At 34.6% G+C, this 144,179-nt stretch overlaps 11 protein-coding genes across 17 annotated transcripts in view; 6 read left to right on the top strand and 5 right to left on the bottom strand.

Annotated features, from left to right (window-relative positions):
• The window catches only part of LOC120631533 (6-pyruvoyl tetrahydrobiopterin synthase), a 4,110-nt gene extending 1,654 nt beyond the window's left edge, over positions 1–2,456 (top strand). Inside the window, exon 4 of the mRNA XM_039901159.1 lies at positions 2,008–2,456. Within this exon, the coding sequence (XP_039757093.1) occupies positions 2,008–2,214 (207 nt within the window). The 3' untranslated portion in view covers positions 2,215–2,456. The remainder of the gene's footprint in view (positions 1–2,007) is intronic.
• A 4,885-nt stretch (positions 2,457–7,341) lies between these two features.
• LOC120631759 (alkaline ceramidase) lies at positions 7,342–16,402 on the bottom strand. The gene is made up of 5 exons (XM_039901441.1): positions 16,024–16,402; positions 14,375–14,531; positions 13,814–13,913; positions 9,639–9,776; positions 7,342–8,902 (listed from the first exon to the last, which is right to left on the bottom strand). Exons 1-5 carry the CDS (start codon positions 16,114–16,116, stop codon positions 8,584–8,586), a joined length of 807 nt encoding a protein of 268 aa, XP_039757375.1. The 5' UTR covers positions 16,117–16,402; the 3' UTR covers positions 7,342–8,583.
• A 1,083-nt stretch (positions 16,403–17,485) lies between these two features.
• LOC120630750 lies at positions 17,486–20,232 on the top strand (the record flags this gene model as incomplete). Its single annotated transcript, XM_039900055.1, has 9 exons — positions 17,486–17,586; positions 17,972–18,185; positions 18,440–18,686; positions 18,923–19,023; positions 19,096–19,224; positions 19,302–19,416; positions 19,539–19,605; positions 19,942–20,003; positions 20,092–20,232. Coding segments are annotated over exons 2-9 (1,074 nt in total), but the record flags the coding sequence as incomplete, so codon positions are not given.
• On the top strand, positions 20,215–23,505 carry LOC120631376. The gene is made up of 5 exons (XM_039900915.1): positions 20,215–21,222; positions 21,358–21,504; positions 22,199–22,819; positions 23,126–23,287; positions 23,363–23,505. The coding sequence occupies exons 1-2, from the start codon at positions 20,248–20,250 to the stop codon at positions 21,379–21,381; spliced, it is 999 nt and encodes a 332-aa protein (XP_039756849.1). The 5' UTR covers positions 20,215–20,247; the 3' UTR covers positions 21,382–21,504; positions 22,199–22,819; positions 23,126–23,287; positions 23,363–23,505.
• Positions 23,506–24,917: 1,412 nt separating this feature from the next.
• On the bottom strand, positions 24,918–28,945 carry LOC120629422 (proteasomal ATPase-associated factor 1). Of its 2 annotated transcripts, XM_039898374.1 has the most exons (7): positions 28,875–28,945; positions 28,641–28,791; positions 28,173–28,489; positions 27,269–27,485; positions 26,503–26,635; positions 25,672–25,836; positions 24,918–25,260 (listed from the first exon to the last, which is right to left on the bottom strand). In XM_039898374.1, the coding sequence occupies exons 2-7, from the start codon at positions 28,694–28,696 to the stop codon at positions 24,964–24,966; spliced, it is 1,185 nt and encodes a 394-aa protein (XP_039754308.1). In that variant the 5' UTR covers positions 28,697–28,791; positions 28,875–28,945; the 3' UTR covers positions 24,918–24,963. The 2 variants fall into 2 exon arrangements, with proteins under 2 accessions (XP_039754308.1, XP_039754301.1); XM_039898367.1 differs by lacking the exon at positions 28,875–28,945 and having other exon boundaries at positions 28,641–28,857.
• On the top strand, positions 27,464–40,997 carry LOC120629413 (sorting nexin-17). Its single transcript, XM_039898356.1, has 10 exons — positions 27,464–27,521; positions 28,011–28,123; positions 32,696–32,993; positions 33,142–33,331; positions 33,743–34,097; positions 34,521–34,683; positions 37,623–37,844; positions 38,408–38,560; positions 38,775–38,921; positions 39,297–40,997. Exons 3-10 carry the CDS (start codon positions 32,934–32,936, stop codon positions 39,435–39,437), a joined length of 1,431 nt encoding a protein of 476 aa, XP_039754290.1. The 5' UTR covers positions 27,464–27,521; positions 28,011–28,123; positions 32,696–32,933; the 3' UTR covers positions 39,438–40,997.
• A 1,766-nt stretch (positions 40,998–42,763) lies between these two features.
• On the bottom strand, positions 42,764–43,564 carry LOC120633384 (cytochrome b-c1 complex subunit 7-like). Its single transcript, XM_039903590.1, has 3 exons — positions 43,417–43,564; positions 43,292–43,339; positions 42,764–43,069 (listed from the first exon to the last, which is right to left on the bottom strand). The coding sequence occupies exons 1-3, from the start codon at positions 43,445–43,447 to the stop codon at positions 42,822–42,824; spliced, it is 327 nt and encodes a 108-aa protein (XP_039759524.1). The 5' UTR covers positions 43,448–43,564; the 3' UTR covers positions 42,764–42,821.
• Positions 43,565–43,818: 254 nt separating this feature from the next.
• Positions 43,819–50,453, top strand: LOC120628943 (lipoyltransferase 1, mitochondrial). 6 transcript variants are annotated; one of them, XM_039897659.1, is made up of 6 exons: positions 43,819–43,991; positions 44,094–44,252; positions 44,747–45,237; positions 45,610–45,717; positions 47,464–47,677; positions 48,031–50,453. In XM_039897659.1, exons 3-6 carry the CDS (start codon positions 44,860–44,862, stop codon positions 48,417–48,419), a joined length of 1,089 nt encoding a protein of 362 aa, XP_039753593.1. In that variant the 5' UTR covers positions 43,819–43,991; positions 44,094–44,252; positions 44,747–44,859; the 3' UTR covers positions 48,420–50,453. The 6 variants fall into 6 exon arrangements, with proteins under 6 accessions (XP_039753593.1, XP_039753584.1, XP_039753609.1 ...); XM_039897650.1 differs by having other exon boundaries at positions 43,819–44,001; XM_039897675.1 differs by lacking the exon at positions 44,094–44,252.
• LOC120628977 lies at positions 44,259–44,599 on the top strand. The gene has a single exon (XM_039897687.1). The coding sequence runs from the start codon at positions 44,422–44,424 to the stop codon at positions 44,572–44,574; it is 153 nt and encodes a 50-aa protein (XP_039753621.1). The 5' UTR covers positions 44,259–44,421; the 3' UTR covers positions 44,575–44,599.
• Positions 50,454–64,972: 14,519 nt separating the features above from the next.
• Positions 64,973–100,108, bottom strand: LOC120630743. The gene is made up of 2 exons (XM_039900043.1): positions 97,768–100,108; positions 64,973–65,055 (listed from the first exon to the last, which is right to left on the bottom strand). The coding sequence occupies exons 1-2, from the start codon at positions 100,088–100,090 to the stop codon at positions 64,973–64,975; spliced, it is 2,406 nt and encodes an 801-aa protein (XP_039755977.1). The 5' UTR covers positions 100,091–100,108.
• A 14,133-nt stretch (positions 100,109–114,241) lies between these two features.
• On the bottom strand, positions 114,242–138,129 carry LOC120630726. The gene is made up of 2 exons (XM_039900019.1): positions 135,888–138,129; positions 114,242–114,320 (listed from the first exon to the last, which is right to left on the bottom strand). Exons 1-2 carry the CDS (start codon positions 138,116–138,118, stop codon positions 114,242–114,244), a joined length of 2,310 nt encoding a protein of 769 aa, XP_039755953.1. The 5' UTR covers positions 138,119–138,129.
• Positions 138,130–144,179: the final 6,050 nt, after the last annotated feature.

Below are 144,179 nucleotides of genomic sequence, written 5' to 3'. Positions count from 1 at the left end.
GAATATTACCCAGCACAATTAATATTGTGCAATGTATGGGTATCTCCCTACTGTAGTAAATGCTAGAGAATAGAGAACCAGGTGGAACTAAATTAAACTTGAACTGCGACTTGCATAATTATTAAGCGTGCAACCGACGTGACTTGCTGCAAATCAAAAAGACTACAAAATTACTTACACAGTAAAATTTAATTCATTCTTTTGTAAATTATATATATACATGTAAACAAAGATTAAAGCTGTTTTGTAACGTGTCTTACTTCTCGGACATTGTTAAGTTCTAGAAGCACCTTTTTCTAAATTTATAGTGAAGCCTAAATATATCTTTGGCTTGAACTATTTTTTTATTTTATAAATTTTACCATATTTATTCCACATTACAAGTTCTCTTGTAGGGTGCATTTTGCAATTATTGAAATCTATAGGTAACATGTGGCTAACATTAGCTGTAAAACAAGTGCAAGCGCAGTTTACATAAGAAAAATTATTCTATTCCTATTCTGGGTACCAAAAACCACCACAATTAGCCAACCAGTCTCAATCGGTTTGACGGCCGATTGGCGCAGTTTGCAGCGACCCTGCTTTCTGAGTCCAAGGCCGTGGGTTCGATTCCCACAACTGGAAAATGTTTGGTGATGAGCATGAATGTTTTTCAGTGTCTGGGTGTTTATATGTATATTATAAGTATTTATGTATATTATTAATAAAAAACATTCATCAGTCATCTTAGTACTCATAACACAAGCTACGCTTAAATTGGGGCTAGATGGCGATGTGTGTAAAGTCGTAGTATATTTATTTATTTATTTATTTAACCAGTATATTAACGTTTTAACTTCATTTGTATGAAGGTGAAAGAACATTTCACATAAAATCAAATACACTGATGGCTATTTCATCAACTTTTTAAGCAGCTTCCCAATAATACTCACTTTTAATATTAAAAAATAGCTCCGTAGTAATAAAATACTATTCAAAGTATTATTTGTTTGCAATCTATCTATGTACCAAGTACTTAATTACGGTCAGATTGGTTTAGCAGTTGAGCCAAGTATGTGTTACAAAGGTAAAAAATAAACAAACAGACAGACCCACTTTCACATTTATTATGGGGACGCGAGCTCTCATCTCAAATTCACGTTTTCAAAAAAGTTACAATAAAAAAAAAATGAAATGATGAATTGATTGCTTGCAGTTTGTTATGCTGCGTTTATTTTCCATTTAAATTAATAATTATTATTGCTACGGTAAAAAACAAAATGCTGATAAATAATTAGGAAATCAGGGCACTTCACATGCAGTGCAGTGCAGTCAGAGAGCAGTTATCTAGAGTGGGACGTGCAAGCTGTAGTTTAGTTGTGCGGTAACTCATGTAACTGTTTCTTGCGCTTGCTTGCCATAAACACAACTACCTACACTGGTCTAAGGAACTTACACCAGTTTAGACAGTTGTCTGGCATAAATTAATATCATTTACATCAATAAAGTAATGTCTTTAAAACAAATTGATATTTTAAGATAGAGTTTACAGGATACAAAATATAGGTTATTAGGCTACTAGTTGTGTATAGTTAATCCGTCGATAAACTTGTAAAATGTGGTAAATAACCAAAGACTAATAAATTTGAGAGAATTGATGATTTCATTGAGACTGTCTACAGATTAAATTAACTATCCGTCTTATTACTACTGGTGCCAATTGTCGAGCAAAGTCTGAACTTGAAGTCGAATTGAAGCACACTGAAGCATAGCTCGCCTGTAAAAATAATTGGTCTACCACACTACCACACACAGTGCTGTATATTATTCGTGACTTGACATTTTACTAGGAAATATGTCATTTTCTTTCATTTTATTTCGTACTTGTACTGAGTGAAACTTGTACACTCCATTTATTTCCCTGATTTTAGTTCAAAAGATCAGATTGGCTATTCAGTGTGTACATGCAGTGATATTCCTTGGTTTAAGTTAATATGTATAATAGTTCTGTAATATGATTGTTCACAGGTGAGCACAACAGAAAACTTAGCAATACTTATATGGGATAAACTTCAAAAAGTCATGGACAAACCAAACTTATTGCACGAAGTTAAAATATTAGAGACTGAAAAGAACCATGTTGTTTATCGTGGTGGATCTACATATCAGAAGAGGAAATTTTATTCATCGGGTTTGCAATCGAATCACCATGATGTCTCTTCAGATTCGGATTGACTTAATATTGCAATAAATATTATAGTTGAATAACATAAAAATAAAATGGAATATTTTATTTACATAATTGCTGAAAAGAATTGTGTAATATTTTTATAATATTATTGTACAGCAGCTTGTGTTTACATTCCACTTTTGTATTTTCGATGTTTACTATGAAACTGTAAATGGAATTCACTTGTAGCTACTTTTGACATGACTATTTAATAGTTAAATATAAATATTTTAATGAACGTAACAGAATAAATTAAGTAATAAATTTGTAAATGTATTCTATTTTATATATATAAAATATAAATGTGTACTTAAGATAAACAAGGCATTTTTTACTGCTATTGCCTATTCATAATCTATACCTACTACTATGAAACTGATGACATTTGTTTGTTTGAACGTGATAATCTCATGAACTGCCCATAATAATAAATCTAATTAGGTACTTTATATTAATGTGAAAAAAAAAGTGCATATATAAAATATGAATACTTGTATAAGTAAAAAAACAAAAGGCAACATTGTCTATGGCACAATGCCTCTTAGATCAGAGACCGAATATGCTGCTATGAAGTTGTATTTACTACTTTAAAACTATTTTATTCTACTACCAGTTAGCACAGCAAATATATTTATAAGCAGCATGGAAACTAAGGATGGAAACGTTCGAAACGTCACACTCACACAGATACACGAACCAACGAGGCCCCAAAGCTATTATAGCAGGATTTTAGCTTTGACGCCTCGTGCGTACATCTATATAAGTTTGTTCAGTTTCCATACTGCTTTGATGTATTTAGTGTCCGTTTGCCCTTGACTGTACAAGATGAGGTAAAGTGCAGCTGAAGGTAGTAGTGGGCTTAGAATCTTAGGGGTATAGCAGATAAAATAAATTCATAGGTGCTCCTAATCGGTTTATACGCAGCATCATACCCGAAAGCTAAATTGTTGGGCGTTACGGTTTTGTCGGTAACGTTGCAACGACCGAAGCCTCTTACCAGACAATAACAGGGAAAAATCTGAAAGTACCACCCAGTCACCTCAGCGCCAGGGAGATCGTCAAACGTATTTCTATAGATAAACAGGCCATGACTCTCATTAATCTTTGGGATCCTGGCATTATCACATCGCTATCATTTATAGTTGCTGGTATCGACTTCTCTACAGCAATTCAGTCATTATTGAAATATTATAATCAAATCCGGAAGTATTGCGACCGCAGAATAATAAATTCGTTATCCTGAGATTGCACTTTCGCTGTCATTCTACGCCAGGCAAGTGGGTTGGTTAAAATAAGAGTCGCAAGTGGAGGGACGGAGCGAAAATCATAAAACAAGATGGTATTCAAGCTTTTATTAACTGCCACCAGGACGCACCGAAAAAAAAATAACATGAAGTTTAACATCATTAATCACTTTTTTGTTAATTTGTCAAAAAATCATATTTTTACCAAAATAGCACCTAAATATACACAAGCCCTAAAAAGTATTTATTAGTAACACGGACGAAATATCTATCTCACAAACAAAACTGACTGTAGAGTCCAATCGGCAACGTTGCTTAGCGTTTGGACTATTCGGTGGAAACTTGGGCTGTATTAAGCTCACTGCAGAGATGCCGAACTGACTAGCGGTATAACCAAGTGTTGCAGTGTTTGTACAAAAACGCCACTATGTCAGTTCGTTCATCGTCGTTCGTCAAGCAAGACGAAGATATGTCTAATGCTCGCTTCAACAAGTAATCGTCGAGAGCACTGCGCTCGAATTTGTGAACGAATCCCGTACACACGATCCAGTTAGGTAGGTCCAATTTTGATGAGGTTAACCGCCGAATCTAACTCGTATGGGAAGCGTTCGGGAAACTTCGTGACATCTTTTCGTCCAAAATCCCTCAGTGCCTGAAGACCAAAGTCTTTGAACAGTGCGTGTTACCAGTGATGACCTATGGTTCCAAAACATGGTCGCTGACTATAAGCCTAATAAGAAAGCTCAGAAATGAGGAGATCCCTAGAGGAACCATAGTTACCAACATAGCGCAATGAGTCGCGAAGCTGAAGTGGCGATGGGCGGAGAATATAGCTCGGAGAACGGATGGACGTTGGGGTCCTAAGGTGCTGGAATGGCAGCCCCGCACTGGCAAGCGCAGCGTTGGTCGACCCTCAACGAGGTGGACAGACGACATCAAGCAGCAGGGACCCGCTGGACACAAGCGGCATAAAACCGTGAAATTGGGACCAACTGCCAGACAGGACAGGGCGAACTCCCTACAAAAGACCTATAATATATATCTAAACATTAAAATTCGACGTTTTTTAGCATCCGTCGAATCCCTAAATTACCACATTATAAAAAATATGCCGATGAAATGTGCCATCAACATTCGTCCATACAATTATATAATTGAAAATCACAATCCTAACTTGAATTGTACAACACGCATAGCCCGCGCCATTAAAGAATAGATTTATTAAAGGCGGCCGATACCGCGCTAAATCTATCGCAATACAGTATCGGCCGCCTTTTCTAAATATGTTCTTTAATGGATCGGGTAATAAAATAGTAAATATGTAGATATATATCGCTTCTAAGCTACTTATTTGCGTTTTATTAAAAATATACATACATAGGTTGTAAATAGACATTTGAAAACGTAAAAATTAAAAAAGAATGTAAATAATAAGTATTTTATAAAATAAATAATTAAATACACACAAATCTAAATAATATGCGGTTTATTTCATACACGTGTGTATAAAATTAGCATATTCTTTCCATGTGCGGAAATCCTTAAAACTAAAATACATAGTAGTTTCACTGGTTTTGCTTAGGCAATTTTGCTGGTGGTTTTACGATTAATTAAAAGTTCACGTCCCTCAATGAATCTACTATTTCCCGTTACAATTTATTAATATAATTATTTACATATGCTTGTACTAATAAAATATTCATCACAATCAATAATTTAATTCTAATCATTGCACATCTTTACTATAAGAATAGTCTTAACATCACAGATTGGCACTCCTTTACACATATACCTATCACTTGCCTTTCGTATTTCACAACAGTCCTAAATCGCTGCACACATGCCTCCAAACTAAATGACAGGTTAAAAAGTGTTGCGCCATTCGTCTTAATGTTCCATGTGAAAAAATATAGTACTATTTTGGAATCTGTTCATTTAGTTTAATTTAGAGAAATATGTAAAGCGAGATTGGAGCATTCTCATTCTCCCACATAAATGGGAGAAACGTATATATACTTAATAATAGCTTCGATACTAAAATATACACCAAACTTTTATGTTCCGGTCACTGACCTTTATTAATACCACTGGACGGGCTTTCTGTATCAAATGGTTGACGCAACTTTGGCGCATTACGGAAAACAACCATATTGTTTTCTTATTTTCCGTATTTTTTTTGAGTATTATATTTAGTCTAAATATTCAAAATTAATTTTTCAAGTATGCCTAGTTTATAAGCACGTCTAAATATCAAGTCAGTCTATTTGTAGATACTCTACCACCGGTTCGGAAGGCAGATTCTATCCATCAAGAAACTCAGCAGATTGTTCTTTTTCAACATCATTTTCAGTTTCACAATCTTTAGATTTTTACTATATTGTGAGAAAGCGGAGCAGTCTGCTTTCAAGCACCCTTGTCAAACACGTTGGCTGCTGAAAACACAACGTTTGTGTTTGAAAACTACGTAACGCGTGTGCGGCTCGAACACGCTAGGCGTGTTAAAATAAATGTACCTACAAGGATGCGGCCGAACACGCTGGGCGTGTTTTTCCGGCGTTCTGCGAGTGCGGCAAACACAAACGCTGTGTTGTTTAAATATACTGTTAGAGCGGCCTTTACGCAACAAGTGTGTTATACGTTACCGCAAGTACGTTTTATTAAATATTAGTTAAACGTTAACGCAATTACGTTTTATTATATATTAGACAGTATACCTACTTAAAATTCGTTGTTTTGTGAGTTATCTAATCATTATACATGAGTGTTTTTCTTAATAATTCCCATGCCATCGAGAGAATCGACCATCACACGTATAACTAACAAGTTCATATAAAAAACATGTTTTCGACCAAATATTTGCAACAATAGTATAATACCATCGATCACTAAATAATACCCACCTAGATAATTGCATTGTTTTAAAATATTTTATAGGGACGCGAAATAGATATTGATATCGATATAGGATCGTCGTCCTATATTTTAGCATACTCTACAATGTTTTTCTGCAATAAAGGTATCCGCAACATAAGTTTGACGTCTATTTGTATATTTTTTAATATTTGTACGCCTGAGTTCGCCTGCACTATTTTCATTGGTCGTCATCGGTATCGTCAATAATTTATTTTATAAATATCGGTTTGCATTCCATTATACCGACAGAATTACAAAACGATGCATCCGCATCCTTATTTTTTCTTATCGTCTTAAATAAACGTTATCGGTGCGGCCAGCGGTACCAATAAACTACTCAGGAATGAGTTACTATTGTTTCGAATTTAAAAGTAAATTTAACAATGGTTCTGTATATTTACTGGAAGGATTATTATATTTAAAATGCATATTATTTTAAAATTTCCTTCTTTGTCGGCAATCCGCATTTGTATGTAAGTAGGTATTTAATACTGTTTTTTTACTTATTTATTTATCATGATTCGTAAATGACATTCACAAGTTACACACAGGTTGACGTTGCCGCGATTTTGAATATAGTAAAATAGTGTACCTACCAGATGTAAAGCCACTATATTTAAAGCTCTTTAGAAAATGATTATTTTTGAAAAAAATAAAATCTGTGTTGACTACATTAAAGTTTTATTCTATTTTATCCAACAAAAAAATACAAATTGCTATTCAAATGCGACAAGTGTTGGGTTTTCGTGTTGTTCAATAAATAAATGAGAAAATACGAGTGATGTAATAACACACCTGTTGCGTAAAGGCCGCATAGCTGTCGCGATAAGTTTAAACACGCCAGGCGTGTGGGGCCGCATGCTCGTAGCGCCTGTTTCGAATACGCTTCACCAGTGCTGAAAACACGCCTAGCGTGTAATCCTGCCGCACTCGTGTACTGTATTTGTTAATGTTAGGCAGCAGTCAACGTGTTAAGTATCAATGAAAATTGTATTCAATCTTTCAACACTATATTATTAGTTACATAGAAACTCGTATGTCACATTTGGCGTTTCAAATAAGTATAAGCTGTTATTTGTTTGAGGACAGCCAGTCCAGTCCAGTGTGCTCAAGTCAGTGATGCCAGTTCATACGTAAAAATATTTTTCTATATTATTACTTCATTTTTCAATCACTTAATAATATTACTTGCTGGATCAAACGTTTACTGATTAAGAAATTAAAATTTGATCAAGAATGTAGGACTTAGTCCAAAGAATTCTTTTAAATCATGATACAAGGTACCTATAATTATTATATGAGCACATTAATAATTTTTATATACAAATTTTAAATTTAAAGCCTTTGAGAAAATAGCAATAAAACGAAGGAATTTGAATCTTCAAGTCATGCTTCACACTGGGTTCTGCGGCTATAGTTACCATACTGTATTTTAACGCGCAGTGTGGCAGACTATCTGTCTCACTACGCATGTCAACCCACTGTGAATTTAGAAAGCACTTAAACATTACCGAAAAATTACCGTAACACAAACATCTACTCCTCAGTTATAGCTGCCAGACGCTGCTTTTAAATCATAATAATTTGAACTGATAAAAGATAATAACTAGATACGCCATAATTCGGTAATTCAATCATTGATGAATAACAGTTAATACTATATTCATTGTTCCAAAATGAACGAATGAATATAACAAACTGTTTACGGCAAATAATTAAATACTAAGCTACAGAAATTTAATTACCGAATTATGGCTGGAACGCAGCCCCTCTGGTTATTACTATGGTAAATTACAGATTTGGTAATAAATATAATATACCCCATCAATTAATAATAAATAAAAAAAAATACTAAAAATTTTTAGGTTCGAAACCAGTGTTCGAGAACGTACGTCGGTACGTCTTGTTGTTCTTTAAATAAACTATCGTTTTGAATAACGATTAAGTTTGTTGACTACCTATTCGCATTCATGGAATATCGATTATATGATATTAATATCAATTCGATGATTCACCATGCCCAATTTTCGCAGCTAGAAATAGTTAAGGGAAAATATTAAAACCCTTTTCATTTGATCCGTGGTTACTTAAAGCAGCCTGGCTTAAATGTTAAAAAACGCAAATATAAGTTTATATACGTTAATTTTGTCAGTATTTGTACAATATATTATATATATTTTACACACAATTATTATTATCGTTTGGCAAGTTAGATTCTTAAATTAAATGTTTGTCTATTTTGCATGGATGTTTGATAGTTATATACGGGATACCCAGTTCGAAATCGTTTCTTGGCCAGTACTTTAATTGGGGCTTCTGTTCGGGTCGCTCCTCAGACACGTTAAAGTAGGCAAACAGAACAAGAGCAGTGTAGCTCGCTATGAAAATAAGGATGTGCCATACACCGTGCATATATGGAAAGTCGATTGATAGCCAAGTCTCGCAGAACAATCGGTCTATGATCCATGAACATATAGCTAAGAAACACACTCCTACACACCGAAGACCCAGCCTGTAGACACGTACGCATTTCACTCTGGAACACGTAAATAGAAAAACGGTTACTTATAGTTTTTTAGAATATCCTACGACATCTTTTAGCTTAGATATTATGATTCTTGATTTTTTTTTACTCTTTCCCGTTGCGGAAAAGCAAAGGTATATCACCGTACAGCCATGTCTTCAAAACATGTGTGGTTAATTTGAATATAAAATTATGGTTATTCTTGTTTTGATATAAACGCAAAAACAGAGTGTATCTTTAATAGGAATCTATGAAAACAGCCTCAAATTAGAAAGTAAAATGATGGCGCAGTTACTTGAAAAGAAAACTGCGGCATCAAAAATATGTACCTGCAAGGTTGTATGAGGAAGTGTTAGTGCAAACATCACGCCATTGCGTCACCTTGCGTCAAAGAGTGGGAGGTTAAAACTTTGTTTTTTATTAAATCCATTATAAATTATCCCGTAATTGCAATCTAGGATAGTAGCGGGCTAACCTGTTAGGGCCTAGGGGGTATGGTCGTTATGTTAAATCCATACCCTAATCGGTTTTTATGCACCAGGTCCTAAATCGCTTGGCGGCACGTATTTGTTAGTAGGGTGGTAACTAGTTACGGCAGAAGACTCCCACCAGACAAATGATTGAATCGTGAACTAGTTTTTCGGAGGTTAAAAACAATTTTTTGTAAGTACAAAGTTCATTTACCTTGAATCAAAGCTCGACAGACTATTGATCCAATACTAAGTATTACTTAGTTAAAGCTACGTACCTATTTAACTCTTTGCATAAAAATCCGATAGCTGGAAAGGCGAGAGTCATCAGCGCAAACGCGTTAGCTTTCGGATGCATGACTAGGAAGCCAGTCGACAGGATGGAAAATAGACTTGAATAAAAAGCTAACCTCCTCCTGAAAAAAAAATTAAAAAATTATTCCAGTAAGAAAATAAGATACCTTGACTTTAGTTGGAAATTGATGGACAAATTGATGCAACACTGCGTTCCGGTTTGAAGGGCGTAGTTGCCGGTGTTTTAACAGGCACATGGGGGCTTAACACCTACGCCTAAGGTTGACAGGGCGGCACGTTGGACTTGTTTCTTGCATACTCTGCTAAGTGTTGCCCTGTTTATGGCCGATGTTTACCTATTTACTATCAGGTGCGCAATCTGCTTGGTCCATCAATTAATACTATAAAATAACAAGTAGCTCAGCCTTTTTAGACAGAACCTACTGGAGTGTTACCTATTTATTACCTACATATCCTATTATACTCGGTGACGATACTTTGTTGTCGTACATCAGTGACACATTTCATCTATCCAATGTATTCGAAAATGTAAAGAAAATTTAATTTTCAATTTGGTGTATTTAAGAAGCATCCTAAATCGAGCGCCAGCGGTATAATTCAATTAAATGCGGTCGTTACATGCAGAAGAAAAATATATTCGAATAGGTCCTTAATATGATCAGATGCTTCAAAAACTAAATGCATATTACATTAATGGTTTAATTTTTTATCACTGGTAACACTGCAATTAATATTTTGATTATTAGAGTAGATCGCATAGATTAAGGGGATTTCGATGACCGACAATAAAAAAAATCACTGTAGGTAATTAAGTATTTTACACGAACTAGTAAAATAGTCTAATTTTATAACCAGGTATGTATACCGTTCGGTGCTAACTGCATACGTAATACGACGGAAAAAAATACACGTATTGCGTGAAATCATTAAACGACCTTCATTGATATCAGAGGCCCAGATCAGACGCTGTTATGATATTTTTCTTTAAACAATAAACTGAACTACTGATATTTCTTTATGTTTTATGTCAGGTGAATTTTGCATATTTCATTATTTATGAAGTAACGTACCTACTAATAAACAAACTTTATCATTAAACTTACAGTAGAAAATTATGCAGAAGTCGGCAGAGAGGTTGATTATAGAACTTGTTTTTATTAAAAAAATGTAAAATATTGAAACTAGCTAACTATAAACGACTTAAGTTATTTCTAATCCCTACTTAATATTATAAATGTGAATGTAAGTTTGTTTGTTACGCTTTCACGCAAAAACTACTTAACCGATCCTCATGAAACTTGTACACATATTCTTGGAAGTATTAGAGGTAATATAGGATACTTTTTATCCCGACATTAAGCTCGGTTCCTTTGGGAGAGGGGATGAAACTGTTTGATGATTTTACACCGTAACTCCGTCAAATTATAACCGATTTAAATAATTATTTTTGTACTATCGAGGTTATAGTATGTGTTTAATTTTGTCCAAACTGTGGTTGGAGATAGAGGACAGAACTCCGCAGCGGACAGCAGCAAACCCCTCATTCAAGGCTTAGCGATACTGAATACTTTAATTTTTTTTAGAACTACAACTGAATTTAATGCCACATCAAGAAAGAAATCAAACGCAGACGAAGTCGCGTGCAACAGCTAGTAATAAAATAAATCTATTTATACAATGTACCTACTGATATAAAAAAATCGGTTTCTATGTATGGGTTCGCAAAAAAGATCCAAAGAAATTTTGACACTGTTTTGTATAGGTACTTTACATTCTGAAGTTCCCACGAGAATAGAATTAATGTCAGACAGGGCTATAGCTACGCGTTGCTGGGTGCAGTAGAATAAGTCATATTTTTTTCGATTGGTGGGAAAACTAATTCGAACATACCTACTTACGACCAAAAACTGTCATCTATTTCATTAGAAAACCTACAAGTTGTTTTTAGAATGATTACGCTAAATCGGCTTTGCTTTATTTTATGCAGGTACATTTTTGTCAATTAATTTAACAAATTATTTCTTTGATTTGAGTACTTGTCATTATCCTTATTACAGTGTACGTTATAAATTACACCATCACAAACGAGGTAATCTTGCTTAAACATCTGATTTCAAGCCACGCGACACGTGTTGACATAAAAGTATTGTCTTTGAATCAGCAGAAACACTAGAAACAACCCAACACGTCGCGTTGGGTCAATGGGTTTTAAAAATGACTACGATTTGATTTGACTCACCAAGCGTGATATGTTGTGGACCACTTATAACATAGCATATCATGTTACAATAGGTCCCGGCAAAAAAAACCGAAACCTGATTAAGTATATACCTCCACTACTCATCACGTCTCAGTCAATGCTTGGAACACCACACAGAAGGTCTGGCCTGTCTCTTTCACAGAAGAGCTAGTTTTCCGCTGCTCCAATACGTATCTATCTACAAGTCGGCTGGCTTTAACTATTATTCCCACATATAAGTGATAATACCCGTGACTGTCCGGTTAACGTGTTCTCTGAGGCGCATCGTCGTCAGTAGGGTCATAATTTCAACCGATAGACGTGGTCTTATGTCTTATGTGGGGAAATCCAAACCGTTGGCGTCCAGCGGCTTCCCGATACGCGCTTTATTTCAGCTATCCACTTAGTTGGGGGTCTACTAACGCTGCAAAACCAGCGCGGGGTCGCCATTCTAGCAGCTCGGGACCCCAACTTTTATCTGTCATCTTAGGAACATGCATGCAAAATAACGAGAATCCATACTTTATTCTTGTACTGAGAATTTTTCGAAAGACATACCCAACGTCTCACAATTAATGATCCGGGATTTGAACCTCAGACTTCATGATCCGTAGTCGAAGATGTTAAGCACTGATGCAAAGAGGCCTCTAATCAATAACAAAATATGGAAACGCCTTATCGCGCTTTGCGCTGAACTAATTCGAAGGACAATGAAATAAAAACAAATCAGTACGTAGTAATTATCAAGATAATGTTATATTTTTAGCGTTCAGTGCTTATGCACTGGCGGTTCCTACGCAGCTGGATTCGACAGTTTTCAGAACAAAGAAACGTCCGCCTTTCAATGAATAACTACCTAAACATAACAGTAATTTTCTGATTTATGATGCATTTATTACGCTCTTTATAACACTTATTTTATTTTTGATAATTTCTTAGAGACTGGTTTTTTATTTATTAACTAGGTAGTTAGGTGTTTGACTGCAATCACACCTGGTGGCCCTCAGTAACTTTACAACAAGTTATGAATTATCTATCTTTATAGATAATTCATAACTTAGCGGCACGTATTTGTCGGGTGGGGTGTCTAGCCACTAGCCACGGCCAAAGACTCTGGTCTTTCAGAAATTATAAATTCCCAAATTGCCTCTGCTAGGAATCGAACCCGAACTCCTACTTAAATTCACAGCGCTCACCGTTGCGCCTTAAAGGTCGTCAATTCCTAGCTCATCATATATTTTGTATGGATATGACAACCGGTTAACAAATGTCAGTTAAATTTCACAACAGGAAGGCTGAACATAATGCTGAACCGAATGATAATCACTGTCAGTCTACGTAAGCGTGGCTACCTTAACTCAATTTGTGAACTCGCTACTCTATCTCTTACCTACCTATTACTCTATCTAGATATGAAGTTGCCGCAATGACAACAAAAATATGTTGATGTAGAAACAAAGGCGGAGTCGGCAACAAGCGTGCAAGCAACCTGCAACGCAAATTACTAAATACCATACTCGTGTTAATGTAGCATGACTGCCGCTGTTAATTTATGCCAGAAGTCATTATCACTTGAAACAGAACCGCGAAGGTTAACCGTAACACACTAAACTTTTTAACTTAATTAAGAAGAGTTAAGTGCGAGTCAAACACGCGTGAAAAAAAAAATTATAGTTCGGGATTGGGAACTACAGTCGCGAAACTATAACTAATTTTTCCGTTGCCCGCGTGAATTTAAAGACAGGATATTCGTTGCAATTTTCCTGTTAATTATGAGTGAAGCTCTAACTTCAGTTTTTCTTAGACTAATTAAATTGGAGACACGAGGGAAATGATATACTGAATTAATTTAGGACACTAATACACTAAGATATTAGACAAAGCCACACTAAAACTTACCTATTTCCTCCTAGGAACTTGGGAAAATATCTCTTTGGCAAGAACATTGCAAAGGCCGCCATAAACACCCATAGAATTGCAAGCTCATCTAACAGTTGTCCTAGAATATAAAAAGTATATGTACTTTAGAATAAAAAAACTAAAAACAAGTTTACTATGAAATAATAAGTTATGTTATAAAAATAAGAATAAAGAAGCTTCATATTAATTATCTCACCAAAATATAATAACCATAAGATAATTGCATGTTATGGTGCAACTTTTTCAAGTATCTACAATTTCTTTTCTACCTTGGAACGAAATGGAGTATGTGGTGATATGGGGTAAATTGTAATACTACGGAAATTTTAACTTTGTGTGCATTTATTTTAATAAATATTTCCTCTACCTCTCTTTCATTAAATTGCTCAGCTTACAATAATATATATATGTATATATATAGTGAACACCTATAAATAGAGGTTAAATTAAGTAGGTACACACTTGTAAGCATTTTTTTATAATAGTCAAATCAATTGTTCCTGATTGCTCTTATAATGAAATTGATATTTTTTTACTTACCAACTAAACTCAGTGTAGCATGAAAATAAGCTGAGCTCATTCCAACAACCATCAAGAGTACCCATAGTACATTTATAGCTGGATTAACGAATTTTGAATATTCTTGGAACAAATGTATCAAAACTGGTGGCAACAGGAAAAATAAGACATTGCTGATCTGAAACAATAACATGACAAAAAACTATAGTAGGTACAACTACAAAGCAACATTTTTTTTTTCATTTACAGTTTAGACACTGTTGAAATTGCTGATCCACCTCACATCTTATATTTACACTGTCATTACGTTTTAAAGTAGCCAACAAAGTAGTATTCCAATGGAAGCATTTGAAATGGCTAGGCTTTACTTATATGATGTCAGAAAATAAAAATATAATTAATGGTGGCAAATTATTTTCAATCTTGCACATTTTACTCAATATATGTTAATATGCAGTAACTATTTCTCTAGCATAGAACATATTATGTCAGAAATAATTAAATTATTCAGTATTCAGAATAATTTAAAAATTGTACTCTTAGTTTAGCAACAAATAAGTAACAGTGGCCTACATTAAATTATTGATAACAGGTTTTTATTTGGCCATGATCATCTGAAGGCAGCATGCTTTAAATACTAGTTACATATTAAATCAATATCTGAAGGTGACAAACTGGCATTTAAGTATTGTGTGTGCCATGTAGAAAGAATATGAATATTTAGATAAGTTAACAACAGTAAATAGTTTTCTGAATAATAATCTTGGGTATACATAAAATAATAAGCCAAACACCCATTTTCATTTTATCTCAGAGGGACAAAATCTACAATGAGCAAACTAGAACTAGGTTAATAAACAAAAAAATCAGCTCCAATAGATAAGCAAGCTAAAATGGAAGTGGACAAACGTTCTTATACAGGTCTGATGGTCAAAACACAGACTTCTAACGTAAGGACTGTTCTGATAGCCACACTATAGGACAACTTTCAGCTGAATGGGCCATTGACCTAAAGCAGTGCCATATACAGACTGTAAATTTTATGGTTGAATAAAAGACTCACTTATTCAAATGTTTTAGACAACCATCAGCTTGATGGGTTATTGACCTCAAGAAATGGTGGTGAGTGTGCTTATAAAGGCTGTACATTTTTTGATTGATTAGAAGACTAACTTATTCAAATGTTTATGATATATCAACAGAATGCATAAGAACCACAATTATCTTTTCACATGTCACAGCATACAGTACCTACCTATAAGTAGTTAAGGATGAATATATATAGGTAAATGGCAATTCTATACATAATATTTTGACTTGGGTGGGCAGATTTACATGCTTAATCGTCTATATCATGATAGAACCTAAGTCCTAGAATCAACACCTATGTAAAAGGAAAAAAATGGTTTTGCAGTTTGTCATCCAAAATTTTCAGTAGGTACCAGGGAAGAGTTGAAGACACGCGCCCCATGTATTTGACCACATTTGTGCTCAAATACACATGGGGCGCGTGACTATGTATTCAACTGTACCTGTTTATGAATACAAAAAATTAAAATGTGAACAATAATCGTAGTTCCGCCAAGCCGCATTGGAGCAGTGTGAAATTCTACATCTGCCAGGCCTGTGCCTTGGATTAAACAATATTCAAATATATATTAATTACTTACAGTGTTCACGAATTCGGCTATTACAGGAGATATAGAGTAGTTAGATTCACACCAATCCACTGGCGAACTGCCACGTTCTAAGTGCGACCACATTTTCTGTTCTTATTTCTTTGTTTACAAGCCGCGAATAAGGTCGTTTTGTTGAAAAATAATACACGTTTACCGCGGATAAAAACAAATTCACCTCAGTAAACCAGCCATAGTATGTGATGATAATATTTATTCTAAGAGAACTGCTCTGATTTCTGTTATAATTTTCTAAAGCCACATAAATTTTTAAACAAGTTCCAAACGGAAAATATTTCGTTGAAGATATCGTTAGAACAATAGAACAGTCGTCACTGGCGAAGATTTGTTTTCGTTTTGCAAAACATTATCCACTGAAGTACTGAACGTCAGTACATCAGCTGTCTCCTGTCACTAGTCAAAGTCACTGTAACACTTTTCTAGGGATGGCAAAAATATCGACTTATAGTTTTATTTGCAACAAAATGGTATAGGAAACACAATTTTGTAAAGGTAGTACAATTTTGTAGAAAAAGAACCCAAAGTAAAGTAATTAACTTATAATAGTAATAATTAACTTATAGTAGTAATAGTATTTGTTATGAATAAACGTTCACTAATAGAGATAAAAAAATTTAATTGCTTGTCATTGGTGGGTAGTCGGTAGACATTGCTGCCAATAATTCTGTTTTACACAAATATAAAAACTAAGCTTATCTAGCCGGTAAACTAGTAGTGTTGTATTTTGCCAATCTTTAATGAAAGATGATAGCAATATTTATGAACATAATTAAGTAAGAAATTTATATTGTAACTACAACTTGCCACTAACAATCATTCTTTTCAGACCTAAATAGGATAACATTTGGATTTGACAATCATTTGTTTAGCTAAGGGTTTGTTATGTATGTTTGTATGATAGTGTCGGGTTGTATTTAGGGATTTGAGTTTAGAAAATTACCACCAAGAACTATTTAAAGAAATGGGATATTTTACAAAAAAAAAACATTTTAACTCCTCTGGATGTGCAATATCATGTAATATTTGAATAAGTAATAATTAAAGCTTAAAAATAAACTATGAAATTTTCATTATATTTGCATGTTAGTTGTGTTTATCGGTATCGATGGCCCATAATATTACTCCCATATATGACACTTATTGGTAAGTCACTTTTAGTATCGTTCCGAATCACGCAATAAAAACCTCAAGAAATATTTACAATTAAATAAAAAGAGGAAGTAGGGATAGTTAGCACCACGTTAGCGTTTAGGTATGGCCATACTCCATTTGCCCTGTGTGTAGTTTTTAATTATTATCAAGAATATTTATTTCCGGCGTGACGATGTCCGTATTAGGTAAATCTCACTGAATCACGTCGTCTGCCTACCCGAGTTAGAGTAGGCACTTATTTTGTACCTACTGTATTTAGTAAGCCTTCGCGATTTAGTTTGTCAACGTATAGATAATTATTAAAATCCTTATTTAAAATTACGCATCAAAATTTTTTGTAAATTACAAATACGACAATATTGACACAGCCTTTTTATGATTCTGGTGAGCTTTTAAGTTGTTCAAAATAATCACAAGTCTAAATATTACTTATGGATACCTAAGCGTAAGGAAGCGGTGATAGCCTAGTGGTTAGGACTACCTTCACTTCAGGGATCCAACTTCGAACCCTGGAACGCAAAACTTTTCAAGAAAAAGTCATGTGCATTTTCTGCGTTCTTCTCATGTTCTCAAAGGCGTAATGTCCAGGAGTCCTCACTTGTCCAATGCAAGGGTTGCCATTTTGTATAATCTTACAATAGTCTTATCTTAAAATAGTCTTTAATGAAATCTAAAAAAAATATAGTATAAGACGCCCCCTTAAAACGAATTATTTATGAATGCACACTTCGCATAGGTATTCCTTTAAGTAAGGTAATATTGATTACAGAAATGGAAAACTTCTCTGACAGAAGTATAACTCTAGCACCAAGTGATGACTTAAATTATTCGAAGTATTGGGTTAATCCTTGCATCGGTGCCGAGGTATTGAGGGGCAAAAAGTTAAGAGCACAAAAGTTGAAATCTGAACAAGTTGCACGTGAATACGATGTTGTGGATATAGATTTCGATAAGCCTTCATGTTCTACAAAAAGATTTCAAAGGTGATTAATTATTGCAAGACATTTACTTACATAAAATTGAATTGAGACGTTATTACTGGCAGATACTTAGTCTATCTTTATTCAATTATAAAAAGGTGTTACTAATTTAACACCCATTTAATTTTTGTGTGTCACCGTGCACACACACACATTGTTTTGGTAGTAGAACAGTAGTACACACATTTTTTTCATATTTCGCTTTACAATATCTAGCACCCATAACCTAACTCACATCTAACTACTAATATCACAAGGAATCGGCTAGTTGGGCATGACCAAAATTGGATCAAATTTGGTCATGAAAGTTTATATCCCAGTCGTTCTGCTACCGTTATGAAAAAGAAGAAAAGACACAAGAGTCCTTTAAGAGCATCTACTAGATTGAAAAATCAGCGAACTCATAATAAATGCCCAATAAGGATCGCCGAACTAGCTGTACCGACCAAGAGACTTTGCATAGAAACGTGGAGGAATAAAGGCGAAACTCTTCCTAGTTTCATGGTTTGTAAATAAGTAATGATATGATCTGGTAAATTTTAAATCCTCGCTATATCATAACAAAAGTAATTGCCTACTTACTTTCCTGAATGAAAAAATAGCTAAAGGTAATTAGTGCCAAAGAAAATGATACAGTAAACGATTATCTCAATCTAGGCGGCTACATATACCTTTGTTTCTAAAACCTAATTGTACATTCTTTACTTTTAAAGATAACCTTAAATATTAAATGAAAACAGGTAGAAAGACTACGGCAGTTAATTATGGATGAAAAACCTATAGTAAAAATAAATGAAGCCATAAACAGTTTCAAGAAGCGAAAACCACCAGGAAAGCCAAGGTGCTGATTATATCTTTCTTCTGAAAATATAAATTATGATCTAAATATTACTATCGAATATATTTTTAACAGGTCACAAAAAAAACAATATCCATACGTAAAAAATAAAAACTTGGACCAGATCATGTTATTATGTGCTTTCTTTGGATATAAGATATCAAGAAAATTGCTGTCACCTCTTAACATCGCACTTAATTCGCGGTAAATATTTTGAAGACGACATTTTCCAAATAATACATACATTTCAATTTTCACGGCACAATTTTATAATATTTCAGTCTAAAACCATTATCACGAATAGTAAGTGATGAGTTGACACTTATTTTATGCAATAACGGACGGCAATCGACCCAGCATATCAATAGTAACATTCAGACTGAATTAGCAGGCAAGGTTAGACGTTAAAATAACAATTAATTAATGACAATATTGTAGAAATATTTTTTTGTAAGGTTAAACAAATTGCACTTTGACATTGCGACATTGAAATTATATTGTTTGGCATTATTAAATAGGTGACAATATGGATAGCAAATATCCTCGACGACGCATCTTACAAGCTGTTACTAGAAGATTACCAAGGTATATTTTTTTCTAATAGTATGAATGATCATACTCAACCTCAGAATTAAGAATATACAGAAACCTTATATACGCCCATTATTAAAGCATCAAACACCACTTATTTCCATTTAGCAGTTGACAATAATTATTTCACCTCTAATGTACTAAATGTTTATCATAAAATGGGGAAAATGGGAAAATTTTGAGTATGAGTTTTGGTTTCATTTGTTTAGAATTAGCATATTTATCGCACTAGGTTAAGCCTGCAACGGTAAATTAAGTTTGATCAATAAATAAAAAAATAATTTACAAGTCTGACATAACCGTGAGTCTAAAATACTAAGATTATTTCAGAACTGAAAGAGCACGAAGGATTCGTCTGGGAAATAATTGATGACTTAGTTGACAATGTTGTGGTAAATATTGGTGACCATCAAATTATTAGCTTAATTTGTACTAGACTAGGTGTTATAATTCAAAGTAATAAAAAATATTGTGTTGTAGGTAATATCGAAACCTGAAAGTTTAGCCAGCTTGATTGAATCTACGAGTATATCAGAACTACCATCTGACTTATCTAATGAAGTAACTAATATTCAAAATAACGAGCAAAATATGGATATGAAAACTGAACTATCTGATAATGTACATGAAATACTCATGAGAATTATAGAAGTTGTTGTCCAAGATAAAAAAATAATAAGTGAAAGCCCCGAGCTAATAAAATTAAACGAAACTATTGAACTATCGGATATGAGTAATAACATTTCAAATAAACAAATGTTTGAAATAATTACTGAAGGCCACAGTAAGGTTCTTGAGTTACCGGTTGAAGAAAATAAGACACAGGTTCGAAATGAACACAATATTTACAAGCCGAGTGGAAGAAAAAGTAATGGTATCATGGATATGACGAATAAAGAACTAGAAAGTTATGATACGAAAGCTATTCTACTGGCTAAAGATATTGATACATTATCTACACCATCGTCAGATAATGCAAACGGTATAAACGAAAGGATAGATACAAATAAAAATAATCAAAGTTCTGATATGATTATAGAAACAGATAATGGCAATAATGCAAAAGAACTCCATGAGGACATGAGTGCTGGTAATATTGAACAAAAAGAAAACGGAGAGCGTCCGCCTATAATATTGTCAGCAAATATATATTTGGCAAAAGATAATATTTTTAAAAGGAGTAGCGAGGATATTATTAACCATGCAGAAACAATAGTTTGCAATACTTTGAATGGCATACACTTCGATGTAGCGAACGATGAAAATCAATTTGCCAAATTAACAGACGATACTCCTATTAAAGCTGAATTCATGAGTCCTGGTAATATTCAACAACAACTAAATGAAGAGCATCAGTCAGAAAAGCCATTTTGGGCAGATAAGTTGATCATTAAAAGCAGTAGCGAAGATGTTAACCATACAGTTAAAATAGATTATACTTCGGATAGTCATCACTACGAAGTAGCGGGTTATCAAAATCAATTAACTGAATTATCAACAGACACCCTTACTAAAGATGATAGAATAGATAAAAACACTACAAACAATGTTCATAACACCGCTAGCCAGATGGAAGCAATGGATTTCACTCCTGATGATAGCATTAAAAAAGTAAAATTTTCTGATATAAATATCGGTAATAACTGGAGTACATTTAGAGTTAAAAATATTACGTGCATTATCATTTTCGATTATGTTCTCTCTGATTTTCGTTGTAGACACCTTATATAATATTAACTTTTTCAGTTGTCAACGAAGGAAAGGAATTAAATAAAAAAAGTTCGATTATTAGCGATATCTCTACCTATAATGAGAGCGATACCAACAAAGTTCCAAGAGATGTCAGTATAAAATCTAACATTCGTTTCGCACCTCCAAATGCTTATTTGCTATGTACGTATTTTATCATCTATTAAATAAAAAACTTTGTTGTATTTTTTATGTTTGTTATCTCAGAACTCTGTCATTTATAAACCGATTTGAAAAACTATTTTTGATGTTTGAGACGGTATATGGTGTCCCATTCTCATCGAGTGGAGATCTATTGAAGGGATCCTCGAGAAATTGAGGGATCTCTTCAAATATTAAAGGGGAAAAGCACCATTTGGTCAAGTAAAACTGATGATGGAGAACGCGGATATGGTCACCGAAACTATACAATAATAAGTATTATACTGGTTGCGCTTCGATTATGATAATATAGAGTAGCAATTAATGCTCATCACAATAAAGGAGACATTCATTTATGATAAGTTAGATATTATTGCAAACATACCCACTAAAAGCGTAAAAAAATTATGTTGACAGAAAAGATCCTGTTTTTTATAAAACTTAAAAGCAAGAAATAAATATTTGTAATAGTCCAAGTAAGATGTACAAAACTACTTGTACTTTCCTTGCTTCTCTAACTTTCTACATTTTACTTGGCACCGACTTTAAATTGTAAAAAATATATTTAGTTATTTTTCAAATCGGTTTTTAAATGACAGAGTTCTACGTTAAAAAACATAAAAATAACAAACGAATTTGAGAATCTCCTCTTTTTTGGTAAGTCAGTTAATATCTGATATTTATCTGATATATTTAGATAAAGCAGATGAACCTTGGCCTGACAATTTACCTGTACCATCGGTAAAAGTAACTATGAGTGTGAGTAAGTCAGTATTGTCTTTAGGAAAGATAACGGAATTAGACGAAAAATATATGACACCACCACAAGAAAGAGATGATATATTTCATGAAAAAAGCAAAGAACCTATAAGTACTTCAGAACAGCAACTCCAAAATATTAACGATCTACTGATTGAAAGTGAGAACACAGAAACGGAGCATTTCCGTTCATTTCTTGGAAGCGAGCATTGTATAGAATCTCATTGGAATTTCGAAGATACCAACAACATAACAAACGATCCTGCACTCTCATCCGATCATCCCTCAGACATACTAGATGAAAAAATTGGAACAGTAAAGGAAATTTCGACAGATTCAATGTTTAAAGATAAAAAAAATTATGTAACAATCTCTTCGGGAGATCCCTCAGTTATTATTGAAGACCACAAAAGGACCTTAAGACAGACGTTTCTCCCAAGAATGACTATTGTTCGCTTACCTTTTATTAACATTAGTCCAAAAACATTTGAAAAGATCCCGTTTAATAAGGAAAAAATAGTACAAACAGATAAAACGATTCTGAAGAACCTTGAGCTTAGTGAGTAATTATTGCTGTTATAGTAGATAGATAATTACTACGATGTAGAATACATACGACTCTTAACAATAATTGAAAATGATGATTAAAATACGTATTATCAAAATTAAGAATAACGGTAAAGTTTATAAAAGCCTGATAAATGTGCAGCAGATTGGAAATTTAAATTTAGTAATTTGTTACAGAATTATTTCCTATTTTCAACGTTTCAAATTCAACGTTTGAGAATAAAGATAGTGCAGGTATGAGCATTAAAACTGTTCGGAAAATTAAATAATACTAAGTATGTTTTTTTCGTACCTATAGTTCCTACTATTCATACAATTCATGCTACAGCTGAATATCAAATAAACAAGACTGAAGTTAATAAATGGTGCCAAGGACTGAAGAACGTTATTAAAAATTTGGAGATGTGGTCATCTTGGGTAGAAAACACGTGTGCTTATATATTGTTTTTAAAAAATAACGGTAAATTTATACCCCTTGTGTATGCATTATTACAAGAATAAGAGTAGTTAATAATTAAACAATTTATATGACCAGAATTACAAGGCCGAAAAATAATACGAAATTCGCAAAAGTGGATTAATCTGAAATCAGATGTAAACTTGGACGCAGCGTTGTGGTTCAAATTAGGCAGCGAGCTTCAAAATGGACTGCTGAGTTATAAAAACTACTATGAAAATACTAGGGTAAGAATTTTAAATAGCTATATTCTACAATACACATACTCGATATTTACAAGTCAACCGCCAACTATTTAGTCGTCCTTAGTACAAAATAGGTTCGCAGTTTAAGGCTGCAAAAGTAACAAAATTTGTCCATGCAAATATAATAAATTCCACTCACGAACTCTTGTAGATAATCTATGCTTGATACCCATATAAAGGGAAGATCCAAAGTTAAATACAATTAAAAATCAGTTGACATATTTAGTGTGGCAATAAATAATAGATTCTGATAATTGCATTCCGTATCGCGCTTTGTTGCGTCAATATGTTCTTGGGATATGTCATGTACATTCAAATTAATCGCATCTGAAGAATATGAATTGATCATTAAAGTATTGCCCGTAAAAGTCGATATGTATTTGTTGGGTTACTATAGATAGAACTCTGCGATTCTCTTCCCAGCTTATAGCTCTGCCTTTACTACTTTTTGTTAAGACACACCATGTGCGTGAAAAATGCGAGTCTAACCGCTCGGAGCCGAACTGTTACACGACACGCAAACGCACGTAACCATAGCACAAGATTTGCTCGTTCACTACGAGGACCAACCTGAGTAAAATAGATCTTATTTGGATTAAGTTAAAGCTCAAATTTGCCTACAAATCTTCAGTTTCGCTTTTGACAGAACGTATGTAAAACAAAAATCAGAAGTACAGAATTTGAGACTCAATACCCGTTTTCACTAACAACGATCAAGGCAATGTCTAAGGAGACTCCTAGGCATGCATCAACCGTTCACCTAAGGGTTGGTAAAACTTTTTTTATAGACATCGCCTAAATCAGTAGGCGTATTATATAGGTGATGCCTAGGTTTAGTGAAAACGGTCACAAAACGAGTAACATTAGGTCCATTTTAATTTGGCGATACAGAGTTTAATACTCGCAAACCACTCCTCTATTGCGAGCGAGTAAATCTTGTACTAAGGCTACTGAACGCAATAGCGTGATTCGTGTGTGCGTGCGTTGAAAGCTTTACAATTATTACGAAGTCCCTGTAGATAGATAACCTAAAAGTGTCGAGCTGGATCAAGTCTATATAGACTTGATCTGTATAAACATTTATATCAAGTGTGAAAATCAAAAATACACCGTGCAATGTTATATTTTATTATAACAAGCTAATTTAGCAGTTTCATATATTTGTATAATAATATAATTTTCCTTACTCACTAACTTTTTATAAATACTTGGTAGGTAATTAATTACAGAGTGTCCAACAATTATGAGCATCTGAATTCCGCTTCTCTATAAGCATTTTCGAATAATTTATATCACTTACTGAATTTATATTTTCAACTATGTAATAAAGAACGAAGAAAGTTTAGTCAAGCTTTTCTCAATTTCATTAAAAATTAAATCACCATGAGAAAATTTAAATCTGGATTACATTTCTTAAAAATTCATTTAATTCGATCACTTAAAATGAACACTGATTTGATTAAAATCATATTTCCTTATATAAGAATCGCGACAAGCAGCTAAGATCCATTTTCCATTAAAAGCTATATCCCTTATTCCATCACAATCCGATCCGGTCAGCTGAACCCTCACGGCAGCAAATTCGTCTTTTATTGATATGACAACGCAGTTTCCATCTTGCCTTCCTATTGCGAACAAGTGATTCGACAACGTTGCCATACAAAAAACAGGACTCGCCGATTCGTGTATTTCTTTTATTACTGTACCATCTTGTAGATTGAGAAGTACAAGCTGAAAAAGTTTGTCAGTTATGTAGTATTGTAGTGAACTATGCCCCAATATGCAAATGACTAATTAGTTTCCCCCTTTTTATGGACAGTCTTGAACCTCTAATTGCGCGACATAGTTATCTAGACTTCTAAATCTGTACTATTATAAAGCTGAATAGGTTGTTTGGTTAAACACACAAACCTCAGGAACTACTGATTTGAATTGGAGAAATATTTTTGTGTTGCATAGTCTATATTGATAAAGGCTACAGGCTATATACAATCATGCAACAACCATTATAGCATATGTCTTTCTTTTAAGATTGACTCATAAGTGGGGGGATTTAAAGTCATAAAAACAATCGGTCTGTGTCTAAACAGATTTAATATTGAAACTTATTAAGTTCAGGATGCATTAAGAAAATTCTCTTACCTTTCCATCTTCGCACCCCATGACAATGGTTTGATCAACAATAGTACATGCATTACATGCAGATGTCATTTCTTTCCTAAATATGTCTTGCCTTTTCCCCACATGTGAACATATGATAAATCCATTCTCACACCCTACTACTAGGGCCTTATTTCCTGTTTCTACCTGTAAAATTATATAATTTTTTGAAATAAAAGATTCATATAGTTTAGGTAAATTACCCAAACTATATGAATCTTCCTTGTTCCTTGAATGTTGTATAGTTCAATGGTATTTTATGTACAGCATTATTAAAAAGACAGGGCAAGGCTCCTCTCAATATGAGAAGGTCTGTTATCAAACAACACCGCAAAGTGAATTGGTAGACTTCACATGCCCTGAAGGAGATAATGGAGAACTCTCAGGCATGCAGATTTCCTCACGATGTTTTCTTCACAGTGAAAGCAAGTGATATTTAATTGCAAAAATAAAAAAAGCACATAAATCTAAAAAGTTATAGGTGCATACTGGGAATTGAATTCAGTCTCCCCATACGGGGAGCGGATGCTCTAAGCGGTAGGCAGTAGGCTATCACCCCTTGAAATTATGATTGATAACACCATGATTTTATGTATGCTTACATGTAAATATTTACACAATGTTTGAGTCTCTGAATTTACGGATTTAAATATCTATAGAAAGGAAACAGATTGTAAATAGCACAGGAAAAATGTTCTGCTGATTACTTCTTCCAAAAGTTTCATAACACACTACTCTTAACCTAAGATCAATTAATGAATATGTAGACAGCTTAAATTAAGTATTATTCATATGATAAATCTGATAAATTACCTCCCTTTCATTCTCAATTTCCACTTCATCAGTAGTCACTGCAATAGCACAACAATTAATGGGTCCATGTCCTTCAATTATATTATCCAGGCACTGTGACTCACCAATATCCCATAATTTTGCAAAACCATCTCTGAAAGATTATTATTAAATTTTTTGATTTAAAAATGAAACAGAATGTGTGTATCTGTTTGTGTGTGAGAGAGTGTGAGTGTAGGTGCGTGCGCGTGTAGGTTGGTGCGTGTGTAGATGCGTGCGTGAAAAGGTGCGTGCGTGAAAAGGTGCGAGCGTGAGTGGGTGCATGCGTGCTTGCATGTCTGTCTGTCGGTCTGTAGCATCGTAGCTTACATACGGATGATTTTAATTTGTTTGAAAGGTGCAAGTATTAGTTAGGAGTGTTTTTAGCAATGTTTGATGAAAATCGGGCCAAGATGGCAGCCGCCATAAAAAGGTGGATTACATATTTCTTAAAACTTCCATTTATATACTCCATTAAAACCAATGAAAGGGTTTGACTAGTTGAATACTGTACACTATATTAAAATATGGAGTCTTCTTAAATTTTTAATTTAAACATAATTACTATATGTTTAGTACAAACAAAAACAAAAATACATGTGGGTATATATCTGCTATGGACAACTTTATGTTGTCTTTTAATTACTGCCGTTATTCTGAATGGCTGAACGTACTTATGGCATATTTTTACTTGGACGAAAGGTAGTTTTATGACTGTGCATTGTGCAATTAGTTTATTTTCACTTACTTGCTTACAGAGATTACATTCCTGCCTTTTTCAACTATGCAAACATCAGGAACTGACATAGTGTGACCTTTTAATGTTACTGGGTTTATTCCAGACTCAGCAGACCAGATCCTGCAAGAACCATCTGCCCCAGAGGAAATCACGACAATACCAGAGGGGAAAAACCTGCACTTGTAAATTGGACCACCATGGCCATCCAAATCCAAAAGTGCTTCATCTGTGAAGAAAATGTTACAGTCAGCACAGACCGAGAGTAAAAAATTGCTATCACCAGTCAGACACTCAAACTTTGCCTTTGGGGCAGCACCTATTGCAATAACAATAAAAGTAAATTTTAGGAGTCTCACAGGGTGCATGGTAGTACCATTACACCCTACCTACCATTTGTATTCTACTCTGAGCACTAATGATATTTAATTGAGTTTAATCATGAATTTTTGCCACTTGTTTTTATAGAATATTCTGCAAATAGGTAAACAAAGTTAAACTGTGCTCATTTGTACAATATATGATTTCTTTATTGGGCCAATAGCATAAAATTTAAATGTATAATATACAAGTTAAACCTTATTGTCTAAATAATAACTATGTTGCATTATTTACGAGTTTATTAACTAATTTTGAATGTTTTTTTTTTTTTTTTTAATAAACATTTTAGTGGCATTTCCCAAATTCCAATATGGCAAAGCTGAAATCTCAAAATTGCCACTTCACATTTCATTAGCTATGTAACCACTTTTAGATGCCACAATGTCAACCCAGTTAATGTTATCAAAGGCATGTGAAGTCCACCAGCACATGGTTAGAGTGGTGGACTATCGCCTGAAGTGAGATATTCTGGTGAGATTTAAGCAGGTAATAAGTTAATAATAATGAATATTGATTGGAATATAAATAAGCTTACTTGTTCTTGTGTCCCACACTAAAAGCTTATCTTCCTCACATGAAGACACAGCCAATGCATTTTCGGCCAATGCAACAGATAACACAGCCTTCTTATGTACATTATGCGCCTTAGTTGCTGCTACGAAGGCTATCTTCAACCCAGATTCCATATGTTTTAAAACTAAGCATAGATTAGACTGCGAAATGAATTGATATGCCTCAGATAGATTTATTTTTATTTTCCTTTCAGTTTTGTTTAGAGTGGTCCATACTTTGTCATGAACACTGTTAGTGTTTAAATATTTGGCTGATATCCATACTTCATCATTTGGCAACCTGATAGATACAGAATAATAATTGTAAACTTCATAAAAAAAGTTAGGTTTAAAATAATAATATTTGATTAGGTTAATTGGGTAAATGTGTGTTATAATTATTCGAAAACTACTTTCAGTTTAAAAAATAATGATCTAATAGTTAAAAATACCTTAGAATTTCGTGCCAGTCCCATTGTATAGTAACCACCGGCATTAAATTAGACATAGTTTTTTCTAGTTAGTACGAAAGAAGACACTCGAAGTTCCCGTTTCTTACTATATTTATAAATATTGTTTTACTCCGAATGTTCAACCTAGGTGCTAAAATAATAAATTAGATACAAGAGTGAACACAAGAAAAAATTTGAAATTTCCTCGAGTCATTTTAAAACATAAACAACCACCATTTTTTTTTCAGACGTCAGTTCACAGAATAGTATTACTCGAGCGTTACTATAACACAGGTTACAATTGAGCACTATAGTTGCGCCAAGTTTCAAGTTTAACAGCTGAGTAACCGACCTACTTCAGTGAGCTAATTGACATTTTTCCATCTTATTGACAAAGCCTCTAAATTCCTCAGTTCCTCATACACAGCAGCTAGGAGTTTATTAATAGACAACGTTAAAGTGTGCAACATTTTTTTTTAATTCAAAAATATATCTGCATCCAAAGTCAAAGTCAAAGTCAAAAATATCTTTATTCAAGTAGGCCCATAGGTGGCACTTTTGATGCGTACATAAGAATTACACGGTAGTGAGATGATGGCGATAAGCACATTCGTAAACTTAAAACTAAAGCTACGAGGGTTCCAAACGCGTCCTGATCTAAGACCCCACAACAAACTTAGCCGGGTGTTTTTTTTGTTATCACCAGCTCACAATGTCATTTAAAATTATAAGAAGAGCAACCTGGTTAGAGCAATAATTTACACCCAAGCTTTTTTATCGATTACGTAGTCCTTTATACTATAATAGGACTTTTCTATAAGCTTACGTTTAATGCAAACTTTGAACTTTTTAAGAGACATCTCCAGGATGTCAATTAGTAGTTTATTGTAGAATTGCATGCAATTTCCTTTAAACGAATTATGAATTTTATGTGACTACACTGTCATTATTTTAAAATCTTTAAATTTATCTCTCAATGACCCATTTTGTAGATCGAACGAACAGCCCTCTTCTGTAATATCAGCAGCATTACCCCATAGTAAAATTCCATATGACATAATGCTGTGAAAGTAACTAAAATATACCAGTCTAGCAGTTTCTACGTCGGTCATATGGCGTATCTTCTTTACCGCATAGGCAGCAGAACTAAGCCTGTTCGATAATTTTTTTACATGAGGGCCCCATTGAAGTTTAGAATCAAACATTATTCCCAGAAAAACTGTCGTATCCTCCAGTTTCAGTTCCTCATTATTAAGTAGTTCAGTGGTTTTCACGTGTTTAACATTAGGTAAAGTAAATTTTATACACTTGGTTTTTTTTCCGTTAAGAACCAAATTATTAGCTTCAAACCACTGTACCACTTTAGCGAGAGAGTTGTTTACGTCGTCAAAAGCTAATCCACGTCGATTTATTTTAAAAGTCAGTGATGTATCATCGGCAAACTGAACTATCCCGTGTTTGTCCTTGGCAAGGTAAGGAAGGTCATTAATGTAAATAAGGAACAGAAATGGTCCTTATATAGACCCCTGTGGGACACCTATTTTCACAAGTGATCCATTAGACCGTTTTCCATTTACTTTCTAAATTCTATCGCGTAGATAGTTACTCATTAAGTCTAGAGCTACACCCTGAATTCCATAGTGGTGTAGTTTCCTAACTAACGTTTCGTGTTGAACACAATCAAACTCCTTAGATAAGTCACAGGCTCCCAGGCTTCAAATATGTTTTGTATTAGCTCAACCTGCGTCGATTATCGAGCGACCCCGTGTGAAACCGAATTGCTTAATATGAAGTAAATTATACTTATGAAAATGGTCAAGTAATTGATATAAAATGAGTTTTTCAAAGATTTTACTGAAAGTGAGTAGTACGGATACTGGTCTAAAGTTAGTGGGGTCAGAATTACTACCCGATTTAAACAATGGAACTATTTAACTAAGTTTCATTAAGTCAGGAAACACGCTACAATCTATACAATTATTAAATATTAAGGCTGAATCGGGTGCAACAATATCAATTAATGATTTGACAACGTTTACAGAAATGCCCCACAGATCATTTGTTTTTTATTAATTAATAATTTAAAGGGTTCAATAACGTCAGAGCCACTAACATGACCGATTTTAAAAGAATGGTTAAACTCAGGCACATTTTCCTGTAATAGAGAGAGAGAGCCATATTATAAAGAATTTCAAGTTGTTAAAATTGAAAAAAATCTAAAAGCCTGTGATAGTGATGTCTGTGACATTATAAACACAATTGCCACCTTACTTATCCATAATTTTTCCAAATTTAATGAAAAATGGAAAACTTATTCCTGTATTTAAAGCTGGAAATAAAAAAGACCTAAATAATTACAGGCCGATTACAGTCTTACCAGCACTTAGTCAGATCTTAATTATACATATTAAGTATAATTTTTATATCTTAATTATATAAAAAATTATACTTAATAAACTATTGAATAATTTCATTTCAATCATGTCAAAAACCTTCTTCATCCGGAACAATATGGCTTCACCCAAGGTCGTAGCACAACGGATATGGGTGCTAAACTTATTAAAAATGTTTATGACGCGTGCGAAAGTTCGCAGAGTGCCATTGATGTTTATTGTGATCTATCCAAGGCATTCGATTGCGTTGAACATAAAACCTTATTACTTAAACTAAGCCACTACGGCATCAAAAATGATGCACTTAATTTGATCTTAGTGATAGAACACAAAGGGTATGCATAAAATATATAAAGTCTCAGGGTACATCAACCTTAATAGGCGTCCCACAGGGCTCAATTTTGGGTCCTTTTCTATTTTAAGTGTATATAAATGATCTCCCACACAATGTCAATAACACTTGTAACATTGTACTGTTTGCAAATGTCACATCTTTCATATTTAAGACTGAAAGAAGTAAAGACAATTCTGACGATGTAAGCAGTGCTATGTCGCATGTATCTCACTGGTTTACTGTTAATAACTTATTTTGTATGGAATTTATGTGATCAAATTAAAAGAAAGTTGATAAAAAAAGTAATCATAAATGGAGAATCATTAAAAATGGAGAAATCCACAGTTTTTCTCTTAGTTACCATGGATTGTAAGCTAAAGTGGGATGCCCATATCAAGACACTAGCGGAAAAGCTCAGCTTAGCTGAGTTGTCAGAAAAATTAGATAGTTATCAGATGTTAACTCTGCTAGGCTTGTTTATTTTGCATACTTCCATAGTGTAATGTCGTATTAGAACCTGTTATGGAGCAGAGCTGCTTATATAGAAACTAGATTTATACTACAGAAAAGAGTTGTGCGACCGATATATAAACTTATATCATGCGAATTCCTTTGTGCCAAATTTGAAGAAATAGGTAAACTCACAGTAGCCTCACAATATATTTATAATAATATAATCTTTTTTAATACAACACATAAGTAATTTTAAAAAAAAAGTCGATGTAAACAATCGACCTACTAGGAACGGACGGATAAGTGATATCTGCATATCATCTGAGAAAAGTACAGAAATCATTTGGTGCGATGGGTATATGCTTTTATAACATGATACCCAAGTTATTAGATCTACCTTTTCCTAAGTTTAAACAATATATTATCAAAACACATTTAACCAATCGTGGTTACTACACGATTGTTGAATTCTTTACCAACAACGCTGCTTGGAAGCAGGCCACTCCGCTCTCATAATTCAATCATCTTAACAATTTTTCTAAAATGAAGTTGGGAAAGAGCAATATACTGAGTTTCTTGCCGGCTCTTCTCAGTGGAATCTGCCTTCCAAACCGGTGTTGTTAGAGTCACTAGACACAAACAGACTGACTTGACGTTTCAAAAGTGTTAGTTTTACGTTAGTGATAAATATTTTCAGCCCCTACAATAGGTTTTACCTAGGAAATAGGCTTATATTACCTGTTGTCAAAAGTAATTTTCGGTGTATGAAAAATAAGACCAGATGGACAGCAGCACACAGTTAATAATGCAGACACCATTGAACACACATTTTGACATTTAGATATGGCTTTACGGTGATTTACCTCTGCTTACAGGAAAGAAACAGGAAAAAAACAACTCATTTTGTCTTTGACATGGACATTTGACATTTGACTCGAAGTGAAGTGGGCGAATTAATGTTTTGTTCACAGACCAGTAAATAAATATATATATTTTGTTTTTTGCTTTGATTCCATGATTGAGGAAAATTATTCTTATAAATAAATGAATTGCTAAAATAAACATTCTTTACTAGAAAAGTTATGTCATTTAATCTTAGTTTCTATTGTGAAAATGCATTTTTCTATTCCTGATTTGCAACAATTTCGCGACGATAATGGAATCACTTACACGGTAAATATTTTTAATAATCACTTCATATTTATAGAAGTTTCCTCGGCGTCAATTTTTTATACTATCATTAAAATATTGCTTCAGTATGTAAGACATATTTTTATTTTTTGTATTGCATGTTAATTTAATATTTTTTTTTATTTTGAAGGGCTTCAACATCTATATTGATGGGTTTTTTCACTGTACTGCTCGGTACAAGCAACTGCTCAGCCTACATGAGCAATTGCAGGCTCAGTTTCAACATATCAAATTACCACAATTTCCGCCTAAGAAATTATTTTTAACAAATTCTCAACTAGATGAGAGACGAATTCTGCTAGAAAAATATGTTCAATCAGGTAATGTATCATAATATTACAGAGTGATTCAAACCCCAGCACACACCACTAACTTTGTAAAGTTGTCTGCTTCTGAAATATAAATATCACTTGCTGTAAGGGTGAAGGAAAGCAAAGTGAGAAAATCTGCATGCTAGAAAGCTCTCCATTATGTTCTGAAGAATGTGTGAAGTCCATCAATCCACACTTGGCTAGTGTAACTATAGCCTAAACCCTTCTCACCTAAGCCCTATTATGGGCTGTTAATTGGTTGATAATAATGATGGCACATAATTTCTACACCAGTGTTAATAGTTTTTGGATAATTATAAAATTTAGACATAATATTATTGGTTTATCATTTCCACTGTATAAATGTTATAGGATATTTATTATCTATTTATGTGACATATGAATGCTTTATTTTTTTAGTTGGACAGAATCCAGTATTTGCAAATTCAGGTATTCTGATTACATTCCTTTTTTCGGCTCAACAAGAAACACATTCCGTAAGAGTCCATGTAGTGGACATAGAAATATCACTAATGAATGGGTATAGAATACCTCTGTCTGTGTCATCCACAGACTCCTCCAGTACTGTTTTAGATATTGCTTGTAATTATGTGAACTTATCAAAAGACTTTACAAAATATTTCTCTTTATACCTTTTTAATTGGAGCTGTGCTAAAGATTGCCAACCTTGTATGAAGAAATTAGAGGATTATGAATCTCCATATATTTCTCAAAAATATGTCAGGCCTGAAGACAAGATTGTTTTAAGAAAAAGGTAGGGTATATCATTTTATCTTTTAATCATCATAATAATTATTTAAATTATTAAAACCAACCACTCCCTAATGATATTATAAGATTATCTGAATGGTAGCATCACTAAAAGGCAAACTTATAAAACTTCACTTTGCCTGTTTGAATTGTAAAATAAAATGTGTAATTATTATTTTAGGTTACCTTTGTACAACCTAAAATTGGTTTCATTAAAATAGCAGGGCAATGCAATCAATTAATTAATTTTATTGATCCTAAAAGTAGAAAATAAAAACGGAGGTTTTATATAGTTTTTGTGAGACTTTTTTTTTTATATAACATATAGTATTACTATGCAAAAATAAAACAATATATTAAACATCTTTAATTTTATTTTTACATATCAGAACAGAATAACATATCAGTACTATTATTTCTTTTTCAGCTACTGGGACCCATGTTATGATATTGATCTAATGATTGACAGAGTACCATTAGATTTATTATATCTACAACTTATAGAGGAATTAGATTTGAATTGGATGACAGCAGATTCAGAAACTAAAGAGATCCTGTCCTCATATGAAGCAAAGAAACAAAAGAGAGAGGTAATTTGTAGCTAACTAGAGTATTCTGAAACCCTTGATACTTTAATTTTAAGTTAACAAATACAAAATATTATCATCATAGCCAAACAACAATGGGAAAAGCAAGCAATGGATATAGCAACTTTTATTTATGTAACTAGAGAAGCTGGTGAACTTTGTACCACCTGAAAGCTAGCCATTGAAAGTAATACAATTCCTCTACAATTACAAATTTCCTGATTATTCGACTGTTGCTATGGTTTTTTCCTAAACAGAATTAAGGTAAAAAAATCCTTAAAAAAAATTCAATTTTCTCATTTACGAGTTTTTGCGAGAAACTGGGAGTTCACCTGAGTATCCCTACTCCTCTTATGATATGTGTAAAGGATGCTGCAACAAAGAAAACAAACCCACTTCAGTAGTAGTAGTAGAGCTGTGACAGAGCTTGTCCAGGGAAGTTCTATAGCCATGCTTATTTTTATTTTTTTAGTTATTTAAACTCTTTATTTGTACACCACTACACAGTTAGGAAAATAAAGGACGAATAGAGAGAAACACAAAAACTGGAGAAGAATACAAAAGACGGCCTTATCGCTTAAAAGCGATCTCTGCCAGGCAACCTTAGGATTAGGATAACAAGAGCGAGAACAAGGTGGTGTATTTTTGACGCTAAGCAGCAATGTTGCAAATCTGTTTTCCGGTCTGAATTACGTGGTTGCCATTGCAATTATGGGCCATTAATAATTACTATACTAATAAATTTGAATAAAAAATTATTAAATTTGTTGTAATAGAATTGTTTTTTCCCTAATAGAAAAAAAATTCGTCCATGTCAATCTGGGCAATATCTCTAAGCAGAAAGTCACATTGACCTGGAACTCTACCACTGCATGAAAAAAATTTAAGAATATGAGGCTAAAGCATAAAATACACTTGTTTATTATTAATATTAAAAATATTTTCTTATTTCTACACTACGCTACAAGAAAATATTCTAGAAACCTAAAATATACTAGAGTCTAGACTCAAGTGTATGTTTGAATATTCATCAATAACAAAAGGATTTTCTTACATATTCTTTAATCATGTAGGCCTGTCACATACACTTATGAAGAGTTCATACATATATATGTTAACATAATTGTGTAAAGGTGATAACTATCTTCGACGACTTAAACCTAAAGCTACGATGGTTCCAAACGCGCCATTGTCTAAGAAAAGCCCACAACAAACTTAGCCTGGTATTTTTTTTTGTTATCATCATCTCACAGTCAATTCACATTTGGCTATGAAATTAGAGCAATTCACACCCAAGCTTTTTCATCGTTTAAGTAATCCTTAATATTGCAATTGGATTTTCCCATAACCTTACGTTTTACTTTTTCCTGTAATGACAAAAATGTAAGATGAGAATAAATAAATAAATAAATATAAAGTTTGAACTTGTTCAGAGACATCACAGATATTTCATTTGTTAATTTGTTATATACCCTTGAATGAATGATTAATTTTATGTATCCTAGTAAAGTGAACATCATTGTGCAGTTTAATAGGGTTAAAATTCAGTTTCTTTTTAAATTGTGTTATATTTTTTTTTACATAAATTAAATTTTCAAAAATGTACTGACCATACACCATCATTATTTTAACTTCTTCAAATTTATCCCTTAAAGACTCTTGGGCCAATTTTATATATTGCACGAAAGGACCTCTTCTCCAGCACGAAAATAGTGAACAGCAGCATTACCCCATAATAAAATACCGTAGGACATAATGAGGTGAAAGTAACTAAAATACACAAGCCTAGCAGTTTCTATATCTGTCACATGACTCATCTTTTTGACCGCGTAAGCGGCAGAGCTAAGTATGTTCGAGAAATGATGTATATGTGGGCCCCATTAAAGTTAAGCATCTAACGTTGTTCCTAGAAAGATTGTCGTATCTACCAGATCCAAATCCTCATTACTAAGTTGTACAACGGTTTTTACTTGTTTAACATTGGGTAATGTGAATTTAATATATTTAGTTTTTTTTCCGTTAAGAGCTAAATTATTAGCCTCAAACCAATGTACAATTGTAGCGAGACATTTGTTTACATTGTCTTGATTAGATTCACGTCTTTCAATTTTAAAGGTCAGTGATGTCTTATCAGCAAACAAAACTATCCCGTTATTGTCCTTAGCAATAGAAGATTTTATGAATGTAAATGAGAAACTAAAAAGGTCCTTATATAGATCCCTGAGGGACTCCTATTTTCTGAAATGACCCCTTAGACCGCTTTCCGTTCAAGTAAACTTTTTGAACTCTATAATTATTTGAAAACATATTATTCTTGTTCACTACATACATTAAAAGTAATTTTTAACAAGTCATATTATTTACAATGAATGCCATGTGTATTTAATGTACTGGGGGCATGTGGTGCGTTATTCAAGTAATTGATATCATACTTAATGGCTGTTTTGATGAATGCCCCTCGTCACTGGGATGATTCAATAACAAATGAGTTCATACATTACACACATCTGCTATTTACATTTAGTAATGTCATATAGAAAGGAAATACATACCGAATTCTAGAGTCTAGACAGAGCAAATATAACATGTAACCGCTTAAGAATGCTACTTTAACAATCTTTTTTTTTATAATTGACGAATAAAGCAGATGACGCATCTGATTGTAAGTGGAAATCCATCGCCTATAAACAGAGTAACGCACCGCAGAACATGTAAAAAAAGTCCTCCAAATGTGGACGTCACCCTGCGTCCGTCAACCTGAGACGGATATGTCAAGCCTCATATACCTGTAATTAAACACAGTACAGGAACACAGAAATGCATCTTGGCGGCAGTAGTAAACATGGCGATATAACTTCCCTGGACGGGCTCTGTTACAAAAAGCTCTAACTACTACTAGAAATCAAGCGCGAATGAATTAGCACCGCTTTATTACTTTCCAGTACATCGAATTAGCGAGAACTCTAAGCTACTACAGCAGTATACCGGCCGGTGACGCAGTAACGGACGCGGTGAATGTAGGCGAGCCTAACAGTGCCACCATACGCGTACGGGTCTCTCTCGCATCCAAAGAGCTGACTCTGGCGAGTGTGACCAATCCGAGTCACGAACAACGGTATAAAGTCACGAGGATGAGGTGCTGGCGGATAACAACTTTGCACAATGTAAGTTTAATACACATTTAGTCTGAGAGACTGAAGTGTGACAAGACACTGCATTACTATTCCGACGTCACGCCACTTGTGTTAACACATGTCTAACTGATATCGGAACATTCTCAGAAGTTGATGACTTTACAAGGCACAATTATTGTTTGCAGCTTAATGTTTAGTGTAAATATACAACGTGTAACTGAATTACGAAATACTGTTGAAGGGTGCATAAGTATGTTTCATAAGGAATCGCCCTGTGAAAATATTAAATCAAAAGAAACATATTTATTTTACCATACAAACTAATTCAAAACATTCAAAGTGTTTACTTATGACAACCCTATTGACGATAAAAGACCGACACGCGCTTAATACCTACGCTACACTACGCAACGCCTACCTCATAAAGTTACAGGAGTGACTTTGTTTTTATTTTGCATGTACTGTTTGGTCTGCATCCGATATCTTTCAGTGAAAACTATGGCAGTAATTTATAAAAAAAAACTTAGCGCAAGAAAGAGGAGATTCCTCTATCGATGTATGCGTTTTATAATAGGTTAACGGTTTTTTGACAGTTGGAGCGAACGCAGACAAACGGGGATGATTCCCTTCTCGATGAGCCCAGTAAAAACTTCGAACTATCATTTGAATATCTGCTTAGCAAAGAAAACTTGGTTTGGGTGACGCTTCGGACGGAACATGCTATATTTATAAGTGTGTGTTTACAGGTAACGATAAAAATTAAAGAAATATAGTGTAAATATAGTTTGATTTATAAATTTAAGATTCACTTCCATGTGGTAGACAAAAAACTAATAAAAATAAAAAATTATCGTTGGATTTGTTTGTTGATGCTTAATATACGAAAATATTTGGTGGTATACCAGTAGTTTAAATTCATCACATGAAAGTAGCTAGTAATGATTTTTTTCTTGTTTCTAGTCAATAGTGGACGAGTTGATGCGTCAAAAGAACGGAGAAGGTCCGACGTCACCGCGATGCAAGCGCGCTAGTCTCGCGTACCTTCGACGTGACGGCTCGACGCATCTAATCACTCCGTCCTCCTCTAGCGACACACTGAGCTCTGTGGTGAGTCACTTTTGTTTTTTTTGGCGATACGACCTCAACAGTTCAACTGTGAGTTGATGCATCCGAAGAACGAGAAAAGTCAAACATTGCCGCAGTGGAAGCGTGGCATTTCACGGCGAAAGCGTACTCTGAATTTTCTCAGAATAAACAAAGTCTTAAGACGAGACAGATATGTTTCATACATAACTTTGTCTAATTCTAACTTTCAACTTAACTAAGTCCGACCAATATCAAAGGAAAATATCTTAGCCCTAAACCGAATCAGGTGTGAATATCGCAGATAAGCGCTTTGTAATGGAAAACATCATTCCCTTGACCTATAATTCTACAGCTACGTTTTTTTTTTTTTTATGATTTAATTTATTTTATTTTTAGAACGGTGACTCCTCCGGCAGTTCTAGAGAAATATTCTCGGTTCAGAAACTCACAGAGAAGTTCGCGTCTGTCGCGTTCAAATCCGGAAAAGATTGTGTGGAAAACAACGCATTCGAAGCTATTGGTGATGAAGAACTGTAAATGCTAGAAATATGTGATACAAAGTAGCCTGAGAATAAATTTGGCTGTATATCGCGTTCGAATTAACTGTACACAGTGCTTTTAGTATAATATTTTAAAAGTAACGTCAAGAGTAAAAAAGGAAGTATGTACCCTGTTTGTAAAGCTTAAATATGCCTACAATTCTACAGCAAGTGCTCTGGGCAGAGTACAAAATAGTATCACAGAGTTTGCGACCATAAACTAAGTACAGTACGATTCAAACGTAAATGCGCCCCTGAAGTTTGCGCACGACGTTGCGTGACGTGCGACCACACACATTTAAGTGTCCGGTGTAGCGGGGAGGGTAACAGCGCACGTCTGCTAACTTCACGCAGACGCATTTAATTTTGAATCGTACTGTACATTAGGTCTATTTTGCCTTGAACCTTTCGGTTCTCGAAAGCGACTCTACTATTGAGTATCCGATGAAATGACAAATAGAATACGATGCCTCTTCTTGGTTCTAAACTAAGCTGTAAGGGAAACGAGTTGTTGAGTCTAATAAGCCCATGCTATAAAAACAAATAGACAAAATTTATGTGTTATTAATAAATTACATGTACACCCCAAATTGTATAAAATGTGAATTGTATTAAGTATTACATTTTTTGTACTTTAGTTTAATGTGCAATAAAAGCGTATTCATTCATTCAATATGCAGATTGTACATCTTACATACTTCAGTTCAAACAAACAGATACAGACGTTTGACACACACACTAAGACAAAACACAAGGTCATCCTAATCATCTCATGAAAATGGTATTCTGTCACGAGTCTCAATTAAACATTTAGGGCCTTATTATAAAGTCAGGATAGTTATGCAGTGTTTTGTTACAAAACAGACAGCACCTTTTATATGTCAGAGCGTAAAAAAATACAGCATATACAAACGTTATGCCACCTTAATAATAACATACTGAGAGCATACCTACATACTTTAGTTCAAATTATCTATTACATAACAAGTGTAAGTCTCAAAATATAAGTATTTTTTGTTCCACAATCAGAAGTGTACAGTTAGTTCGTCCCGTATATAAGTCACAAGCTAGGTAGACATTAGCAACACACGAGAAGCCACAAGCTGTTCTAAAGAAATTTTTAGTATTTTTGGGCTTCCCAACTGGTGTGAGATAATCAGCACCACAGCCTGTGATGTTATCATTGTTTAACTCTCAGCGCTATAGCCTTTACTACCGCCTTGATTTTATTTCCCAAATTAGTACACTTGTATCATAATGTAATTATTAACTAGTCTTCTTACTCTATTCAAATATTTCCCAAAGAACCAAGGTCACCAGAAAAAATATTGCCAATTAAATTTATACTTACTCTCATTTTATCTTGAAGATGTACATAATTATTGATGTTTATACACTTTATCCTTTTAATATAAATGTTTTAATAAAAAATTATGGCTATGCTATTTATAATTCTTTTGATATATTTGGCAATCTTGTCCTGGCCATACACTTGCCATGCCATAATTTCATAAGTGAAATAAAATATATTTATTGTGTTAAAATTCTAGGAGAATAGAAAATTAAAATAAATAAATAATAAAACAAAATATTAACAAAATTTTTAAATTTTATTATGATACTGATTAATCTGTAAGGAGAACCAATATGTAAATAATTGTATTACATAGAAGACTTATTTTATTTCGGCCAAAAATAGTTTAAGAAAATATATACAATTCATTTTTTTTATCTAAAAAGATCAAATAATGAAGATATTATTAGTTACTTTCATTCATTTTATTAGAAATTATAGAATATAATTAAATATATAAACAGTAGTATTGTGAATAAATAAATATTTTCAATAATTCACCGTTAGATAGATATATAGCCTCAACAAATATTTATACCACACCAACAAAGGCGTGCAGCTAAGCGATTTATCGTTCCAGTACGATGCCGCGTAGAAATCGATTAGGGGTATGGGTTTAATAAAACTAATGAGTTTAATAGACTACATCATCAGTTACCAGCAAGTGAGATTGCAGTTAGTAGATAACTTTAGTGGAATAAAATAAAAAATATCCATTCATCCATTTATTTTGATAAAGCAGAAAAGCAGGTGTTCAGTTAATTTGAGATTATATATCTTACCCTGTGTGTTTAGCCTGTCACCACAGTCACATGGCACAGGGATGATGGAATCGGAAGGCGGGTGATAAGATAGCTGTTACAGTTATTGAGGATCAATATAATTTTCGTTAATAAAAGGTTAAAGAAGGTATACAGAGCATTAAAATCTTATTTCAATTAATGAAATTATTTTCGGTTTTTATAATTCACTCAAAAAAAAGCTAGAAAAAAGGTTTAATTGGGTGTCTGTCAACATGAATGCAAGCTATTACCATTTTAATACTGTCATAGTACATAAAAGTTTCTATAATTGGCTATAGGGGAGACCCATAATAAATTTTCAACTATTCAAACTTGCTAATAATAGAATAGTGGATATCTACTAATAAATAGGAGTACAACTTATTTTGTCCCCTTCCACATTGCATAGGTTCTTACTAATTTAGACCTATTATGAGAGATATGTAAATTTCCCGAGGTTGGTCTTCCAACTTCTAGTTGTAGATTACAGTGAAAATTTCTTATTGGAATTGAAAGGGTGTAGTGCATTTATATCTAATACCTTCGATACTGGCTATCATAATGGAATGGTAACCATCAACTGGGATTGAAGCCCTGCATAGCAAAGTCTCTAAGTTAATAATTGTATTTATGTTCTAAGAAACAAACATCTACTCATTAGTGAAAATGTAGCCAGTTATTTGGCAAACCTTGTTTTAATAATATAATTTTTAAGAAAATCAATATTTTACGATTAGGGACCATTTTTGTATTTCATTTAAATTTAAACTTCAAGTCAAGGGATTCACCCATCTTAAATTTGAACTGGCAGGTATGCACATGCTTGTCAGTTATATTTAGGTTGGGTGCTTACCTATTAATCTGCTTCTTTGGCCATAACTTGCATGCCATAATTTTATTCATGTTTTAAAGAGGAATGTTTCTTTTAATAAAACATTTTTACAACTAAAATGTTTTTATTTAATCTTTAAAAAAAGAATATAAAAAGGTTTCATTTATAGCAATTATGAATTATTTTAAAACAATTATTGATGCTTGTCAAATAACTGCATTGCAACAATTCTATAGGTTATAACCCATAATATAATGAATCACTAAGAATTATAGCTATAGCATCCAGGAAAATATGCCTCATTAATCTGCATTTTAAATGTGTTGTTAATCAAGAGTAAATTAACACAAAGAAAATTGAATAAAGGCTAGGTTTATTAAATAATGATAATAATATTAACATAACACTAGGAACCTAATATTCCTTCTCCCATGCTTCACGCTCTAATCTTTCCTTCTTGACTTGTTCAACAATTGGTGTGAGGTAAAGTTTGTCCTCTTCATATTTGGTCCACTCCTCTTTAGGCAGAATGGTCTTTTGCATGGATAACTGCATGGCGCGCACCATCCGGAAGTTACGCTCATCTACCACATGAGCAGGAAGACGGCGTAAAGCTTCCTGGACATCTTCATTCTCATACAAACAGTCATCACGCTGTAGGCCTAAAATTATATCTTTGGTTTAAGTTCATTGCTAATACAGTGAGAATATACGAGATGACATCTACTACGCTCCGTTTTAGCTTATTTAATATATTAGAAATTACATAAACACTTTGAAATGCAATGAAAATGATCCACCAGTTGTTTTTCTAGTTTTGCGGACACTAACTTTCGGAACCTAAATTTTACATAATTGCAATGTTAAGTCATATGACTACGTACCGTATTTATTAAATCCTGAAAGATTATAAGCCCACTTGCTTAAGCTGCCTGAAAAAAATAAAGTTATGTAATAACTAAATTGAAATAAGGAATAGTATGAATTATAGGTTGAATAGACCACTTACTGCGAAGTACAGCCGTAGTTCTTAATGCCATTTCGTATGAATTGTGTTTTTAGGGAGTATTTTTATATGAAACAATTATCCAGCAAAAATCACGCAATTTCAGAAATTATACTACAGGGTACAGATTAGTAATAACTAATTACGTCAAGTGCTAACTGTCAAAATCAAAGAGAATATCATAAATGTGCCGAGTTTAAAAAACAAAGATATACTTTGTTTTATAACATAGTAAATTCAAATAAAAAATTAATAAATGAATAGGTCTTAAAGAAGTAATCTTGGGTTAATGGCTTTTTGTCATGCCTGCTCGGCACAGTTTACTTCGCCAATTCTTTGGATTTTTAGCATTGCTGTCATCCTCTTCTGTCAAATGGCATCTGTCAATCTGTTAATTGACAAGTGTCAACTGAACTGTCGCAATATAAAAATGTGGAAAAATCCATTAAAATATCCATTATTTCTATTTGAATTGTTGAATAATTTTTTTCTTATTTATTTTCGGACTTATGATGAACTATGTTAAAAGTATAAAGTGATGTAGATAAAGGACCAAACTCATATTGTATGATATCCAGGTAATAACAGGTAGGTAGGATTATCTAATTTCAAATTTTCATTATATATTATTATATTCCGGATAGGTACAAAGCATCCACGCTATATTCGTGATGTTGCAGATAAATACGACCGACAGCAAGTGATAAGATCGTGCTACTCGTGCCCGTTTCGTGGTTCTTATCGAGTTATTTGTTTGCTACTCAGTGTGCCCTCGCTCGACCCCCTAGTTCCTTGGCCCGCTTATCACAGTGAACATGAATAAAATGAGACGACAGAAGGTACTTATTTCACATTCTGTTGTACGCTCATGCTCGATCGCACATCAGTTCGCATTCAGTTCGTGTTAAGCTAAATAATTTATTAACAAATAATTTGTAAGTGTTCCTGAGTTCAAGTTTTATAACTTGTGTTCTGATTTTTTTATTCATCCTGCATCCAAGAGGAGGAATGCCAAGTGACTGTCGGGACTGTTTGGGAATTCGTTTTCGAATTAACACCCTGCACCAAACCTGGAAGTGGCTGCATCAGACAATCGCCCTACATGAATACTTGATCTCCCTCTCTTCGGCAGACACTGACGCCGGATTTTCTATGCATTAATGTGTTTACCATTTTAGTGCTTCTGTTTCAATAGACTGTTATTTTAAGAAATTTAGACTTAAGGGACTGCCTGTCAAAGGTTCATACAAAAAAGTATCAGTTTTCTATAAATCATTAAATATGGCACAATCACTGATGAGAAAGATTGCCATGAGCAACATGTTTGTTGTAGTCGGGTTGACAAGAAGGACTAGTTCAAGAAGCCTGGCCACAGGCAAGAATCTGGCCAGCAAGAAAATCCGCAATGAGTTGCCGCCTGAGGGGGAGGTCACAAAGTCAGTGTTCATGTCTCAATCAACGGACATCAACACAAATTTGGCTCTGGAAGATTGGATGTATCGGAACATGGACTTCAGTAACCACCATGTGATGATGGTGTGGCGTAATGAGCCATGTGTTGTTATCGGCAGACACCAAAACCCTTGGCTTGAGGCTAATGTGCCATTCTTAGCTGAAAAGGAGATAACATTGGCTCGGCGTAACAGCGGTGGGGGAACTGTGTATCATGACCGTGGTAATCTCAACATTACATTTTTCACACCAAGAGAAAGATATGATCGAAAGTACAACTTGGAGCTGGTGAAGAGAGCACTGTACAGAGGATTTGGAATAAAATCTGTCATCAATGATCGTCATGACATCATTGTACAAGACAAATATAAAGTATCCTTTTTAAATGTCTGTTAGCCAATACTTTCACCCAAATTTAAAACCCTCAGTGTATCCAAACTCTCCATGTAGTTGACCAGATTGACAACTCAACAGATTTATATTAGTACAAGTACATAGAACCAAGGAGTAGTTATTGGATTAGTCTTAGATATTTTTGCTTTTGCAATTTAATATTAAAATTCAATGGGCATAGCAACATCTACAGTCTTGAACATAATGTACATTCCAACTGGGCTGATAATAATTAGAAAAAACTGTAATGGAATGGTTGTTAGTTGTCCACAAAAGGTTGAAAGCTTCTGGTTTAGTTTCCTAATATTATTGTATGTTAAACTTTTTTATTTCCTTAATGGTTGCTACTAGATATCAGGAACAGCTGCAAAATTAGGACGCTTGACCGGATACCATCACTGCACTCTTCTAGTCAATGCCAACAAGGCAGATCTCACCAAGGCACTTGCTAAAAGAGAGGTGAGTAGTTTGTTCATATATAATCAATTCTGTTTGTTTGTACATATATGTTATTCTGTTAACCTATTTAATTTATTAATAAGTAATTAGTGTGTACCACACAAAGCAAAATTATATTAGTTACATTCCAATTCTTCTAATGAATATTCACTAAGTATAGTGAGTAATGATAATACTCCATAATAAATAATGTTGAGAAGATATTTTCTGCTAGTCCTTGTTATTCATATTTTATAGTTAATAATTTTCGCTACATGTTCTTTTTTTTATAAATGTACTAGAAGTTTCAAATCAATTGAATAGGAAGCCAATTCACTTAAATTATCTAGTGTTTTATATAATTATATGCAGCAAATTCCAAAAAAAAATGATAAAAGTCTATAAAATTTTATAAAGATATTGTTTGTTTGTGGCCTGTTGGATTGACCTTAAGTAACAATTCCTAACACTGTTTTGAATTGCTCATTTATGTCACAGGTCATCACACTTCCATATGAGTCATGTTATTGTCTTTACGATACATTTAACAGTTTAAACGTACTTTGTACATTTTATAAACAAGAAAGACAAGAGATTACTTAAAACAACAGTTCACCTAAAAAAAAAATTGTGTATACATAGCATAATATGATAACGACAGTTATTACATAATTATTAATATCGTCTGCTATAAAAACATAATTAAGGATATTTTAAAGTGATTTGTTAGGTTTTTTTACTACTTAGAACTCGCAGAAATTAATTACAGCGGCTAACAAGTAGCGTTATTTAACTTTTTACCGGTTTTCTTCAGGGATTGGAGTAAAATGGTAGTTTAAATTCAATTGACTGTCTAAATTTTGATAGTTTAAATTTTCTTGTATTTCGCCGTAAGAGCTCAGCGTGTAACTTGCACGTTTCAGCGATTGTTTTACCTTTTATTTAGCTAAGGACAAAAGAAAAAGACTAAGATATCGTTAGGCTATTTGTAGGTTTATTATATTAAAAAGTGCTTGTAGTGTAATGTGCATTTTCTTTTCGCACACAGGCTTGCCCACTAACCATTTAATTTAAAATCATCATCATTCTATTAGCCTCATTATTCCTAGTCACATTCCTTGCCGTAGACCTACAATGATCTGATTTGATGCGATTGGCTTTTAGGCAACTAACTACGCTCCTTAGGTATTGACTATAAGCAGATAGCGAGGGGAACCACCTTCGATTTGTTCCACCCAGTTTGCGTAACTTTAGGTACATTCTCTACAGACTGTAGAGGAATTAGGGAATAAGCACGAAATAATTCGTTTCGTCTTTATCCTTACAAAATATAAAACAAAGTCGCTCCCGATGTTTGTACGCTTATTTGTCTATTAATGTACGCAACGGATTTAAATGCATTTTACAGAAATAGACTAGATTAAAGACGAAGGTTTATACCTATGTAGTATACATGCATAGTATAGTAGACAAAACCAAGAAATTCAAAGTTTTGTAATGTGATACCCTAGCAAACATATTTTATGTGCTTACATTCAATCATCGATTTATGTAACATTTCATTGTATATATTTATGTTATTAATCATTCCTAACTGCCCAACTTTAATGAGTATCTACATTGCCCCCGAAGCCTAAGTTATAATAATGATTTGTCTAAATTATTGTTTGATTTTCGTTATGTGTGCCATTAACACTCTGTCCCGCTAACATTAACCCAACCTACTCCTCCCGATATGTCATGTTAAGGACACTTAATTTTATATAGCATGGCATACAGACGACAGCGACGGCGTCCACGCCTTCCCCGGTCGTGAATCTGGCTGATATGGACAACAAAGTCACCGTGGAAGCTTTACAAACGGCGATCGGGTACGAGTACCTGAGGACTCCAGCACTGCGTTTGGATGATGGCGGCGAACGGCAGATCTTGAAACAGAGAGGTTTTCAATTCGTCAACCCCACTGAAGACTGGTTCCCAGGTGAGTTTACTCTATTTCTTTACAAACAGGTTTTATATAAAGCCGTTTGTAAATAACAAGGTAGTTCAAGTAGTTTTAGTTTAGTGAACGAACATCTAATTCTTCGACGATTCGTGCTGATTAACGTGTTACCGTAAACATTCGATTTTTGTGCTATTTTTTCAGACCTTTTAATTTCATTAATATTGCATTAAAAAAAATTATTTTACGCAATTGAGACAAACAATATAAACAAATTAATTTTATCGACGTCAGATTGTTTAGAAACATTTCGACAAGCCTTGCCGAATGAGAGATTTTTCGATTGTAGTTAGAGTACAATTATAAGTTAAAATTGCATTTTTAATTAACAGGTCTCTCGGAACTGAAGAGCGAGCTAGAATCATGGGACTGGGCGTTCGGTCGAACACCCGAGTTCACTGTCAGTCGATCCTTCCCTGTACCCGCGGAACTTCTAGCGCCGTCCAAAGTATACTCAGCAACGCAGGAGTTGGTTATCTCCATGACAGTAGAGAAGGGTCTTATCGACGATGTAACTCTTAATATTCCTCCCGGTTTAGTGGAGTCTGGATTCCACGGGGAGGCGTCCGTTATAACTCATCTTAAAGGCAAAAGGTTCACATCCGAGGCCCTTTCGGCTCTTGAGGACGCGATGTTAACACGTCACGGAGATGTGAAAAAGTTGGACGACAAAGAACAGTTTGTCGCCAAATGTTTCGATCAAGTTGTTAATACTATCTAGTTTGTTTTGTATGGGCCATCCTTTAATTACTTCACATGATAAGGGAAGTGAGTCCAAGGTTCCACGCCAAGTGTAACAAAAGAAGCTGGGAGCTAGAATAAAATTATATGATTAATATAAGTTCACTGCTGGACGTCTTCCTTAGTTTCCGGGAGATCACTCTCGCATTTTGGGACTTACACGATCATAATGATTACTTTAATGATAACATTGTAATCGAAAAGAAAAATTTATGACGTCAGGAAATGGTGTGGATCTAAAAACGAATTGTGCAACAAGTTTTCTGACAAGTTCATGTTCGTAATTATCGGATGGTTCCTAAAAATCCGATAGGTGCTATATTGTGTTTTGTTTGTTGTAAATATTGTCGTTTTATAAGTAGATAAGTTGTTTGTTCAACGGTTGTACATTTCATCGCGTAGTGTATGATATTAAGATATAAATGGTTCAAAGGTGAAATAGTCATGTGTAAATACTTCGTTAATTTGAAATGCTTGTATAAACTATAAAGGTGCGTCGCCATTGAACTTTATTTTAGAACGTGTTGCTTTTTTTTTGTTCTCAAGAATATTTTCTTACTCCTTTTGGTTTATGAAGTTCTAAGGTGTAGTTTAGATCGACCTTGTAAATTATGCTACGATATGTAACGGCACCAATTCCTATGTACACAAATCTAAAAACTAAATTGCCAGAGTGCTATATTTGATCACAAATTACAAAGGATGTAAATATTTTTGATACTTGATCTGTTAAAGTTAATAGAATTTTGTGTACTAATGCAGTGAGGGCACAATTATATGATCAAAACATATTTTTTTTGCTATTAACTCCCTAATTAAATTTTGGAATTTTCTATTGTTTATACTCAAATTGATTTTGCTTCGTTATTATGTGTTCTTTTAGTTTAGTTTTATTTAATGTTTATTAGAGGCACGTAACGTGGTGTTGCGTTAACGTTGTGAATTTGTGATGTTTTAATTAACAGAGTTGACACATTTGCGGGGTCGTACTCTTGATGCAACATCACGTCGCGTCTCTAATGTCTATTTCAAAGGGGCACTGTTGTGAGTCAAAGCAATGAAAGAAGAATAGGAATTTGGAGTACCAGTGGTTAAGAGTGGCATCTATTTCAAATTTCCAGAAAACACTGTTAGACAGTGCTTTAATGCATCTAAAGATTTTTCGTAACCTATTTTTAGAAGATTTTTCTATATCAAAGTCAAACAAATTAATAAACGAAAAGAGTAAACAAATTTTATGCTCGAGCTATAGTTCGAGCTCCCGTTATTGGCCCGTTTAAATGATAATAACTTTGGTGTAGTTGTTTTTAAACTACCTTAAAATAATCCTTATCAAACCCAGGCTTCTTTTTGTCTGCTACCTATCAAATGGGTTCAGTCCAATAAACAGTGAATAATCTCTATAAAAAAAATCTATATAATAGAATTCTAGGTAAACGATCTTTATTTACACATCAGATGTCGGCAGTAAAGCACTGATCTACATTCTAAAAATAAATTAGCAAAAAGGTACTTTGTACGTACCTAGTTGTATGGAGATGTTCTGTCTAATGCTCTGCCTCACGGCGCTTCCCTCGAGTGAAATAGCGATAACTACCCGCGAGTCGCACTCACGTGCCGAACGCTACAAGAATGCATCATATCATTTGTTTTAATTTAAATTTTTAATCTAATTACAGAATTAATTTTATCTACCCAATTAATTTTACTTATAAAACATATAACGTAGTTTGTATGTTGTAACGATTTTATGTTAGACTACTATTAACCTAGACCATTTCATCATTCATCCGCAGTTTGTAACAACTGTCCCAAACGGGTCCTTTTTTGTATGAAATGGACATAAGGCACGCATAGAATAATTTATACTTAAGTACGATTTTTGTGTTAACGCTTTTTTCGATGTATTGATATTACTTTGATATTGGAGCCGCTATTATTATTTGTAATGTACTAACAAATTCTATCTCATATTTTATTAAGCTGTATTGAAATAAAGCTTTAAAAGTTACTACGCAGTTATTTCATTTTGTTCCAATATCTATTTTGGCTTTGATTTTAGATTTGAGAGTGAAGCGGTGATAGGTCAGTGGTCAGGACTTTGACTTCACTTTCGGGGAGCCGAGTTCGAATCCCAGATCGCCCATCTAACTTTTCCAAGTAGGTAAAAATTTAAAAATGACTTGCTTCAACCGTGAATATTTTCGACTCCATTCGGATCTTTCGGATCTTTGATACTGTTTAATATTTTTTTGTAAAAAATAAAACGTATTTAACTAAAACAATTTTTTGCCAAAAAAACCGACTTTCTAAAATAATTAAGTAAGTATATGAAAAAAATATTTTCTACATCATTTTTAAGTCGGTGAGAAGTAAAATACTAAGTCCAGATATGCTTTGTATACTATAAGTATCTGGCATGAAAAATATCTAGTCATTTTCTCAAGATTTTTAGTAGTTTTAGAAAGTCGTTTTTTTTGTTAAAAAAAAATCCGCACTCTCAGTGATTAGGTTTGCATTTATATCTCAAAATTATATCTAAGCTATTATAGCCAATTGTCAGCTACTCATAAAATTTTACAAAATATTGCTTTTCTCGAAGTCGGGGTGTGAAAAGTTTTCCCGGAACTTCAATATCAGCTCCTCTATTGTAACGAGCCTTGACTACCTTCTGTCATGCGCCACCCGTGTAATACTTATTATTCTATAGGATACTATATTTCCGGTTGCCATTCGTGGTCTGCATCATCAGTGTTCCAAGACCAAATGGTGCTTTTCGAAAAAAAAAAAATACTCAAGTTACATTAAAAAAATACTCAAATCTCTATTGGTGTGCATATATTATTTGAAGAGTTCCTCTATTTTTACAGAATCCCTCCAAATTAAAATGGGACCACCTCTGAGGTATGTCATACCAAACAAAACAGGGTCATCCAAATTGGCGTAACAAGTAAACAAAAAAAAAACCACAGTCTCGAATTGAGAACGTCCTCCTTTTTTTTAAGTCGGTTGACAATCGGCTTTGAAAAAAACAAATATAAATTCGTTATATCCGCACATCGTTTGTTAAAAGCAAAAGCTTAGTGGGGCTGAGGATATGTTATAACATGATGTAAAAAACGTAGTTTTGAATAACCTAAGTTTAAAAACTTTTAATGATGAATTTCGTCATGAAAAAAGGTAAGGGGTATCAGAAGGCTTCATGTCAGACAAGACAGAATAATGTAGGTTTATTGCATAATATTAATGGTGGAAAAGAACAGCTGCTGAGTTACCCGGTTCTAAGTGGATCCGGCCTTCTGAGCCGGAGTCGCTGCAGCTTAGTCACTATAAACATACTTGACATTTTAAAGTAGGTACAAGGAGGTAGGTACATTATTTAGTCTAGGCCTACGAAATTAAATGAAGTTTGAGTTTGAATAGCATTTTTGCCTGACGTCTCAAGGAGAAGGTTGTTCATTGATATACACAATATGTTTTGATTACAAGTGTTCGCCTAATCATTCGACCTATGTAGGTACAAAGCATGCTTCAACCGAGCGATAAAGAAAGGGTCGTGCGCGCGCACAAGTATTACTGGATTAACGAAAATATGCGCGTTTGTCCTCGCACAATAAAAACTTGCTGGCGGCTTGCTCTTCCTCTCGCTTTCTGAAGAGGTGGGTGGTGGTCGTTGGCCGGTGTATGCAGCCAGTTCGCGCTCGATCTTTGCGCGCGCACCGTGCGCTATATTGCTTTATCACGCGTTGGCATGACAACCGCGTAAACAAAATAATCGCGGGAGTTTTTCAATTTCAGTGCAGTGTTTGTTCATGTTCAATAGGCTAATTAGCAACGTAAGTATATCGAGATAGCAACATATAAAATAAATAATAAGTATAACTTACTAAACATGATATTGATAATATTAAAATTCATTTATTTCCAAATTAATTTATTAGCCCTAATATTAGCACTTTTGAAACGTTGTCTACCTGCTTGTAGTGAATCTACCACTGGTTCGGAAGGCAGACTACAGAGAAGCAGAAGCAAGAAACTATGCAGTTGCTCTTTACCAACATAATTATTTTTGTAATATTTATTCTGTCTTACGAGATGGAAGCGAAACTGCGTGCTTCCAAGCAACCTTATATTAGGGCTATATTTAATCGAACTATGATAATTCAAAGGGAATCAAAGAAGTGGTAGTGGCTCAAATACGTAAGTAATAATTTCTTTGCTTGTTTCGGTTTCGGTTGAAACGCCTCTTTTTCCTGACTAAAGAGAATTCCTGCCTCTGGGATGCATCCCATCGACTACTTAGGTATACAATAGTTTGTCTAGACCGGATTTGGTGATAAGCTGTACATAGGTAACAGTTTTATTTACTACCCGGATGCTTTCTTGGGATTAAAAGTATCTTATATCCGTCCAGGATTTAAGCTATCTCTGTGTAAATTTCGTCAGGTTCTGTGCAGTGATCATCCAAAGCTTATGCGCAGCCAAATATCCATACTAGTTTAGGTACCTATAAATGCGAGAGTGTGTTTATTTATTTTTTGTTTGATACTTATTTATATCTCAATGATTGCACCGATTTTGATGAAATACGGCACTACATAGCTTAACATTCTGAAGATGGACTTGGAATGCATTTTATTCCGGAAAAATTAAAGAAAAACGTTCCCGTGGGATTTATAAACCATTGATACTTCTGTACAGCTTTACGGCTAATTCAAGTTTGGCGAAATCTTGCATAGAGATCTTCCTCACTCTGGGCACGGTTGTAGGATACGTTTAACCCGAATAATAAAAGGGTTCCGTCGGGATTTTTAAAATCCGGTAAAAAACCGCCATCACAGCAGCGGGCTATAGCTTATAGCAGGTAATAAACAAACAAATAAATAAACAATCAGTCATTTTAACATTTTTACCACATTATAAGGATATTAAGATGAGGTAATGAATAATATAATATCAAATTACATTAAAAATTTAGGCAAATGGTTTGGAGCGCGTTGAACTCTTTTTCACGAGTTAACGTGCGATGGCTTATTTAATTGAAGGAATTTGTATTTTACTATGAATTTAAGAGATAGGAATTATTTGTTGTATAATTAGGTACTTAGCTTAAAAACTTTTGTGGATAACTTTTGTAGAAAAAGCAATAGATATAAGGTATGAGTGTGTCAGTAAAATGAAGACAAGAGTCAAAAATTGTACAAACTTTTTATTACAAATGGGCATTGAAAAATAAATATAATTATTACGTTACGACTATAAGTTGGCGTTAAGCCGGACATTGGTAAGATACCTGACGATCCTAATGTTTCTGATGACCTCCCTGGGTTTTCTCTGGTGTAGTCTGGTGGCTTACCGACAGAAAATTGCCGCTAAGCGATCTAGCGTTCGCGATCTCCTAACGATTTCGCGTAGAAACCACCTAACAGGTTAGTCCGCTACCATCTTAGACTGCAACATCACTTATCAACCGGTGAGATTGCAGGCGAGGGCTAACCTGTGGTGGAATAAAAAAAACATAGAAAAGTTTACACTTTCGAGTTTATAATTACGTAAAATTGTAGCGATATCCTCCAAGAAGTAGGTACCTTAGTTAAAATTACACAACAGCAAGATTACAATCAGAGGAAGGCCTCGGTTGGTGTTCTTTTTGTATCCAATTAATTGATCTCCGACATTTGGCTGTAAATTATAGATTGTGGTACCTAAAGTACCACAGTTTGGGTTCCGTAACTCATATTGAAAAACTAAACAATTCTAGGATGAATTTTTGCTCAAGTTTCTCTTTTTTGACTATTCCCCGACCGATCATCGAAACGGTAAGGATACTTTACAGATAGCTACAATTCTGTTGTTGTTATATCTGACAAACCTTTCCGTTCGGAATGGCCTATCGTCCAGCAGTGGACTATTTATAATACCTACTTATATCTATGGTTAGTTTCAAACATACTTTGTAAAATTAACCGATGAGATCCAACCAACACGGTGAGCTACAGCCGGATTGTAATCTATTAATTTTGCAAAAATATGCCGCTGAGCGAGTTAGCGTTACGATAACTAAAATGCGGCGTAGAAAACGATTAGGGGAATAGGTTGAGAGGAGACCGAATAGGACATCTGGCAGCTCACCCTCTTTTACCTCCTTCGACTCCCGGGATGATGGCAACTTGTTGTGGCGCTTGTTGCCATGCCTACCAACCAGGCACATGAGGTCGGGGGACCGTTTCTCTCAGGATCAGCCTTTTGGGCGTTGCACAAGGGAGACACCGGTGTGTTCCTAGATTCCTTCCAACTATGTGCTGAGGGTGGCCACCGAGGGTGTTTTAGTGTGATAGAATCCCTCATAACCCAAGCTTTTCCCCCAGGAAAGTGGGTATCTTGCTAAGAGGTTTCCCCCGTAATCAAAAAAAAAAAGAAATAAATAAGGGGAATAGGTTTTATATAACGGCAGGTTAACCCGCTGCTATCTTAGACAGTCTTGCTCTTGCTCTTCGTAATGGATATTTAAATGACATCTATGTAAACGAGTACTATGCAAATAAAGATCTATCTATCTATCTAGGTGAGATTGCAATCAAGGGCTAATTTGTAATAAAATAAAAAATATATAATTCCACTCACGACAGTAACAGACTACCTGGTTGCAAAATAATCAATTGAGCCGGTTATATAAACTACTTTTTGTATCTGTTAGTAAGTAAATATTGTACAAGCTAATGTGGTAGCACATCAGAGATTGCCAAATCGTCATATTGCACCTACCTATCTCGTTAAGTAGGTACTAACATGTGCATCCTTTGTGTCTGGCGCCAAAGTTAAATAATTAATTTTTGTTTTGTTGCTTAAAGCTGCGTTTTGCATTTTATAAGAAAACAGTTGTTTGTTAGCCAGCTTCCATCTTAAACTTGATTTGCCACCACCTTCGCTGGCAGTTCAGTTACATACTATCTAGTCGCAAAATAATCAATTATCCCTATCCCTATCCCTACTAATATTATAAATGTGAATGTAAGTTTGTTTGTTACGTTCTCACGCGAAAACTACTGAACCGATCCTCATGAAACTTTGTACACATATTCTTAGAAGTGTTAAAAGTAATATGGGATACTTTTTATCCCGACAATAAGCTCGGTTCCTTTGGGAAAGGGGGTGAAAGTATTTGACGATTTTACACCATACCTCCGACAAATTATAACCGATTTAAATAATTATTTTTGTACTATAGAGGTTATAATATGTGTTTCATTTTGCCCAAACTGTGTAGATCTGATGAATGTGGTTGGAGATAGAGGACAGAACTCCTCAGCGGACAGCAGCAAACCCCTCATTTAAGGCTTAGCGATACTGAATACTTTAAATTATTTTAGAACTACAACAAAATTGAATGCCACATTAAAAAACCGAATCAAACGCAGACGAAGTCGCGGGCAACAGCTAGTATAATATAAAGTAAATAAAAAAACTAACCAATAAAAAAACCTCAGTGTTTGGAACATCGTCGCTAGGTTGCCTGCCTTTCGGTATTCTATAGGGCATATTTCGGAGAGTATCAGAGTAGCTCAAAAATGGTTTGTTCTAGTTCCCCCTTGGCCTTTTTACCATCGAACGGCGAGGCACCGTAAGGATCTGCATCCCTACATGGTCGTTATATACATCTTCATTTCTGATCCGCACCGCTAGGATCTGGAATGCTCTTCCAGCTTCCATTTTCCCCAGTACCTACAATATGAGTACCTCCAAATCAAGAGTGAATAGGCATTTTCTAGGCAAGGTGGAGACCTTAGGCTGAATCATCGCTTTCCATCAGGAGTGAATGCAGTCAAGCGCTCGTCTATAAACATAAAAAAAAAAAAACATTTTGTATCGGTTAGTAAGTAAATATTGTACAAGCTAATGTGGTAGCACTTTTGACCACGCTGTGTGAGGAGACCGGTGCCCTGTACTGGGCTGGTAATGGTTTGATATGATAATGTGATAGCACATCAGCTACAGATTGCTAAACCGTCATAGCACATAACTATCTCGTTAAGTAGTTACACCATCCTTTGTGTGCGAAGCTGAAGTTGAAAAAATAAATGTTTTGTTGAATAGATTATCTTATTCTTAACCTGATTCACGTTTTGCGTTATTATGAGAAAAATGTTACAGGATAATTTTAGATAAGTAAAATTTCTCTAGCTAAACATTCATCCCATTCATGACAGACTGAAATTTTTTAAAACGAGTGTTCGGGTTATGCCATCGATTTGATAATAATGCGTTTGATAAAAAGCAGATATTTCAAAATCTCAGTTATGCACTTCAAATTTATTAACATGTATAGAACAATAATTAAGCTAGTAGGTATTACGAAATTGTTCGTGAGTCGAATAGAAAAAAGTTAGTAAGTATCTTTTCAGTGCGTGGATTTAATCGCTTAATTCAACTCTTGATAGCGGCCTTTTTGTTTCTTCCTGTAGTTAAACAAAGAAAATGAGCCTATTTATACATTTATTCATAGATAGTCTGACATATAATTAATTAGATTGCATGCAGATAAAATATGCAAGTATGCTTTCCCTACCGTTGACGTCTTATAGGACTTGCAGGCCTTGAAGTTCTAGTTCTTAACTTCCTAGTTTTAAAAAGATTCATCGTTCTTAGACTTAATGCACGTAATTTTCACAACTTCCCGATGAGCGCCTGGTCTGGCCTGGTGGGAGGATTAGGTCGTGGCTAGTTATCACGCTACCGACAAAGACTTGTCGCTAAGCGATTCGGCTTTCCAGTACGATGTCGTATAGAAACCTATGAGGCGTATGAGCTTAATAGGAAACCTGCCTGGCTGAGAGTTCTCCATATTTATTTTGCCACACAAACGAATTCAAAACATTCAAAATGTTTACTTATGACAACCCTATTGAAGATAAAAGACCGACACGCACATAGTAAGCACGCTACGCAACTCGTATCTAATAAAGTGTCAGGAGTCACATAATTTTAATTTTGCATGTTATGTCAGGGCTATATCTGATTATATATAGCTATACGAGTATATGGCAGTGGTTTAAGTCTCAGAGACAGTACACAATGTACCTCTAAAGTCTGTGAAGTATTATTTCAGTTTTCATTTACACGTTGCATTGTATGTAGTTTAAAAGGACATTAATGGGCTGTGACTCTTTATGGTATAGTATACAAATCATAACCCACTCGTAATTGCAGTTTATGTCGTCAATTTTAATAGTCGCTATATGCAGAGGTGTCAAGTTTGACGAAATGAATTTCGCGCGTAATTACGACTTCAATGCCATACAGAATCAGGGCCAACAATCTATGTTCAACGCACTCATTTTAATGATCAGTGCCTTTTCTAAACATACGTAGGTAGACCGTAAGACGGATCCAATTAACTAACCTTATATAACTGCATACATAATGTTCTAATCATTATCATCATCTTAAAGGATGGGTGTCCACTGCTGTACATATGTAGGTCAAATAGGTTAATGGGCAAACCCTCCCATTGGGAGAGGGCTTTAGTCCAGCAGCGAACTGTTATAGGCTATTGATAATTGATTCGAAGAGCGCTGTGATTTACAAGTGCGAGTCCCGCGGATCCCCGGCAAGGGCAGTTTGGGAATTTCATCATCATCGTCATCATGTCAACCAATCGACGTCCACTGCTGGACATATATCTTTTGTAGGGAGTTCCAAAATGTTCCACGGTCCTAGGCCGCTTGCCTCCAGCGGCTCCCAGCGACTCGCCTGATGTCATCTGTCCACCTCGTTGGGGGCCGACCTACGCTGCGTTTACCGGTGCGGGGTCGCCATTCCAGCACCTTTTATAATTTCTTAATTTTTTCTGGTCTTGTCTGGTGACAGGCTTTGGCGGTGGCTAATAACCACCACACCGACGAAGACGATTCGATTACGCCGCGTAGTTTATTAGAGGTGTGGGTTTAATCTAACTGCTATATCCTAACAAACTGCACCACCACATACCATCAGATGACGTTGCAGTAAAGGGCTAACTTGTAGCGGTAAAAAAACCGATTATAAACGTTGCTCGGAACTTGTTAGTCGCGTACATGACGCTTTCAAAACTATGCTGAAAAAAAGGCGTCAACAAGTGTGACGTAAAATCGCAAGAATGTGTGATACGAATCAATGCGCAAGTTCTTGCTTGAGATTTCGAATAATTCTAAGATGCAAATTCGCATCGTAATTTTATGTTTGTGACCTCACTACGGCTACCCTACTTTCTGAGTCGAAGGTCGTGGGTTCGATTCCCACAACTGGAAAATGTTTGTGTGATGAACATGAATATTTTTCAGTGTCTGGGTGTTTATCTGTATATTATAAGTATTTATATGTATTTTATTCATAAAAAAAAATCATCAGCTATCTTAGTACATAACACAAGCTACGCTTACTTTGGGGCTAGATGGCGATGTGTGTATTGTCGTAATATATTTATTTATTTATATGATGATGATGTTGATAACTCTGGTTAAATATATACTCGTATCTTTATTATTAATTTGATCAGTTAGAGAAACTTCGAACATTGCTCTCTCCATTCTATCTACTCGATATACTGTAAATCCTAAAAAATGTCAGGTGATTATTATCGGTAGTCGGAACCTAGTCTCAAGAGTTGACTGGTTTTCCCTGCCGCCCATAGAATTCAATAGCTTCATAATTCCGTACTCTGACAGCGTTACTTTTGCATCTCTAGGCTCTTTGCGTCGCCTTCAATTTCCTTCCGATTCCTACCAAGATTATGTTAGCACAGACTCTCCTTCTTCCTATTCTGGATTACGCTGACGCAAGCTTTGTTGACTTAACTGACGATCAGTTAAATAAACTTGAGAGACTTCAAAACATTAGCATTCGGTTCATATTTGGGTTACGTGTGTACCATAATTTCGCTCTCGTCTCAAGTGGTTACCTATTCGACTTCGCCGGAATTTGCACATTCTTTCTATTCTCTACTGTGTGTTGTTTTTTCCTTCTTCTCCACCCTATTTAAAAGAAAAATTTGAAGATATTAATTATATAGGTATATATTAATTATTATCACTATCTATATATTTTAGTGTAAGTTTGTTATATGTATATATTATATTTGTATATATAGGTTTATGCATATTTATTTAAATGCACCACCTACCTCTCTTCTTGAGCTGTTTTTAACGCCTTTGGTTGCCTGGAAGAGATCGCTATGTAGCGATAAGGCCGCCAAATTGTAAACTTTTTGTTAAATTTTTTTACTTATAATTTGTTATGTTTATATGGTGTACAATAAAAGTGTATTCATTCATTCATTCATACTCGTAATTAATTTCAACTTCTAGGTTGCTTACTAACCCATAAAAATGTATTCGCAACTACAATACAGTACAAACCTTGCGCAAGATTCGCGCATAGCAGTATCAGTTAGGTGCCTACTTTAGCATTATAATTAGTAAGATCTAATTAAGAAATCTCGTGTGGATTATTGGTTTTTCCTTTCAACAATAACGTGGGATTTGTCATTGCTCAGATATATTAGTTTTAGACTGAATTTTCTTAACGTATTTTATATGGAAATAGAATGCAATTTCAGGGGGTAGAGAGTTCGATTCCCAGCAGGTGGCGAGACCAGTCACTCATTACCTAGAACTTTTCGGAGTTACGTGTGTTTTAAGCAATACATTTTTTGCTCTCTCTTAATATTTATGGTGGTGTTTACACATGTATGTATTGTTTTGTTATAGTCGTGATTTCCCGTCAATCATGTATATTCCTAATGTTTAGGTAACCTGGATGAGATCACTATAAGTGATAAGGTCGCCTTTTGCCTCAAATTAATTTTATGAATATTCTTTATTTATTCTATACTACACAATAAAGATGTTTAAATAAATAATAAACAAATAAATAAAACTTGCTGTAACGGTACAGAAAAATATCGTAAGAAAACACTTTTATGTTTTTAAAGTCGTGAATCGCTTAGCATTGTCATCCCCATGCTTAAAGCGCCCGGAGAGCATGTAAAGCCGTCTGTCCCGGTTATTATAACTTAATTGTCGTAATAGTAGTTAAAGCCCACCAACCCGCACTAGAGCAGCGTGGTGGGTCTATGCCCTACACCATCTCTACTATGAGAAACAAGCCTTGGTCCCACCAGTGGGACGTTAATAGGCTGCGGATGATTATGATGACACAATATTTTCTAAGTCAAGCTCCTAGCAAGTCAACTTTATATAACCCTAGAGTAACTAACTCTAACATATAGGATTATGTAAAGTTGTGTTTTCGGAAGTATATATTTGCATTTACCTATAATACATAAGTAGTGCGTGTTGACATCGTATTGGTAGTCGCTATACCAATAATTAAGTCAAAACTGCCATAATCCTCTGAAAATTACAGCACGGATGACATCAGTGTTTTTAAACATTTCGAAACACAACAATACCAAATTGATCATTGCATTGAGACATCGACTGACTCTTCATAAGTTATATCTGTACCAAACACTGAATCGCTTGTTGCAACAAGTGGGTACGGTAAAGCGTGTCTCTGTTTTTTTTATTGCATTGTGGATAATATTGTTGCATAAGTTATGACGATAACCGATTACATTAAGTTACTTGATACCTACTTGAATAAATACAAACTTAACGAGTCATAGGCTGATCTCACATATAAACATCTAAGTTTTTTGCTATCCATGCTAAGCGACATAGAGAAAATACTTAGTTTTTATTTGTTTTTTTTTATAATAGTTTTTTCTCATTTCAGAAGCAGTAAAGAAAAATATCTGAAAAATGGAAAAGGAAAAGATTGTTTTTAAGGTAAGCTTAAAGGTTATTATGATAATAGCTTAAGCGCAATTTAAGTATTTATTATCTACCCGCAAAATAGAAGTAAAAAAGTTACAAAACCTTTATTTGTTTTGTAACTTAAAAAAAATTAACGAACATACAGAAGACAGGCAAATCTCAGTCAAACTAAAATAACTAAAACTAAACTCTAGGAGATTAGAAATCCAATTATTTTGGCTAATCTGAGGGCCGAATGAACGTCGTAATGTCCCTGAACCAACTAGGGTATTGGTATAGTAGGTAGATTCGTTCAATTTGTGGATAATTTTCTGAACCAAAACGATATCAATTCTTTGGTACACAAATATTTGAACTTATCAAAACTGAGAGATTTAAATATAACACGATGAGAGGGATATCACTATTTTTAGACTTGTCAATTTAGTTTACTTAAGAGATTTGTGCACAAAAGAATTGACACCATGTAGGATATTTGTATTTAAAAATATAGTTGTAGTAACACTCTATCAACAAAATTGTGAATCAAAAAGCTTTTCTTTAAGCCCAATATTAAATAAAGATTTCTCTCTCTCTTTTTGTGCCTCTCCACTACTGGAGGTTGGCCGTCAGCTCAGCGAACTTCTCACGGTCTTGCGCCAAGCGAAAAACTGAGTCAGCACTACTGTGGCTAGGCTACCTACTTTGTTGTAGCCAATATAATTGTTAAGAGGTGGTAGGGTTTATCATAACGTATGCAATTTTTTTGCATCTTTGGAATGTAAGCCATTGTATGTTAACTAAACTTGTATAACATTACTGGTATCCAATGACCTTCTATTAATGGCGAATCGATTGATCGCTAATAGTCATCGATTAAGAATCTTTCAAGCAGGTCTCGCGTGGGTGTTGTTGTATGGAAGTTGGAACGCAGGCGGCGCCGTCGCTGCACGGTCGCTCACATTGAACCATTGACACGAATTCGGCATTATCACACGGCCACATTTGTCATCGAAACGTTTAATCTCAACTAGTAGTAATTATAAATGAGAAAGTTTTGTTCTTTGAGAAACGGATTGACGTAATTCTTTGTTTGGTTTAACCCGCGCCATTAAAGTAGAGATATCTTTTCGCATAATATACGGGCACGCCAATACAAAACTCCCTGACGTAGTAGCTCGCATTGTCAGAGCAACACTTCGCAGGACATGTAAGGAACAAATGAAACAAAGTACCAGTGTACATGAACATAAGGCATAGGAATTAAGCCTCATGTGCCTACATTTACATTGGCAATCACACCTTTCAGACCAGAAGTAGGGATGTACATCCCCGGACAAGCTCTATATCTTCTTTTTGTGGTATAAATTCAATTAATTCGGGTTGTATAAACTACTAACTATTCCATACCGAGGAAACAGTAGTTTTGTTTTGGATGAACCTAAATGTCTAATCTGACCTATATAATTTTGCTCCAACATAAGTTGAAAAATTTCATGATGATCGGTTGAGTAGCATTATGGTAACAAAATAAACTCACATTCACGTTTATTATATTATTTAGGATAGTAGACAGGACCACCTTGACGAATTTGGGTGCCCTAAAATCATATATAGGTACTACCATAAATGGTAGGCCTCGCTGTTATGTGAAATTTGGGCATAGGCTGTAAAATGTACCCATAAAGCGCATTTACTGCATTGTATTTGAAATTCCTTAAATGAGTCGAGTCAATATGACTCAAACAAGCGCAATAAATTTTAAAGTACCTAACTATAAAATTTTATGTTATATTTTGTACAAGTTTAATTTTAGAGTTTTTTTTTATTCGATAAATCTTGATTTTTCACACCAAACGAAAAGCTGAACTGAAGTTTTTTATATAGTTTTATCGTAAGCATCTGCGTATGAAAACACTTTATAATAATACTTTTTAACAAGGACAGATGTAAAATAATTCATATTATGAAACAAAATATTTAAATCGTCGCCTTACGACTACTCTATAAAATGGTTTGATATTTCATAGACATAAAATTATTTCCCACGGTTTATTAAGAGCTCATCGAAGATCCTTTAAATTCACTTTCATGCTAATTCACAACTAATGAAAATGTAACAGTTTAAAGTGGGACACTGGCTTGAGGTCAAAAGTTTAAAACGCATCGGAGTTAGTAGTAAAATATTCTGATATTGCAAAATTTTTTAGTGATCGTACACACTTTCGTAGTTGGGAGTTTGCAAGTTTATAATAAAAAACAAGGGTGGTCCTAGGTACAACAAAATCTCGACCTCCAAGTCATTTATATTAATAAAATTACAAATAAGGTAAAAAAATTGTCTGTCAGTAAGAAAGAGAGTTAAGAGATTGCTTCTTTGTTTAAGGGGTAGGTAACAGATTTTTCTATTCACGCGATCGTCTATTATGCCCGCCTGACCTAAAATTGGTGTACTTAGAAAATTCGGTTTCAATTTAGTTTTGGTAGTGGCCTTTGACGTTGCTTTTTTATAAATATTTTCTTTACAAATGATATGTACGTGAGTATATATTAAATTCAGAGCAGGTCGTGTATAGTTTTGGCCAGTATCTTACGGGCTTAGTCCGCCACTGTGCAAAAGCGTTAAGTACTGAATGATTACAATCTAGTCACGTTTGCTTTATTGCGTGCATTCTATGATACTACGTAGCGCGCGAACGTAATCTATAGTTTGTTTTTTGTTGAATATTCACCAAACTTGTTCGACGGTTTCATTGTTTATTCACGGAAATAACGCTGTTTTTGCTGAGAAACTCGTTATTACAATAGCAAATTTAACAGGAAAACAGAGCTTTAGTACTGAATCCTTCACCACACCCTATCATCACACCAGCTAAATAGTAAAACATGTTTGCATTGTCACCGTAGTTCCATTGATAGCTGGGCACAAGCCGCCTTTCTCATAGGATGGAGGCAATGAAAGTGTTTACCCACCATAAAGCTCAAATGAGGGTTGGCGGGCAACATAAGTATACCTTTGCAAAATTATACGATGAATTTTTTAACCAAAACTCTTTTTCTGCGTCACTCATCAGTTTTTATTTCCTCTCCTCTCTACTTTGGAGTAAACTCGCTTTGCTATTGTTGTATATTTATGCTACAGAAAAGAGCTGTCTGATCGATATTTTAACTTGGATGTAAATCGCTAAAGTTTAAACAAATAGATATACTCACAGTAGCTTCGCTATATATCTATAATAAAGTCTGTGTGAGACTAAATATTACTCTTTATAAACAAAATGCTGATATTAGTAATCGCCTTACTAGAAACGGACATAAATGAATGATATGTGCATATCATATGCAAAACATGCAGAACTTCTCTGTGCGCCTTTAATGCTATGCTAACATTTAACAGCGAGTTTGCTATACAATTGGTGAATTCATGAATTTCACACAAGGTAGCTTGGAAGCAGCCAGCTCCAACATCATCTGATCAATGTTAATGTTGGAAAAGAGCAACTACTCAGTTTCTTGGCGGATCTTCTCTGTAGAATCTTTCTAATCCGTTGGAAGAAAGTAGTTTGAATAAATCGACCCAATGAAGGCCTACTTGAAACAAATCATTGTTTAGGAAGGAAGGAAACAATATGTTTTACGGAGTAAGGTAAATGATATACCAATTTATCTACACAAAAGGTTATACCCACTTTTACTTCTTGCTTTTGGCTACATACAGCAGCTGTTGCTGAGGTAGATGCTACGCAATCGCGCGGCACATGTCCGTGTGAACGCACTCTTTAGCACCAATCAGCATTCGACCTTCGATGGCCGCCAGACAGGCTGAGAAGATACAATAATGATCGTAACAATAGACCACGTATGAACAAAACCTGTAATTAAAGTAATAAAATAATTAAGACTTCATGAAAAAGGTAGCTAACTAAGGTTTGGGGTTAAGGGCTAGTTACACGACAGCCCGAAAATAAGTGTATGTAAGATGTATGTATGTTTGTATGCGAGTTTTTTTTATTGTAACTGAACTTTTTAATCTGAAACCCTTAACCGATCTGGACATATAGGTAACCTACCTTAGAATCCATAAATCATCCCGAGTGACAATGGCTTTAATTCTTTTTTTTTTAATTCAGTGTGGCCAGTAGAGTATTTGGGAGTCGTGCTTTTTATAACCAGCTTATTTTTATTTAAATTAATCGGGTTAAGACTGTGATGTGACTATCACTATATTTCCTTAGCTCGATAAAAATATTGACAAGTCGCAGTCGTTTTCTCGTCATAACGCCAACATCGACAACGTCTTTTAAACGATTTGTTCGCAATGCTATGAAACAGTGAAACCTGTCAAGACAGTACATAGATCCCAAAAGTTAGAAGTGCGAGTCGGGGATCGAAAGGAACGCCGAAGTCTTACCTACTGGGCTGGTAGTACCTACTATGTATCTATGCAGCTAGGCCATAACCGTTACTTGCATAGGAATCCGAAAATATCCGCAAGTTGACTAATGCCCGTTTTCACTTAACCGAGTCATCGCCTTAATCGAATGCCTTTGTCTAATGAAAAAATAACTTTTCACTTACTTTTAGGTGATAACTATTGGTCAAAGGTAGATGAAGATATGCCTAAGAATATCCTTAGATGGGCATTCGGCTTAGGCGATTTCTAGGTTAGTGAAAACGGGCATAAGAGCTATTAACATTTTTTTTATAGTTACCTATGAAGGTACAGCAGTATTCAGTAGGTAGGTGTAAATAAGGAGTAAATTTGTCTCTTGCGTAGGAATCTTTTTGACAAGCGCAGCCATCTTAGGCCTTACCAACGGTTACCATCAAGCAGTTAGCAATCAAGCGCTGTTTATGATAGTAAAAATATAGTAACACAAGCTTATAAGAATTTAATGTGTATGTAAGTTTACCCACTAACCTAGACTCAAATAAACAATAGAGCTGTTTATATGCTAATTGGATAATATCGTGCAAAGTTCGACAGCAGATATGTCATATTATCGATATGTAGGCAACTATAATACCATTACGTATCTACCCGAGGCTCCGAGGTCTATGTTTATGTAACTGTGATATAAATTAAATATTAAGTATATTAAATTTTAATAGATGACAGACAATTTAAATAAAGTTACAAATCATTAATGTTTAGGAGCTTTTGTACCATAACCACCTTAATAAAAATAAAAACTCTTTATTACACTACAGAACACAAAAACAGGTTAACAACTTAACTTACTGGCGGTATGGGCGGCCGAATCACTGATAGTGACCTATTCCAGGTAACCGCTAAGGGCACGGAGAACAGAAGTTAGTGGCTGGTGCACAGATAATATAAAGAACAGATTTATGATGGTTATTAATTACAGGCCTTAGTTAGAGTTTAGAGACCCATGCCCTGTAGTGGGCCGATAATGAGAATGATAAAATTCCTCGGACTGCTGTTGTTGACGACATGTTAATGTTTCATTAGTTTCCAAAAAACTAAATTTATATTGTGGTCAGTAATTGCGGCGTAGTGCATTGTATACATTGTGTAATTGTGACTTGTGAATTGGTTCTATCGCAATTATCATGAGCGGACGTAGCGATCTACGAGATAGGAAGGTCTGCTGTTGCCTTTGGTGTTATTAGCAAGACTATGTTAAAATTTCTTGACAGCGGAGTTTAATAAACAATAATTTCAAATTGTTTAGCTACGAGATACTTTAAAATTTAAAACTAGACCAGACTCGCGCACAACGGATTTCGTACCTAGTTTGAATAAAACTTATTTGGTGAAATTAAATTGTTCCATGGCTTCAAAAACCATCAAACAATTTTTGTTTCTTAAGGGGTTTTTGCTGATATAAAAACTATGGTGATTACAGTAGTTTTTATATCAGCAAAGACATTCTCGTAGTTTCGTTATCCTGTAATACATAGGTACGCCTTTAAACCTTTTGAAACAGTATTTTTTTTAGAATTGACGCTTTGCAAACTTCAGACAAAAGGTATATTGTTAAAATTTTTCATGATGATTAATAAGTTTATTATTCGTTAGAGGTAGTTTTGATTTTTTTCTAAAGAGAAAGTTTTATTGAATTGTGTAAAGCGGACAACCAATCAGTCAGAAAAATCGTCAAGAATAACATATATTTTTATGCCGTTAATAACTACACGGCCCAGGTAGTTATGGGCTCCTAGCCCTCGCGCATTTAGTCACCTCACAATAATCGTAACATATATGTATGAACGTTTCATTAGTGTCTGTGATAGGTCTAATAATTAATATTTTTTTTTGAAATTTCCTATTATTACATTGATTGTTTATATTTTTAGTTATTTTAATCTAAAGAAGCAGCATTCAGCACTTCAACTTTAATAAGAAGTTTACCAAATATGTTAACCTATTTATGTATGTAGATCATTAGCGTTTAATTTATTTATTGATTGTTATTGTTATTGAAATAAAGTGGCTACGTAACGTAACCTCTAATTTAGTATCTACTTAAGTCCAAAGTAACATTGGGAATCCATTATAAATGATTGGCGACTTGGAAATGCCACTGTGATGCGCAACGCCTTGGGCATTGAAATATATAGGTTATGTAGTTTCGTAAAGGTAAGAATAAATGTATTTTGATAATGATTGATGGCCTTGGTTTAGTAAACAAGGTTATCAGCTTACTACAAAGGGTTTTAATATTACAAACAACTAAAATTTAACGTACGTACTTACCTATCTGAAATCATGTTACATAATCTTAACAAACGTTTATTATAACAGCATATTAATGTAAAAGGTCTTGTTGCCTATAGTCAGTTCCAGCACTACATCCTGAAAACAGACATAGGATACATTCTATCCCGAGAAAACTAGGAGTTTCAAATAAACTAAAGAAATTATTTTTTAATGTTCTCAATTTAAAAAAGTGGTGGGGTACATAAAATAACTTAGAGTACGATAAGAATATTTTTCCAATCCAATCTGCTCGACATATTCATAACTGAGCATGACAGACATATACTTATGTAACAACCAATAAGGAATTCCGCCGGAAAAATAACTTAAGTTTTATACAGTGTTCTACTAATGTTTACGTAGTAGTGGAAAAATACGACTTTAAATTACTCTTGGCGGTATTTACGTAGATACCCAGTCTAATAGATTTTTTGTATACTTATGACAGTTATATTAAACCCTTCGTACCGGAACGCTAAATCGCTTAGCAACACGTCTTTTTCGGCAAGGTGCTAACTAGCCACGGCCGGAGTCCCCCACCAGGGTGCCGGGGATCGAACCTGGGTCCTCCTACTTAAAAATACAGCGCTCATCGCTGCTCTAGGGTGTTCGTCACAACATTATCTCAGCACTAGATAGATACTTAACTAATGCCCATTTGCACTAACGACGGAAACGGCAATACCTAATTAAGCAACGCCAAACCGAAGAAGATTCCTAGGCATAAATTTACCTTTCATTAATCGATTTTCACTAAGCGACTCATATAACCTAACTTGTCTATGGATCTTGCCACATGCTGTGGTATTATGTGTTTGTATTATAATATTTTTCATTTTTCATTTGGATTATTAAAAAAAACCGTATATAAATTTTTCATCTGTCAGGTGTCTGTTTCCGAGTGCTCTAAACTTTATGATCTGCCGAATAACTACCTAACTATAACTATAATACGCCGAACATAAGAGTACTAGAAACATATTTTCTCTTTAGGAATCACCGAAATTACTAGTCACAGATTGCGTAGCATAGCTCAATGTTGATTAGGCACCCTTGCGTCGTGTTGTCGCGGCATACCACAGATGCTATGTTCATTAGCCTAAATTCTTCGACATGCCTTCGTGAGTCCTGCCTGGCCGCCTTCATGCTTTGTTACATTAGAACAGGTCCTTCCAATGTATCGATGGTCAAATGATTTTAGGATCTACAGCCATTGCACTAGTCCGTACCGCAAAGTATGAATGTATCTAAAAGTTTTTTTTTATATATTTATGCGGGTGTAAGCAATCATCGCACACGTATCTATGTTTATGTTTACGTATATACATATTAATTGAAATACTGTTTCACATATAATTGGCGTACTTATGTAGGTATGAATGCTGCAAAGATGTTAAAATTAAAATAATAGAGGTATATTAGATATGTAAGCATAATTTGTAGTTTAATGGCAAAACCATTACACATTGCACTAGTCCGTACCGCAAAGTATGAATGTATCTAAAAGTTTTTTTTATATATTTATGCGGGTGTAAGCAATCATCGCACACGTAGGTATATATGTATATTCATACGTATATACAAGGCATTGGCTTAGTTGAAATACTGTTTCACAAATAATTGTGTTGTGCGTTAGTTGGTATGAATGCTGAAAAGATGTTAAAGTTAAAATAATAAAGGTATACTCATAAGATATTTAAGTATAATTTATAATTCGGAAGATTACAAAATATATATAGTCTATTTTCAAGACTAAAGGATTATAAATTAAAAAAAAAACTATCCATAGCGCTTGAGTACTAAGATGCAAATCATAGATAAAGGTCCAAAATTCGGTCGTTTTCTGTTTTGCATCAGACAGTTCTTTTTAAATATATACGCTTAGGGATGTGTACGCATCATCCTACTAAAAAGCTTAATGTAATGGTTTTGCCATTAAACTACAAATTATGCTTACATATCTAATATACCTCTATTATTTTAATTTTAACATCTTTGCAGCATTCATACCTACTTAAGTACGCCAATTATATGTGAAACAGTATTTCAATTAATATGTATATACGTATACATAAACATAGATACGTGTGCGATGTTTGCTTATACTTGAAAATGAAATGAAATGAAACTTATGCGTATGTATATAAAAAAATCTATTAGATACATTTTATACGTTGCGGTACGGACTATTGTAGTAGTATGGCTGTAAAATCATTTGACCATCGATACATTCGAAGGTTTGAAAAAAATATAAACCAAATGGCATTGCGCTTACGATAACTCGATACAGTACGATGTAGTTGATGTAGGTGTTTATACTACAATTAATTATCATAGAAATGTTTGCTATAAAGAGCTTATTGTTTAAACAATATGAGCAGATCCGTGATTTATTCGTGTGTCGTGATTTGGCAGCATTCCACATGCTACTTTAATTAGTAACTTACAAGCAGTGGCGATATTACTGCCGCAGGGGTCATAACTGTGCCAAAGATATCTTTGCAACGTACATATCGTACCGTGTACCGACACCGGATCGTATCGTGTATACCGCTAAACTGTACGACGCAGTGGACGGTGGTCTTAATATTGTAATAGATTATTATAGGTGTTATAATCAACCGTGTGCTGATAAATATATTATTCGCAAGTCGTGATGTCGCGGCATTCCTCACATGCTACATTAATTATTTACTGGTAACCTACAAACAGTGCACAGTGGCATGTCGGTATTTCATACAAGCACAAAAGCACAGCCTGTTATGACTGGTGTCTGTGAGGCTTGGGCCGCGACTTGTTGCCCCCTACCGACAAAGACGTACTGCTGAGCGATTAAGTGTTCCGGTGTTCGTAAGATTACAGTCAAGGGCTAACCTGTAGTGGAATACATTTTTCTGTCTCACTGCTTAATGTTTACCCTGGACGAAGACCTTACAAAAATCGGTGTTGCTGTAGCCACGTATATTTACTCAATGTAGCAGGCCGCCACTGCTGCTGACTGCTGGGCAAAGGCCGCATCTCTAAAGGGAGAGAGAAATTAGAGCTCCAATACGGTTGGAATGCTTCGACGCTTCTTAGCCTATCAAAAATTCTGATAATGAAGGCATGTCTCTTCTCTTTTGCTGCGAATATTTAGTGTTAATATCAGCAGCATTAGAAATAAACTTCTTATATTATTCTAATCTAAGTCACTTTAATAAGCATCGGCTTTAGAATGTGCCATTCATCAAATGCAATCTCTTCCAATATCTACACTCCTGGTACGGAGATTGGCGAAACGTTAGTCAAGAAATGTTATTGAAAATTGTATTAATATTGAAAACTTCCCCCTTCCTTACCTTAAAGTATCCAAAACTCAGACAGGGTCCAGCCGGCCCAATAAAGGCTGCTACTTTAATGATAAATGATCAATTTTCCTTTACCTGTTACTGCTTCTGAAATATCGGATAACTTGCCTCTTCTCAAGGAATCTAGATGAAGCTGATGACACATCTCCAAGCCACAGCCACATATAACAATTATGATCTATTTTAACCTTGCTAAAACATAACACCAGGTATATATGTTTTGGGCCAACGTTATAATGGTATTGGCTTCGTAATAAAAGGTAAATTAGCATTATCTATTCCAAATTTCAAGTCGATAGCATTACTAGGTAGGTATCTACTTACTGAAATATGAAGTTCTGACAGAAGTCAGATCATTTTACAATTTTTTCTTCAGGACCTAAGTATCATAATTATGACTATATTTATTATTAATAGTTACTATACATAACAGTACATTCATGGGATTTCCCGTCTATCTGTAATTATAAGATGCTTTGGTAGATATGGGTAACTTCGACAAAGATCACTTTAGTTATAACTTCACCTTTTGCTTGTCACAATTTTTAATGTAGGTATTAGTCGTACCTTTTCCTTATTAGGTTACTCTTATTGCTTTTAAATAAACAATCTCCTCAATACAATGTTTGTCTCTGCAGGCAACTCTCTCGTTCATTTGTTGTTGCCCTAGCGCGGAACCTTCGCCTTTACGTCGCCGGTTACCTCAATAAATTCAATAATTGATTACGCCTGCTCTGTATGTGACAATGTAGCTTAATCAAATGATTATGTAAAAAAATGTTAAGTTAAAACATCGGCACTTCGCAGTTATTATTGAATTAATAATATTACTTAAAACTTGCGATGATAGGTAAGGGCTTCGATTTTTTATTTTGTTTATATAATAGTAGGCTTTTTTTTTTTTATTTCTTGTGATTGTGGTTTTATTTTTTATTATTTACCTCTTACTTAGATTTTGATGATATTGTATTTTATGATGTCCTTTAGGGGTTAATAAGGCTTGTGTTAATGTAAAAAATATCTTTCGTTTGTTTACATATTATATTCTATGGTATTGTCCCTTTTATGATTATTTTGTTATTGTTTAGTCGCGAGTGACGACGAAGATAAGGGGGCTGGCTGAAAACCAGTGCTGCGATTTTTAGTATGCAGCTAAACTGGGCCTTTATCACACATTTTTTTTTAGTTTAACAAATTTATGACACAAATGTTATATGTAATAAAGTCGATTTTTCTTTCTTTCTTTACCTTTCTGGCGGCCGATTTCGAATCCCAGCACGCACCTCTAACTTCTAAGTTAAGCAATTAAAATATAATTTGCTTCAATGGTGAAGGAAAACATCGTGAGGAACCCTGCATGCCTTAGAGTTCTCTATAATGTTCTCAAAAGCGTGTGAAGTTCACCAATCAGCACTGGCTAGCTTGGTACGGCCCAAACCATTCTCACTGTGGGAGAACCGTGTCGTGTAGTGGGACGGTAAACGGTTGATATGATGATGATGAAGCATTACTTTACTCTGTATATTAATTTATTCGGAGTATCTAAGTTTTAGTTTAGTTAGTAAGTATGTCTAAGTGATTAATCTAGAAACATGTCAGTGGAAGACCATAGTTCAGAGATTTAACATCGGGGACCGAAGGGGCTGGAATAGAGACCCTGCCGAATTAAGATCGAAGGTGCTGATCAAAAATGGTACAAAGCTTGGAATTTTGGAATCCTTACAATATTATGAACAAATTACTAATTAATTTGATTAATATTGAAATAAATAGAGGTGAAAGGAAAGCTTATCTAGACATAACTAGATCATCATTCTGTTTCAGCAATCCTGAGAATGTAGAAAAACACAATGTTAGTTTTGTGCTCGTTATAAATAATCTGTATAAGATTATTTCTTTCTAGAGTATCATTTTGTAATACATTAATACAATATCTATAGTGATTGCAGCTCTGGAGTGGCACATGTGGTAAAGCCTGTTACCTTAACCTACAGAATATACTCAGTGGGCTAAGTTGCTCTGGATACATAAAGCGTTGGTCATTCTATAAAGATTGCCCAACTATCCCCGAAGTCGGCCATGCCCTTGCCATCTGTGGTAAGCGAGTCATATGAACTCACAGACGAGTGACGTTATTAAAATGTTGCAAGAAGTCTCTTTGCTAATGGAAGACCGATGAATGTATAAGGCTTAATGGGCAGCCTTGCACACGGTCGAAGGGATGATGATATTAAATCATTACTTTAAAACCAGTAGCTACCTTACTAGCGACAGTAAATATATAGGCTTTGCTAGCGATTCATTTAGCGGGGCATTCCCATCTCAGTATTAATTCCCAGTTTTCGAAAACTGTGTAAGTACTCAAGTCATGCCTCACACAATAATCACCTTGAATTCCGCGATGATAGTCTTTCAGTGAGAAACCAAACGGGTTCGAGGTTACAGTTAGGGTTGCCAGTGGTACAATAATGTTTACCACTACCTACTAAATAAAGCATACTAACATACTATACGACTTATGCCACTTATGTTGGTAATTTGAACCAGCACACGAGAACCCGATCAGCAGGTCCTCAAAATTACAGGTACTAGGAAGAAGAATAAACGACCAAATCTTGCAGCGAAGTGTTAAAATATTAATTGACATTTAATAGTCTATTTTGTTAAATATATGCTGAAAGTTATTTACAGTCTTAAATTTTTTTTACCAACATCATATTATTATTAAATAAAATCTGCATATTAATAAAAATATGCGATATTACAATATTTTTGTTATTTAACTAACTTACTATACACACTAACTGGTGAGGTGAACTCCATTAATAATATTTAACCACTCAGAATTCATTTAAACTTTTTATTTAAAGAAACAAACTAAATTAGTTTTACAATATCAGTATAAATAAAGCAACTACATACAAGAACACTTTAAAAAAATAATAGTGATTGCCTGCCATTTCACCTTAGCAACTGCAATGGCGTGCAAATAAAGAGTATAATGAAAATAATTTAAGTGATCATGTAGTATGTTGAACACATACTCTAAAATTGAAATTCTAAATTACTTAGCAGTACGTGTTACTCTAGATTGCAACATTAAAATTCAAACATAAAAATTCTAAACAACCACAATTAAAAAATACAGTCAATAATACCACTACCATTTGAAGTTATAACGTCAGGACTCAGGAGCTTAAAAGCACACAAAACTTGTAACTACAAAGCGGCAAACGTAACAACTTTTGTAAAATCCCAGTAAAATTATTAATGTTGTATGTAGTAAGTAAACCTATTGCATTTTCTAGTGGTGGTTAGAAGTAAAACTTTTAAACCTTCGCTTTATATCAGAAATCATAGTTTAAAAACCAGTTTAATTTATTCGATAAAATATTGCATTTTCCATATAGAGGCTTAAAACATTCACCCTTTTTAATTGCAGAAGAGGCCCCTCTTTAATTTTTTTAAATGCACGAATTGAAACTTATGCCTCGGAATAAAAAAATATGGGAAAATGAAGATGACAACCCTAATTGCGGCCGGCGCATTGGGTCAAGGTTCTGTTAATACAAAAATTCTCGGTTATATTTTAACATATTCGTACATAAATACTCGCGAAGCCGGTTGCGTAGTTTCGTAACTTCTAAACTGATTAAAAATCAAAAACGTCTAATACGCTTAAATTAAATTTTTGCATAATGTGCTTCTATAATGTGACTTAAAAGCCTACTAAAGTTTCAATATTTATACTTGATGAGATTTGATTGGTGGCCGTGCACAAGAGAATATCTAATTCTGTCTTATTTCTCTACATTTTGTTTTCCAAGTTGATTTTGAATTGTTCGAATTCACTCAGTTCGAATATCTTCGAAGATGAATAACGGATGTTACAGTTACAGGTCATTAATTTTTTATTTATTTATACTCTTTATTTGAACACCATGCAGAAAAAAATAACAAATACTTCAAGAATGTAGTAGTATACAAAAAGCAGCCTTATCGCTAAGTAGCGATCTCTGCACGGCAAGCTTAGGATTAGGAAAACTAAAACGAAAAACTAGGTGGGGTACATTGTTTATAACATACATACGAATAACTACATACTAATACATAAACCGGACTACACGAATACAACAATACTATTGATAAATATAAAAATAAATACAAAATACTTCAACATACTTTAACGTACCAAAAATACTTAAACAATAGTCTTCTTTATTGAGCGAGAAAATGAGCCTTAACAGCATTTTTAAATATGCCCAGTATCTTCGACTGTCTTATGTTCAATGTAGTTGTATTAAATGGAGTAGTAATGTAGAAGTAGTAATAACTAATAAGCAGTAATTAATAGGTTAATTATATAGTTTATAAATAAATTATTAATTGACGCAGATTTAGTGCTTTCCGAGTTAAGGGCTGTGTGTTGGATTCCCACAAATGGAAAAATGTTTGTGTTGAATGAATGTTAAGTTTTCCGTCTAGAAATCGATAAGGGATATGGGTTTAATATATATACTATTACTTCGCAACTATCTTATACTGTATTATCGCTTACTACTAGGTTAGATTGCAGTCAAGGTGCAGGTAGTCTTGTAGATGAAATTTAAAAAAACGTGTTCGTACTTAGGAGTATATACACGCGATAGGTATTTGAGTTCTTTGGCGTAACAGGATAAAAATCTTTCCAAAATTTTTATCTTTCGCCTTATTCTGCATTTGTAGAAAAAACTACTCTAACAATAGGAAAAGGTATTTAATACATTGAAAGATTTATTATAACGCATTATCTAGCTGTCTCATTATCGGAAAACCAAGTCTCATCATTAAAATTTGAGATTTTTGTTTGTACAATTGAATTAATAAAATCACCGGAAAGAGCCCGCAGACTTTGACAATTCAAAGTGTACAGTGGGAAACCTTTTATTGAAAAACAAAATGGTTGTCTATAGCTAACTTCAGGGTGTCAGTTTTTCGTGACGGTGTGCGTGCGGATCGTAAAAAATTATTCTCATCATTTTTCCCTAACGCGCCAAAAGAAGTATAACTTCAAAAAAGCCTATGTTTTAAACTATGTGAAACTAATTACTGAATAGGTTAATTACCTAATCAGTTAGTACCTACTTACCTCATTTATTTTAATTTTTACATTTATTATAATAAGTTATAGTCGTGTGGATCCTCCAAATCGAGACACACCTACATACACTAAGGGGTTAAAGTACCTAAGTGTTTTTGAAATAGCTGACATCCGCCTTTAGCATTAGCTGCTAGCGGCCGCTAGAGCTATATATAATAACACATTGCAATCGGAACTGAACGCTTCTAAAATCCATTTCACAGATCATTAGTTTATTTTTAAATCTTGATCTACTAGAGCGAGTAACATCGTCGATCTTTTACGGTTCTAAATACGTTAATTGTAACGAATAGCGAGGCAATATTCTCAAAACTACTTCCGTAGCAGCGCGTAATAACCTGAAATGAGTATTAGGTAGGTACTAGGTGTATAATACTATATCATATCGACGGTTAACACATATATTACAAGCGCTACTTCGTCTGTTAACAATTTTGAATTAATAGATACAATTTATCAATACAAGATATACATAAAAAATCCTTTTATCTTGCTTTAAATTATTATTAAAGGACAACTCTACTAAAATGGTACACCTTTAAGAAAAAAGCACAATTTAGATTTCAAGAAGATGAGCAAAGTACAGGGCACGGCTCACCGCTAAAAATAATTTATAATATAAAAATAATACTACGACATACACACATCGCCACCCTGTACAAAGTAAGCGTAGCTAGGAATATTTTTATGAATACTTGAACGACAAGCTCTACCAATGGGAGGGTTTGCCCACAACAACCACGCTGGGGAGTAATATATGGGTTGGTGATCACAGTAGATGTAGTAGTAGCACAGAGGAAGCTGCTGCACGTTCTCCGTAATGTTCCCCTTGTCACTTGATGATGAGTATTTAGTTGTGGGAATCGAACCCACAGACTTGAGCTCAGAAAGCGGAGTCGCTGCCCACTGCGCCAATCGGCTGTCAAAGAATTGAAGTCAACCAACGTGATTTCGGAGGTGGTAAGTTTTAAAAACACAATAGATAAACGGACCAAAATTTTGATACAAAGTTTGGGTTATATTATTATTAAAATGAATCATACGAGGGCAATGAGAGGCAGGTAATTAGAAATCACAGACCGACATTACAATTTTATTTATTTTTATAGATTATATACGTAAAGGAAGGAAATGCAATAACGGATAATTAATTTTCATTTATACGATATTTATAAGTTTTTGTGCGTTAACGAGGTATCCATGCAAGAATAGTGTTAACTCCGTACCCACTAGGAATCTATATTCCTAGTGGGTACGGAGTTACGACTATTCGTAGTACCGAGTACAGTTTGTATGTATAACATGTTCTATAAAGTTATAAATGTACCTTAGTGGGCTTAAACCTTTTAGCAAAGAGTAGATTAAGTTCCCTTCTCTTCCAATAAAGCCTAAAATAGAGAAAATAAAACGGAGTAGGGACGTACTTACCTACAACGTAGATCTTGATCTTGAAAACCTGTACAACTAATACCCAGTTGGTACATCTATAGCATGCTAATAAGTTAAGTTGTGTTATCACAACTTAAAACTTTTTCATTTTTGAACGAGCATATCGGTATCGCCAACATTCGTTATTTGTTTAAAAAGAGTGGCTTCATGTTCCGATTACTCGAGTCTGTAAATCATCGTCCCTTCTCCTAATTCAGCTTATTTATTATGTGGATTCTATACAACCTCTAAACTGAATGCGACTGACTGATAAAAAGAAAACATGACCGAAACCCCAAGTGTAGTGCGTCAGACAATAGTATATTGCGCGAAATAGGAAGGTTGTAAGCGCCAAATAAATTTAATTTTAATATTTCACAACACATCCATTTTTATGGCTAATATTCTCGCTCGATATTATTCATAGGAACTGTAATAGCACCTACATCCAATAGTACGTTCATGATACTTAAAAAGAGTAAGATTCCGTAACTTTTTTTTTATCGGTAAAATGTCATACTTTTATGTTATTACCGAAAATATGATGTATAGTCTTTAGATGTTTGGTTGGGTAAATCTAATTTGATGGACTAATGTAAGAAGCAAATCTATTTTTTTATTAGGTGTTTCTTTTTTATAATTTAATTGCATAACATAAATAAACATCTTTTTAAACTATATTCGATAGGTATGTATACCTTAAAGTATTTAAGTGATCATAATTTCAATACATCTTAGTTGTTAACTATTTTCCTACACTAAACACTATTTAAAAATAATTGACAACTATATTGAGTTATTATATATATCGGGGTACCTTTTACTACACCCTACCAGTACCTTGAGAACTGCCCACAGAAGGTATACCATTTAGAATTTTTGTGGGTAAACAAATCAGTATTTTATAATAATACAATACATGAGTTTTGTAGTATATATCATTAATAAATAACTTAAGTAACTCAATATATAACATTCCGAAGGTGAAATTCACTCTGGTTCTTTTATAAAAATCACGCAGACGCATATTAACTCAACAGTCCATCAGTTGCGGGTATATACGTGCACATAGTACCTACTTAGTCCACATATTAATTATATTTGGCTCGCATGAAACGCATGTTATTAAACACACATCCGCATATGCATGCATATGCAACGCGGTGTAGATGCGATGTTAATAATATTCAGCTTAACATGTCACGTTGGTGGTTATTGCAAAACACCTGGATGAAGGGAAGGTTTCATGTGGGTTAACGAGACAGGAAATAGGATATGAACTGGAATTGAATTGTTCGTGTTATATGAAAACGTTGAAGCCGCCTAATTATATAGGTTCACCTTGTTGCGCTTCATTTCCTTGTTTCTGAACTTTTATATGGTGATCAAAAATTATTCGTTCACTCATAACTTTTTACACGTGTAGCCTGTGGATGACATATACTCGAAGGGCCTACAATGAACTGCGTGTCTAGTAAAATAATGGTTTGAGAGTGTTGATGGGGTTGTCGCGTTACCTCAGCATCAGTGATGAACACTTTCTTTCTTTAAATGGACGGTTTTTCAACTCGTAATGATTGATAATTTATAAAATATTCAATTTTAATTTTGTATTATGATGATGATGCAGGCTAAGATATGTTAGGGGTATGACATTTCCAAGTCATAAATCGGTATATAATTCGGTAAAACGACGACGACGTACCGGAACGATAAATCGCTTTGAGTTCTTTGTTAGTAGGGTGGTAGTTAGCCACGGCTTATGAAATTATAAATACTAAATAACAGAAGGAAAGGATTTATAACGTTGGAAGGTATAATAAATTATCAAACTCGCTTCACACGGCTCAATTTTAGGGACAAATGCATACTAATTACACGCTGTAAGTCCATTACAATCTATTGTATTCTAATTCATATGCCTACTCAATTATACGAAGGTTGCACCCGTCACGATCGCATCTCGGTGACATAATAATGGTTAATATCGACATAAGTGTAATAAATAGATTGAATAGCCTGATATGGAACCTTGACTTCGGGTTTTGTGACTAATCTGCATTGTTATTTTAACAGATAGGTATGTAACATATCCGGGCTTGTATATTATATAGTTACTATTAGCTTTTTACAGCAGGATTAAATTGGGTTTTATAATTGGGTTAGACACTAGAATGTAGTAAAATATACCTAATTACATGACACTTGGAGAAAAAGCTAGAAACAGCTATCCATTTTAATGTTTACAGAAAAATAAACCAGTTTAATTTTTGAGTTTTTTATTCGAGACGGAATCCTGCTCCGATGTCGATAGCAAACTGAGCTAAATACTCGAGGCCTTGTTAAAAAGTGTATATAATTATCAAAACAAAAAAATAACGAGACTTCAGGCCAGCAGTTCAGACATAAGACAAATATTTATTTATAGATAAAGCTATCTGAAAGCAAACAAGGAGATCCAAAAATAGCATATGATGTGAAACAAGCAATCAAAACGTCTAGAAAGCGGTATAATTTAGGCAAATATGGGTTTAAATTATAAAACGTTGTAGATAAGACTGTAAAGTAGCCAATGTAAGTGATTCCTAAGTAGGACAGACCTTTGTTTCGGTTGTTTATATAAAAAAAAAAATATAGACTAGCACTTGGATCATATAAAACGTGATGGTAGGTGATGATGCAGACTGTGGTGCGTAAAATATGTTTATTAATTCTCGTTTTGATAGTACTAAATAATATGTGGTGGAGAGCACGAAAGCCAAAGTGGCAATTTAGATCAAAGTACAGATTCAACTAAAATGCTAAAATATGTCAGTTTGTTATCTAAAAAGAGCAAGTGTTCTTACAGATTCTTCTCAGTGCAATCAGCATTCCGGATCAGTGGTAGATTCATAGCTTAAGCTTGATTTCAGGCATAGGCACGTTTGCGGGGTCGTAAACTTTCGTCAGGAGTTGTCGTCGAATGTCACACTTAAAATATAAAGTGGGTGAATTATTAAACTTTCGATAACTATAAGTTCATATTTGCTAGATATTTTATTAAATAGAATAGGATTTTTACAAATACGCAGTAACAAAATAATTATTTAGTTAATATTCAGGAAACAAATAAATTTTTTTTTTGATTAGGACCCAATGTTTGCGACATTGAGTTTGTGGGTATTTTTATATAAATACGATATCGATATGCTGCTATTATCGACACAACTCCGTCTTGTATGGACTCGAACGATGCAACGATATCTCCCAGTGTCTTAGTATCACATGAGATGACCGTGATCCACTCATGTCTGATGATTCGCTCCCGATTGATTGACATTCAAAACCAGTCACGTTAACAACATCGACCCTATCGAAATTTTCATCTTTTTAAAAACATTTTTAATTAGATTATCTTTGTTTACCTTTCCTGTTATAAAGTACAATTTTTGATATCGAATTGGGGGTTTTAATAATACATAGGTAAATATGGAAATAAGTAAGCCAGGACCGTAGATTTTTGAACTCATTAGAAAAGACCTGTACCCAGCAGTGGAAGTTAATCGGTTGAAGATATTATGATGATGCTGACATATAATATTACTAGATTGAGCTAGGTTAAACAAATTACAATAAACTGTAGTAGCATCAAAATAAATTATTATATACCTGGCATTTTAATAAAATTAGCATGTTATAAATTTTATAAAATGATCAGCTATAAATTATTTATTATAATAATATTCTATTTATTAGGTATTTTATTTCCAAATAAAATTTAAATGTCAGTTACATTTGAAATTAAATAAATCATTAAGAAAAGCAAAGAAACTTTAAGAAGCGATACTAGTGGCAGACTCCCGCCACGAGAAGTAGCGTTACCTTTTAAGGGGTAAAAAGGGGAAGTTTGCATAAAAATCTGTCTTTTTTGAGGCTATATCCAAAAAACTTTGTATATGGTCTCATATGAGTGGCTATTTACAAACAAGCTTTTCTATTTTGGGCGATTTCAAAGTACGCTATGATTTTCACTTTAACACTGCTAGGCCTTTTTATTCCATCGACTGTAGAACTCTTAAATAAACAATAAAACCTGAAATGACAAGGCCATTGTATTTGAAGGGAAAATTGTAAAAAATAAAAAAAATCCTAACAACCGACATTAATAATATACTAAATTTAATAGCGAAATCGTGATGCGTTTTTGTTGATGACGTTTCTGAGGTTCTATGCTGTTTAGAAAAACCTTGTATGCGAGTATACAATGTTATAGAATCATTAGAAAAAGATAGTCAATTGCGAGTAGTTCTACTCACAATTGACCTCCTAAGAATAACTTGATAGTTTTATATTATTTATCAATTACGAATTGCAAACTGCTTTCGAGTAAAAGGGATTTTATCCGTCTTTTAAAATGAGGTATTGATACTTTAAAACCTTAGTATTTTTTATTTTCTTTTCTACCTTTGTACCTTATTTCATCTGCCAGTTCCTACGGTTGCAGTTCAAATTTTTTGGAATGTTCTAGATCACCTATTTACAATCAAAGCAATCTTGTTGGCTAAGAGATAATTCACTATGCATTTGTTCCTATATTTCCTATATAATTATGTGACCTTACTTACTTAGATTTATCTTTTTAAAACTCTATGTAAGGAAAGATTATAAAACCGAAGCAATTTCATAATTAATATTTGTAAAATGTTTTTTTATCACTACAGAGATTTTTTTATAGTTACAGCTACAGGAAATACATATCCTTTTGAGTGCAGGCGATTCTAGTGAGAAGAAACTGTTCATTTCCTTATTTAGAATTGAATTGACAAATTAACTGAATAAAGGATATAGTTTAAATTCTTCAACAAATCAAAGGTCAATTTGTTATGTTAGGTCCCTTCCTCGAGGTTTCTTGCATTACTGTTTAGTTCTATTCAATATTTTACCATATTTTTGATAGATTAAAACAACTGATATTTAAAAATAGATGTTATGTTCCGTCGGTGAGTACTTATAATAAACTACTACATTATGACTGGCTACACTATAATCTGGTGCAGCTTTATCGTGGCGTTAACCACCCTTTTTGGTTCACTCACAATCGAACTTGTTTCTAGTCCGAGCTCGGGTAGGAGTCCACCGTTGCGCTGCATGTGTTGGAGCTCGCAACTACCATTATTTCAATAAGAGATAATGGTACCATAAAATACTTCTTCCTCTACTAAGAGGATGAAGTGATACATAGTGAATCCACTATGCCTTTAAACTGAGACATGAATGCCTGAAGTAGGGAGATGGTTTTGAATATGCTATGATGTATTGAATGATAAGTGAAGAAGACATTATGTTGATAATAGGATCTAGTGGTTATCTAGATCCTATTTTTATGGCATTTAAGGAAAATCTGATCTTGTGAACTCGTTGCTTCTGACGCTCTGAAAGTCTTGAGTTATTGTGAGACAACAAGGTTGGGGTCTTAGCGTCTGGATGATCATGTGCCAGTATTATGTAAGAAATTATGAAACCTTACGGAGAGATATTTTATAGGGATAGTAGTTTGTAGGCTACTGTTTTATCAACATCAACCTATTACCGGCCCACAACATAACACTGGTCTTCTCGAAGAACGAGCTTAGGCTATAGTCCATCACGCTGGTCAAGTGCGTATTGGCAGGCAGTTTTCCTCTCGATGTTTTTCTTTACTAAGTACTCGTAACTCGGAAAAGGGGTGCGTGCCGGTGATCGAACTGTCTCTCTGAAAGCCCGAAGCTCATACCACTCGGTTATTACTGTTTTTATAATGATACATATCTTATATGCCGATTGGCGCAGTACGCAGCGACCCTGCTTTCTGAGTCCAAGGCCGTAGGTTCGATTCCCACAACTGCAACTGAAAATGTTTGTGTGGTGAACATTAATTTTTTTTCAGTGTCTGGGAGTTTAAATGTATATTATAAGTATTTATCTATATTATTCTTAAAAACATTTTATCAGCCATCTTACCCATAACACAAGCTACGCTTACTTTGGGGCTAGACGGCGATGAGTGCATTGTCGTAGTAGGTATATTTATTTATAAGATATAAAATCTTATATGTTTATGTACTTAATAAACACTCTGTAACTAAAATAATAGTACTATTTCGCATACAATTGTGAAAATTGTGTACTACGCAGGTATATCGTCAGAGATATTTTTAGGCGAAGAGAACTATACCTACTTATTTATTTATTATGCTATGAAAAAATAATCACCCAGTTAAAAAAGTAAACATAAGCTGATAAAGCGCTAATTGGAACTCTGTTTTAACAAACAAAATATTTTTGTTATTAAAAATAAATCTGCAAGTTATTTTTTATTATTATATTAATATGTTTTTATTTTGTCGATTATCATTCCCAATATTCTATATCATTAGGTCAATGCATAAAATAGTTATTTACATTAAGCATAATTAACTCTATAGGCAGTAACTGATAAATAATAATGTATTTTTTTCTTCTTTATCTACTTCATAAATTAAATTAGGTATAATTCATAAATAATGTAATATAAATTATTAAAAATTATACCTTATATCAATTACTACATTATTGACTAATACGATCAATATAGGTCGAACGATCTTACTTGATGGCTCTCGGTTTCGTTCCTCCAAATAAAAAAAAATTAATAAATTATAATAAATAAATATACTTCGACAACACACCCACCATCATCACCCCAAAGTAAAGCCTCAAGTATAGTAAAGTGCATATTCATCACACAAATATTTTCCAGCTGTGGGAAACGAACCCACGGCCACTCAAAAAGCATTGGCCGTCCTTATAAATAAAAATAAATACCATGTACCTAGGCATAACCTCACTTTTCATCAAAATTATCATCAGCCTTTTCAAGAGTTGGGCGCAGACCTTCTTCATACGACAGAGGGTTTTAGAGCATGGGCGAACTGCGTCGTCTAACAGATTTTTGAGCTTTAGCGATAATATCATACCGATCCCATATCGTAAAATAACCAGGTTGGCCACCGTATAATTCCTAACTTCGGGCTGTTACTGAATTTATTTGACTAGAAAATCCAAGACCTACCTAACCATACTCTTTAAGTGTTAAAGAGGGTTCTAGACCAACGTGCCAACTTTGATCGTGGCAACTGTAATATTGTTTATTTTAATAAGGTAAATAACCAAGCTAACTACACATCTTGACATTATTTAGCTGGCCAATTGAGAAAACCAATATTCTTGTGGCATAATTCATTCATCAATTAATATTACACTCGTCCCCTTACAATTTTTTGTATAATTTATTAGGTAAGCTGTAATATGATAATGGAAGGCACGGAATCGATCATAGTATTTCGAAAGGAAGCTTCTTTTTTTATGAACATAAAGCTTTTCTCTTGAGTACTAACTTTAATGTAGTTATATAATATTTGTTTATTTAACAGTAAACAAACTTTAAGAATTCCAGTTATTCTAAAAGTTTCTTTCTAATGTAGAAATGTACCGAGAAAGTAAACTTTGAACAATTTAAATCTAAGATCCACACCTTTTCGTTTTTCTTTTCAATTTTCTTATCCTAAGGTTGCCTGGCAGCTACTTGGCGATAAGGCCGTCGTCTTTTTTCTTGATTAGAAATAAACAGATCAGATTTCATACAATCATCGAAATTGGTTTTATAATGAAGGGTTTGTTAAAAATCGTACCTATTATAACCTCAATTCAGCTGTATACCCGATTTGCACGCCGATTTATTTTCTTAATTTTTTCTGCACTTACGTAGCAAAATCTTAAAGGCATTTACCGAAGCTTTGACTAAAAAGCTGGTGTGTTCCATAAGTGCCTTTACAGAAGAATGGTAAGGATATCCTCGAGAGACAAAGTGCACAATGGAACAGTGCTGTAGCGCATTAGGAAAAATCGGGTTTTTTTTTCTGTAATGGAAACAAATATCTGGATATAAATCTAAAACACCTGCTCCTGTGATAATAAGTAAGAACCGTCAGTTTTCAGACCTGCTGTATCCAATGTTAAAGTTGCCAGAAAGATTGCAAACCCTCGTTAGAAGATGTACTTTAAGCAGTAGATTATAAGCTGCCCGGCTTACCGCAAATGTGCGGTCTTGATTATAATGTACTTATGGTAAAGTTGTGAGTTAGCATACTAATCATCCCCCGAATATGAATTTATGATTTCCATTACAATATTGCAAAGCCGAGGCGGGCAAGACCCGACCTCCTCAACGGGTTATCACATCGATAACAGAGTTGAGTCCCGCTTCACTTCCAGTATCAAATTACGAAGATGCGATAGTAGGTAGGTACAAAGTTTATTTGTTCCTACAAATGTTCACCAATGATATCTCTACTGAGAGTTATTTTGAAACTCTTAATTAATATGGTACTTACAGTTGATTAACACATTTAAAAATATTGTGACGCATTACGAAAAATATCACTGATTAAGAATATATTCTTTTAAATAACACGAAGTTTACGAGTAACACAGCGGGCCATGGAGAGAGCTATGTTAGGAGTATCTCTAAAACCAGAGTTACGGACGCATGGCGCAACGAGTCGCGAGGATGAAGTGGCAATGGAGCGGGCACGTAGCTCGGAGACCCAATGGACGTTGGGGGCCCAAGGTGCTGAAATAGCGACTACGCACAGATCGCAGAAACACAGCGATGGTAGACGGGGGGTCTAAGAGGTGGACAGATGACATCAAACGAGTCTCAGGGAGCCGCTGGACACAAGCGGTATAACCGTGGTATTTGGAACTCCCTACAAAATATCTATTTCCGGTAGTGGATGTCAATTGGTTGATATGACGATGATGAATGAAAAGTAAGCTTTTCAGACCTGGATAATGAAAGTATGACATTGAAAAAATATACCAAAGTGACTTCAAAAATATGTAACGGAAGTGACGTGACTATTTATGGCGCCTTGAACATAATGGATTGATATTTGTCCCTATTTGTATTATTTATAGAAAGCTTAACAGCTGCAATTTTTGACAGCTTATTTTGTCCATTCAGGGGAGCTCTGTTCGTAAAGTCACGGAATTTGAAACGCATACTTTACCGGAAATGATACTTGTAAATCGTTACTAAATTACTTTATTTTATTGTTTATGTACTAGGTACCTGTTAGTAGACTAATTAACGTGAGGCGTTGTCTGAATTAATTTCTAGGAAAACGACAAATATTTCCTATAGGCTATTATAATATATAATGCTAACAAGGTCACATCATGGTATGCAATTATGGAGTAAAATTTGCCATCTATTCTAAAAAGGAAACATTTTTATTGTTTGTTTGTAACAAATAAAAAATAATGATGAGCGACTGACCGCAGTCACGCAACCGCGTAATAGCATCTCTTGCGCAGACGAAGTCGAAAGTAAAACAACGATATGTAGATAAGTAGGTATTAAGTATTAGGTAGGAACCTTAAGTACATTGAGACACCAATTGTAACTTGTAACAAATTAAATAGGTTAAAGTAGGAAAAATTGAATATATAGGTTATATAGGTATATGCATAAATATATATAAAGTTTTATATAAACATGGTAATTGGTATATATATATATAAAAGGGAAATATTACTACATATAAATATATATATGTATATCGTTAAGGTTACCTGGCAGAGATCACTTTTAGTAATAAGGTCGCCTTTTACTTTTAATTTTTTTTTAAGTATATATTTAATTTCTCCTTTACTAAGCAATAAAGATGTTTAAATAAATAAATAAAATATATTTATTTAAACATACTGATATTGTACACCGTATTATATACAATAAAATATTTCGGGTTCTAAACAAGTTAAAACAAAAGCGTACATACGTGATGCGTGCTGTAACCATTACTTATTATAAAACATAGAATCTTTAGTTTTTCTGTGCGCTCATATCGTTGAAGACACTGTGTATAGACAGATAACAGGCCTACATAGTTAAAAACCGAATTAAAATTCCTGCAGTGGTCTCTGACATAAATGTGAAAATCCAGAAGAAGAATTTAATTGGCCTGCTGGCTGCCTATATTACTAAGGCTACTTCTTATGCCATGAACCCACGCGAACGAAATTGCGGAGTGAAGTTAAAAATGAACCGAAATTCTATCATAAATTATGTTGTACTTTAAGTATACACAGTTACACTGTTATCTAATAAAATTAATTACTTCTTATCGTAAATGATTTCGCAAACCTTGCTTATGTAGATTTCCATTTTGAAGAGTGACTCTCTGACCCGGCTTTACGGAAACCGTAAAGTTAATCAGTTTAATAATATCTATTTTAAGAAAAGTTAAAGTCACAATGACCATTACGTTTTATCAATTTGTTACTACCCCACTGTTTTAAGTTAGTACTTATCATTAAATGACTACCTACTGATTTTTTAAAGCTTACAAACGTAGCGCCATACAAATTTCTGTTTTTTTCTTGTATAGTTATAATTGATGGACCAATCAGAAGGCCCACCTGATGGTTACTGGAAAACCATGGCCTATAAACAAAGCAACACTTTGCAGGGCATGCAAGGACCACGTCCTGCAACGTGCCGCCCTGGTTCCATCAACCCCAGGCGTAGGTGTTTACTATTTTACTGGCATAAAAATACAGTGACATACAAGTGTCATAGAAACAGAAAAATAGAAAATATTTATTAGAAAAACTCAGTTCGATGAATCTTTGGAATCCTGACCCCTAAACTAGTAAATCCCGTATCTAAGGGGCCAGTGGCTTACCAAACATTGGTTGAATCATTGACATAATGTCTAGTGCACTTAAACAACAGAAACTTTATAAACTTTGTTGATACACAAGTAGGTATCTGTTTTCCGCGAACTAGCTAATTTATCCGCGTATGTTTCAGGTTTTTAAAATCCAAGAGGAGCAGTTTATTTGTTAAAAGTATCAAATTTAATAGGTTTAGTTGTTAAGCCATTCATTCAACAAAGGTTATATTTTTAAATCCTGGGCGAACAAATCGCGGGCGTTTATCAAAGATAAAAAGTATCCTATAGAAGAAGGACGTCTCTAGGATGCAAGCTTACTTGAAGAGAAAATGTATCCCATGTCAGTGTGACAGATTTCGAAAAGATCAATGCAGCGCGTAGAGACAAATAAAGGCAAAAAATTATAATAAAAAAAAACTAACATTAATTGAATATACACATTATCGCATACATGGTAATATTATAAATGCGAAAGTGTTTATTATTGTTTATTTTTTTACTTATTTGTTTGCTATAATGTATGTGTAGTAATGCAGATTTTATTAAGAAGGATAACCGATGATGTTTAATCCATCCATAGTAGGACTAGCTGCATAAGCAAGCAGTTAGTGTAGTCTTTGAGACCAGTCTTTACATAGTCTTTGAGTAACATTAATTTTAATAATTAAGTAGGTAATTGCCGACAATATCCAAATTGCAAATTTCCTTATATACACTGGTAAATAAGAGAAACTACTCAAACTAGTTTAGAGTAGGAATTGAATAAAATACAGACTAATTGCAACTTTCTGATATTAGCAATTTGCGATATAGGTAGGTAGGTATGTTTATTGCGAACAAGTTGTAGAGTTCATAAAACAGCGCAACTAATCTAGATTTTAAGTGCACGTAACTTTTTCTCAAAGTTGCCGCTGTAATGGTCATAAAATTATATCTCAAAACTTTTAATTATGGTCCAAAAACATTTGCAATACATTGCGGATCCACCATGTATGGGCCTACAATCCTATTCTTCTGACTGCTCAGAGAGTATATAAAACCACTTGCTTGTAAGCACATAAAATCATCTAATTTCGTATTTATTTCATTATTTTTAATTTAATTTGTGCTCCTTTTTATGTTATTTTTTTAAATGTTAAGTGCCCATATAAATTAAAAATAAAATTTTACTCTTTCTATCATTTATTATTTTTTCTTTTTTTTTTTTTTAATTATTACCTATGCTTAAGAATAAATTAAAAAACACTATTAAAAATTTATATAAAAAAAAAAAACTTCCACCCTCCGCTTGCGGGGCTTTTGAATGCCCAAGCAACCGGCGGTCAGGGCTTCAGAGTGAGAAACCTCCTCACAATACGCGCCGTTTCAAGGACTAGTGCCTTCTGTATCCGACCCTTGATCCAACAACCAAGCGAAAGCTTCTTGAGATGTTGGTCGAAGCTTTTCGCGAGAAGACCATTGACTGAAACGACGATCGGAACAACAACGGTCGACTCAACATTCCACATGGCGGTAATCTCGTGAGCAAGGTCCAAGTATTTAGATACTTTTTCCTTTTCAGCTTTCACCAGATTATCGTCATGTGGAATAGTTATGTCAACAATTATTGCACGGATCGATCGACTAGCACTATATCAGGTCTATTAGCTGTAATATACCTGTCAGTGATAATCGTTCGATCCCAGTAGAGCAATGCTATTTTCAAGAACTGACGCCGGGTCGTACCTATAGTAAGGCATCTCAAAATCGATAAGGCCAAACCGAAGAGCAAGTTGTTGATGAACTATCCTGGCTATTTGATTATGTCTGTGCAAGTAAAAAAAAAATTTATTATTATTAAAACTATTTACGCATGCTTCAAAAAGACCCATTATTTTAAGAGCGGTGATAGCCTAGTAGAATTCGTAACGGCATCTCTAATTTTTCGAAGTTTGTAATTTAAATAATGAAATAATTGTGTTTGAAAAACGGCGAAGGAAAGCATCGTGAGAAAACCTGAAGAGAGAGAGAGTTCTCCATAATGTTCTCAAAGTCTTATGAACTCTACCAATCCGCATAAGGCCAATGTTGTGGAACGACCTTAACCCTTTTACTAAACCTTCGCTTTCCATTTATCCGTCAGTCCGTCTGTTACTAGGCTGTATCTTATGAACCGTAATAGGTAGAGAGTTGAAATTTTCACGAAATGTGTATACCTATTGCCACTATAACAATAAAAACAAAAAAGATAAAAAAAAGATAAATGGTCATAATCATCATCACATCAACCCATTACCGGCCCACTCCAGAGCACAGGTCTCCTCCGACAATGAGAAGGGGTTAAGGCAGTAATCAACCACACAGGCCCAGTGCGGGGTTGGTGGACCTCACACAACTTTGAGAACATTATGTAGAACTCTCAGGCATGCAGGTTTCCTCACGATGTTTCCTTTTACCGACGAAGCAAGAAATAAAGGGCGAATTCGCTCAATCCTAAAATAATATTATCTAATACTATTTCTATATATATTGCATCTTGTACGGGACCCATCATGTCTAGGCCAACTCCCACTTAGTCGGTTTTTAATATCTTAGCTCTCCAGGAAATATAAGAAGGACACATAATAGTAGGTACAAGAAACATCATTTATAAACACGAATTGCTTTGTTTCATTTGATTTTTAATTCAATCCAAATTATAAATTGATATGCAAAGCATCGGCAAATTGCTCGGTGTAGGATGTCCGTCAATATAAGAGAACCAAACCAACAATGCTAGGCAATTATCTTAATTACGTTTGATGAGGGTACACGTAAGGTTTGATTGCTTATGTATTTGGAAATAACAAATAAATAAATACACTAAATATATACCTGCTGAAAACCTACTGTGGCTTCGCGGTGATGCGAGATCCTATTTGTCCACATGTGAACTGTACTTACCGGTCATCCATGGGCCCACTTCTCTGTGATAATTGAGTCGTGGTTGCACATAGAGTCCGAAATCATAGTTTATCAGGACCCAGGATAATTATAATGTTAATTATATTTCTAATTAAATTTTTGTTAGTTATATTTTTGTATACCTACGTTTGCAATTATTTATTTATTTAACTCTTTATTGTAAACCAAAACATTAACATATATGAAACATAAAGAAAGAAGTAGAAAACAAGAGGCGGCCTTATGGCTTCATAGCGATCTCTGCAAGGCAACCTTTGAATTATGTGGGAAAATAAACAATTTCTTTCTTCACCTATTATACTATAGCGATAACCTAGAGGGACGGTCTTCAGTCTCACATTCGGGGTATAGTTTGATCGATTAACGACATGGCTGCTTGGAAGCAGGCCACTCCGCTCTCATCTCTCACAAAACAGAAAAATTCTAAAGATTGTTAAACTTATGTTTGTTTGAAAAGAGCAATCTGCTGAGTTTCTTGCCGGCTCTTCTCAGTGGAATCTGCCTTTCGAACCGGTGGTAGAGTCACTTCAAACAGACTGACTTGACGTTTCAAAAGTGCTTATTAATGAGGCCTACTTGAAATAAATGAATTTTGAATTTTTTTGAATTTTTGAACCTCGACACGCACCTCGGTCTTTCCCTAATTATGTGCGTTTTAAGCAATTAAATATCACATGATGTAAACGTTGAAGGCGACATCGTTAAGAATCCTACGAGCGAATCAAAATTATCTTATAGGTGTGTGAAGTTCACCTATCCGTACCCTGTATCCGAGTGCCCTGTAGTATACAGGTTGTTAATAATGATGATATGTATAAAATCAAATGTGTTTATTGATTATTGACATTTTTATTACTTTTTACATATAAATATAAATAATCTGTCTTATTTAATTTACTTATTAGTTAACTTTACTTCAAAAATTTAACTTCAAATTTCTAAAACAATGAACTTTTTGATTCAGATTAAAATGGATCTTATCCAAATTTTGTTAAAGCTTAAATTTGCTTGTAATTCTTTAGCTAGGGCTTTAGGCAGAACGTTTGTAAAATAAAAATTAGAAGTGCGGGGTTCGCAACCCTAGAACCAGGATATTAAGGTACATTTAACTTTGATACACGAAAACGACTCCTCGATTGCGAGAGGGTAGATCTGCTTAAGCTACAGAAGTTCTCCGTTTCCGTTAATATTTATTTCAGGCACATGTAAGTTTTTGTCTTTAACGGTCTAGTGGTGATCATGTTTAACCGTAGGATCATGAAGTTCCGAATTCTGGTTTGGACAAAACTTGCTAAGTTTTGGTTTTTTCCTGATAAAAAATCTCCGCATCAACCCGGAGATATGAAATTCGTAGTTTCAACTCCCATCTTAGAGAGCATGTGATACTATCGGTCCCGGTAGGCTTTAACGACTGTAATCACTAACTTGTCATAATAGACTCAAAGTCTTAGTCCTACCAACCCGCATTGGAGGCTCTGGCCAAACCAAATACCAGGTTATGTGTATGGGATTTTGTAACTGTAACATTAAATATTGAAATAACAGATCCCTTTGACATAATGTAAACGCTCTAACGCAAGATGTGTCGAGGCGTATGTTGTAAAGGCTATGTAATAAGCTTATGTGCCGTAACACGTGATTAATTTATGTTTGAAAAAAGGCACGACACTTTCATACGCCACATTATATTCGTAATACTTGCTTAGAGCCGGAAATACCGGGTGGCATTTGCGGGCGTATTCAACACGGTGTGCTACAGGCTTAAAGTAATTAAACGTAATTAACAGGTAACTAGGAAATGGCCGCAACTTTGCTCTGACTTTTAAATGTATAATCTTAATAATGCAGCTATCCTCCCGCGACGTTATCCTCACGAAATCTACACCGTGAAAAATAACCCGGATTCCCGACTGTTTTTTTCCATAATACTTTTAGAAGGTATCCTTAACTTAGAGCAAGCATAGGTACATTTTTATGGTTTCAATGTTTTGAAATAAGGGATTATTTCATTAAAATAAAAAAAAAATTCACCGCAAGTAACGCACCGCGCGGAGCGCAACTAGTCATGTCATGCACGGACAAATCTTAAAATTCTTCATAATTGCTTAAAAGAGAGAGGGTTTTAGAGATCCGTGAATAAGATCAAAATTTTTAATAAACTAGTCTATAGTAACTACCTGTAGGTACCTAGGTACTTATAATAAAGCGATTTTTGATCTCTGCAAGTATTGCAGACGGATTTTATAAATCTTTTAAGGCTTTTTAACGACACTGTAGAGTCGAGTAACGAACGAATCATGCGAGCTGGCTTCGCGACGCGGCGGCTCAGGTTGTAGAATAGCGTACGAAACTTTGTATGGGAAAAATTTACTCATTATAAGTTGAATAACTTTAATAAAGTTTTAACTTTTAACACGTAACAAGTTAAGATTAAAAGAAGCAATAGTTCGTTACATTGAGGATTGCAAGTAATACAACATAAGAGGCTGTAACATACTCGTAACAACATGTGCTTTGCAATAATCGTAAGCAGCCTCTTGAGATGGTGTATTACTAAGGTCAGGCGATTGCGAATGACCAATGATGCCCTTTTTCATAGTTAAGTATGTTACACGCGATGTTTGGTAACCTCGTTAAAGAAAGAACGAGTCTTACTTTTTAATTTTTTTTCTGGAACGTAGTTCTTTAAGGGGCGTTGCGACGGGGTACCCTAGTCGGCAAAAAACGTGCGTAACAAAATGCATGGAGTTAGATTTTTATGTATAGCCTCCGTCGGCGATAGAACATTAGGCTTGTTAATAGCTATTTCTTATTACATTATTTGATGAACATTATTATAATTTGTTTAATTATTTTACTACTATTATTTTTTACCTCGACTAGCACTTGAAATTAATATTTATGTAATGACGAATTTCGTTCCTATCTAATCTCCCACGACACCACAAGTTTTTTTTTAAATATGTTTGTAACTTGGGAGACAACGAGCAGGAAGGTTACCTGACTTTTGTAACCGGATTTTTTGCAGGCTTTTACGGTGACTCTAGAAATTCATGCCTATACAGAAATCTTCATCAGCTTATAATCTTCCGTATCTTAATATAAAGAAAATATGGAAGAAATCGCTATGCAGCGATAAGGCCGCCAAATTTTTTAGGTTATTTTATAATATACTTCTATTTTATGCACTTTTTGTGGTATGCAATAAAAGTCATTATTAGATATACTACAAAGTATCAAATATTGCAGTGCACATCTCTACGCAGACGATACACAATTATACTATCATTTTAATCCCAAATCCACAAAAGACGCGGTGGAATTAGTCAAGCGGGACCTAGAGTCCGTTGCAAAATGGTCCGAGGACAATATGCTAGTTCTTAATGCGAAAAAGACTAAGTATATGATTCTGGGTAACAAACATCAAAGGGCAATGATACAGGGGAGGAACCCGTTGATTTCGTTGAATGGTGAAGTTTTAGAACGCGTCGCTGTTGCAAAAAACCTAGGTCTCTACATAGACGAAGACCTGAGATTTAGTGAACACCTTAATATCAAAATACGTAACGCGTTCTATAAGTTAAAGGTACTCTACGGTGTACGACGTTTGCTGACAGAGAAAGTTCGCCAGATTCTGGTGGAGTCTCTTATCTTGTCATCGTTTAATTACTGTGACGCAATATATGGACCTAGACTGTTAAGGAAAACTGAAAATGCTATACAACGTGTGCAAAATGCTTGTACAAGGTTCTGTTACGATTTGCCCCGTAGAAGTCATATCACACCCGTAATTAACAGTCACAAAATTCTGAATATGAAATCACGTAGGAACCTGCACCTGACAATGATGATATACAGAATACTGCATGGTAAGTGTCCACCGTACCTGTACGAGAAAATGCACTGGCAAAGAAATAATGATACAAGGCGGGTTATTAATAAATGGAAACTAGCCACCCCTAAACACAAAAAGGCAGGGTTCAGGGGCTGCTTTCGATTCGCTGCGGCCAAGATCTGGAATGATCTTCCTCCTCCGTTCCGTACATGTGATAATATTCTTGGCGAAATAGTATTTAAACACAAGCTAAAAAATGTATACCTTAACTTACAAATTGAAGCAGCGAGATTTGTCTATGCAAAATGAGTACTGTTTGGAAGTATGTATATGTTATGTATTTATTTTTTGTTTTTTCTACAATTTCATTTCATTTTATTTTTTTATTTTTTAATTACTTTTATTTACCTACTTGTTTAATTTAAGTTTGCGTTAGTTTTAGTTTTACTGGCTCTCTTTTACAGTTTATTTGGATTTTTTTTTCTTTTATTTAAATTTCTTTCTTAAATTTACTCGGGCGTCGCGGTTGTTTGCTCAGTCGGATACTGGTGCAGACTGAAAATCAGCGCTGAGCATTGTTGCTAATGCACAGCATAAGGCTGAGTTTGCGGCCATTTGCCATATTGTTAATATTAATGGATGATTCTTTTAGTTATTAATCTTGTATTAGCAATAGTGTATGGCAATAAAGGATTTTTATTATTATTATTATTTGGAAGTGTTTGTATTTCTCAGCTCTTGGCTGGTTTTAACTGCATTTACGGGCCTTAACCAAGTAAATGCAGTGGTGTGTTTTTATGTTAAACCAATGCTTTCGTCAACCTGCAAAAACTTTCTTACTATTCTACACGTATTTAAAATGGCAGCTTTTTGCAAACCGATGTAGAGAGATTCTTCCAGACCTATTATTTTTAAGCTATGTAGAAGACTATTGGGAATAACCCCTGTAGTAGAGATAACAATAGGTACCACATACACTTTGGCTTGTTTCCAGATTCTCGTAATTTCTTCTTTAAGTTCAGTGTATTTGCAAATTTTTTCACTTACTGTTTTCTGTATATTATGGGTATTAGGAACTGCAATATCTATGAGGTAAGTGGTTTTTCTTAATTTATCCTGTAGAATTATATCTGGTCTATTATAGTGTATGGTCTTATCTGTAAGAATAGCGCGATCATAATAAAGTTTGTATGTGGTATTTTCTAGTATTGTTTGAGGGGTATATTTATAGTAAGGTGTGTTAGTGTTTTGTGTAAGCATGTGCTTGAATGCCAGTTTTTGATGAATGATGTTGGCGACTTGGTTATGTCTGTGAGTGTAGTCGGTCTGAGTGAGTGTTGTGCATGCTCCTGTAATGTGTTGAATGGTTTCTGATTGAATGTGGCATCTTCGGCATTTATCGCTTGTAATGGTAGAGTCCTTGATGATATATTTCCTGTAGTTTTTGGTATTGATGATTTGATCTTGTATGGCTATAATGAATCCTTCGGTTTCTGGAAACAGGTTTCCTATTTTTAACCACTTATTTGAGGCTACTGTGTTTATATGGGGTTGCTCTAAGTCATGGCGATGCCTTCCATGAACAACTTTCTTTTTCCAGTTTTCTAGTTTTTGTTTTTGCGGGTCAGTGATACTTGTGTTCTGGGTATCTATTTTTTCGTTTAAGTTTAGCGGTGTGTAATTGAGATCCATTATAGTAATAGCTTTATGTATGTCACTAGTGAGAGATTTTGAATGAAAGAATGTTCTTAGTCTAGATATTTGTTTCTGCCAAAGGTGATAAATGTCAATGAGGCCTCTCCCTCCATTCTGCCTTTTGATCGTGAGTCTTTCAACTGCCGATTTAGGATGATGGTTGTTGTGTTTTGTTAGTGTAGTGCGTGTAATCCTTTCTATTTGTTCGATGTCTGTTTTAGACCATTTGATTACTCCGAATGAGTAAGTAAGAATTGGTATGGCAAATGTATTAAGTGCTTTTATCAGATGCTTACCTGATAGTTGTGTTTTACAAATAGCGTTTATTCTCCTTCGATATTCTGTATTAAGTGTTTGCTTGACTGCTGTATAGTCGATTCCTTTCAGTTGCTTGTAACCTAAATATTTATATAAATCTGTTGTTACCATAGAGGAAATTGTATCATTTTCGTTAATTATATAATCACCGGATTTTATTTTACCTTTTATAATATGTACTGCCTTACACTTATCTATTCCAAATTGCATATTTATATCCTGACTAAATTCTGTAGTTATATTTATTAGGTTTTTCATTTCGTTTTCGGATTTTGCATATAATTTGATGTCATCCATGTATATAAGATGTGAAATAATGGTTTCCTTGGAGTTGTGTTTAAAGCTATATCCAGCCCGGCACTTACGCAGCAGGTCTGACAAGGGATTTAGAGCAAGACAAAACCACAAGGGGCTCAGTGAGTCGCCCTGGTAGATACCCTTCCTAATATATATTTGTCGAGATACAAGTGTATTGAGGCGGTTACTTAGCTGTAATGTAGTTTTCCAATGTGACATGATACTACGCAAAAAAATGATTATTTTTGGATTAACTTTATAAATTTCTAAAACTTTTATTAACCAAGAATGTGGGATACTATCGAATGCTTTTTGGTAATCTATATAGGTACAATGAAGGTTTCTATTTTTTGCTGTTGCATGTTTATGAATAGTTGAATCTATAACTAACTGTTCCTTACATCCCATGTGGCCTCTCCTACATCCTTTCTGTTCTTCTGCTATTATATTGTGGCGTTCGACGTGCAAGTTGATTTTAGTTGTGATTGCTGATGTTAAAATTTTGTAAATAGTGGGTAGGCATGTAATTGGTCTGTATTGGGAAGGTTGTGTTGTGTACTTTGTTTTAGGTAGCATGTATGTTATTCCTGTTGCAATAAATTCAGGTATATTTTGACGTCCTAATACAATATCAGTAAAAACTTTTGCTATAATTTTGTGTAGTGAGGTTAACTTTTTGTACCAAAAATTGTGTATTTTATCTATTCCAGGTGATTTCCAATTGTGTAATCTAGCTGTAATAATTGTGATATCAGATTCCGTAAACTCCTTAAACTCCATTTCATCTATTCCTCTCCATTTAAAATCTTCTTCTGTTATCCAAGCTGCTTCATTGTTATGTTCCACTTGTTGTTCCCATATGCCAGACCAAAAATTTTCTAAATGTTCTATAGTAGGTGTTTCAATTTTTTCATCTGATATTCTGTCGGTGTGTGGTTTATTTAGGTTCCTATAAAACATTTTTTCATTTGTAGCAAATATGGCGTTATCTTTTTTGCGTTGTTGGGCTTTTTTGTATCCTCTGAGCCTATGAACCTTGAGGGCAAGTTTTTGTTTGAATGTATCTAAGAATTCTTCAGGTTTTGTATTACTATTTTCGTGTCTTGTGTGAATAAAATTGCTTTTAAAAATCGCTTCAACTCTTTTAACTACTTTGTTTGATCTGTTATTGTTAATGTATTGTGTAAGTCTACCGCAGTCTGCTCTTAATTTTTCAATGTCTTTTTCTAATCTTTGTTGCCATGGTGGTTTATTATTGTGTCTTGATCTAGAATTTTCAGTGTATTCTGTGATTTTAAAATTGAGCTCTTCAGATATGACTAACGCTGTGCAGTATATAACGGTGTGTATATCTATTAATTGTGTATCGATGGACATAAACTGGTAAAGTATACTTTCGTTGAAGATATTTACTAATCGAAAAAGGTTAGGACTGTGTTTCAGCTTAGGGAGTTTTGGCCTAGCTGCTGGATCCATCCCAGAATATTGTGTGATCGCTGTTTTGAATTTGTTAAGTATTTCTTGTACATATTTTTCTGAAATCGTATTCCTATCTGTGTTATCTAAGTGCTCAACGTCATTTTCTATCGTCAAGATTATAGTTTCAGTTTGTGTAGCTGTGTGTGATGTTTGTGAGTATGGTTGCAGTTGATTGTATGTTTGCTGTTGTGTATTAGGTTGTAAGGGTTGTATTTGTTGAATATTCTGGGATCTGGTTTGTGTTAGTGCAGCAGTGTTAGTGTCTGTATTACTTTTCGATTCTTCTTCTAGTTGTCTACGTATCTCTATCTTAAGTTGGTCTATTATGTCTTGAGGTAGGAGTTTATTTCTTACTATGGCTCTTCTTTGATCTGAAATTCTTTGTTCGGAAACGATAATCGATGGGTATTGTTCTTTAAAGAGTTCATGTAAACGTTGTCTGTAGGTGGTCAAATCTGTTTCTAATTTCGTTATATATAGGTAGTTTCGCATGATGAATATGTTTACTTCTCTGCTCCATTTCATGCGAACTCTTGCTTTCCCAGCCTTGGTGGACGCGGGTAAGAAGGTACTTGCCTCCCGCGCAACATTCAAGGTCTGTATGGATGGATTTGCATTTAAAATAGCTATAGGAGGGGACGATGGTAGTGATGGTGACGATGTGCGTGAAGATGGTGTGTATGATATAGTGCTTGGGCTGTATGGTTCTATAGGGGTGTTTGTCCTGTCTGTCAGTCTGTCATCATCGTCAATGACTTCGGCTGTAGTATTTTTGTCGGTAGGAGCCCGCCTGTTCAGCTCCTCACCGCTGACGGTTCGCATGCTGAGACACCCAGCGTCAGCCCCAGGTGCGCCCCGGCGATTGCCCCCGGGTAGCGGTCCAATACGTTTTCTTTTTGATCGCGTCTCCATGTTAAATGGGTTTCCAGAGCCACGTTAGCCACGCCAGTAATTACTCATCGTGTGTCCGCCCCCCACGAGATTAGATGGTCAATCAGGACGTGTGGTTGTTTAGGGGGCTTATTATTATTATTATTATTATTATTATTATCATATCATTCATTCAATCATTCTATAATGGTTCTCACTAACTGACAGACAACCTACAGGTGAACGTAGATGCGTGAATTTTCTCACAATGCGAATTGGGAAGCTTAGGTTACGACTTCCGATTGTACGGAACTAATGATTTTTATCAGGTGTTAATGATAATGATCGGAACTGGCTTAACGTGCTCTCTGAGGCGTGTGAGGTTGATTTCGGACAACATAAGTCAATCATCTATCCAGCCAACGATGCTCTCCCAGCGCAAGAGCTTGACTAGGAATAAATTAATGGTAACCCGTTCTTCTAAATAAATAATGGTAGACCTGTAAACGTTTGCCTCGTTTGTTAGCATGTCTAACTACGGGTTACTAGGTTCTGAGTTCGGGCTAATACGTATTTGCCCCCCCCCCCCCTCCGAGCCTTGGAGACTACGTTAAGACGTCGGTCCCAGTGATTATCACTAGCTCATAATGATAATGGTTAAAACCCACTCACACGTATTGGTGCAGCGTGGTGGGTGATGCTCTGAAACCATCTCCTATGAGAGAGGAGCCCTGTTACCAGCTGTAGGACGTTAATAGGGGTGCTGAAGTCCCTAAGCAGCCTCTACCAGCTTAGTCTAAGTAAAACACATACTAATACAAAACAAATACTAATACACCTACTTTTACTGTAGCACAAAGTGTTCTTTTGACTTTTAAACTTGTTCAGAACAAGTTAAATGTGATGCCATAATGCCAATATTACGAGTAAGTTTCGTCGTGGCTTGCAGTAACGTAAATGGTCCCATACACTTTGCAATAATGATGGTGGTAAAGTGTCTTGAGATCATCGTTATGCGGGGTCAGCAAAGTTCAGTGAAGCCACACCCAATTATGTACCATTGAGAACACTACGCTGCTAAGCCGCGTTTTGTTATTACATCCTTTTGTTAAATTTAAGTTTGTTTAATGTCTAGATCAGAGGTTTCCAAACATTTTTGCTATAGGCCTTCGTATGCATTTTGGGTTGCGGCTTACCTCTTATAAATTCCTGTTTTTCACAGTAAGAAAATTTAATTTTGAGGCCGAATTATATTCAAATTATGCTTATATGAGATCCACTTTCGTTGAGATTCTACTGTCATGGATCCCTTAGGTCTTGATACACCCCTAGGGGTCGATATAAAACGCTGGGTATTAGTTTGGAATATTGGATGTTTATTTTTCTGTATTATCAAACATGGATGGCCATGCGATTTTTTACACATAAATATACTACGACAATACACACATCGCCATCTCGCCCCAAAGTAAGCGTATCTTTTGTTATGGGTACTAAGATGACTGTGAATATTTTTATGAATAATATACATCAATACTTCTAATATAACTCTTAATTCTTGAACTCAGAAAGCAGGGTCGCTGCTCACTGCGCCAATCGGCCGTGTAAATATAATAGTAATTTGTGTTGTGTTAAGTTAAAATTAGGTACCTACCTAACTTTAACTTAATTTTCGTACTTTCGTTGGTCTAGTAGTTCGCGCGTTCAACTACGGATCACGGGATCTTGGGGTCGAATCCGAGCCTGATCAAATTATTGTAAAGTATTTCTGCCACATAAGTTTTCAACTCTAACAATCTTATTTATAGAGTACACCCCAATATCTAACAATTTTAGGCGGATCATAAATCGAAACCAGGTTTTATTGTTCTGTGGCTAAACATACTAAAAACTTAACAATATACAAACAAGTATAGAGTTATTCGTATAAAACCCAGTCTCAAAATATGTCTATACCATACGAAACCCACACTAAACTTGTTACCTAATAAATAACAATGTAGGTATTATCTTATCCTTGAAAGTTAAACAGAATTATTAATTAAAATTGGTCGTTGGAGCCCGAATGGATAGCAAAATTTAAAATCTTCAGATAGCAGATTGAATACAGTGGTGCTATCACTTTTCTGTTTTTAAGTTTTTGGATTGGATTTATTAGTAGCATCAAGCGTTAGAAAAGGGATTTTAAAAATAGGCGACGCAAGATTACGACGACTGATCCAAATTCTTATAACTACACGAAAGGAATTTTTAAAATTCCAACAGTTTAATTATCTCGAACCAGTTTGGATTCCACATAATGGGCGTGCGTTGCGTAAACGATCATAGAGTATAGCGTTAATGAGGTCAGTTTGCGTCATTTCGTGACCCGCGCCGGCACCCTTTGACGCCGATCCGCTTTGGGGATTATATCGCATACGGAATACCCACGTCACACATAATGCGATCAATGTTTTGTGTTTACTAAATGCACACACTTAATTATAAACAAAGTTGTACATTGCATGTTGCACTTTCCCCCTTTCTTGCGACAATGTTATGCAAAGCATTTTCATCACTATCAACCCATTACTGGTCCACTCTGAGCATGAGTCTTCTCTTAGAATATGAATGGTTGGGATGTAATCCACCACACTGGCCGAGTTCGTATTGGTAAACTTCACTCACTTTTGAGAACTTTCAGGCATGCAGGTTTCCGGACGAAGTTTTTCTCTACCTTTAAAGCAAGTGATATTTTATTTTCTAGGTTATGACCGCTTGAATCTATATAACCATTTACCGGCCCATAGGACACGGATCTTCTCCCAGAATCAGGAGAGTTTAAGTCGTATTCCGCGCTTGCCTAAAAGATGCCTATTCCCTCTTGATTTAAAGGTTTTCATATTGTAGGTAGGGGAAAATGGAAGCTGGACGGGCATTCCAGATCCTTGCGGTGCTAATCAAAAACGAAGATGCAAAGCGCTTCGTACGGGTCCATGGTATATCATCCACGTAAGGATGCAGATCCTTACGACGCCTCTGTTTTATAAAGGACCTTTGATCGATCCCAGTTTCAGTGATCGAAGCAGTCAAAATTTTTTGGAAACGTATTCTTTCAAATTATTGTCCACGATCGTTGTAGCAACAGAATTTATAATTATAAGTTTTTTATCACGACTTGTACAATAAAAGGACAATTATTAAACGCATAATAGCCAATAGGATTATGTTACACTCCTGCAGAACCTGTCTATTTCGTTATTATGTTTTGGTCCTAAACGATTGCAACTTTGTAAAACGACCTATGACTTTCGTTATCGAAATTCAAATTGCATCGCAACTAATCTCATTTGCTTCAAAGTTACAATCATGTGTTACAACAGGTATTTTTTTCGAAACATGTCAACCGGATATACAAAAAAATACCCATGTGTATATGTCTTGACTTTTCATCTGTGTATAGACCTGCTTGACGGGAACCGTATATAATGATAAGTGACAATTTCTAGTCTAGAACTTTGTCTTTTAAAAATTATTGAGCGCTATACCGTTTGCTCTGGTCAACCAAATAACTATTTGCCCTTCAGAAATTCTGAACAGAAAAACCTAATACTTACCCAATAATTCTTAGTACATACTCTTGGTTATCCAGCAGTTACTACACCAATAGTAAATGAACTTAAGACCTAAACTTAAAATATCGATATGTAATACGAGATTCGAATAAAAAAGCGTGATATTTAATCTCAACTGGCTGTCAGCTCGATGAACGTTCAGGCGTATCCTTGTAGATAGAATCTTAAGCCTTTCTTAATGTCAGACTGTAAATGATAGTCTATATGAGGTAGGTCGCGATGGCAAACAGAAGATAGCTAATATTGTAGTTAAATAGGATAATAAACTAACAGTGCGTCGTTAACCTTAATATGAACCACTGGGTACCAAATATGGGTAATAGTAATAGGGTATAAGTTGGCGAACGAAGTTATCACCATCCCCTGACAATTATGTAAACATATTATATGTATGAACGCTTCATAAGTGCCTGTGATAAGCCTACATGAATAAAGAAGTTTTGAATTTGAATTTAATAATTATAAAGCGGAAAAGTTTGTACGTTTGTATAAGCACGCTAATCTCAAGAATATCAGTCTGATTTGAAAAAATATTTTGGCATAAGGTACGCTTTACTCATTTATTATATTTGTAGCTTTTTGAAATATTAATACATAATACATACGAGTATATTATGGCTGCACCACTCTTATACCCGATTAACATTTTAACGTAAGTCGAACAATAAATATTGTTTGTCTCCGTCTGGTTATTAAGATCTTCAACTCTTTCAAGAATACTCTTAACTTTAATTTTTAATGATGGACTTATTATACTTTATTGCCTAACTATTACCTAGTAATTAAGGTTATGAGGCGATGATTTAACAGAACTCAACAACTATTAACTGACTTAAAAGTTTATTGCAGGTTTGGATTCAACAATTATTCAGGTATTTATTGTAACTCGCATAATAATTTGCTCTTTTGTCTAGCATCTAATAACATATCTGTATATTATAAGTATTTATGTATATTATTCCTAAAAAAAATATTCAACAGTCATCCATAACACAAGCTACGCTTACTTTGGGGCTAGATGGCGATGTGTGCATTGTCGTTTTATATATTTATTTATTATTTATATGCTTGCGTTGCAAGTACTGTAACCTAGTATTACGTGACGAAACCCAAAATCAAAATACCAAAACAGTCAGTACAATATATAAGTGCAATCGTACCTAAAATCCAAGTATTCTCAGTTGGTGATTAGATAAGTATTCGTTGTCATTCTGACGCAAAGTAGTACAGACAGTTTTTATCAGGGGCTATCAGTGAAATGGTTCGACCTAAGATTTTTCCGTTTGCACTCACAATGCATGATGTAAAACGCCTAGATAAGAAATTATATCGCTGTCTTATGTTAAAACATTGTATGCATGTTTAAACTCTATTACTAACCTAGACCTACACTATATTATAGCGCTTGAAAACGAAAATGTTGGTTCGTAACGAAAAGATGCCTATAACTCTCCGAATAATTCATCAATCAATAGGTACACTTTTTTTATTTTTCCTAACCTGTTAAAAGCACCTTTTAATATAGGAATTTCAGACTGTCACAATAATGTTATAGGGTTTTTTTTAGACTGTCATAAAAATGTATATTGAAAAGTGCTCCTTAAAATAACGGTCAAAAATGGACCCTATCAGATCGACCAATAAACACTTTTAAAGCTAGAAGGATTACATAACCTCGTATGTTATATATTATATCCACCCCCTGATTCTGAAACAATTAGCTGATTGCCAACATTAAAGCACACAATGTCCTAATAGCCATTGTGTATTTGCCTTAAACTATAGCTTTTCATTATAAAAACGTATGCCCAAATCCCTATCACTGGTATATCTGATGAAGCTTGGTTGCATGGCAGAGATCGCTTTTTAGCGACAAGGGCGTCAATGTAGAACTGGATTTCTATTAATATTAACTGGATTTGCGTCTTAATAAAAAAAATGTATAGCTTTTAATTTTCTATAATTCTTTCTAGAGAAACATACATTTTTGTATCTATTGATGAAGAGCGCCTAGTTCTACAATTCTCAAATTATTATTGAAGCTTCTACCTTTATTTATTAAGCGGTAAATGGAGCAAGTAAACTGTTCGTACGTAAACTGGTGCGCTATTTGAAGTATAAAATAAATACACAAAAAAATATTTTTAGGTATACGATTCGACTTTAAAGTTAGGGAAATTGAATCGCCCCCGTGCCTCAAAGAGCAGGTTACTATGCCCAGCTGTGGGTCTGAAAATTCTTTATTTGACTAGGATATTATATGCATTTTTCGAACGTGGTTATTTGAGCTTAGCTGCCTCGAGGCACTGCTAAGCCTAGTTGTACGGTAGTTACGCTACTGGTTTAGCGTCTCCTTGCAAAGAGAAGCTATGAGGACCCGGTACGAATATGTTTCTTATGTGTACGTGATAATATTTATTTTAGTAGCTTCTATCTTTAACTGCTTACGGGTCACTGTTGCGGTTGAAAGCGTGTGTCTTCCTGTTATTGTAACCATATCGTAGACCAGATCGCGTGAAAGTCTCAGCAACAATAGTGTAAGTAACGAGACGTTTGGTACAAACGAAACATGATTCAATAGGAAAGAGAATCTTGATACGCACATCTGTGTAATATAGCATTCATTAAGTGCGTGCAAAAATGTGAAAGCATAATCCTTTGTTTATCGCCAATGGCAAACAGATAAAGTGGAATCTAAGGATGCAGGAAATTGTATAATACTTTCAAGGATTGATGAAATTACACCATACATATTCTCCTGCATTTCGCGGAGTATAGCAAGTTAAGCTTAATTTTTATACTGAAAACGTTGTTAAAACCTGACAACCTGAAAACAATGTAATATTTTCAACTGTAAAACCTAATGTTTTTACTTACCTATGTATGAATATACAAGCCGATTATACAAGTTAAACAAACTGTATGCGTAATGTAAGGAAGTCCTTTTCAATGCTTCAGCGCTTCGGTACTTGACCGATTGCGATTACTATCAATATAATAATATGCAGTCGGAAGCCATATTTCTTGTGCGTATACTGCATAGTGATGCTGTGGTTATTACATCACAGCTAATCGCGGACTAAGAAATAAGTAGTTAATTGTATGCCTTATTATCGTGTCATGGTTCAGTAAGTAGATGTCTTAAGAGTCAAACACTTACTTAACATAATACGTCATTTGGGATTGTTTCGTTAAACAATGTTATTAGTAATGTTAAGCGTAACTAATCGATTTTAAAGAGTAAGGTCTTTCATCCACCAGGGCAGTGGCGTGCATAGAGGATATGCAAAGGGTATGCAGATGATATAAAATGAAGAAAATTTCCGTTTTGTACTAGTTATAAATACTTAAGGGTAGGCTTTTTATAGCAATGCCTATCCTTAAGTTTAAGGAGGTTTAAGGTTTAAAGGAGATTTTCTTAATTTAATTTGATCTGCATACCCTCCATACACGCCACTGCACCAGGGTTGTCTTCTTTAAGATCTTAGTGTGTGGGAGCGACTTTGTTTTATACTTAGTAATGATATTGTGCCACTGGCAGTTAAAAATCGAAAATCAGTCATCATCATCATCATATCAACCCATTACCGGCCCACTACAGAGCACGGGTCTCCTCCCACAATGAGAAGGGGCAATGCCGTAGTTCACCACGCCTGGCCCAGTGCAGATTGGTGGACTCCACACACCTTTGAACAAACTGTGTAGAACTCTCAGGCATGCAAGTTTGCTCACGATGTTTCCTTCACTGTTGAAGCAAGTGATATTTTAATACCTTAAAAAACACATAATTTCGAACTCGCCCCCCGAAAGTGAAGTCGAGCTCGTACCAAATGCGCTATCAACGCATATAAGTATAACTAGTCAAATAGGTAATAAATATTGGCCATTTCACTTAGATTTGATGAAATGTAAATCTAGCCTAACATTTAACGATTATATGAATATCTTTTTCTCCCTACTCTATTTGATTGTCTTTTATTGACTTTGTTAGTCCGGTTGAGTAGTACAAGTATAAAAAGTTTTATTCGTAAACGTGGATCCTTAAGCTGGGTCCACAACTATATGAACTCGCCTTTCTCCTTTCCCATTTGCATCCTGTCCTGAATACGTGAATGCTGAAAGGTGTAAGAAATCCTATTATAATATTAAGGATTACTTAAACGATAAAAAAAGTTTTGGTGTGATTTGCTCTAGCTTCATAGCTTAATATAAATTTACTGTGATAACAAAAAAAAATTACTCGGCTAAGTTTGTTGAGGGATCTTCTTAGATCAGGGCGCGTTTGGAACCCTCGTAGCTTTAGGTTTAATATGGCGAACGAATTTATCACCATCCCCTTACAATTATGTAAACATATATGTATGAACGCTTCATAAGTACCTGTAATAGGCCTACATGAATCAAGAAATTTTGAATTTGAAATTTGAATTTAAAAGTTCCGTTTCTATGCCGTGTGGTTAAATATATACTGGCTCAGATTGTACTGTTTAGTGTGACGCAATAAGCATATAATAAGCAGCCCTAGTCCATAACATCTTGAAAGGCGAGGTTCCGCATACCTCTTTCTAAACAGCGTTCTCAAATGCGTTGGGTGATATTCGGTAGCGTTTAAACTTAAAAGGAAGTTACGTAAAATATTTAAATGGAATTTGTTCTTCTACCTACGTACCTTAGTCACGTTCAAGCTGAAGACACGATGAAGCGAAATGGAAATTGGACGTGTAGGTATTTCATCATTTTAACCAATATACGTCTACTGCAAAGGTGTTTTATGAAAATTAAGCTTAACTTGCTATACTCCGCGAACAGCAGGAGAATCTGTATGGTGTAATTTATAATTTCTTCAATACTTATAAAGTAAAGGTAACATAGCAGCCTAACATGTTTGGGGTATGGCACTCCAATATGTTTCGTCCGGAGCGCTAAATCGCTTGACGGTACTACTTTGTCGGTAGGATGGCAACTAGCTTCGGCAGAATCTTACCACCAGACAAACAAAGTTTTTGAATTGGCGAATACAATAATTCGACAGTAAAGGCTCGATATCTGACATTAAACTTAGTAATTTCTTGACCCAGAATTGAGTATATACAGAATCCTCATTATTGTATGCAAAAAAAAAAAAACCCGCGCACGTGTCATTTTACACCACCGAAATGTTGCCAGCTCAAGAACTTTTTCTCATTTTCCCATTTTTTGGTAAACGTTTAGAACATTAGAAGTAAAATAACTACTTTCAACTGCTAAATGGTATGAAGTAACTAACCGTTTGTTCGAGAAACAACTCTATAGTGGAGTGATTTTTGATGCTTCAATATTAGTCGCGTACACGGTTTCTGTATGTTCTTTATTCTGTGTTTCTAGTGTTTGTTTATTAATGGCATGCCACCGCGCCGCCCTTGCATATGTTAATGTCATGACATTTGTAGTTCCGAGATCGGGACAGAGTTATCGACAATGCCTCTCTAACTATTCGTGATGTCGTGAAATGTCTGACATAAAAATTTGTAACATCACTGTTTATTAAAATCAAATGTAGGGATGTTCAAGGTACCTACATCGGATTTTACCAATAGGTGCCTACTTTAAATAAGGTTGACGTGTTTTGTTCTCACCTAAAACTTATGTATTATGCTTACTACGAAACGTTGAAAGTTAAACAACTCTGGGCATAGTGCTAACAATTATTCATTGTAAAGTCGACATCTCCTGAGGATGCTCCGGTTTTGGGAGCGAAACGTGCATTGCGGAAGATCTGTTTGGTGTGGAGTATAAGGATTGACAAAATTATAAATTACACCATACAGATTCTCCTGCTTTTCGCGGAGTATAGCAAATTAAGCTTGATTTTCATTGTCGGCTATGACCTTCTATTTAGTGCCCTATTTACCGTGCTATGTGCTCTTTAGGTCTAGATGATATACCCTTACAGTGTTCAGAGAACCGATGTACGTGTGGTCCCCAAAGTGCTCTAAGGCAACCCCGGACGGGGTTTGACAGTTACTACAAATGACCTGTCAACATATTTTTACTCTACCCTAAGCAATCCCATATTGGATAGAAGCAGGCGTTACTTTGCGGAAATCCATGATATATTATGAAAATTAAGCTAAATTTTCTATAGTCCGCAAAAAGCAAGAGAATCTGTATGATGTTATTTATTTTTTAATTTTAGTGTTATTTAAGTAAATTTTATTTTAGCTTAATTTTCATAACCATTTTTTCCCATTTACAATAGCCCTTCTTGATTACAAATAATTCAGATTAAAATTGCTACCTATGGCTGAGTTAAAGTAATGAGCTAAAGTTCATTTTCGTTACGTGAACTTGTTATGACGATTCAAGCGTTACTCGAGCATAAAAGTTTTTCATTTAGTATAAGAATGTAATATATAATACTCCTTAAATATAGTTCAACCGGTACATACCACGATAATATTTTGGGATTTGTCGATATTTCGACCCAGTAAAATGGATTGTAGTCCCGTCGTGACCTATTTTTAAGAAATGTTGAACTTTATATAAGACATGTCGATTAACCACGAAAATCTTAGTTAAAATCTGTAATACTAATTATCTATACATCGGGCAACCAACAAATTTCCTTTATAACATCTAAGTATCAGTGTTGTTATTACAACGATGTCAAATGTCAAATTTTATTGATTCTACCCTTTGACACCCTTTTATAAACAAGAAAGACTGCCTTATAGTAAATATACTGTATTAAAATAGTATTTTGTACAAACGTATTACAAAACATATGTCCGTAAATCATATTGTTGTCAGAATTCTTACCTACTTAATATAATAATTAATGTGAATCGTATTTGTTTTCTGCTTTCACGCAGCAACGGCGTTATTGATCGTCGTGGTTTCGTGTATAGATATTATAATTAAAGTTAAAGTGCCGAAGAGCGCCGATTTTATTGTACACATATCTCTAAACTTAACTAAGTTAGCAAGTCTTTATTCGTTTTTTTAAAAGGATGAGGCTACTTTTAGTTTTTATGATTCAGTCTAAGATGGTAGCGGGCTAACCTGTTAACTAGCCACGGCCAAAGCCTCCGTTAAGCTCTGTTAAAATTCCATATATACGTATATGTATGCATTGTACGGTACAGATTTTACGGAGACGTGAGAAAAAACGTACCAAAGCGTCGCGTCCATTCGATAACCTTTGCAAATAGGTTAAAAAGTAGTCACAAGTCTCAATCTGCGTGTGTTCCATTTTATCGGGTCGTGACCACGTGGGGAAAACAATAGCAATTTATTATCACTAGAGGCGTAATCATTTAATATCACTAGGGGCATAGTAACGCCGGTACAATACAAAACATCAGATAATGATAAGCAAACAGTGATTTATCTCGGAAGTATAATAAATATCACGCGAGGACCACGATATTGCGCACAACTTTGTATTTATTTGAACACGAAGAAATTACACTGATATAATCCCTATATATCAAACGAATTTCTCGCGTCGGCTACTCCAAAGACTGGGCCGTATGGTACACCCACATTTTAAATTCGTATGTCATAATTCGAATGACTTATGCCCGTTTTCGCTTACGTTGAACAAGGCAATGCCTCAATAAGTAACACCTAATCTAGGGAGATTCCTAGGCGTACATCTACCATTCACCAATAGTTACGACCTAAGAGTTCGTGATTTTTTTTTAATACAGACATCGCTTTAATCATTTAGGTGATGCCTACGTTTAATGAAAACAGCCATTAGTATTTTGAATTAACTACCCAATACATATGATTTTTACAACACTCTTTTCTTAGTTGATGACACCAGTTATCTAAGGGAGTAGCTCACTGGTGCTACCCACTGTGGCCTTATATTATGTGGGAGATAACCTATTCGTGAGAATTTAATATTTCTAAATTTGGTTTGGTCTGGTCGGGCCGTAGCTAAAACCCGACTTAGACAGGCGTGCGTTTAACGAGTTAGGATATCGGTTTAATATAACTGCGATAACCCTAGCAGGTAAGCTCGACTGCATTATCTACTAACATTTATTATTTTATATATTTATTATTATTGGTATTTTATGTATGTAATCTGGATAAGTATTAGTGTGTCATTGTTCGTAAGTATGTATATAATAATTATACACCCCACCAATCGGTTTCCCTTGGTTTTCCTAATCCTAAGGTTGCCTTGAAGAGATCGCTACTAAGCGATAAGGCCGCCTTTTGTATCCTACTTTTTAAGTTTCTACCCGTTGTGTCCATTGTTTTTTTTTCTATTTGTGGTGTACAAATAAAGTGTATAAATAAAATATATATATATGAGCTATAGTTTCTGCGATTTCAGGTCATTAGTTTTTAAACAGTAACAGCTATTTCAGTACTATATTCCTAAATATTACCAAAACCATTCTAAGTTATATGACAGTAATTACAGAGTAAGGTAACAAATATGCGTTTTCTAACTTTTAGTAAAAGTTAGATAAATTATTATTTGCAGTGCAACACGTTTTATTGATGAGACCATTCGATTATAATTGGCAGTTTCGTAATGTGTTTGCGTGTTTGCAAATGTCTCGATTACATCGTCAAATAAATCAATGACCTAAAATATGGTCGTCAGAAGATTTCGTGGTATTTTTTATCAACTGCAATTACTATTTTTTGTCTGGTGGGAGACTTTCGCCGTGGCTAGTTACCACCCTACTACAAAGACTTGCCGCTAAGCTAGTGTTTCGGTGCGATGTCGCGTGGAAACCGATTAGGGGCATGGCTACAATACTCCCTAACAGGTTAGCCCACTGCCATCTTATCATTTACCACCCAGTGAGATTGCAGTCAAAGGCAAATTTACTATTGATTTTTACGACCTCCCTGGCGCAGCGGTGATTTCTGTGGTTTAAGTTCGGGTTCCTTAGTTCGATTTATTTCTGATTTTTTTCTGATCTTGTTCTTCGCACGGTGGTGTACGGTAAGATTAGTAACAATTTATGATTACACCATAAATGTATTAAGGCAACATGTAAATTAAGGCCAATAAATAAATTAAATAAAAAAAAAATAATTTAGAACCATTTATAGTTTCCTTAATAGTAATTTAGAGATCGATAAACCTATTTTCTAACATAGGTGTTTACTCTCTTATCACTTTCTCATTGTGTGTTTAGTGAACGAGTGGCATTTCATTATTATAAGCAGGTAGATAACAAAAAACGAAAGCTACTTCTCTTTTGACCTTTTAATTAATAATACGTTTGGCTGTTTATAGATGCGTGAATTAATTGGTTGTTTTCGAGTGCTCCGAGTACCTATTTTGGATTATAGTTGTATATTACACGTATCGAACGCGTCAGTGCGAATGGACTGACCATGGAAAGAGTAAACTCTAACGAGTCTCATCTGATTGGGGCCGCCAACTTAAACCATCTTTGACCTTGGCAACTGGCTTACCTCGAACTGGAGGACCTCTCAGGAGTTCGTGGGAAGAGTTGCTGTGTGGTGGCGGCAGATGGGAATACAGTCACCACCCCTCTTCTTCTGTCCGATGTCGTACGAGCTGACTAAGGAAGAGCGGGCAACAGCGTCTTCTGTGCTACTACTACCATTTACTGCGATCACCAACCTGCCTGCCCAGCGTGGTGATTATGGAACAATCTTCTAGTTGGGAGAGGTCCAGCTGTGGACTGTAATATGGTGTTATTGATTGCACGTATTACATCTGTACTAGCGATTTCCCTCGACTTTGTCCGCGTACAACGTTTAATATGTAAATACAAGCGCACTTATAAAGCGTTGTTACATTTAACATGTTAACACTAATTTTAATAACAAATAATAAATAGAAAAATATAAAGAGAGTAGATATAAAGATATTCTGTTATTACATTGTCATTCTAAAATGGCTGAGCGGATCATGATTAATTAAGCTTTGCATTAAGGCATCTTAAATATTATAAATGCAAAACTAAGTGCCCCTTTTTCACGCAGAGTTCTTCCCATTTACAACATAATTGTAATGTGGGAATACAGTGCATACGAAATTATTTTATATATCACCATATATATCATATATGAAATAATTTCGTAGTACGCATTTGTTTTTAACATATACGTAATATACAATATCAGTCCATTATTACATATATATATATATATATATATATATATATATATATATAAGTACGAAAGTAGGACGTATACTGGACTGATATTGTATATTACGTATATATTAAAAACAAATGCGTACTTTTGTTATTCTTTGCATCGATATTGTAAATGATCAACTTAGATTTGATGAAGCAATTTTGGAAGCATATCGTCACCTCTTTTTAATCACTACCTAAAAATAACAAGCAGTGGAAGAACAATACTGGAGTTATGTTGTATATTACGTATATATATATATATTAAAAAAATGCGTACTTTTGTTATTTTTTCCATGGATATTGATAAAGATTTGTACAGCCGTTGGTTAAGAATGAGCGAAACGAATACAAACAGTCCTAATATTTCATCAGTTATAGAGATTTAATGTCTAAATGGGATTTTAGTTTCGAGGAATTCCTGCAATCGCTCCGCAATTAAAAGTTTTGCTTCACAATGCATTTCTCGAGATGTCGCTATTTTGCAAGTGTTTCTTCATTGCGTCTATTGTCATGACGCCATCGATGGTTCTGCGTTAAACAATTTTGGTGATTGACAAAGCGACCATAAAAATGATTATAAATCAGGATAGGTCCCGGGTTCGATCCCGGCAGGGGCAATTTGGGAATTTATAATTTTATTTAACTCTTTATTTGTACACCACAATGAAGTTAGGAAAAAAAAAACAATAGAAATACAAAGACAAAAGTAGAATACAAAAGGCGGCCTTATCGCTTAGTAGCGATCTCTGCCAGGCAACCTTTGGATTAGGACAAGATGAGAGAGAGCGGATAGGTGGTGTAAAATTATTATAAACGTACATTCAAATAGCTAAATACAAATACATAAACAAAATTGCACAAATAAGAAGAACATAATAAATAAATATAAAATAATAAACTAATATATACTCAATCATACAAACTTATGAACATATAGATAATAAAAATAAACATAATCAAGGTATAATAAATGTCGTCATTATTGTGCAAGATATATATGCTTTCACCGCATTTTTAAATGTAATATGTTTTTTTTTTATAATAGTAGTTTCAGATTTTTTTCTCGACTAGTGGTAGAATTCGACCCTGTATTGTCCGTTACCAGTTTAGACTTCATCATCACTTACCAGCATGTATTGCAGTCAATGGCTATCTTGTAAAATCATTATTCACTCATTAACGGTCTACTACTGGGCCAGGGTATTCTCTAAGAATGCGCAGGGGGGAGTCCACAGTGCTGGTCAAATCGGATTGGTAGAGTTCACACGCGTTTGGGAACACAATGGAGGTCTCTCAGGTGAGCAGGTTTCCTCACGCAGGTTTTCCATGCCGTAGTTATTTACTACTATGCGTTAGCGCCGTTTAATATATTTATACCTTTTGGGACTATTCCCATATCGAGTTGCCTAACCTTTGTTAAATGGGGTAAGCTGTATATACCTTTACAGGCCTTGTATAGGCCTTTTAGGGTCCCGTACCTTCTCTGATCTGACTGTCTGTTTGTCTGGCTGTCTGTCACCAGGCTGTACCTCATAAACCGTGATAGTTAGACAGTTAAAATTTTCACAGATTATGTAATTCTGTGAATTTTTACTTATTCACTTTGAAATTAAATAATTCTCACCCTCTTGCATGAGTCTATACCGATACCGGCTATATTGATACCGGCCACAGGTTCTTTACCGGGATGAAAAGTATCTTACGTGTATCTTACGTGTATTAAAATCCTTGCTGTGGTTGAGCCGAATAAAGGTAACAAACAAATGATAAACAGACATTTTTTATTTTTATAATAGTATTTAATATAACATTTAATCCTATGCAATTATGATGCACCTTCTTACGTTTTATACATTGAAATATATTATTCTGATAAAGGCTTCAACTAATCACTCATCTATTATATTATAATATCTGTTTGTCTGTCATCTTACGAGTACTCCAGGTTAAGGACATCTACTATTAAAGACGTATCTATTTCTGAGAATCAAGTACCAAGTACCTCACTTTATATCTACTTAAACGCACAATAATCCATTAAATTATGCTGCTGTTAAACTATACATTCCTTATAAATATCTACATCATTTATACATATACAAGTAGGTATATAAAAAAATCAAAATTTCTTTATTCATGTAGGCCTATCACAGGCACTTTTGTGGCGTTCATACATTTGTATTTACATAATTGTAAGGGAATGGTGATAAGTTTTTTCGCCAACTTAAACCTAAAGCTACGAGGGTTCCAAACGCACCCTGGTCTAAGAAGAGCCTACCACAAACTTAGCCAAGTATTTTTTTTTGTTATAACCATCACACAGTAAATTAATATTAAGCTATGAAGTTAGAGCAATTCACAACCAATTCACACCCATTTTTTATCGTTTAATTTATCATTAACATTATAATATAATTTTTCTGTAAGCTTAGGTTTTATATAAACTTTGAACTTATTGAGAGGTATCTTAAAGATTTTATTCGGTAGTTTGTTATAAAATAATATACAATTGCCCTTGAATGAATTTGCAATTTTATGTAGCCCAGTAAATTGCACAGCAAGTTTATATTTGCAACTTAAATATATATACGAGTATATACGCAGATACAAATAAGTAAGTATAAGTCGAATAAGTCGATTACTTTTTAGTCTCTATAATATATTCATATGCTGATTACATAAATAGCGTGTATATTTAATTAAGATTCTAAATAGAATAAAAAAAACTGTCTAATTAGCAAGTAGGTATATCTGGATTGTACCAAATTGACATTATTAAACTTGTTTTATTTAAATATTCAATTATTGTAGAATAAATTAATATTGTTCTTAATATAAATATTATTATATTATCGAATTTAATATCTTTTAGCATTTCTATACCCGTCGTAACGTCTAAACGATAGGTCCAATTTGAATAATTTAAAGAGAATTTGAAGGTACATAATCAATTTAAACTATAAACTATTTATTTGGATAAGGATCTGATAGGAAAGTCACTATCTTCAGATTGTACCCGTGTTTTGATTGACAAATTATAACAAAAAGCGGTTATTGTGACTTAACAGTTAGACATTAAGCCCCCCGGACTTTTTTGTATGTAATAATGATTACTTTAAACATGTCCATCCATCCATACATCTACACATACATACATACATACATCCATCCATCCATACATCCATACATCCATACTCCCAAACTTTCGCATTTATTATATTAGCAGGATGGTACGCATGCATTCGATCGGTGTCCCATATACCTTTCGACTCGCATCGAGATAACAATCTGTGAAGAGTTATGTCCTTTATCTCCGACAGTATTTATCAGATCTTCATTAAAATTACTCAAAACATGCTTGATAGTATACACTTTTAAATTAAAAAAATAATGATTAAAATCGGTTCAAATTTAACGGAGCTATAATGTAAAATTTATAAAAAAATTCATCTCATTTCCCGGGAGAAGCTTATTGTTTATCGGGATAAAAAGTAGCCTATATGTTGACCCGGAATATCAACTACCACTATACCAAATTTTATTTAAATCCGTTTGGTAGTTTTCATGTGATGCCCGGACAGACAGACAGACGGACAAAAATTAAATAAACATCTGTTTTGGACTCAGTATCGATTATAAAGCATCCCCCGGTTAAAATTTTCAAAATATATTAAATGTACAGAAATCTTCCAGTTACAGTTTTTTTATAAGTACAGATAGTCACACTATGTACCTACTAAAAATCATAAGAACATAAAATTATTTGGAAAGCAAAGATAGTTATTGTTATGTTATTGTGATTAGAGTCTGACACAAGTGGGACAATGAACTGAGTTCACTGTACAGATATTCTCGTACCTAGATATACTCGAGACGGCCGTGACGTGTGCAAAACTAATTGTTACCAACTTTTTTATCTTTAGCAAACCTTAACTTCTTTGCATATTTACTAGCTATGGGTGTGTTTTCTTAATCCGCGTGACACGGTTTCTTACAAATCCCGTGAAAACCGTTTTTTTTCCTTTGGAATAACAGTAGCCTATGTTAGTCTTTGTCCTGTCAACTAACTCTACGACAAAAACAAAGAGATTGGTTGCTTAACAAGGGCTTGAAGAAGGACAAACACATTTTAAGTTAGGATTCTTTTTTTTAAGGCTTTCATAAATAACATACCAGAGAATATAATTTTTATATATTTAAAATTATTACTGTATTCTCGATGTAAGTGAACTATTGTGTTCTATTTGAGAAATAAATGTCTTTAAGCCGAAGATATAAATGCTGTAAGTCTTAAAATGTATCAAAATTCCGTCCTGTGTCCATCAATTTGAGGCGTAGGTGTTAATCCTCACGTGCCTGAAACTACACCGACAGACGGGAACACAACATTGAAACAATGCTGCTTAGCGGCAGAAATAAATATGGCGTTAGTCAGTGGCGTGCACTTCATACATGCGCAAAAGCCTGCATACCCTAAAATTGATCTATAACTCCTATAGGAGGAGGATTTTTGCCTGTTTATGCAATTTTTCTGCCGTATGCCTACCCTGGTAAGAAACCCAGGGCACGACACTGGCGTTAGTACTTCCCCGGACGAGCTCTGTCACAAAAAGCCTTTCTATTATTGTGTACGAATCTCTAAATTTAACCCTCACCTTGGCATTTTTTTTTTATTCCACTACAAGTTATCCCTTGACTGCAATCTAAACTGGTAGTAAGTAATGATGCAGTCTGAGATTGTAGCGGGCTAACCTATTTAGCTATTTAGGAGTATGGTAGTCATACTCCTAATCGGTTACTACGAGATATCGCACCGGAACGCTAAATCGCTTAACGGCACGTCTTTGTCGGTAGGGTGGTAAGTTGGTAACTAACCATGGCTAAAGCCATGGTAGCCAAGAGATATAAAGATCTACAGGTTTTTAAATAGAACTATTAAATACCTTAAATGGTACCCCATATACTTAAACAGATAATACATATATACTACTAGACCTATCAATTCATTTTAGTTCAGATATAGTCGATGCATTGTATTAAATTTATTTAGCGGTGAGCGCTTTAGTTAAAGTTGGAAGTCCCAAGTTCGATGGTAGGGAAGATTTGGGAATTTATTATTTATGAATTTTCCCTGGTCTCTAGTCTCTAGTCACAACCCTACCAACAAAGACTTTAGACTTAGATTTAGCTTTCCGGTATGATGTCGCGTAGAAACCGATTAAGGGTTAAATAAAACTGCCACACTCCCTAGCAGGTTATTCCGCTGCCATCTTAGACTGCCATCACTTCCTACCAGGTAAGATTGCAGTCAAAGGTTAACTTGTAGAGCAAAAAAAAAAGGTTTCACCAAGTTGCATTTCTTTATAGGATTCCTCATCACCATCAACCCATTACTTTGGGCCGCATTCCACCAAGCAGACAAAGACCCACCCAGACACCGAAAAACAATCATGTTTATCGCACAAATATTATCCAGTTGTGGAAATTGAACCCACAGCCGCGGACTCAGAAAGCAGGGTCACTGCCCGCTGCGCCGATCGGCCGTCTAAACTTTAAAACAGTATAAGGCGCGGGCAACAGCTAGTTTGTTTGTTGTTTGTTTGAAAATTTCTTTATTTTATCAATGAAATGTAACAAATTTTAAACAATAGATATAATAAGTTCTTATTGCTAACGTAAACTAATATTTTTTTGTTGTTTAGGCTAACACAACTTTGTAAACATATAGGTACAAAGAGTAAATAAAAATACAATGACCTAAAACTTAACCTTATCACCTACGCAAAAATAAACGTAACACTTTTTTACCTTATATAAACGTGCTGCTTTCGAAGGTAAGCACATTATTCATACTTATTCTAATAAATTATACTTATACTACAGCTAGTATTAAATAAGGAAAGAATATTAATTAAAATCGTGCGGGTTTGTATGTGAGTCATTAAAGCTTGCGAATTTTCGTCATCTATTATTCGCGCGCAATGGCAGGATCCCATTAACATTCATCGCTCAAGACCCAAAGCGAACCGATCGCGAATGTGAATGTCGACCGCCAAGATTATCGGCTTGCGAAATATTCGCTATTGTGTTCGTATCAGGCGCCGGTATGGGTAGGGATGTACCGACAACATCGGTACGTTACGAGGTTTTTCATTAATTTATTATTGGAAATAAGCAGGCGTGATAGCTTAGTGGGTGGGAGCTCGACTTCACTTTCGGGGGGCCGAGTTCGAATCCCAGCACGCACCTCTAACTTTTCTATGTTACGTGCGTTTTAAGTAATTAAAAATATCACTTGCTTCGTCGGTGAAAGGAAACATCGTGAGGAAACTTGCATGCCTGAGAGTTCTACATAATGTTCTCAAAGGTATGTGGAGTCCACAAATTCGCACTGAGCCAGCGTGGGGGACTACGGCCTTAACTTCTTCTCAATCATTGTGGGAGGAGACCTCTGCCCTGTAGTGGGCCGGTTATGGTTCGATATGATGATAAGCAGGGGTTACTTTGCCCTTCTGGATATACAGTGAACATTAAGCTTCATCCTCAGTAATATCGACGGCCGACTGGCGCAGTGGGCAGCGACCCTGCTTTCCGAGTCTAATTAAAGAGAAAATGGTTGTGTGATGAACATGATATTTTTATAAAAAATGTGTGGTGTCTGGATGTTGTATAAAATTCATACAAAAAAAATTGCGGTCATTTTATTATACACAACAAACACATGCTACGCTTATTTTGGGGCTAGATGGCGATATGTGTATTGTCGTAGTATATTTATTTATTTACTATTATTTTTATTATTTATTACTATAAAATTAAAGTATAGATTTAAATATCCTCTCAAACACTTTAAGGAAGTTTAAAAAATAATTCTTTTTCTTTCCGCCTTTGCTTCTCTAAAATTCTTGAGCCTACTCTTTTACGCTTAACTTAGGTAGTTACGTTGGGTATTAGTTATTAGTTAATAAGATACTCAATAATATAATATTAAGATTTAACTGTAGGTATAATTAATATTTACTAGCCTATGCCCGCGACTTCGTCTGCGTGGACTTCAGAATTGGGCCTTAAGCTTCGCTCTTTCACAATTTTTAATCCTACCACGGCAACTATTTGATTGGTATAGAAAGTACATGTCCTTTTCCAAAGCAAAGGTGACATGCATTATGCATACCAAATTTCAAAGCTGTCTGCCCGCGGCTTAGTTCGTAATCAATTTAAAATTTTCTCTCGGGAAATACTTAAGGAATCGGGATAAAAGGTAGCCTATGTTCTTTTCCATGTCAATATACATGCCAGGCTTATACATGCGAAATTTCATCCTAATCCGTTGATCTGTTTTTGCTTGTTTGGCTATCAAACATCCACACTTTCGCATTTATATTATTAGTAAGATTAGCAACACCTACTCTTCTTCGCTTAACTTACGGTACTTAGTTAGTTTTAAGTAAGATACTTCGTAAAGATTTAACAGTAGGTAAGGATAATTATTATTTCTAATATATTAATAATTGTAATAAATTAACAAGTACAACACTATTGATGTATAGATTTAAATCCGCCCCAGTCATGTTATCCTATTCAAATAGGCATTCAAACACCAGAAGCCTTGACGTCCGTCACTCTTCTGATGACTGGTGTTATTGTTCCAGCACATTATACATGCATTCCTGTCATTGTTACCTCGGTTTAGATACGAGATAGCATCGAATATAAACAATAATTTTTATTGCGAAAACTTCTATGCACCTACTTTTTCGCCTTATTTTTAGTAATTACTAGCTGTCCCGGTGAACTTCGTACCGCGGATCATTTTTTTTATGAATGTTATTTTTTAATACTTATTGTCCTATTCCGCACTAAGAGAAATCCAAAAAATCAAATATCATATAAATTGGTCCAGCCGTTCTTGAGTTATAAATGGTGTAACTAACACAACTTCCTTTTATATATATATATATATATAGATTTAGTTAAAAATTATATACCTTGATAAAGGCTCATTTTGTGGCTCATAAAGAATAATCGAGCCTTTTTAATTTTTATGTGAAGGTATGAAGCGGTACGAAGCGGTATTTAAAGAGTTCCCTCGATTACTCTAGGATCCCTTTAATCAATCTTGACCTGATTTAAATAAGACTACGTGAAAAGTATGCCGTTTTAAACAAAATAATAAATTTTCAAATCGACTGAGTTCTAACCGAATTAGATAAACTAGTCCTTTTGTTCGTTAAAAACATACAAAAGTTTTGTCTGTTAAAAATACACAAAATGTTAAAATCGATGGTTAATGTTCACGGTTGTTTATAAGATTTGTTTTTTTTAACAACGTACATGTTGGAAATGACAACCATTCCCTTTTTTGAAGTTGGTTAAATACATATAATCTCATACAGTAAGCTTAAAACTAGTTAGAACAAAACGTTGGTATATTGGAGAATAGTAATAACTCTTTATTACTATAGCTAATCCATTTTCACCGCCTAACTCAAGGCGAGAACCTATAAATTTCTATCGACTTCTACCATTTTTTTGCAGAGGTTAACTGTTAAGCCTTCTGCCTTTTTAAGTCTTACCTTCATCTATTGTATGCAATAAATATGCAAATTTCTTTTGTGGGTTCTCACGCCCTAGCCGCCAGTAGGCATTAGTAGGTAGTACATTGCGGCTTTAAATTTTTAAATCTGGAGTAATCAAACGAGAGCAGACTTTTATTTTGCATAATATAATTATGCAGAGCGTTAGCTGCTTACGATTCATCATTTTCAAACTTATGACATTCGCAGATTGATGTAACATCACTACCGTGAGATACATATAACATTTTGAACTGCCATTACAAAATCGGTTGCTCCAACAAAATTAATAAAAGTACATCCGCTGTTTTTACCTTGTACATTTATTAAACTAGCTGTCGCGACAGATGTTGTTATGTCCAAATTGTTCTAAGAGTTTATAAAATAATCTCATTAAACTGGGTACTTTCAACTTTCGTATTTTCTTGCCTACAAATTTTATTTGGACTATTAGGAACATATTACAAGAACGTAATTTAGTCCAGTTATTCTCAAGTGATTCAATTACCAACGAAAAGATTCTTATTTTACACATATAGATTAAAAAAAAAAATCAAGAAAATACATTGTTATAAAAAAAACAATCTTGAAAAAGACGCTAATATTAAGGAATTAAACGCGTAAAACATTAAAAATTTACACTACTACCTGATTCTTGTTTTATATTATTATGCATATAATATTTCTCCGTGACCTTTTACTTTTAATATATTATATTTAAGAGCCCGGATGTCTTTTAGCGATTTCGTTATCTTTAAATTACACAAAAAAAACTCTGCCTATACCTACGTCTAATTTAGATGGACATCCTATTATTATATTTTAAAGGCAACATTCCAGGCAAAAAGGTAGGCTTACTTATTGTAACTCAAAATATCGTCCTTCCTTCACGTCCTTACAAAGCAACCGAGTGTATGCTACGGTATGTGTGTGTACAGACATACCGTAACGTATTAATCGTATATACATAACTTGACGTCCTTAAAATAAGGATTACTTATATTTAAGTTCTGAAACAAGTACATAACTAATATTAAAACTAGATCAAATACGTAAATGGAATACTGAAGACGTACGTTTTAAATTGATATTTTATAATAAAAACATTAATTATGATATTATTTTTTACCAACACACCTATTTAAGATAATTTTATAAGATCCTGCTTTATGGGACGCAGTGATGCTTTTATCTAACTTTAAAAATCAGCCATCGCAACGCGTTGGTGACACTCAATGTTGGCTGTTTCTTATATACTAAAATATTTTTTTTACCGAAGAAACAGAAGAGTAATGAATACCAGTAGGTACCTTTGTACGACTAAAAAAACAAGGTGTATATAATAAAAGAACGAAAATCAAATCAGCAATTCAGTGCAATTGTTAGGTAAACGAATTAAAATAATGTACTATTTAGTTTTTAGTATAGTTTGTGCCATCAGCTCTGGTTATATTCACTAACATATTATAACATATTTGACGGCCGAGTGGCGCAGTGGGCAGCGACCCTGCTTTCTGAGTCCAAGGTCGTGGGTTCGATTCCCACAACTGGAAAATGTTTGTGTGATGAACAATTTTTCCCTTTGTGTGATGAATGTTTTTCAGTGTCTGGGTGTTTATCTGTATATTATAAGTATTTGTGTAATGTATTCATAACAAAAAAAACAGCTAGTACCCATAACACAAGCTACGCTTACTTTGGGGGCTAGATGTCGTTGTATAATTATTTATTTATTTATAATAATCGTAAAAAAACCTACGCTACTTTAGAATTGCGTGGAAGGTCAATGCTCTCAATTGTTCCCTCTTTCATACTGTACCCAGCAGTGAGACGCCTAAAGGCTAATGAAAATCATGATGATGTCTGGTCACTCATTTTATTGTTGCTCAAGAAAAACACTTAGAAATCTCAATCAATGCAATAATATCATCATCACCTTACAACTTGCCATTGGAAAACTGCTTATTACGGCCTATTCGAGTAAGGAAAGTTTCGACTTCGACTAGGTGTGGTAAATTTATTAAGCTATTGCGTCTCTGGTATTTATTGATATAGGATGCTACTTCAAATTTATTACCCAACAATCATATCTAGAAATATGATCAAACGTCAATAAATAATTATTTATCTATGTGCAATCATAAAACTGTATCATGACTGGTTAACTGGTAGACACATTCTAAACCAATAAACCTGTCTTTGAAATTTGGAGGAACGTTTTTTTTTCTGGAATATGCAATGTCAATGTTGACAAGAGCATACCGGATATATGCATATCCCATCTGTTAGAAAGAGGGGGAAATTAGAATTTTCACACGTACCAAGTTGGTAATTGGATTGGATCATCACTTAGTCAATAAGTATTTTTCGGACTATTGAACTAAACGTACTTATCTTTGTATTCAATTTTCTCCGCTATTAAAAAGTTGAGGTCAATGTAGCCGTTAGTCGGTACTTAAACTGTTCTTACTGACCATAAAGGCGAAGGCGAAAATAAAATAATTAATTAAAAAGCATTATTTTTACTGTTGGGCTGTTTTTTTATTGTTTACCTCAATATTATATTTATTACATCAACCCTTTCCCGCAACACTACAAGCAAGCACGGCAGGGTGATTACGTATCTCGCGAGAGCAATGCGACAGGCGTAAATCTTGCAATCACTGCTGTCAAACGACACTTTTGTTTATTTATTGTGTGGAAAAGTGATGTTTGACAGCAGTGATTGCAAGATTTACGCCTGTCGCTTAGCTGCCGCGAGATACATAATCACCTTACGGTTCTCCTCCCAGAACAAGAGGGTTGACCTTTGTTGACTTCACCTACCTTTGAAAATATTATGGAGAGCTGCAGACATGTAGGTTTCATTCCGATGTTTTACTTCATCCCTAAAGCAATTAATATTGAATTGCTTATAACGCACATAATTTCGTAAAGTTAGAGGTGCGTGCCGGGGAACGATCTCGGTCCCACGAGAGTGAAGCTGAAATCCTAACCACTGGGCTATGACCAAATATTCTCTAATACTTTGGCATCAAAGCGCTGGCATATGTGGGTATTTTAAACAAATGTGTTACCACTAATTACAGTAATAAAAATGTACTTAGGTTTCGATTAAATGTTGCCAAATTACAATTATAAAGGTGCCTGTTTAACTGCGTACATCTAAAGTTTTACCTTGTGTTTAATCGGTTATGAAGATGTCGGATAACTAAAAGGAATTATGTTTGTATATTTAATAATTTGGTTACCTTTCCGTGGCTTAATTTTTGCCCCATCTTAGGTATTAAATCCATCATTCATAAGTTTTATTATTGCAATAGGTCCACACAGTCCCTATACATTTACACTTAACTCGAAAAAGTAGGTTATTTACAATTTAATATAGCAGTTAAGTTATAAAAAAGTATATTTAGTAGACAGTAATATTTGACCATAATATTTACATTAGAGTTATTTGGAATATCTTCTTTATCTGGAGTCACGTTCTGTTGAACCAAGATAGCAAAAATATCATAAAGCTAGCACGTGATTTATTTGAGAATGTTTTTATTTTTAGCTTAGCGGTTGCGACTTCATCCATACAATAATTTCGCTTTTAATCTATTTATTACCGTAGGAACCGAGCTCTTTAACATAGACTACTAAAAAATTTTAGTCATCTATGTTAAAGAGGACAATCCAGCAAACACACTTTTGTATGTATTAATATTATAAAGTTAAAGTATGTTCCTCTGACCCACCCTTGGGAATTTGATGTTTTTCCAGGACCAAAAGTAGCTTTTGTTACTCTCCGCCCTGTGTAACAATTCGATTAGGTGCTTAGGGCGTCAAGTAGAGAAAAACAAACAAACACACTTTCGCATTTATTATATTAAGTATGGATGCGTAGTAACCATTAACTATAATAAATTTGAGTGTGCCAAGGCAAGGCTGTCTTCCCATTGACTCATCTCAATGCAACTTGATGCGTAGGCATTCAGTTGCTATTGTGTGCTATAATTAACGGGAGCTTCATTACCAAAACACTCATTTAGCCTATTCATCTCTAGCACTATACAATATACGTCTTAGCAAAGACATTAATATACTGTCGAACAATTAATTATTGTAAATCCGTTTGGAATGCGACCTCTGTGGTGCAGCGGTGCGAATTCTCACCTCGCCTCTTACTCGCAATACCTATCTATAAAAAACTGATTAATAGCAATATCTTCGAAAGAGAGAATCAATAATACTTTAGATCATAAGGACTTACCATAAAGATAGGGAACTTTAACTATCGGTTTTCATAGTTTATTATACAGCGACTGTATATATTTTTAATGCAGTTTATTGGTAGACTTCATATGTTTTACCAAAATATATGAAGTCTACCTACTTTTTATATAAATGAATCGGAAGCGGTGATAGCCCAGTGGGTAGCAGCTCGACTTCACTTTCGGGTGTCCGAGTTCGAATGCACGCACCTCTAACTTTTCTTATTATGCATATACGTTTTAAGTAATTAAAATATGGCATGCTCTAACGGTAAAGGAAAACATCGTGAGGAAACCTGCATGCCTGAGAGTCCTCCATAATGTTCTCAAAGATGTGTGAAGTCCACCAATCCGCACTGCAGTGGACTACAGCCTTAAGCCCTTCTCGATGTGGAAGGAGACACGTGCCCTGTAGTGGGCCGATAATGGGGTGATAAGATGAAATGAATCTAGACTTACGAGCATAGGAGCGGACAGACAAACAAACAAAACACTATTTTCTTTTCTACGCTTCACGAGGTTTGGAACCCTTAACTCTTTTATGTTTGTAAATAAACAGGAATTTCTTTCAAAATGTATTATAGAATGTCATGTTCAAAGCTTTTTAAAGGTAAGCTTATAGAAAAATGATATTAAAACTATTAATTACATAAACGATTGAAAGCAGAGGCATGTATTATTGCTCGAACTAGATTGCTCTAACTCAGTTTTAAAATGGTTTTAAGTGACATTGCCAGATGATGATAACGGCCTAGGCTACGCCCTTGGTTTTTTATAACATTGAAATCAATCACAGATAAGAATTTCTGAAGATTTTTATTAATAATACAAACAAGTAGTAACAAGGTTAGGAAGTTAAAAATCTGATTTTCTTTTTTTGTTTATAATACAATACTGCAAATTAAAAACTAAACTAATTTTTAATTTATTAAATTCAACCCATTATTTGTGTATTTATATATATATAACTACTGTATATATAAAAATGTTTTCCTTTAAACATTTTCTCTAGTATTAATTAAGTTAGTAATCCTTAACAATATTAAAATGCGAAGTGTATTTATTGATATGTCCTTCGATCGCGAGTCAACAGAGCAATGAATTGACGTGAAGACACAGATTCAGTTTCTAGGCCGGAGAGCGACATCTAAGGCTCCCTCCTATGAAAGTTCCTAGGGATAAAGCTATAACGCAGGTCTGTTGTAATCTCTTTACGCTCATAACATTAGTGGGAAACTAGGGATATAATAGGTAAATAAAAATTGTACATCCAGGCTAAATTGTGTTCACGTCTAGTAGCCAAAAATTGGTTGCCTGTAAAGTCGGTATACGGGCGAAAGTTTTACGTGACAACGACTTTGAGTGGTAAAATAATTTTAATGTGAATATTCATTCGTATAGTAGGAAGAAGGATGAAATAATAGTAACAATTTAAAACATTTATTTATACAAAGAATTATATTTAAAACATTAATTTATACAAAGAATCTCGCACTGAATTTCATATTAACAAAATTTTATTTTTACCTTTACACATACATACGTATTTATATACATACAATAACTTGCAATACATTTGCGTACAATGAAACAGCGTTTACTACAAAGGGACGCGTGCCTTTCACTTTTTATGTCTGTCTCTTTCGCTCTTAGGCGGGCTAACCATGCCCGAGTGGAAGGGACGCGTGCCTCTCACTCGCTCTCATTGTGAGCGCATAACGTGAGCGGAGCGTAACGCAGTTTCTTGAAGTGTCACCCGGCAAACCAATTTATAAGACGTTGTCACGTCAAAATGAAAAGTTTTTTTTTCTTAACTATAATAGACTAGCGCTTGACCACAATCTTACCAGGTGGAAAGTGTAGATATGGCCTAAGATTCTGAGCACACTCTCCAAAGTATATCCTATAAAACACCGACAGACTGGCTACCTTACGGCGATGATCAAGTCTTTCGCGTTTAGCCAAAAGTGGTAAATCGCCTATAAGTCTCCTGGCTCGCCGATCCACAGTATCCAATCAGCTAACTGGTACTTAGCGGAACCATCATAAAGATGACTGCAGTATTCCATGCACGACCGAACTTGAGCCTGATATAGAGTAACAATTTCTTAAGTCACTTTTAAATTGAGAAGCTGTACGATTTTGTACACACCGTGACACTGGTATGGTAAACGATCCTTTGGAGAGCGCATCAAGTGGGCAATCTGTTGTAAGGGTGTGAAGACAGTCTTTATGTCATACCGCTGTTTAAGGAGTCTTACAATTTTATCTGTCACTCCCCTTACAAAAGGAAGATAGGCCATTATCCTTTCAGAACACGAACGCGGGTAGTCAGATTCTGCCCGTGACATCCAACTTGACATCTCGTACCTACGCAGGCCCATCGTGACCACGATCCATGCAACTGGGTCGAAATATCGACAAATCAAAAATATTATCGTGGTATATCGGGTACATACCACAATAATATTTTGAACTATACTTAAGAAATGTTGATTAACCACGAAAAACTTAGTTTAAAATCTTTAATAAAGTAACCATTTGTTGGGTCGTCGGTACCACTCGACTTTATTAAGAATACTAAGTTTTTTGGCGGCAATTTTGCCTTTGGATTCTCTGGATCTACCGAAGTTGATGTTAGCTGAAGTACCAACAACATCAAATTCCTAACGGAGATATTAACTTTTCTTTTTATCTTTCACACTTTCCAGTTTAACGCGCGTTAAATCAGAAATGTTAGGTTCATTAAGTTCTTGCGCCAAAGATTAAAAACGAACTTATTTTAATGTTTCATTATCTACCAAACTATGGATCCAAATAAATTGCTGAAAGGACAAGGTTTATCAACATAAGATAAACTGGTTAGTAATGTTTTTTTTTGTAAGAAGGAATATTCTATGGCTTCTTATGAAGAGTGAATTTAAATTATGCATAATTATTTTAAATTTCCACAAGGATTTTTGCTCTGGCTTGTTTTACAAATAATATCGTTTGCGATTAAAATCTTAATAAATTGTTATTGAATTAAAAAATGTTACTCGCAATGTAGCTTTCTATATAAGCGAAAGAATTGTTAGAATCCATTAAGAATTTCTGCAGTTTACCTATACATTACGTCATGCAAATATACAAAAATCAAATCTTTCCTCTTTATAATCTGTAGCTAGTTATAAAAATCGAAAATAATAACTACGTGAGAAAGTGCTGAAGGAGTGAAGGTATATTAAAAACTGAAACATAGGAATTAGGAATCTAAATAAAAATCATCATTACACTTTGTCATCATCAACCCATTGCCGGCCCTCTACAGGATACGGGTCTCCTCTCAGAACGAGAAGGGTTTAGGCCGTAGTTTAAACGGTGGCCAAGTGCGGATTGAATTACAGGCCCTTAAGAACATTATGGAGAACTATCAGGCAAGTAGGTTTTAGTTGCGTGAATTAAAATCTATCATGATGTTGATAATACATTATGATTATGATGATGATGATTTATCGTGATGTAATTATGCTGACCTGATGAGAAAGCTCTTGCGATCTAAAGAGCGATTCAGATTTTTTTATTGAATGTTTGTAGCAGCAATCCCACTGAACATGTAATAATCTTATACGTACGTGTTTTTAACGTATCAAATAAGGTATATTTAAATAATCAACAAAGATGCGCTATTTTTAATGCACGAAATTGATTTCAAATCATTTCATAGTCCAGACAAAAAAGGAATTGTGATTAAATTCTCTTAAATATTGAGAACTTGTTTAAAAAAAAGAAATCACACACTCATTAATCATCAACAACCAATTTTTTTTAACCAAGTAATAAAACTACTTGGCATCTCGAATCAAAGGTGAAGGATATCAAGAAATATTTTCTATTAGTTCGGCAATATTTAGACACCTGCTCGTTATGCACTGTATTTATATTTCTATACCTACGATTTACCTGTGATTGTTTCGAGTCATCGGATTTAAACCTAGAATCTTTTTTTCTCATTTTGAGTTGTATTGGTACATTATTATACAGCAAAAACGTGTACAGTTTTTTTTGTAATATTCAGCTCGTTAAATAAAAACATTCTGTTTTTTAACTGAATGCCTTACCGTTTAAACATTATCTTTATACATAACAAATCCAGACACATTAAAAGAACATTTTTATATTACCCACGATTATAATAATAATAAATTAAAATTATATATTTATTTACACAGGATCCAAGTCGAACAAATTAATACATAATAATAAATAGTTCAGCGACATAGCTCAGCTAGTCGCGAAGCTAAAGTGGCAATGGGCAGGGCACATAGCTTGGAAATCCGATGGATGTTGGGGTTTTAAGGTGCTGGAATGGCGCCGCCACACCGGTAAACGCAGCGTAGGTCGGCCCCCAACGAGGTGGACAGATGATATAAGGCGAGTTGATGGGAGCCGCTGGAGGCAAGCGGCCAGGACCGTGGATTGTGGAACTCCCTATAAAAGACCTATGTCCAGCAGTGAACGTCAATTGGTTGTAATGATTACGACGATGATGAATAAATAGTTCTTTAAAACTTAGCCATATCGAATGTTAACCAAATAAGTAATTGGAACAAACACTCGCTAGCCTTATTCGTTGGTTGTGAAAGTTAAAAAAAAAAACATTGAAAAAGGCGCGCTATAAGGAAAGGTGATGCAATAATGAAAACAGTAATTGTATTTATAGAAATCCATAATAGGAATTCCGGTTTAATAATAGTTACAAATCTGAACGAAATACATCTCAATAAATCCATTTCGTTTCATCATTTCATATAAGAAGTCCATCGTACTACTTAATACTTTATCAATTTTCTAAAAAACTATGTGAGAGTATAAGCAAGCAAAGGTTTGGTTAGGCGAGCTGTAGATTTGATAGCGTGTATGATATTCTTGCTAATAGGAACCATGCTTTGTAGGCAGACATGTTAAATTAATATTGTAAACTTCAAACATTAAGCCTGATTACGTTGATATAAGTATCTGGTGCCTATGTAACCATTACAGAAACCATTGTGCATAAAGAAAATTTAAATTTCGAAGCTTGTCACACTATTAAGGATGGTAAATTTGCACGAGCATCTCACTCTTGATGATCTCCTAGTACCTACAACTTATGAAATTATTTCACTATATTAAGTCACGTTTTACTTGTCAACAGTTACAAAATATAACCAGTGGTATGTATGTGTTTATTGCCACCAAAGTGTAGTCGTGAAAATCAAGGGTTATTAACGATTCAGGATAAAATAGAACGTGTGCTATTGTTGTATAGGTCTTTCGGAATGTATTTATTGCTCACGGCGATTTTCTGACAATTTGCATGCAACATAATATAAGAACTGTTGTTTAGGAACACAATGCAATGGGATCAAAAATATTCAATAGGTTCTTTAACTCTTAAATATACCATAATAAGTGGGAAAACTCGAGGTCAGACAGACATAATTACAATTTTTTTTACACATTTTACTGCTAAATATAATTTTATTCGTTTCAATCGAACGATCATAAAATAGCAAAAAAAGATAGAAATCTTATTCCATAACTATTTTAACAAATTAAAAAACGTGCAGTGTTTATTAAAAATGTCAAAGTGTATTATATCAACCGTACCTTTTGAAAAGCTAAAATGATTTCTACATCAAACATTGCTTCATAAAAGAAAACAACCGTGTGATTTTATTGCACGCCCTTGAAAACAACTTGTTCTGCAAATTATAAGGCGAACGCATCTAAAGGCGAGAACATTAATGTAATTTTTATGAATTCCAAGTAAGTATAATTGAGCAAAGGTTAAACTTGGGTATATGATCTGTGGCAAATACATAGGTAGGTATCCCGTACTACGTTAGACAATATCAACATTTGTTTGTACTGTGACTTGCTGTCGTTTCTCCATTATTAATTTGCGATCGTAATTAAAAAGTATTGTATTTTAAACAATGTGTATCCGACCGAATAATTTGCTAGGAATAAGCAACTATGATTTATAAGAATTTATAGTTTACGGTTACAGTAAATCTTAGGTGGTGCCATGGAGAGGCCGTCACTAACGTATTAGCAGCTAGTTTCGATGGTTAAACTGCTTCGATAATTTATAGAATGCCATGCCAGAGCCAAATCGCACAGCGTGGAAGCACTAAGCTCTAAAACCTCTCAAAATGGCACTCAGCAGTAGAACATTCAGTTAAAAGCTGAGGATGATAATGTAAACACAAAATAAAAAAAAAATATACTACGACAATACACACATCGCCACCTAGCCCCAAAGTAATCGTAGCTTGTGTTATGGGTACTAAGATGACTGATGAATATTTGTTTGAATAGGTAATATACAAAAAATACTTATAATATACATATAAACATCTGGACACTGATATTCATGTTCATCCAAGCATTTTCCAGTTGTGGGAATCGAACCCACGGCCTTGGACTCAGAAAGCAGGGTCGCTGCCCACTGCGCCAATCGGCGCAGTCGTCAATTAGGAACATAATTAATACAGAAACCGTGTACACGATTAATATTGTAGTATAAAAAACCAGTCCACTTTAGAATGGTTTATCGGTAAGTCACTTCATACCATTTATTATTTTACCTCTAATGTTCTAAGCGTTCACCATCAAATGTGAAAACGGGAAAAAGTTTGTGAGGTAACAACATTCCGCGGGTGTAAAGTGAGACGTGTGCTGGGTTTTCACTGTTTTTGGACACAATGCACTGCACACAATAATTACTGCATGAGGATTCTGTATATTCCAAATTCAATGAATGTAAACAACCATACTTATTTCACAGAGTAAGGTTTGTCTCCAGAGGTCCGAGAAGCCATCTAGGAAGATCAATAGCGTGATAAGTGCGGGATGGGAAAACCCCTTACTGGCTTTAGAATTAAGAGACCTATGAAGCCTCACACTGTAATCTCAAATGGTTGTTAAATAGAGTCTCATATAACGGGCTAAAATGTATGGTAGTTTTAATATTACTAGTCTAACTGCCAATCGAAGCGGTAATAGATCAGTTCTAATAATTGAAGGACCAATCAGGGTCTGACGGTTAGTGGAAAACCCATAGTCTATAAACAAAGTAACACTTCACAGGGCATGCAATCCTGCAACATGCCATGTTAATCTTCAAACAATTGACTGACACAGGGCGGCATATTGGATAGGAGCAGGCGATACTTTACAGAAATCCATATGATTATGAAAATTTGCTATACTCCGCGAACAGCAGGAGAAGCTGTATGGTTTAATTTATAATTACTTCAATCCGTATACTCCACACCAAACAGATCATCGGCAATGTACCCTCTACGCACGTTTCGCTCCGAAACCGGAGCATCCTCAGGAGATGTTGACTTTACATTAAATAATTCTTAACGAATTAATCATACACACACACACACACACACACACACACACACACAAAATCTAACGGAACATTTGTATAATTACTGTACTATAACTCGGAGGTGGGCGGTGGTACATGCAGCACAGTTTTTACTATTGCAGTGCCACCCTTCCTAGTATTTTAAGTGCCATTGTAACTGTTCCAAATAAGGATTTATTATTATTATTATTTGGAAGTGTTTGTATTTCTCAGCTCTTGGCTGGTTTTAACTGCATTTACGGGCCTTAACCAAGTAAATGCAGTGGTGTGTTTTTATGTTAAGCCAATGCTTTCGTCAACCTGCAAAAACTTTCTTACTATTCTACACGTATTTAAAATGGCAGCTTTTTGCAAACCGATGTAGAGAGATTCTTCCAGACCTATTATTTTTAAGCTATGTAGAAGACTATTGGGAATAACCCCTGTAGTAGAGATAACAATAGGTACCACATACACTTTGGCTTGTTTCCAGATTCTCGTAATTTCTTCTTTAAGTTCAGTGTATTTGCAAATTTTTTCACTTACTGTTTTCTGTATATTATGGGTATTAGGAACTGCAATATCTATGAGGTAAGTGGTTTTTCTTAATTTATCCTGTAGAATTATATCTGGTCTATTATAGTGTATGGTCTTATCTGTAAGAATAGCGCGATCATAATAAAGTTTGTATGTGGTATTTTCTAGTATTGTTTGAGGGGTATATTTATAGTAAGGTGTGTTAGTGTTTTGTGTAAGCATGTGCTTGAATGCCAGTTTTTGATGAATGATGTTGGCGACTTGGTTATGTCTGTGAGTGTAGTCGGTCTGAGTGAGTGTTGTGCATGCTCCTGTAATGTGTTGAATGGTTTCTGATTGAATGTGGCATCTTCGGCATTTATCGCTTGTAATGGTAGAGTCCTTGATGATATATTTCCTGTAGTTTTTGGTATTGATGATTTGATCTTGTATGGCTATAATGAATCCTTCGGTTTCTGGAAACAGGTTTCCTATTTTTAACCACTTATTTGAGGCTACTGTGTTTATATGGGGTTGCTCTAAGTCATGGCGATGCCTTCCATGAACAACTTTCTTTTTCCAGTTTTCTAGTTTTTGTTTTTGCGGGTCAGTGATACTTGTGTTCTGGGTATCTATTTTTTCGTTTAAGTTTAGCGGTGTGTAATTGAGATCCATTATAGTAATAGCTTTATGTATGTCACTAGTGAGAGATTTTGAATGAAAGAATGTTCTTAGTCTAGATATTTGTTTCTGCCAAAGGTGATAAATGTCAATGAGGCCTCTCCCTCCGTTCTGCCTTTTGATCGTGAGTCTTTCAACTGCCGATTTAGGATGATGGTTGTTGTGTTTTGTTAGTGTAGTGCGTGTAATCCTTTCTATTTGTTCGATGTCTGTTTTAGACCATTTGATTACTCCGAATGAGTAAGTAAGAATTGGTATGGCAAATGTATTAAGTGCTTTTATCAGATGCTTACCTGATAGTTGTGTTTTACAAATAGCGTTTATTCTCCTTCGATATTCTGTATTAAGTGTTTGCTTGACTGCTGTATAGTCGATTCCTTTCAGTTGCTTGTAACCTAAATATTTATATAAATCTGTTGTTTCCATAGAGGAAATTGTATCATTTTCGTTAATTATATAATCACCGGATTTTATTTTACCTTTTATAATATGTACTGCCTTACACTTATCTATTCCAAATTGCATATTTATATCCTGACTAAATTCTGTAGTTATATTTATTAGGTTTTTCATTTCGTTTTCGGATTTTGCATATAATTTGATGTCATCCATGTATATAAGATGTGAAATAATGGTTTCCTTGGAGTTGTGTTTAAAGCTATATCCAGCCCGGCACTTATGCAGCAGGTCTGACAAGGGATTTAGAGCAAGACAAAACCACAAGGGGCTCAGTGAGTCGCCCTGGTAGATACCCTTCCTAATATATATTTGTCGAGATACAAGTGTATTGAGGCGGTTACTTAGCTGTAATGTAGTTTTCCAATGTGACATGATACTACGCAAAAAAATGTTTATTTTTGGATTAACTTTATAAATTTCTAAAACTTTTATTAACCAAGAATGTGGGATACTATCGAATGCTTTTTGGTAATCTATATAGGTACAATGAAGGTTTCTATTTTTTGCTGTTGCATGTTTATGAATAGTTGAATCTATAACTAACTGTTCCTTACATCCCATGTGGCCTCTCCTACATCCTTTCTGTTCTTCTGCTATTATATTGTGGCGTTCGACGTGCAAGTTGATTTTAGTTGTGATTGCTGATGTTAAAATTTTGTAAATAGTGGGTAGGCATGTAATTGGTCTGTATTGGGAAGGTTGTGTTGTGTACTTTGTTTTAGGTAGCATGTATGTTATTCCTGTTGCAATAAATTCAGGTATATTTTGACGTCCTAATACAATATCAGTAAAAACTTTTGCTATAATTTTGTGTAGTGAGGTTAACTTTTTGTACCAAAAATTGTGTATTTTATCTATTCCAGGTGATTTCCAATTGTGTAATCTAGCTGTAATAATTGTGATATCAGATTCCGTAAACTCCTTAAACTCCATTTCATCTATTCCTCTCCATTTAAAATCTTCTTCTGTTATCCAAGCTGCTTCATTGTTATGTTCCACTTGTTGTTCCCATATGCCAGACCAAAAATTTTCTAAATGTTCTATAGTAGGTGTTTCAATTTTTTCATCTGATATTCTGTCGGTGTGTGGTTTATTTAGGTTCCTATAAAACATTTTTTCATTTGTAGCAAATATGGCGTTATCTTTTTTGCGTTGTTGGGCTTTTTTGTATCTTCTGAGCCTATGAAAGCCAAGCTTTTGTTTGAATGTATCTAAGAATTCTTCAGGTTTTGTATTACTATTTTCGTGTCTTGTGTGAATAAAATTGCTTTTAAAAATCGCTTCAACTCTTTTAACTACTTTGTTTGATCTGTTATTGTTAATGTATTGTGTAAGTCTACCGCAGTCTGCTCTTAATTTTTCAATGTCTTTTTCTAATCTTTGTTGCCATGGTGGTTTATTATTGTGTCTTGATCTAGAATTTTCAGTGTATTCTGTGATTTTAAAATTGAGCTCTTCAGATATGACTAACGCTGTGCAGTATATAACGGTGTGTATATCTATTAATTGTGTATCGATGGACATAAACTGGTAAAGTATACTTTCGTTGAAGATATTTACTAATCGAAAAAGGTTAGGACTGTGTTTCAGCTTAGGGAGTTTTGGCCTAGCTGCTGGATCCATCCCAGAATATTGTGTGATCGCTGTTTTGAATTTGTTAAGTATTTCTTGTACATATTTTTCTGAAATCGTATTCCTATCTGTGTTATCTAAGTGCTCAACGTCATTTTCTATCGTCAAGATTATAGTTTCAGTTTGTGTAGCTGTGTGTGATGTTTGTGAGTATGGTTGCAGTTGATTGTATGTTTGCTGTTGTGTATTAGGTTGTAAGGGTTGTATTTGTTGAATATTCTGGGATCTGGTTTGTGTTAGTGCAGCAGTGTTAGTGTCTGTATTACTTTTCGATTCTTCTTCTAGTTGTCTACGTATCTCTATCTTAAGTTGGTCTATTATGTCTTGAGGTAGGAGTTTATTTCTTACTATGGCTCTTCTTTGATCTGAAATTCTTTGTTCGGAAACGATAATCGATGGGTATTGTTCTTTAAAGAGTTCATGTAAACGTTGTCTGTAGGTGGTCAAATCTGTTTCTAATTTCGTTATATATAGGTAGTTTCGCATGATGAATATGTTTACTTCTCTGCTCCATTTCATGCGAACTCTTGCTTTCCCAGCCTTGGTGGACGCGGGTAAGAAGGTACTTGCCTCCCGCGCAACATTCAAGGTCTGTATGGATGGATTTGCATTTAAAATAGCTATAGGAGGGGACGATGGTAGTGATGGTGACGATGTGCGTGAAGATGGTGTGTATGATATAGTGCTTGGGCTGTATGGTTCTATAGGGGTGTTTGTCCTGTCTGTCAGTCTGTCATCATCGTCAATGACTTCGGCTGTAGTATTTTTGTCGGTAGGAGCCCGCCTGTTCAGCTCCTCACCGCTGACGGTTCGCATGCTGAGACACCCAGCGTCAGCCCCAGGTGCGCCCCGGCGATTGCCCCCGGGTAGCGGTCCAATACGTTTTCTTTTTGATCGCGACTCCATGTTAAATGGGTTTCCAGAGCCACGTTAGCCACGCCAGTAATTACTCATCGTGTGTCCGCCCCCCACGAGATTAGATGGTCAATCAGGACGTGTGGTTGTTTAGGGGGCTTATTATTATTATTATTATTATTATTATTATTATTATTGTAGAGTCAAGAGCGGAGTATAGCAAATCAAGCTTAATTTTCATAACAGGGCGGCATGTTTCAGGACTGTGCTCCATGCATGGGAAGTATTGCTCTGTTTATACGCGTTGGTTCCACGGACCATCTGCTTTATCCGCCAATTATTAATCTTTAAAAAAAAAACAAAAATAAACAACGCTGTGTTGACCTTAACAACGAGATATAAGCGTTAAACTCTGTACTCTTTTGCTATACTATGCTAATATCATAAAAGCGATAAGTGCGTGTTTGTTAGTTAATTAACATTCTTAAACGCAGCAACGAAGCAACCGTCGCAGGGACATAGTTAAAGTAAATCCGTTTTCTCATGTTAATAATTTATGCGAGCCAAGTCACTTCAGTTGCAAATACTGCAGTAACTAAATTTAACAGTTTCATCAGTTATGTAATATCTTTACTAGTCACGATCCATGCGTAGAGATATGGAGTAAATCAATCAGCCCCACGTAATAATTTATGTGAACATATTGGAGGCTAATATACCTTCTGTAATAGTATAACTACATCTAAAGGTGTGCGTAGTACGTTGACAGCCGGTTGGCGCAGTGGGCAGTGACCCTGCTTTCCGCGTTCAAGGCCGTGGGTTCGATTCCCACAACTGGAAAAATGTTTGTGTGATGAACATTAATGTTTTTCAGTGTCTGGGTGTTTATCTGTATATTATAAGTATTTATGTGTATTATATTCATAAAAATATTCATCAGATATCTTAGTACCCATAACACAAGCTACGCTTACTTTGGGGCTAGATAGCGATGTGTGTATTTTCGTTGTATATTTATTTATATATTGTTTTGTAGTAGTAGAACTTTATGGGACAGAGCTCGTCCGGAGAACTGTTTACTGCCAAGTACCGCCATGCTTATTTCTGCTGCCAAGTAGCAGTTTTCCGCTCTTTAGGGCTTGATACGGGGTTATTACAGACACATGAAGCTTTAACACCTCTTGCAGGACGTGTTCTTTGCGCGCCCTGCGTAGAGTTGCTCTGTTTATATGCAATTGTTTTCCACTTACCACGAGGTGCGCTATCTGCTTAATCAAAAAAAAAATTATGCATGCAAATTTTTGGTCTTTCTTTAAGCGAGAGTTTTTCAAGTGATCCTAAGGTTGCCTGGAAGAGATCGATAAGCGATAAGCGATAAGGCCGCCCTTTGTAAATGAAATGAAATGAAATTTTTATTTTGCTAATTACGGGTTAGTTATGGTGTTTAGTATAAAATGTTCCAAATTATTATGTTAATACATCAACATGCAAAATTTGTCCTACTTTTTAAGTTTATTTTTGTTGTGTCCAATGTTTTTTTTTTTTAATTTGTGGTGTACAAATAAAGTGTAAGTGTAAATAAAAAAAAAGACAACTTCAAGTCTACGAAGCTTTAATGTCTGATTTACTAATTATTCTACTTAATTTCCCCCCTAAAGTGTTAAATTCTATTTAATTTCCCCCTAAAGTCATATAAGTATTAAAATACTGATTATTCTATCAGAGTTTATACATGAGACTAATTTTATCAAGATCACCGATCTTTTTCGACGGTTATCTAAGAAAGAAAATAAACAAACAGACACACAATATTATTATATTAGCATTTATGTTTTATTGTTGTTCATTAATAATAATGAATTAATGATGGTAAATATTATTATACTTACTTAAATTATGACGACTTGTTTTAATTCTTACATTAAACAGAACCGGATATTTGCACCAACTTTAATACAAATGACATTTACAACACACGACTTGATTCTCATGTTAATGTACTGTGTGTCGTGACCCGTCATGATCTGAATGAATCGCTTCCGGGTATAAAACAAAATAAAAACTATTTAACATTACTTACAGCGATCCTAAATAGAAACATTTAAGGGTCAGCACAGACGGATCTATACTAGGTAGGTACTAGAGTGATCGAACATTTTTCCTAACTATAATAACTTCCACTTAAGGAGATTTATAGATAATAAGAAAAAACAAATAAATCCTACAAAAGTTTTCATTTGAATTCCGAGCGCATAATATCAAAACAAACAAAAAACATATTTTTATTGTTAAAGTAAAGCCAAAGTGAAGCGTTCCTATCAAAATGTTATGATCATACTAGCTGTTGCCCGCTACTTCGTTCGCTTTTGTTTTTGTTTTTCGAAAGACATGTGCCTCATAATTGTGGCAGCACTTTATGTATTTAGGATAGCTAAGCCTAATGTAAAATCGTCAAACACTTTCGTCCCCTCTTTCGAGAGAACTGAGCTTAATTTCGGACTAAAAAGCATCCTATATTACTTCTTATACCTTCAGGAATATGTGTACAAAGTTTCGTGATGATCGGTTTAGTAGTTTTTGCGTGAAAGCGTAAAAAACAAACTTACTTTCACATTTATAATATTAGTAGGGATAGGGATAGGGATTTTAATGTAGGGTGCTAATAATTTGGACTCAGTTCTTTGATGTATGTTTACTTTTATAAATACAATAATGATTGTTAAATTGGAAAATTACGGAAAAGAAAAAAGCTGATGCTTTCTTGCCGGTTTCTCGTCTGTGAATCCTTTTATCGATGCTACCATCGATAAGAGGATTTTAATGGAACAGACGTACTTGACATATAAAAATAACCTTTAAAGTACTAGGTATACCTGATACTTGAAATTAATTTAGTTGTTTTATATATTTGTAAACAACAAATTGATAATAATGCTTACGCAGTTTGCCGCTTGTTTTTGCGCTAGTCCTTATTCACCTAAATACTAAACGCATACGTATGATTTTTAGAAAACCTGTTTAAGACTTTAGCGTAGGATTTATTTATAGAGTTGCTACATATTGTTATCCCTTTTACCTCAACATAAAATCTCTTTTAAACTCATTCGTTTTGAAAATGCAAAGTGTGTTTATCAAAGTCCTATTCTTTGTGGGTTACATTTCAAAATTGTAGCCCATTCCGAATATTTAACCACTTCAATCACAGAATACAGAGAAAAACATTTCTATACAAAGCCATGTCTATGTAATTTCTCGTTGCTTTGCATAAGGTCCTAAACTGCACGCATTTGGCTACCACGTGCAATTACGCAACAGAGCGAACACTAAAATAAATATTGTAGTATTGTTATTGTTACGTATTTATTTAAGTATTGTATACAGCACAACATAAATAATGTACAAATCTTCTTACAATTAAATACAAAAAACACAAATCGCCTGCGGCACTTAATCGAACCGGATATTTATAAACAACGTATTAAACTCAAGAGCATCGCCATTTAAATCTAGCCCACGATTCTGTAAAGCCATGTTAATGTAATGTTTTTCGTGACCTGCCATCTGTCGACTGGTAATTGATGAAGCTAAAACGGATCAAATAATTCGATAAAACGCACTACCTCGTTCCATCATGCTATGATTATACTATTGAAACACAAATTATTATGCAATGATAGCCTAGTGGTTAGGATTATGGCTTTACTTTCATGGGGCCGAGTTCGACTCACCGCTAACTTTTTTTAATTAAGCTATTTTATTAAGTAATTAAAATATCACTTCTCCCACGGTGAAGGAAAACATCGTGAGGAAACCTTCTTGCCTAAGAGTTCTCCATAATGTTTTTAAAAAGTCCACCAATCCGCACTGGGCTAACGTGGTGGACTACGACCACTAAACCCTCCACATTGTGGCAGGAGACCCGTGCCCTATAGTGGGCCTGGGTTGATATGATGATCCAATGTTATACACTTTTCATTCATATTTAACAGAAAACGCGTTATAATAAGAAAAGTCTATAAAAATAAAAATAAATAACTTTTAGGAAAAAAAAAAGGCAACCATGTCCAATCGCAGCTTGTGGCATTTTTCCCATACGTTCTCATGCCTGATTATATCTGGTCAGTAATTCTGCGTGAGACACCTCTTTGGGAACGATTTGGTCTAGTTTCGGTGTCGTACTAAAATGCTTTAAACGTGTTGTCACGTTAGATTTCCACACATGTCTTAATTTTCAAAAACAGTTATGGCTTTATTGATAATTTATTTTTATACACCGTGTCTTTCATTTATATGATGCTACACCTTTCCCAGTTTGTCACCTGGAGTTATGATTCAGAAGAAGCAAAATTTAACATCTTCTCCACCGTGATCCAATCAAAGCAGCTTTCTTTTGTGGGTGTTCTAATTTCTGCCTACTGTGTTAGAGCCGATCTCATATGAATACCAACTACTGTGTTCCGTAACTTTTCTGATAGCTTGCCAACCGTCTTTAGACCATTGAATACGGCATTATATCATACGCGCATTGTCAAGTTCATCACGTTATGTTTACATAATTTTTAATATTAGATTAGGGTTATAACTTGAACCCTGTGAAGAATTGGACTATCAATATTTTTTGAAGTCAGACAATTTTTTCCGCTTACAAATAAGGAAATAAACTCTAGATTTATTAATAGTTTTGAATTAGATGATAAATTGTTTATGTGTAAATTAAATTATGGGACTCTTATAAAAAAACATTAGCTGACGCCTAAAATATTAATAAATAAATGGATAACGATAATTATGATTAGAAATGTTTTATCTTCGTAACCTATGATCCTTTGGCACTCACACATGCATAATTTAAAATGAATTCTCTATCAACTTTGACCCACTGGACTCTTTTCTTAGCACATACACTATGTCAATACTCGATACTTTTAATATTCATCGAATTAGGTAAGTATTTACGCGCAAATAATTAAATTATGATAAATGTTATATATATATAAAAAAAAAATATATGGTTGGTATTGACCAGATCTCTCTTGATAAGAGAGTTCTTTCATAAACATTCATTGTCATTATTTTTGAGTTATTTTCTTTTTTGTAGTTTGTTTTGTAAGTACCTATTACTGTATTTTTTCCATTTTATTTTTCATTTGTTTAGCGGCTAAATATCACAAAATTAGGTCGTAAACAAAGAGTGTATTTTGTGTTATGCATGCTGAGTTAGCCTTTACGTGGAGTGTACAACATTATAAAACAATTGTTAAATGTGTTCATATATTAAGATAGATTGTATAAACCTTGGCTTCCTTCCTAATAAATAAAAAAATAAACAAATAGAGCAATAACTTGGATTATGGATTAATGCATCGATGTACGCTGTGGAGGGAAATTTACTTCTAAAATTGTCCGGCTCAGTTTGGGTCTTTTAGGGAGGACTTTTTTTATTGATTATATTGATTTTGTCACCATTACCAAAGTTACTGGCACGACAAAGCCGTACCGCCATTTTGTTTAAGCGTGCCGGTATGATATCACGAAGAAACCAGTTAGATTTAAATGCGGGTGAAAATCTCTTAGACCAGATTCCTCTATTTTCCATTTTCAGCACCTTATATGACAGCTGCTAAGGGTTACCTAATTAACATCCTGTAATCTCCATACAACATTTTCGAACAGTATACACCGGCACTGTCAATGTCCGTGTATGAAGCTGATCAGTTGGTCACTATAAGATAAATACGGGGGCATGTTTGTGCACTTCCATCATAGTCTGCATCTTTATGGGCTCGCGATAAGCTCACTTATTGAGGCTTCTGTATCTTGGTAAGAATATAATGTAATCTAAAAGGCATTGACACACGATGAAATATACGGATGGACGTATATTAGTACCAACAGACAAAAAACCACAAAAAAACGACATAGCGTAGAAAAACATACCCTGTTGTAGCATTTCTGTTCTGATAGAATAAATTGTAAGTAATTTGCGGAATGATTCGCTGAATACATAGAAGTGTGACCGGGC

This window comes from Pararge aegeria, chromosome 2 (genome assembly GCF_905163445.1).
Source record: "Pararge aegeria chromosome 2, ilParAegt1.1, whole genome shotgun sequence".
Taxonomy (NCBI): domain Eukaryota; kingdom Metazoa; phylum Arthropoda; class Insecta; order Lepidoptera; family Nymphalidae; genus Pararge; species Pararge aegeria.
Note: the sequence above shows the minus strand (reverse complement) of the source record. Positions and strands in the feature narration are given on the sequence as shown.

What these genes read in the sequence shown, in the direction of transcription:
- LOC120631759 (XM_039901441.1), bottom strand. Translation starts at nt 16,116, where the DNA reads ATGTGGTCGCACTTAGAACGTGGCAGTTCGCCAGTGGATTGGTGTGAA. An exon ending in AAGTTCCTAGGAGGAAATAG is followed by an intron (nt 9,777 to 13,813) that starts GTAAGTTTTAGT and finishes TTTTTTTTTCAG; the next exon opens with GAGGAGGTTAGCTTTTTATT. An exon ending in TTATGCAAAGAGTTAAATAG is followed by an intron (nt 8,903 to 9,638) that starts GTACGTAGCTTT and finishes TACGTGTTCCAG; the next exon opens with AGTGAAATGCGTACGTGTCT.
- LOC120631376 (XM_039900915.1), top strand. Translation starts at nt 20,248, where the DNA reads ATGAGAATTATAGAAGTTGTTGTCCAAGATAAAAAAATAATAAGTGAA. An exon ending in CTGATGATAGCATTAAAAAA is followed by an intron (nt 21,223 to 21,357) that starts GTAAAATTTTCT and finishes TAACTTTTTCAG; the next exon opens with TTGTCAACGAAGGAAAGGAA.
- LOC120629422 (XM_039898374.1), bottom strand. Translation starts at nt 28,696, where the DNA reads ATGTCTAATTTAATGCCGGTGGTTACTATACAATGGGACTGGCACGAA. An exon ending in GACTGGCACGAAATTCTAAG is followed by an intron (nt 28,490 to 28,640) that starts GTATTTTTAACT and finishes TGTATCTATCAG; the next exon opens with GTTGCCAAATGATGAAGTAT. An exon ending in AATGTAATCTCTGTAAGCAA is followed by an intron (nt 26,636 to 27,268) that starts GTAAGTGAAAAT and finishes ATAATCTTTCAG; the next exon opens with AGATGGTTTTGCAAAATTAT.
- LOC120629413 (XM_039898356.1), top strand. Translation starts at nt 32,934, where the DNA reads ATGCATTTTTCTATTCCTGATTTGCAACAATTTCGCGACGATAATGGA. An exon ending in ATAATGGAATCACTTACACG is followed by an intron (nt 32,994 to 33,141) that starts GTAAATATTTTT and finishes TTTATTTTGAAG; the next exon opens with GGCTTCAACATCTATATTGA. An exon ending in TTATAAGTGTGTGTTTACAG is followed by an intron (nt 38,561 to 38,774) that starts GTAACGATAAAA and finishes TCTTGTTTCTAG; the next exon opens with TCAATAGTGGACGAGTTGAT.
- LOC120633384 (XM_039903590.1), bottom strand. Translation starts at nt 43,447, where the DNA reads ATGGCATTAAGAACTACGGCTGTACTTCGCA. An exon ending in AACTACGGCTGTACTTCGCA is followed by an intron (nt 43,340 to 43,416) that starts GTAAGTGGTCTA and finishes TATTTTTTTCAG; the next exon opens with GCAGCTTAAGCAAGTGGGCT. An exon ending in TTCAGGATTTAATAAATACG is followed by an intron (nt 43,070 to 43,291) that starts GTACGTAGTCAT and finishes ATATAATTTTAG; the next exon opens with GCCTACAGCGTGATGACTGT.
- LOC120628977 (XM_039897687.1), top strand. Translation starts at nt 44,422, where the DNA reads ATGCCAAGTGACTGTCGGGACTGTTTGGGAATTCGTTTTCGAATTAAC.
- LOC120628943 (XM_039897632.1), top strand. Translation starts at nt 44,695, where the DNA reads ATGGCACAATCACTGATGAGAAAGATTGCCATGAGCAACATGTTTGTT. An exon ending in AGGCACTTGCTAAAAGAGAG is followed by an intron (nt 45,718 to 47,463) that starts GTGAGTAGTTTG and finishes AATTTTATATAG; the next exon opens with CATGGCATACAGACGACAGC. An exon ending in CACTGAAGACTGGTTCCCAG is followed by an intron (nt 47,678 to 48,030) that starts GTGAGTTTACTC and finishes TTTAATTAACAG; the next exon opens with GTCTCTCGGAACTGAAGAGC.
- LOC120630743 (XM_039900043.1), bottom strand. Translation starts at nt 100,090, where the DNA reads ATGGAGACGCGATCAAAAAGAAAACGTATTGGACCGCTACCCGGGGGC. An exon ending in TCCCTTGTCAGACCTGCTGC is followed by an intron (nt 65,056 to 97,767) that starts GTAAGTGCCGGG and finishes GTATCTTCTCAG; the next exon opens with CCTGTCTGGCGGCCATCGAA.
- LOC120630726 (XM_039900019.1), bottom strand. Translation starts at nt 138,118, where the DNA reads ATGCGAACCGTCAGCGGTGAGGAGCTGAACAGGCGGGCTCCTACCGAC. An exon ending in TTGTCAGACCTGCTGCATAA is followed by an intron (nt 114,321 to 135,887) that starts GTGCCGGGCTGG and finishes TGTTTAACGCAG; the next exon opens with AACCATCGATGGCGTCATGA.